The sequence below is a fragment of the Electrona antarctica genome (assembly GCF_951216825.1).
Source record: "Electrona antarctica genome assembly, chromosome: 12".
Taxonomy (NCBI): domain Eukaryota; kingdom Metazoa; phylum Chordata; class Actinopteri; order Myctophiformes; family Myctophidae; genus Electrona; species Electrona antarctica.
This window is the reverse complement of record NC_136793.1, coordinates 11,415,765-11,559,943: the sequence shown is the minus strand read 5'-3', so window position 1 is coordinate 11,559,943 and position 144,179 is coordinate 11,415,765. Positions and strand designations below refer to the sequence as shown.

Here is a 144,179-nt window from a genome sequence, read left to right as displayed (position 1 = left end):
GAACTGCCACCAGATGTTCCTGGAGACGGTGACCAGTTACGGTGACCACTCGGCGCTGGCCTTCAAGAAGGAGGGCCAGTGGGAGACTGTGTCTTACAGCCAGTACTATGAGCAGTGTCGAGCAGCTGCCAAGAGCTTCCTAAAGGTAGGATTGTTCCCAGTGATGGGAAAAGTACTTCATTTTTATTTAATACAAAGTATCAATACTGCAACGTAGAAATACTCTGTTGCAAGTGAAAGTCCCGAATTCAAAATGTACTTGCGTGAAAGTACAAAGGTTTTGGCATCGAAATGTACTTAACGGACCAAAAGTATGCATTATGCAGAATGTCCCATTCCAAGTTTTTAAATACCGGTGTGTGTGTGTGTGTGTATATAAAGATCTACAAAGTAACTAGTAACTAAAGTGTCTGAGATGTAGTAGAAATAAAACTATTGGAAATTGGAAATACTCAAGTAAAGTACAAATACCTCAAAATTGTACTTAGTAAAAGTCCTTGAGTAAAAGTACTTAATTACTTTACACCACCGATTGTTCCTCTATATTTAGTTCTGTATATTGGTCAACTTCTTCCCCTGTACACCAAATCTCTTTGCTGAAAATAGCTTATCCACAAGCTTAGGTGAATGTTCCCAGAACAAGGATGCTAGTGTTCTCATGGGAATTATAATTACACAATGTTGTTATTTTGTTTATCATATTTTTGTACAGCTCCACATTAGCATGGTTTCTGCAGCTCTGATCTAAGTGAGACAAATGCCTTGTTTTGGGATTAAGTAGTCTTTCCTATGCAACGTCGTCGTCGTCCCTGCCCCCCCATAAACATCATCAAAGATTGACATCATCAAGGATTTAACATCAAAGATTGATCAATGACATCGATTTTCTGTCATTCGTGGTTCTTTGTTCTTCTGCAGCTTTTTCTTTTACGGTGTGAGTGTTTACATAGTTGGACAGAAACTGAGTTGATCCCTCATAGTAATTTCCTTCGTGGTGTGTGAGAATGGGGCGGCTGAAAGCCAACACTTGGGTGTGTGGGGATTTTGACAGCTTATGTTTCTTCTCTGGTTTCATGGTCACGTCCGTGCCCCGTGATGCGGGGTATCTCCTGAAGCATGATGTAGGTCAAAAGTTAGGCACCGTGCCGCGTCTTTAAAAATGCATTCAACAACAACAGAAACGAAAACACATCTTAACTGTCTGTTTGTAGATATACCACCAAGATACCCATGTACCTGTCTAGATACTTCCTTAATGTTAACGAAGTCCACACCCACAACACCAGAGGGAGTGCAACGAACCATGTACAACCCAGATTCGGCACAAACAAGGGACTAAATTATTTTCGCTCCTATGCCACCAAAATGTGGAACGCCCTACCAACAGTCATTAAGACATGTGAATCCCTTGACTCCTTCAAAACCGCTCTCAAAGGGCACCTACGGATGGCTGCAATTCGAAACTGGCCCCCGTAAAATCTGAATCCCCCCACCCACCGCCCCCTCCCCCCCCCCCCCCCTTTTTCCCTCACTGTATATGTTTATTTTCCCTTTTTACCTCCATTATGATGAATTCCTGTTCGGTTCTTTGTCTATATAGAAGTGTCTATTTGTACGACTCTAAATGTTTTGATGAATTGAACATGGTGGACCCTGTTGGAAACAAGTGTAATGCTTAATTGGGTCGTCCACTCACAGTTAACAGCCTTTGTATTGAGTTTGTGCTCGAAATGTACTGTAATCCTGCAAACTGTTAATACATATTTCAATCAATCAATCAATAGTTGGGACTGGAACGCTACCATGGTGTCGGGATTCTGGGATTCAACTCTCCTGAATGGTTCATCTCAGACGTCGGCTGCATCATGGCTGGGTAAGACCATTACATTTTCATATGTAGTGTTAGGAGGACTGCAACTATCGATTATTTTCTTTTTTTTCTCTTTCTCTCTCTCTCTCTCTCTTTCTTGCATTTTAAAAAAAAATTATCTGCCTTAAATCTGCCTTCGTAGATGATTACAGAACACATTCTACTGTAACGTTACTGTGCTGGCAGATGCATGAATTAACCACTTGAACCCGGTCCCTAGATCCCCAGGGCTCTATACTAGGGGCCCCCTCCTGGTTTCGCTGTACCCTAAATATCTTCTCTTGATTGGTGCTGTATAGGGGCCTGGCTGTACCCTAGGGGCCTTCGTTGTACCCTAAATATCTTCTCTTGATTGGTGCTGTATAGGGGCCTGGCTGCCGGCATCTACACCACCAACTGTACACTAAATATCTTCTCTTGATTGGTGCTGTATAGGGGCCTGGCTGCCGGCATCTACACCACCAACTGTACACTAAATATCTTCTCTTGATTGGTGCTGTATAGGGGCCTGGCTGCCGGCATCTACACCACCAACTGTACACTAAATATCTTCTCTTGATTGGTGCTGTATAGGGGCCTGGCTGCCGGCATCTACACCACCAACTCCCCCGAGGCCTGCCAGTATGTGGCCCAAAACTGCGAGGCCAACATCCTGGTCGTGGAGAACCACAAACAGCTTCTCAAAATCCTACAGGTCTGGAGAAACACTCCCACTAGTTATAGTCCATGATAAATACTTTGTTTGTTTTGCGAAAATATCATTCAGCCTTTGACTTCAGTGGCTCCATTTGGAAAGAATTGGTCATTCTAGCAATGATCATGGTGATATCAGAGAGAGAAGAGTCTCTTTCTCCTTACTCTGGTTGACTCAACATTGTATCCAATGACTAGTCATCTAGTATTGTGTAGCCAGATGACCAGAGATCTCCTCCACCTACAGATACTGTACATAATATGGGACATCTACGGTACATTCAGTGAATGAGCTAAATGTGGGTGGAAGCAATTTGTATAATATGTAAAAACAGACTTTAGGGCGGTCCTTCATATCGGGATGATATCGGGGTTGGCTTTAAAGGCAGCAGTTGTAGGTTTGATAGCACTGGTTCTAGCCCAATTATTGAATCAAGGCTCAAGAAGCAACAGTTTTATTTGTCACTTACCCAAGTACAAGCCGCAAAATGTTGGTGGGACCTGTTCTGCAGAGCTGTGTTAAGATAACAATACACCAATAACAAAGCAAAACAACAATAGATTTCCCCAGAGGTGTCAGTAGGCACTATAGGCAGGGATCTCTGATCATCTGGCTAGTAGTCACCCCCATTAAAGTCCCATGATCCTCACAATATGAATAATACACTGCAAAAGCAGGGGGCTCCTCCTATGTGAATGGCTGGAAGAAGGGTGGCGTCTGCTTGTCGGGAAAGGATACAGGAGGGCTCGTGGAAAGGATACAGGAGGGCTCGTGTCACTGTGTTCCAGTTCCAAATATTACATTACACTAGTTAAGCTGCTTCATCACTTTAGGGAACTAACACGAGACAGAATTAATCATTTCAATGCAATCGCATCATTTCTTCAAAAAATTACATAGGCCATTAGTTTAAGAAGATGACGATTTGCAATAATATGTTATGTTAATTATGGGATTGGTGTACATTGTGATGTAGATGCTGAAATTATGTATCATTCAGCCATAGATGAGGTAAATCCTCAAACCTTTAAAAAATCCTGACCCATATAGACCTGAGGCCGATTTTAAAAACGCACGCACGCACGCACGCACGCACGCACGCACGCACGCACGCACGCACGCACACACACACCTAAAATGACACAGATGCTGTCCCGGATTGAAAGGTAAAAGGACGTAGGGCTGTGTACAGTATGTTAATCAGGTCAAATGAACCCAGAGGATGTCAAGTATGATTGATCGTAAAGCAGGAAAGCGATATGCACATCCCAGCGATATGCACATCCCAGTGATATGCACATCCCAGTGATATGCACATCCCAGTGATATGCACATCCCAGCGATATGCACATCCCAGTGATATGCACATCCCAGCGATATGCACATCCCAGTGATATGCACATCCCAGCGATATGCACATCCCAGTGATATGCACATCCCAGTGATATGCACATCCCAGTGATATGCACATCCCAGTTTCAGAATACGGTGCTGGACCCAAAAAATGACTGAATGAAGACAAAAATGGAATGTCCACACACGATATAATTCTGCTCCCCGTCTTTTTTATTTCAACCTATAAATACAACAACGTTAATTCGTCCCTCCGGGCTTTCTCAAGTTGATTGATTGCACTTCATTCACCTTCACTGTGTAAATTACTCATTACTCATTTCAATCTGTCATTTCAGGTTAAAGATCAGCTACCTCACCTGAAAGCCATAGTTCAGTACAAGGATGAGCTGCAACAGAAGCTGCCCAACTTGTACACGGTAGGTGTTTCTTTTCAGTCACGTTTGGAACATTGCCAGACAGAGTCTGGCAATGTTCCGACGAGGTTTCCGACGAGGTTTGCATACTATCTGTGACGGCATCAAAGCATTTTACTTTGGCATACTACTGATGCATACTATCTGTGACGGCATCAAAATGCGTCTGGCATACTACTGATGCATACTATCTGTTCCGACGAGGTTTCCGACGAGGTTTGCATACTATCTGTGACGGCATCAAAGCATTTTACTTTGGCATACTACTGATGCATACTATCTGTGACGGCATCAAAATGCCTCTGGCATACTACTGATGCATACTATCTGTGACGGCATCAAAATGCTGCTGGCATACTACTGATGCATACTATCTGTGTCATCAAACTTTTAAACTGTGTGTTCTCGTCACACAACAGCACAATTGGCAACGCATTGCAAACATAACTCAGCTCGGTCTGAGGTGCATTGGCCTGTACTAAGCATTTGGTTGAATTATTATATTGTTTCTTTCAAATAGATCCAAAAAAGTGTTTTTATATTCATTTTTTTTGTTATACAAGCTCACACCATTTAAAAATTTATTTACAGTTAAAACTGGCAAAAAAGACAACTAAAGGACTTTTTAGTTATATTTAGTTAAACATATATTACAGTTTGAGTTATTGTTTTTTTTTGTCAGTCGGTACTACAATACATATATTAGTTTTTATTTAGTTTTAGTTTTTTTTGCATCTAGTTTTCATTATTTTGTTATTTAACTATAATTTCATATACTAAGCTGACTTGTGTGTCTATGCAGTGGGCAGAGTTCATGAAGTTTGGTGAGGACGTGCCCGACTCGCAGCTGGACACTGTGATCGGCAGCCTGAAGGCCAATGAGTGCTGTACTCTCATCTACACCTCTGGGACCACCGGCAACCCTAAAGGAGTCATGTTGAGCCATGACAATGTGAGTAACAAGACAATCACCATTTAATTTTTTTTTAATCCTTTATTTACCCAGGGAAGTAGCTGAGCACAGGTGCTCATTTTCAGCAACGCCCTGCACATAGAGACACACAGACAGACACACACACGCACACACACATTAAAACCTGGGAGCTGACCAGTACAACCACAGTCTTATACTGTTGGCCACTAAGCAGCTCCAGGGGGAGCAGTTGGGGGTTCAGTGCCTTGCTCAAGGGCACTTCAGCAGTGTTGGGTGAGTGATGACAATCACTTCCCCACCCAGATTTTTCCTGCCCGTCCGAGGAATCGAACCGGCAACCTTTCGGCAACAAGGGTGCTCCTCTAACCCTTAGGCCACCGCTGCCCCTTAATACAGTATGTTTCATGAAATTATTTTAGGTTTACTGACTGAACTAACAATTCAGCTTTTTAATTGATGCACACCTTAGGCCGATTAAGACCAAGTTGTCATATTGATTATAACTAGAGGAATTTAAGTAGAATAAAATACAATTTGATCAAATGAGAACAATGACAAAGTGAATGGCAACGCTCGTGTGGTGCAGGGGTGGTGCAAGTGCTGCAAGTACCTGTCCCCCATTGTCTAAGGCCCGAGTCTAAGGCCCAAACCACACCAATGCAATTCTTTGCAACTCCTTGCAACAAAACTGATTTATGGACTCCTTGAAACTGCCATTGGGGATACTCCTACGGGCTAATTAGCGACGCCTGTCAGCAGGGAATGTTGACAGAACAAGAGGAGTGGGATGGAAGTTCTATGCCTTTCCGGTGCATGGGGGTTCAGGCCAGTTTGTACAGTAGCAGTGTTAATTTAGTTGACTATGACTAAGGTTTTTTTTTTAAACAATTTCAGATGACTATAAACTCAATGGTGTGTTCAAAACACTAAGACTACATCAGAATTTGATGTCAAAATTAACACTAAAACTAAAAGACTAAGATTTGTATATTTAGTCGACTAACACTAGACTAAGCCTAAACAATTTCAGATGACTAAATAGGACTAAAACTAAATGGTGTGTTATTCAAAAGACTAAATCAGAATTTGCTGTCAAAATTAACACACCAATGCAACTCCTTGAAACTGCCATTGGGGATACTCCTACGGGCTAATTAGCGACGCCTGTCAACAGGGAATGTTGAATTAGGTTAGTGAGAGCAGATGGAAACACCAGTTTCTGTCAGACCACTTTGACTGAATAATGGGCCAGACATTAAATGGTCACGTTCTGACAACTCCTCTCCTGCCCCTTCATCCATATGCAGATCACCTGGACCTGCTTCCAAGCGGGTTCCTCCCTGGACCTGAATTACGGCGAGGAGGTGCTCGTCAGCTACCTGCCCCTCAGCCACGTCGCCGCCCAGATCAACGACATGTGGGTCTCCATGAGGTTTGCGGCCACCACTCACTTCGCTGAGCCGGATGCCCTCAAGGTAAGGCTGGTCAACAACACGCATATCCTAGCGGTGCACTGCTTCTCAAACGTGGGGGTCCACAAATCTGTTTAACCTTATAATACATCTATAGGTTCAAGGTTCAAGAACGAGTACAGAACGAAATTTGTTCACTCAGGTCCTGGTCAGGCAAAAAGATAAAAAAACAATACATCTAAAAATAACACTTCATAGACATAAAACAAAGCAAAGTGCAAAAAAGCAATTGCACAACCAGTGTGACGAGGCACACAGGTGTATCAGTGATACAGTGGCACCATACTGTTATGAATTGTCTTTACATTTACTATATATATTGTGTGCACTCATTTCCCAATACAAAGGCAAATTCTGTACCCCAAAAAATATATATTTTGACCACTTTCAACTTGGCATCCCTATTTAGGGTATGTCGTTATAGACAAAAATGCAAAAATCTACAACGCACTATTTTCGCAGTTTCTTAAGAAATGTTTTCATATCAGTGCATGATGTGCAACCAAGTAAATCTTAGGCTTAATACGTAATGGATACCTAATCATATTGTAATGTGCATGAATGTTCTTAGGGCTCCTTAGGGACCACGCTGAAAGAGGTGCGGCCCACGTCGTTCCTGGGCGTCCCCCGGGTGTGGGAGAAGATGCAAGAGAAGATGAAAGCTATAGGTGCCAAGTCGTCTCCCATGAGGAAGAGAATAGCAGACTGGGCCAAGTCCATAGGGCTGCAGTACAACTATAGTGCCATGAATGGGTGAGGCATCTTGGGCAGAGTGCAATAATGTCAATAAGTTTGATCTAAAGGTGTCATATGACGAGTTTGTACAATGGTTTGAATGTTACAGCTTGTGTGTTATGTTACGTTTGTCAGTAATGTACTGTCACACTAGTAAAGTATACTGTAGGGCGTAGGCCTATAGCGTTATTCGTAGTCAATGGGGTAAACATGCCACACCACCAGTATGCTCATAAGACCTGGGGCTGATTCTACAAATGCCTTCTAAATCAGTCCTCACACATTCAAAAATGTTCAAAAGAATGTTAAAAAAAATAGCAGATGTATTGTACAAGCTCACTTGTTCATCTGCTATTTTTGAATAGCCAACGTAAAAATCTAAAGATGACACTGATGATACTGTGTTAACATGACACAACAGTATTTGGTCGGTATGTTGGTTGTATGTTGTAATCTGACATCAGAGTTAAATTCCTCGTTGATTAGTATGCTAATTTCACAGTACAGATGCAAGCAGTCCCCAGCAGCATTATTCCATTCATTGAAGACGGGTGTGATTAAATTCCATTCCCAGTAATTTATGTAAAAATCTGACTTCTAGACCTGGTGTGTGTGTTTGTTTGTTTCGACTGACAGGGAACACCAGGTGCCCTGGGGCTTCATGCTGGCCAACAATCTGGTCTTCAAGAAGGTGCGCCAGGCATTGGGCTTGGACCGCTGTAAAGCCTGCTTCACAGGGGCTGCTCCCATCACCAAGGACACCCTGGAGTACTTCATGAGCCTGAATATGCCACTTTTCGAGTTGTACGGCATGAGTGAAAGTTCAGGCCCGCACTCCATCTCCTGGCCTGACAATTACCACATTATGAGGTTAGTGGTGGAAGCACTCAGATCTTTGACATAAGTTGGATTACTTAATGAGCCTGAATATGCCACTTTTCAAGTTATACGGCATGAGAGAGAGTGCAGGGCCGCAGTCCCATCTCCTGGGTTGACAATGACCACATTATGAGGTCAGACTCAGTATGGCATTCAGCGGAGGATGAAGCACTCAGATTTTGTTTTTACTTGCACACCTTAAACGTTGAGAACAGGTGTGCAGGACAAATGGAATGTCCACATGCACAATGAGAAAAGTCACTGTCTAGAACTAGCATTTTTTTATGACTGAACAATGTTTCGGTCCTTGGACCTTCATCAGTTAATCAATCAATCGACTTTTCAACGCAATTTAAACGGTGAGGTGAAACTATTTGTTTATGTAGGCTTCCACGTTTGCAGCTCAGGGAGCAAAAAGAAAATAATTTGCATGAAAGAATGGAAAAAAAGATGAGCACAAAAATCCTGAGGAAGCAGCGTGTTAAAATCTGTACTTTTAAATTAAAAGAGGTCCTAAATCACATATTGTACATTCAGTATAGTGCGTGTCAGTATAACGTTGCTTAGAAGGAAGTCTTAAACCCATTAAAGTGCGTCAGTAAAGTGCAGATCAGTTAAGCACATGGTGATAGTCTTAGGTTTTGTTCAGCTCAGCAGTTTGACAGCTGCTAGATAAAAGCTCTGCCACTGTCTCTTGTTATGGCTCATGATACTCCGGTATCGCTTGCCAGGTTGAAGGTGTGGCAATGGTTCGAGCAGGCTGTGGCTGGGGTGGTGCCTGTCTGTGCCTTGGCTACAGAGGACAAACATACAAAGCAGTAAAACTGCAGAAGTATTGGCGTCAATATACTTGCAGTACGTAGTATACAATATGGCAATATACTGGTAACGTGTAGCGATAGATCTGTGCCGAGTACCGACTGATGCACGTAGTTGATAACGCAGGTGAAAAACTTTGAGGCTCGCACTGAATGCTGATTAAACAGATATGAGCAGTGGCTCCGAACACACAGTAGAGAAAACTATGATCTGCACCTATGATCTGCATCTATATGGTGTCAACTCATTCTGTCTTTGCTTTTAATTGGTTTTAGTTTAACTTCTTTATTGTATACATGGTATTTGTCAGGGACAAGACAAAAAAGTCGGAAGAAATATGGTGTAATAAAAACTCATCATCCTATAAAAAAAATCATTTTCAGTTTAATCTACTAGAGCTACATTTCTTATCCACCCCAGATACTAGACTTATGTCTAAAATAAACTGACAAAGAGAAACTAAACAAACTAAGGACTAGCCCCAATACGTTCCCGGGGCTAACTAAGGACATTTTCTTTATTTTTCTTGATTTGCGTTTGCTTTAGTTTGGTCATCTTAAAATAAAGCTTTGCGACCTCTCCTCCTTTCTGTTCACCTTTATCTCCCATGTTCAACACTGCAACACTTAGTTGACTTTCAGTCAACTAACATTTTTAGTAGTTATTTCATTTACGTTTTAGTCAACCCTAATAAATAACCTCGGTCTTTGCACAGCTGCGGGAAGGTGATGAAAGGCTGCAAGACGAAGCTGGACAAGCCGGACGCGGAAGGGAGCGGGGAGATCTGTTTCTGGGGGCGACACGTCTTCATGGGCTACCTCAACATGGCCGACAAAACGGCAGAGGCCCTGGACGAGGACGGCTGGCTGCACTCCGGAGACCTGGGCAAGCACGACAGCAACGACTTCCTGTACATCACAGGAAGAATCAAGGGTAAGGGGACGTCTTCACGGATGTTGTGTGCTGTGGGGTTTCGAACCCCATCCAGACCTGGGGGTAAGGGGACGGCTGCACGGATGTTGTGTGCTGTGGGGTTTCGAACCCCATCCAGACCTGGGGGTAAGGGGACGGCTGCACGGATGTTGTGTGCTGTGGGGTTTCGAACCCCATCCAGACCTGGGGGTAAGGGGACGGCTGCACGGATGTTGTGTGCTGTGGGGTTTCGAACCCCATCCGTCAGACCTGGGCTGCATCAGAGCCCATTATGTGGGCAGTGGGCAACCACTCGGCCGTCGTCGCCGCAGATGTTGGTGTGTTTTACGATATTATGCAGGACAACTATTTGTGTATGAGCATGTTATTATAGGTGAAAATGTTAAAAAATAAAAATAAGTGATATGAATAAGTGAAAAATAGCAGATAGCAGAAGTACAAGCTCGATGCGTAGATCGGCTATTTTCACAGTGTGACAAAATGTCCACAATTGTAAATGTCAAGCTGAAACTGGCCGCATAGTAAACTGCTGCCAGGACGAGCATTTCATGTCAAAATAAATGGTGGTAAAGAAGACACGAGACACAAGAATTAAAGTGGCATCATTGTGTTTTGGACAGAGCTGATCATCACAGCAGGTGGCGAGAACATCCCACCGGTTCCTTTGGAGGATGCAGTGAAGGCAGAGACGGCCATCATCAGCAACGCCATGCTGCTGGGTGACAAGCTCAAGTTCCTCTCCATGCTGATCACTCTCAAGGTACACACTCTCTTACATATCTGCTGCATAGCAGTGGTGGAAAAAGTACTCAAATGTTTTACTTGAGTAAAAGTATAAATACTGCCATGTAAATGTACTCTGTTACAAGTAGAAGTCCTGTATTGAAAATGTACTCAAGTAAAAGTACAAAAGTATCGGCATCAAAATGTACTTAAAGTACTAAAAGTAAAAGTACTCTGTGCAGAATGACATTTCACAAGTTCAAAATTTGTACAAAATCTATTGAAAATAGCAGATCTACAAGCTCACAATGTGTCGCAACGCGACGCATTGTGAGCTTGTAGATCGGCTATTTTCAAATGGCCGAAATGTATAGGGTTGAAGTGGTTAATGTTAATTTCTAATCAAAATTAAAATCGCCAAAGTAACTAGTAACTAAAGTTTTCAAATAATTGTAGTGGAGTAAAAGTACAAATTTTGTCTCTGAGATGTAGTGGAGTAGAAGTGAAAGTACTGGAAATTGGAAATACTCAATTAAAGTACAAATACCTCAACATTGTACTTAAGTACTGTACTTAAGTAAAAGTACTTAGTTACTTTCCACCACTGCTCTCTTACATATCTGCTGCATAGGTACAACTACTAAATAAGTCACTAGAATGGCCCCCCTTAATGACCCTTCTCTCTTTTCCATAGTGCGAAGTGGATGACAACGGTGAGCCCACGGACGATCTGAGCCCCGCGGCACTTGCCTACTGTCAACAACACGGCGTCACGGCAACCAAGGTCTCAGAGATCGTACTCAACAAGGAGCCGGCAATCTACAAGGCCATCCAGGAAGGCATGGAGCGCGTCAACGCCGTAGCTACCTCCAACGCCATGAAAATCCAAAAGTGGGTCATCTTGGATAGAGACTTCAGTGTCCCTGGAGGGGAACTGGGTAAGTTATTGAATATATGTACTGTATATAATATATATATTTTGTATTATTCTTTATTTTTCTGTTCTGCTTTATGTATAATGAGCCTCTTTCAATCTGGCCTCCCTGTGTGGGCATGTCTTTGTAGGTGAAAGATATGGCAAAGACTCAAAAACAGCTGATCTACAAGTTGACAATTTGTCACTTTGTGACACATACCGTGTGTGAGCGTGCTTATTATGGAAGCTTGCTTATTTTCTCAGTCAAAGATATAAAATAGGACTTAATTGGTTAAAGGAAGCGGGAAGTGAAAGCATACAGTGCCAGCCAGAAATTCTTAGCATTTAGTAGCATTTAATTGAACATTGAATGAATTGCCTACTTTGGTGGTCAAAGACAGTGAGATAAGACTTTGTCTCATGACTTTGTTTTGTGCCAAGCGGCATTCCATTTGTTTCTGTTACTAGACCATCACATGTTGCCCTCACCTCATTAAACCGCTCTGGTGACATTTTGTAAGAACCAGGGTTTGACTTTTTGCCAGCCGTCACATAACATAACGGAGAGAGAATTGACACTAGGGCTGAATCTATCGATTATTTTCTTAGCGATTATTCTATTACTTTTTCGATTCCTCGAATGACCAAGAAGCACTTATTATATATTTTTTTACAATTGTCTATAGCAGGGGTTCTCAACGTTTTTGGCCGGGGACCCCCGGAAATGCTTTGGCAACGTCTCGGGACCCCCGCCCCGCCCCCTCCCGACCCCCAATATAAATTGACTGCTACAATAACCTTAAACCATTTTGGGCGGGAACCCCTTTGTGTTTTAAGCATTGTTATAATTTAGCTATTGAAAAATAGCAGATCTACAAGCTCATAGCGCGCCACCGAGTGGCGCGCTACGAGCTTGTAGGTCTGCTATTTTTGAAAAATCGTAAAAAACAAAAAAAAAAAAACTAAATATATATATATTTTTTTGAAAATAATTTGGGGACCCCCTAAAATAATTTGGCGACCCCCCGAGGGGTCGCGACCCACGGGTTGAGAACCCCTGGTCTATAGGCTATAACCCACCAGCCGCACACGGATACTGTAAGCGCACAAATACTGATTTATCCCCACTCCATGTTCACGAAGGCAGCCGTTCTCACGCTCTCTCGCATGGGCACTCCGCTTGCACACGCAAATATTGTTTTTGTTTAATAATAATCGATTAGTTCGATTAACTGTTAATATTTCTTCCCCGTTTGTCTCCTCAGGGCCCACCATGAAACTGAAAAGGCCCTGTGTTGTGAAAATGTACCAGGAGAAAATAGACCAGCTGTACTCGGTGAACCAGGAATAACAAACAGTAGCTGAACAGGGATTGTAGGGCAATGGTGAACGAGAACAAAGGCCAACACTGCAAAGAAGCCTGCATGAGCGTGGCTATACATAGCACCAAGCACCTCCGACCTCCGTGGATATTCCAGCATGTAAAAATACTATTTAATGTTGATTTTTCTTTTTTTTTACTAAAGTAAAGAGGCCTGATCACGATAATGTTTTAGCTCTAGTTGAGCCGTTAATGATTGAGGTTTTTGTAGACAATTTTGTGTCAATCTTCCCTTGAACTGGAAGCAACACCTCTTGATATACAGTCCAAATCACTATTTAAGTTGTTGTAAATGAAATGTACATGTGACTTGAAATGCACTTTCTGTAAATAAACCCACATATTCAAAGCCAAATTCTGCCATCTACACTAGCGTACACATATAAACTATAAATAGAGGGTATGCGCATGCTTAAAGTGAATGGCACATCGAGTGGCAAAGCAACATGTAAAGTGAGTTTAACATTGTTTAACGTTGTTTAATGCAATCAGATAGGACTTTTCTGTTTGGATGCATGGGTTGTCAAGGCCAGAAAGTAGTTTTTTGCCACTCAGTAGGCATTTCTGCGTAACTTCCGGGTTTGATGATGATGTCACACGCATACCCTCTATACCTGGAGAGACAAATTAAACGTACAAGCCTCTTTATTATATTTTTGATGCAGCAGTATCTTTGTATATTTTTGCAGTAATAAGTACGATCCTATTTTGAGGAGCCATCCAGACATTGCTTTGAGTAAAGGGAGTTTAGTTGGAAATTAACAACTATTGCTGTTTATGTATTTAAGAAATATGTGTAATCTCAACAAGCAAGGGGCAACGAAAGTGCCTCAGTCTATATGTACAGTTTGAGAAATATTTAAATGTGTATTTTTCGACGCATGTTCTGTAAAATTATGCTTTGTCAATAAATTTTAAAAAAATATGTAAGATGTTGTGCTTTTACTATACGCTAACTTCAGTAGTGATGTGAAGTGTAAATACATTTGACATTCTGATTACAGCCTTTTGGAGTGTTCAAATGTTTCTCCACTCAAGTTAAAAATAAAGACACAGATCAACCCTTAAATGATTAATTAGCCCATAATTATCTTCATTACCAAAAACACCAGGAGTGAACAAGGGAGTAATTAACAGGATGGGAAATACCCAAGCCGGTCCCCCAGAATAAATGCGTCACCCGTCACCAGCTAAATCCACTGGGTGCCTACTTACTACACACTAGTGGTTGTCAAAGTGGGGTACTGGGACCCCCAGGTGTCGTTGAGGGTCACAGGGGGTCCCCCGCTAATATTTATTAATAGTTAGGAACCAAATGGACCCTATACTTACTGACAGGTCTGTATTGTAACTATGACTGTGTGTGGGACCGAGCAGTCAGAGGTACTTAAGAAAATGAGTGCCCTCCAACCCCACAAGGCCACTGGCCATGACAATATTCCCTCAAAATTTCTCAGAGACTCAGCCATCTCTATAGCTCCAATTATCACCCACATAGTAAACCTCTCCATCAAACAGGGACAGGTCGGCCCAGGCGGTGGCGTAACCGTCTGGGCACCCGACTGGTAATCCAGTCGCAGTGTGCCGCGGGTTCGACTCCCGAGCCCGACACGGCCTTTACTGCATGTCTTCCCCCATCTCTCTCCCGTTTCCTGTCAGCCTACTGTCTGTCCCTTCAAAAAAACAATAAAAGGCGTAAGCCGCAAAAAAAATAGGGACAGGTCCCCCAAGATTTCAAACTGGCCAAAGTAACCCCATTGCACAAGAAAGGGAGTAAATTAGACCCCGGCAACTACCGCCCTATTTCTATTCTAAGCTCCATCTCGAAAGTGATAGTCTATGAACAGGTTGAAAAGTATCTTGCCACAAATAAATTAATGTACGAGTTCCAATCTGGCTTCAGAACATCCCACTCCACTGACACATGCCTTCTCTATTTGAGCGACCACATCAAACATGAGGTGGATGTTGGCAAATACTGCGGCATGGTCATGCTGGACCTCCAAAAGGCTTTTGACACCGTGAACCACTCCATACTGGTTAACAAGCTTAAAGCAATTGGTTTCGATAGCACATCAGTGAGCTGGATGCAATCCTACCTGGAGGGGAGAGAACAGATGGTGGAGGTGAATGGAACACTGTCCCCCGCCCCCCCTCCCAGTGAGCTGTGGCGTTCCACAAGGAAGCATACTAGGGCCTTTACTGTTCCTAATATATGTTAACGACGTGAATTCAGCTTGCGACTGCAACTTGTTCCTGTTCGCAGATGACTCGGCACTGCTAGTCTCGGACAGGAACAAACTGCAGGTTGAAAAGGCCCTCAGCTCTGAACTCGGTAGAATCTGCACCTGGCTCGCTGATAACAAACTATCTTTACACCTGGGAAAAACTGAATCCATTCTCTTTGGCTCTAATAGTAATCTCAGCAAGGCAAATGGCTTCTTGGTTAGAGTGGGTGACAATGTTATCACACGTAAAGATGAAATTACCTACCTAGGTTCCATCCTGGAGGCTAATCTTTCCGGTGATAAAATGGCCACCAACGTAATCAAAAAGGTCAACCAAAGAACAAGATTCCTTTACAAGATCTCCTCACTGGTCAACAAAAACACCTTGAAGACCTTAACAGGAGCCCTTGTACAAGGTTTCTTTGACTATGCATGCACCTCCTGGTACCACAGCACCTCAAAGGCCCTTAAAACTAGGCTCCAGACTTCCCAAAACAAACTGGTCAGGCTCCTACTTGGCCTCGCCCCCCGAACCCACCTCAACCCTGCCCACTTCGACAGGCTGGAATGGCTTAGGGTCGACGACAGAGTACAGCATCTTGCAATGGGTCTGGTCCACAAGATTCGATACACCACCAAGATACCCATGTACCGGTCTAGATACTTCCTTAATGTTAACGAAGTCCACACCCACAACACCAGAGGGAGTGCAACGAACCATGTACAACCCAGATTCGGCACAAACAAGGGACTAAATTCTTTTCGCTCCTATGACACAAAAATGTGGAACGCCCTACCAACAGTAATTAAGACATGCGAATCCCTTGACTCCTTCAAAACCGCTCTCAAAGGGCACCTACGGATGGCTGCAATTCGAAACTGGCCCCCGTAAAATCTGAATCCCCCCCCACCGCCCCACCCTTTTTTTCCCCTCACTGTATATGTTTCTTTTCCCTTTTTACCTCCATTATGATGAATTCCTGTTCTGTTCTTTGTCTATATAGAAGTGTCTATTTGTACGTCTCTAAATGTTTTGATGAATTGAACATGGTGGACCCTCTTGTAAACAAGTGTAATGCTTAATTGGGTCGTCCACTCACAGTTAACAGCCTTTGTATTGAGTTTGTGCATGAAATGTACTGTAATTCTGCAAACTGTTAATACATATTTCAATCAATCAAAAGTCACAGCATAAGGCAACACAGGTTTTCAAACTCAAAGTTTGTTTAATTTCAAAAATGAAATAATTAACTAAGGATTCAACAAAACAGGTTATAGCCAAGGGCCCTTAAGAAGTCAACAAAACATAACTGAAATGAAAATGAAAATAATCTGTAACCAAACAGGAAGTGAACTCAAGTAACAGAAATAATATGACACCTGAGGGAGATTTATAGAGGCCCAATCCCAATCCACTCCCTTGCTGACTCAATGAGCCCTCACTGACTTAGCTGCGCGTTCATGTGAAGTCTGCGAGGGCTTGAGGGATGTCCCATTTGAAATCGGTAAGTCAGTGAGGGCTCAGCCCCGCCCCTTTATGTGCCCTTTGCCAAAGTCAGCATCGATGCTGACTTTAGCTGACTTTGGCAAAGAAATTACCCACAGTTCATAGCGTTACCAGGGGAATGAGGGGGATCATCCGAACGTCAATCATTTAAGTATGCAAATTAGTTATGTACCGCGGTTAGAATGTCAGCAAACACAATAGTGCTTTCTCACTGTTCTCAAAGGGAGACGGAATGGAAGGATAGGCTATATATGTAATAGCAATAATAATAATAATGGAAACATGAGAAATGACTAATGAGCAAAGTAAAAGAATATGGAAATGCAATTTATGATGAATATTATTATATATGAATATTACAACCCCTATCACACAGGAAAGTGTATTTATGAAACTAATAATAAAACGACATAAATAGACATGATAGACATGTCATGCATGTAGGCACTGGCTGTGAATAAGGACAGGTTTTATAAAGTGATGCAAAGTGACATGAATGGCGGACTCATCTTCTAAGTGCTGTTCTATTCCTTTCAACAATTTGAAGCCCTTGCAGCCTCTCACCCTCAAGCACTTATACAGCTGACGTCACTAAAGTCAATGAGGGTTCAGGGCTCAGGGCTTGAGGGAGGCAATTGGGATTGGGCCTTATATGGTGGTGGACCAAACCAATAAATACATACAGGGGCTGACAGAAATTAGAGCCAACTAGAATCACTAAGCAATTCCCAATTCCCCCTCTCAATCAAGTCTGTTGGTATGGTCCTCTGCATCTAAACTGGCTCCACCCCCAGCCCCAGCTTTTGACATTTCAGGAACTAAATAAAGAGCAAAGGCTTTAGTACAAGTGCATTCTGTCACTAAACAAGAATGCAAATGTTTGAGTTGGAGAGTCTTCTCTCAATGTGAGGCTGGGATCACAGCCCTCATTGTGCACAAATTAAACCAAATGGACACTGTTGTACGACAAACATTTTTCTATGGCACTAAAAAGGCAGTCAAATGAATCCTCGTATGCACTCATATCATCAGTTATTACCGTAGTTAATCCTGACATGATGCAATCATGCGTTTTTTATTCCTATACACACACACACACACACACACACACACACACACACACACACACACTAGTGGTTCTCGAAGTAGGGGTCATTGAGGGGGTCCTGGCCCACACATTTCTTAATCCCTATATGATCGGATCAGATTTTGAAATCCTATATTTCGTGATCTAGAATCAGACAATATCCAGACAGATTTTGTCCCGGGAGTTCAGGATAGGATCACCTTGACCAAGATTCAGATTTTTCAAGATTACCAGATCCTCAATATCAGTGATCTAATCCTACAGTACCTATAGAATAGATCCCACCTAGACTAGTGGATCTGAATAGCAAAATAAGTGAGCCGGACACAGTATAGCAAGTTAGAGCCATTTATTAAGGATATATTTTTTGAATTTTGGTGATAAGGCTATGATAGTATGATCACAAACTGAGAGGTTGGCAAGAGCCCTCTGCATAAGTGACACAAATATGAAAATCTTATCAACCATAAAAGTTGTACAAATTATGTATTATTTCAACTTACAACCTTTACCATCTTATATTGAAACAAATTAATTGTAAAGTGTGCTTTGGTAATCCATTGCAAATCCAGCCCTCCAGTGGCATCAAGGTAATTCAGATATATATATATATTTTTTCTTTTGGATCAAACTGATCCCAATCCTACGTTTGTTTTGAACTACCCTGTCACACCCCTGTCTCAGGCGAGGGTAAATATGAACATCAAGGATGGCGAGGCAACGCAGTTGGGCAGAGTTAAACCAGGTTTATTGCATAATAAGTGACAAACCAAATACAGAGACCGAAACATCTGTAATAGAATATAAAAGGTATATTCAAAACCAAGTATTTCATCTTATGTAAATCAAAGCAATCATCATTATATAATATAATCAAGTATTTATAAATCAGGCCTTTTTAATATAAAGCAAATCAAACACCATAAATCAACATATCTAGATCCAAAAATGCATTTCAACCATGGTTATAAAATGATAAATCAAAACATCACCTCCTCAGCGACTGACACCTTCTTGTCCAACACCAGCAGACAGCAGACTGACTGGAATACCAATTCTCTGCAGCTATATACCCCCCATGGCCCCTCCCACTACACAGGACCAATTGATAGGGGTTAACATGATCCACAACATGTCAAATCTGCTTGGGTTTGGCACAAAACACATTTTCATACATTTCAATTAATTTAAGCTTGTATAGATCTTTTCTTTCTCAAGTCTTTAGTTTTCCAAAGTCCTCTTTTTAGAGTCCAGTGTCCCTCATGACAAATACTCATCCCTATCCACAGACGGGAGTTGGTCTGGCCCAGTTAGTGCTCAGCTGGGCTTCCACCTATTCCACAGAACCCATTGAACATGTTGATATAGCTGAACAGAGATATACCGAGAGCTGATGGGGATTTGTTTGTTGTTTAGTTTGTCCATACCCTACCTCAGGGGTTCTCAACGTTTTTGGCCGGGGACCCCCGGAAATGCTTTGGCAATGTCTCGGGACCCCCGCCCCGCCCCCTCCCGACCCCCAATATAAATTGACTGCTACAATAACCTTAAACCATTTTGGGCGGGAACCCCTTTTGATGTTTTAAGCATTGTTATAATTTAGCTATTGAAAAATAGCAGATCTACAAGCTCATAGCGCGCCACCGAGTGGTGCGCTATGAACTTGTAGGTCTGCTATTTTTGAAAAATCGTGAAAATAAAATTTTTAAAAAAATCTTTTTTTTTTTTTTTTTGAAAATCTTTTGGGGACCCCCCAAAATAATTTGGCGACCCCCCCGAGGGGTCGCGACCCACGGGTTGAGAACCCCTGCCCTACCTAACCAGTGCGCGCTACTGACAGGCATGTAATGAGCAAAACATGAACAGTGACAGGGTGGCGTCACACTGTCACAGGGCGGGGTCACACTGTCACATACCCATTTTGAAGATTTGATCCAGATTTCCTGATATCATATCAGAGTCCTGATCTTTGGTTTTGAACTCGCCCCAAAATCCGAATCTGATCCGATCAGATATCGATTTAAAATGTTGAACTCATGGGAAGAACATAACAAACAAAAGTTTACTGTCCGACCTGGTGGAAGACACCATCAGTGCACTTGCTTCCCTACGTAAATGGTGTGAAAAGTATTTCCCCTTCCTTATGACTCCGTTTGCACTTGACCTCATGTTGTTTCATGCTATGCTATGCTTCATGTTGTGTGTTTGCAAACATACACAACATACACAACACGGGACACGAAAGTTCAACCGAGGGACCTGGTGGCAACCTGTCATTCATTTACATTCCTCACCTATCAACTGGAATCACCTCACCTCGGGATTCAGATTTTACGGGGGCCAGTTTCGAATTGCAGCCATCCGTAGGTGCCCTTTGATCATAAAAGAGATTTGACTTGAGGACCTGTATCAGATATCATAGCGGGAACTGGCTGACTGACTGGAACTCAGTCAGGGAACTGGCTTTGCAACTTTACCGTAAACATACAGTATATTCCTGTCCACCTGAATGTGGGACAGTAGGGCAGAGGTCACAGACGAGTTAATCAAACAGCATCTCTTCTGTCTCATTTCACAGTATATTCACCTGAATGTGGGACAGTAGGGCAGAGGTCACAGACGAGTTCATCAAACAGCATCCCGTCTGTCTCATTTCACAACAAACTGACAACATGCCACAATAAGGTCCGCTGTCATCTATATAGGGCTGTCACGACAAGCATTACATTTTAGTTGATGATTAATTGTCATAACAAATAATTAAGCAATTAAGAATTTAATTATGTTTTAGGCATTGAACATTGGAACACACAATACAAATTGCATTTCTGTGTGCCTTTAAGGCTTAGTAAACAAAGATTGCACAGGGCAGATATGACAAATAACTTCAATAAAAAGAAATTACTGACAATGGCCAGTATCAATAATCAAATTAAATAATGTACTGCTGCCAAAACAGGCCATATTACTTAATAATTATACCTTCCCATAATTTCAAAAATAGCCGACAATAACAACATGTTCACATCGTGATGCGTTCTGAGCTTTTATAACCTCGCCTCACCAGGCTTTCCAACTCGGAGGAAAGCCTGGTCTGTGTTACAAAATTGCCGCGTGATCCGGTCGGGAGTGGATGATATCGTTACGTCATGTGTTGTAGTCATTGTTTTGTAGTCATCAGGCCATCAATCTGGAACTTTCTTTCCCTCAAACCGGAAGAATAACAATAAGAGCGTGATTCGTTCTCTCATAGCCTGCGGCTTTTATTGGGAAAAATCGGTTTGAGGGAAAGGAAGTTCCAGATTGATGGTTCAGGCCTGATGACTACAAAAATGGTAAATGGTGCATTTATATAGCGCCTTTATCCAAGGCGCTTTACATAGATTGTGCATTACATTCACCCATTCACACACATTCATACACCGATGGCAGCAGGAAACCATGGAAGGTACCAACTAGCACATCAGGAGCAATTAGGGGTTCAGTGTCTTGCTCAAGGACACTTCGACACTAACTCTCAAAACAATGACTACAACATGACGTAACGATATCATCTGCTCCCGACCGGATCATAAACCCGAAAAGGAATGCTGCCCTGCAGGCTATAGCTTTTAGGTGGGCTATTTTTGCTAGTTTTCAACAGATTAATTCATACAGATGAATGGAAACGATTACGACGATAATGCAAAACAAGTGTGATTATTTAAAATAATTGCAATCATGCAATTATGTAATAACTGTGACAGGCCTAGTCATTTCACAAAGGCACGTCATTGACAGGGAAAAAAAAGCTGTATCCAGAACCTATTTGAATCATTCCATTATTTTAACCGATCTATATGGAGGTAGAGTATGTGCTTGGAAGAGGAGGTCTAAAAGACTCCACTCTTCCATGGAGTCATTTAGACCATGTTGTCAGGTAGGACACCTGCTAGTTGCCAAGTAGCCATGCCTGAAGCTCTTAAAGGGCCACTTCACCCCTTTTGCAACCAGATCTTATGTGAATGATGTTTAGGACACAAGAAACACTTTCCTGGGGTTTTTATGTGTGTAATATGTGTTTTTAGATATTTTGCCGCCATCTTCATGACCAAAATTTTATCATGAAAATGTGCTCACTTCCTTCCTGGACTACATGTCACACCTCCACGCAGCCTCCCCCCTCTCCACAAGGAGGGGCAGTGCAACAAAGCATTATGGTCATTGTAGGAATTCAGCTATCCAGTCAAACACTAGTCAAACACACAGACTTCAATTTTTCTGGCCATAGGGTGCACATTTCAAATTGCGATACTGTTATCTACTACAAATACTATTAACATTGAGTGACCTGCAGTTTCTTCCAGTGGTGAAATGTCCCTTTAAGTCCAACAACTCCCCACGCCAAGCAGGGATTGGCTCTTGGCAATAGAGGGTATGCGCGTGACATCATCATCAAACCAGGAAGTTATGCAGGAACTCCTACCGAGTGGCAAAAAACTACTTTCTGGCCTTGACAGCCCATACATCCACACGGAAAAGTCATATCTGATTGCATTAAACAACATTAAACGATGTTAAACTCACTTTGCCTGTTGCTTTGCCACTCGATTTGCCACTCTATGTGCCATTCACTTTAAGCATTCGCATACTCTCTATAGAGCAGTAGAACTGTTGTTTCTCAGTCGGGAGGCCTTGATTCAAATCCTGCAAAGTGAGGGTTGGGCAACTTTGACGATGGAGAGGGCCACTATAGTTCCACACTCACTCCAGAGGGCCACTATATTTCCACACTCATTCCCAAGGGCCACAGTGCATGTTACTGTCGTAGCAAAAATATTATATTATATTATATTTTTGCTATATTTGAATTGAAAACCTGAATCATTTTTTTGTCTATTTCTTTAATTGGAATCCTGAAAAGTAACCTTTTTTTATTGAATTTCAAATGCATTTATAGTTATAGTTATGTTAACTTTATGAACTGTTAACATAACTACATTGGACACAAAAAGACAATAACATTTTAATACTAGTCATTAAGTACTATAGTCATTTAATACTAGTCATGAAGTAATTAAAGCGGTTTTGGAATCCTAACAGCTGAAATCAATACTATGTCAGTATTCTGATATTAACATGCGGGCCGCATTAAGTGAAGGTGGGGGCCGCATGTGGCCCCCGGGCCGCCCGTTGCCCATCCCTGTTTTACACCATAGTCATTCAACTGTGATCACACATGGCAACATCGCCCTTGTGTGGCGAAAATCAGTCAAGACAACCAAATGTCATTCTACAGGGTGATCTTAACCACTTAAACCTTGTATACTTTGTTGACCGGAGTCCCCACAGGGTCTATGTTTGGTCTTTTTCTATTTACCCGTCTCTACAGAACTTGAGCCACAAGAGACACCACAGAGTGCGCTAAAGCGCCCAAGTTGCCGTGTCGAACGTTGCGAAGTTCGGTAGAGACGGCGCCCCTCCTCAGCCCCGTCCGAGTTGTAACCCAATAGCACAGAATTGTAAATAATGTCAAACCCGATCTCACCCAAACACGGTGAAATAGCACTGATTGGCAATTCCGTACATACAATACTAGTGAAAGCAGTAAAGTAGTATAATATGTACGGATTTGGGGGTTTTCGAGGCGTATATGCACAGAATTGCCAATCCGTGCTATTTCACCGTGTTTGGGTGAGATCGGGCTGTTTTGCCCTATATGTGCCTATCAGGACATGCCCACAATCGGGACGCTTGGTTTTAAGTAATTAAAGCAAGTGGTTTCCATTACCATCAATGAGGCATGTACACGTTCAAAGACAAAACCATACAAATTGAACGTGCGTTAAAACGCTGCAGTGCCAGCCATGACAACATGCAGCCTGGCTCATTGGGTAGCGAACGCAACCCCTTTCTTGACCCAGGAGTCGCTGTTGACCTGGGACAGCATGAAGCGGGCCACGTCTCCCCTGGATATTGAGGTGCCAACAGGCTTCCCACTGGGGTCTGGAACAAAGTAGCCCTCATGGGTCTTGAACTCTTGGTCTGTGGAGCACACACATTTACACAACATCATTTACTTAAGCCTCTCCAATCCAATTGATCCAAAATGCCGCAGCCCGCCTGGTTTTTAACCAGCCACTGTTTTATAGTTGTAAATCTGTGATGTGACAATAAAGATGACCCTGACTCTGATTCTCTCACGAAATTATGACGTAACATGTACGTGCAGGTCAATATAGCAAAAGTGAAATACTGTACCACTAGTCATATAACTTTTAATGTAACTAGTTACTCTTGAATGAATTTAGAATATATATTTATTGAGCATAATTGAGCATAGATATATGAAGCATAGTTTGGCGTCTGTCTCTTAGCCTGATTATCAGACTGGAGCCTCATCAAGAGATGCAGTAGCCTGGCTAATAAGCCAGACTTCTGGCTTATTAGCCAGGCTAGAGATGCAGTCCACTCAGAGAGTGGGCTGGGTCTATGGGCTGGATCCAGGCTGTCTGTCTCTATTCATTCCCTGTAGCATGAACATTTTAGTTAAGTTAAAAGCCAAATAGAATTACAGAGAATGAATTAAGACCCCCAGGGGGATCTAGAGTAGAAACAGAGCCTACAGGTGGATGTTGGGGAGGCGGTGGGATTTGCAAAACGTCATGGGCAACAGGTTAGCAGCAAGCGAGGCAGGGAGGCTGCAGCGACGCACGTCAGCACAGCAGGAGATAAGCCAGGAATGAGCAGGGAGGCAGAGAAGTTTAATTAGCCGCTCTGACCAGGCAAAGAGTGCATGTGACTATAAGTAGGCTCTCTCGTGTTGTCTGCCTGAACTAGCTACGCAGGCTGCGCATCATTACTTTTGAAAGAACTAATAAGTAACTACAGTAGTAACGTATTCCTCTTCCTGAGTAACTTGCCCAACACTGGCAAACTCAACATGACCATTTTATCAGTCAAATGGAGTTCCTCAGTTGTTATGTTCCTCTGATGCATGAGAAACACATGCAAGATCACAGTGTAATTCAGAGTGTCCATTTAACTCTGGGAGTGTAAAAATTGACAATTTGTACACTCTGGGTTAGAAGAACACTCCTTATTTTACGTTGTGGTAAGCTAAAGACTGTTTGAACCCCTCAAGGAAAGGTTGGTCTTCAGAACACCAATTAATTCACTGAAAATTTGCAAAGAAAGTGAAAAAAGGCATGTATTGTGGATGACCTTTTAAGTCAATGAAATACTAGCAGACCCTAATACCCCCCAAATGGGGGTCCTGGGGCCCATGAAACTGGGGGTCCTGGGGCCCATGAAACTGGGTTTCATGGGAAACTGGGTCTGTGAATTAGGGGAGCAACCGTTTGTCTATTTAATCGATTATTTAATGTGTTCCATTCTTTCTCCTAAAAGCTACAAGTGTTATGTTTTACCTGTGGCAGGCAGGTTATTGAGACTCGGCGGTCTGACCACGGTCAGTGTTATGTTTTACCTGTGGCAGGCAGGTTATTGAGACTCGGCGGTCTGACCACGGTCCAGTTGATGTCCTGGGTGCCGTCCAGGAACTGCTCCATCTCATGCATGTTAGTGAGGATGCTGCGGATAATTGGCAGCAGGACGAACCGGGCCAGGCAGGAAGCCTGAGATGCAGAGTTTGCTGAATGGGAAATGTTAGGAAAAGCGTTACCATGATGCAACTTTTCACTGGTATGGCCTCTAGGAGACTCATGCTTGCATGGGGGCTGTCACGATCATGACATTTTACTTGACGATTCACTGTCGTATAGATTATATAATTGTGATGAACGATTTTTGTGTTTTTGGTATTGAACATTGGAACATACTAAATAAAAATGACATATTTGTTAGGCTTTTAGGCTTTTAAGCAAAAATTGCACAAGGCAGATATATGACAAATAACTTAAATATATAAAGGAGTGACTGGCAATGAACGGTACAATAATCACAATAAATCATTTGCTATGGCGAAAATAGGTCAAATAATATTACACTTAAAAAAATGTGAATAGTGGAAATGGCAGATCTAGAAGCTCACAACCTGTTGCATCGCAATGTGTTGTGAGCTTGTAGCTCTGCTATTTCTGGTATTTTTGTCTCCACCAGGCCGAAGGCATGGGGAGAGAGTATGTTTTGCACTCCGTCCGTCCGTCCGTGTGTGTGTCCGTCCGTGTGTGTGTCCGTCCGTCCGACATATGTAAAACACATTTTCTGATATTAATATTAAATTTCACGCAAATCGGTACACATGCTCTTCATAGTCATGTGATCAAGACGGGTTTGTTTGATTTCTCATAATCCACCCTCATTGGCTACGATTGGCTTCTGAACTTTTCAGGAGTAGCCCGCTTAGTACCCGTTTTGTACAACGCCACAACTACTCAACGCAGCGTCCGAGTGTGGCGAAACTGTGCATGCATATTCCCACTAGGCTTTGGAAGAAATGCCACTTGACAGTTTTCAAATCAGCCTCATGGTGGCGCTACAACAGGCCAAGCCGCGTCACACACAAACGTTTATATTGCTCCTAAAGATTTTGCCAAACATCACACATACACTCCTATCCTCCTGGTGGAGACCTGTGCCCAGAAGGGCACTTTTTCTAGTTTTAATTGCTTGAAAATGTATGAACATTTTTCAACAGATGAATTCATGCAAATGGATCGAAAATGATTAATCTGACAATGCAAAAACATAATTGCGATCAGGCGACTCACGCTCGGTGTACCAGGAAGCCATAACGATGATCCTGTTGACCTTGACCTCTCGCATGGCGCTGACCAGTGCGCTGATGTACTGGGTGTAGCCCGTCACCCCGGCAAAGAAGGACGGGGGGAAGCCCAGGCAGGACATGATGACGTCATACCCTTTGATGTGCGCTTTCAAACTGTCCGCCGAGAAAATATCCGCTTCCACCACCTGCAGAACGGAAACGAGGGTGCAATGTTAATGACCAAGGTTCACGGTTCACCTAATAAATCTGTGCATGGAAAGGCTCAGTGCCACTGTGCCCGTGCAATGTGCATTGTAAAATAGCTCGAACCAGTGCTGATTATTTTGTTAGGACCCGCTACAGTGGTGTTCGATACGAACTTAACCGGGATGTGGAAACCTGCTTAGCCATTAGCCAGTTATTCTGTCTCATCTAGAAGACTCGTACCCAAGGTAATACAAGCCATTCAAGGTATATGGGTTGTAAAGCCAGATACCTTGATTCGTATATGTTGACCTGTTGGAGATACCGCGTGCGTTGCCTGGAATCAGGTTTAGAAGCCATGGGAGCCGCCTTTTATGCTGTGCAAGTCTAGTGTTACGATGATGTCACCACTGTGTATATCCATCTTTGGAGTTTCTACAGTAATCTGATGTCAGCGCTGGATATCGCTGTTGTCTCCATATGGGACTATGGGTTATCCCATATATGGAACTCTAAGTGAAAGCCTTCGCAACATGCATGATATTCTAATTGGTGAACATGTTCAGTGCATACTGTAGCAAAGACGCTGAGGCTGCATTCAGGCTAGTGCCGATTCACAGGGAACTGGTTATCTCCGCCTGGTCGAAAGGCCGGGTGGCCGAGATTATGTTTTCAGCTGTGTGCATACATGTGTCTGTGTCATAGTGAGTCAGTCTGTGGGCAGCTTATCTCACTGGACTGTTCGGTGTGACACTTTGCATGCACACTCCCTTTGTAGGCCAAGGAAGGACCTCCACCCCTTTAATTGGCCTCAAGGTTTCGCAATAGCGTATGCATAAAGTGAACAGCAAATGATATGATATGATATATGATATATTACTTTATTGTCAGTTCGCACTGAAATTCGTTTTGCGACCCAGCGGCCTTGTATGCAATACATATACACATTTTGAAAAATACAGTTACATACATAGAGAACATAAGGGCAGAAAGCAATGTCCACAGCTCAGTCTAGTTCTGGCCAAAATCCTGATTAAGCCTCAGAGTTGATTGATGGACAAAAGACCTCTTCAGTCTGACCTTATTGTATGCTGGAACACCATATCTCCTTCCTGAAGGCAGCAACCTATACTCTCCATACAAGACATGGCTAGTATTAGAGCTGATATTCCTTGCTAACCTTAGGATGCTGTTATCATACGTGGATGTATAGAGCCTCTGAAGTGGTTGCGGTAAATCGAGTGGTAAAGTGAGCGACAAATGGAGTTTTACGTTGTTTAGCGTCGTTTAATGCAATCAGATAGACTTTTCTGTTTGGGCTGTCAATGCCAAAAAGTAGTGTTATGCCACTCAGTAGGTGTTCCCGCATAACTTCCAGGTATGATGATAATGTCACATGCATATACCCTCTATAAACAGGCCATGTTTGAGCCTGTAACTCTTGAACAATCAAAATGTCTGTTTTACATTTCTTTAGCCATGGCTTCTTTAACCGTGCACATGAACCTGGTTTTATATACCTGCTGCTTTTTCAGATTCTGGACATGTTTTCCAGTTTCCACTTGTAGCCTACAAGAGCATTTCTGCTATGTTTTAGTCATGCACCTAGTGTATATTGGACTTTGTGTATTTGATTAGACTGTGGAGCCTATTTCCTGTTAGTTGTTCTGTGCCCTGTGTTCCTTTCTTCTTCATACTCTTTCCCTATTCTAACTCTAATGTTGAGAGCTGCGGCACAAAAAAAGTATTTTCCCACTCTTTTACACAATCGTGTGATGACGATGTGACACTAATGCTGATTCTGATTCAGATTTAAAAGGCAATAATGAGTTTTTTTCTTCCATTGTACATGGAGCAGAAGTTGTGCTGATAGAGAAGGCGAGTTTAACTGGTGAAACAAAAACATTACGATTGATTGACGCTTCCCTGCGTCATTGGAACGCTGAAGAAAAGTCGAGGCCAGCTCAACGTTGATTTGTGGTGTCATGCCCGTCATGCAGTGACAAGTTCCGGGCGAACTTTTGTAGCTGCTTCATGTCGCTATAGCTGCCTTAATTCAACCCATTAAAGGACCACTTCACCACTTTTCAACCTATCTTCATATAATAGGTCCTCACTAATAATCATGATAAAATGGCACTATTTTTTCCTACTCAGTCTGTGTCTCATAGGAGGGCTGTGGGCAGTTTACAAAAATGTTTAGATTTTCGTTATCGTGAGAGCGATGCATGGCTTCCATTTTCGCATTGCAACTTTTCAGGACTAGAAAGCCTGCAGTTTTTATTAGCTTGTATTCCCCATCGATGATGTCACTGGAAGACGGTTTCTGAACTGCCCACAGCCCTCCCATGAGACACAGACCGAGTAGAAAAGATTTGCGAAATTTTTTCAAGATTATTAATGAGGACCTATTATATGAAGATAGGTTGAAAAGTGGTGAAGTGGTCCTTTAAGACCTGAGGTTTTTCTGAAAAACTTCTGTTATACATATAGCTACTACTGTACTTTGTATTCATTGCTCGCTTTTATCCTTTTCCCATGTTGTTTGTCGTTATGTTTTTTGTTGTTGTTGTTGTTTTTTGTTGTTGATCTTATGTGATATGGACTCCTGTCTGAAATAAAGATACACTAGCTAAAATCTAAAATGACACAGATGCGTGGGCTCTTTTTTATTTACTCTTATGAATATGTACAAAAAAAGTTAAATTATTTGGTATTCTTGTATAGCAGCAATAGTAAAATAGTAAAACAATAGCAAAGAAATAATAAAGGACAGTGCAGCTGTGAACAGAAGCACTTTCAAGTTTCAACCCACCTGTCAGATGAGATAACCAGGAAGATTTACATTTAGACAAAATCATTCCTATATCACTTACGACTACGAGTAATGACTTAAACAATGTTGGTAGGCTATTTGTTACATCTCATTATACTGGTACACAAATTCTAAGATCTGCATACTTCACCATGATCTATAAACCACGATGGACCTAGCAGAGAACCAATGTAATAACCAGTAACAATAACCGCACAGTATGAAAAGATTTTTTTATGTTAATCATGTGCGTCTTCTGCTTCTGCAATGACAGAGGACCCGAAGAAAAGTACAAGACGCAGCAACATAAATAAAGAACCTTGAACCTTGATGGTACCTTGAGTTTGTCATGGCGCGTGGTGAGTTTCCCTGGGTTCCTCACTATGGCAGTGACCTCATGTCCCTGCTGCAGAGCCTGCTCCACCAGATGCTGTCCAGTCAGTCCTGTGGCTCCAAGCACAGCGATCTTCATCTTCACACTCTGGGACAAATAAAACGCAGTGAGGGCTGCAGCAGCGCAAGTTAATCAGTACAGTCAGTGAGCAGAGCAATGTGGGTCTGTGTGCAGCCAAGCCAAGCAAAAGGCGCTGGCACCGCGCCCACCCGGTTTCGCAACTCAAAGCAGGAACGCTTAATTTTATTACGGTACAATAAAAAAGGCTGCTCAGAGCTATACTTACTGCCTGGTGATCTACATAGACTGAGATACAGTAAAGTATATTTGGAACATTACATGAAACAATGATATTATGTTGACACAACTCCCAAAAATCAGGATTGGGATCACTCTCATAGTCTCATTACCTACCTCATATCCGATCAGATCAGGAAATCCAATGCAACCTGTAATCTGGATCACATCTTCAAAATGGGTAGTTCAAAACAGAAACATAGGATCAGTTTCATCCAAATAAATAAATCAGGATACCTTGATCCCACTGGAGGGGTAGATTTAGAGTGGATTGCCAGAGCAAAATAAACATGTTTCATTATCACACACACACACACACACACACACACACACACACACACACACACACACACACACACACACACACACACACACACACACACACACACACACACACACACACACACACACACACACACACACACACACACACACACACACACAATTATAAAAAAGATATATTCCTAAAAATATAATAGCCAACTTCTGCTAAAAGCTCACACTGCATCACAACACGATACGACACGTGAGGTTGTAGATTGGCTATTTTTGCTACTAACACAACAAAGTAGGGTTTTAGTAGGCCTAGTTATGGAAGGAGTGGAAGGCTCTAATGTCTTGACTGTCAGTATACTGTATGTTCACTTCATATCCACTAGGTGGAGATAGGTAGTATTCATTGAACCACTGCCAGCCAGGATCTGGTCATCTGGATAAGTCTGAATCTGGATCAAGGTGATCTCATAGCAGATTTTGACATGATGAAATTGACAAAATGGACAAATTCAAAATCGATTTTGTATGTGATGCACATAGTGATGTCAAGTCATAGTCATCTTTGAATTACACTAATTTTGTGTCGACACAAAAGGGCAGCTTTTGTCCCATGTTCCTGTTTTTTCGATGTCGGACTAGAGCTGCATAGTATGACTGACTCAATCGTTGAGAGAAACAGTGACCTTTTTGTTAAAGATGGAGTGCCGTGATCCCCTAAAATATGATCATGCAGGTACTATGATTATACTAGGAGGACGTTTTTTTTCTTCAAAAAAGTATGGTGGAGGGCTAATGGGGATGTCACCAAAGTCGTATATTTTGAGTGGCCTTTTTGACCCTCACACCTGAGGGTCTATTAGAGTAATTAGACTGGTGCCCAGCTGTAGAGCACTGAGTCGGTAATGATGGAAGTTGGAGATCCATGCCCCACCCGGCTATGCACCCATCACCGTTCCACCATCTGTCTGTGTCCCTTTTATGCCCATGATTTCTGTATCTGTCTGTCTGTGTGCCTTTATGGAGTCCATTCATTCTTTGTCTTCGATGTCTCCCTTTTGACTGCATGATACCTGTCCATTTAAACTCTAGACGGGCCTGCATGATACCTGTCCATTTAAACTCTAGACGGGCCTGACCCAAAGTTATTAGTGCAGCCGCACCCGGCAGCCGACGTAAACGAGTTCTCAACAGGCCCGAAAATTACGGCCCAGTCCTACCTGATCCCTCATCAAACCTTGTACACTCAAGACACTGCCCCCGCTGCCACACTAGAGTTCTCATCAGGCCCGAAAATTAAGGCCCGGCCCTAACTGGACCCTCATCAAACCTTGTACACTCAAGACACTGCCCCCGCTGCCACCCTTAGATCTCCATATATGGAGCTGACCTGTTCTGACATTCCATATGTTGAACTGACCACATCAAACCCTGTACACTCAAGACACACTATATATGGCCAGTACACAATTCATTCCATACGTTGTTCTGACCCCCGGTGTGTCAGCGCACGCCCAGCATTTATTCATATTCATATTCATATTCATATTATTGATAATAGTTTAAAATAAAAGTGCATGCATGATTCAAGGTACTTATTGTTAGGTTAGGCATAGCCTAATGGCAGGCAATACTTTGCATGGGGGGCCGGGGGCTTCTGACAGACACAATTGAAACTGGAACACTGTAAAATTGAAGCTAATACATGGGATACGCTTTCCTGAATTTGGCAACCCAGCTGAAAATGTATTTTCTGTTTACTAAAGAGCTGGAGAGAGGGGAAAACCCCTGTTACTGAACAAACACTATAGCAATGACTATCAGAATATAGAGCTATATCCTTTTTAACAAAACACTTTTTGCTAACAAAAAAAGACCAACAGCGTGCACCAATGCCCGCCCCACTCGATCATGATTGGAAGAAGGCCCCTCTCATCCTGATTGGATGAAGGCTTTGCCACCCAAAGCCCAAACCGAAACTAGGGTTTTTTTTACCCCAGGGGCTCACTGGGGACAGGGAGGAACTCCTTATATGGTCAGCACACTTTATAGTAGGGAGGATTATCCAAAAAATAAGAAAAAATAAGTGATATTTGAATTAAGTGAAATCACTGAATATACCTTTAACATAGTACACAATATTCATTCTACAACATAATTATATGTCAATAATAGCCTTTGTTCCGAATGTCAGTACTTTGGGTGGTTCTTTCAAGCCTACGGCCAGTAGAGGTGAACTATGACAGGTGTGAAGTGAACTCCAGTGGAATACATGAGGAAGGCCTTAGTTTATCCAAAACAAAGACACAACACTAACAACTTAGAAAATAAGCTGTAATCTAAAATAGGCTATTTGCTTGTCCTATGTCAAAAGGTTTTTTCCCAGTGCCATTATCCATAAAGACAAGTCTAGTCGCTTCAAGTCATTAGCCAAACTAATCCACTTGTGGCTCAGTGCCTGTGTTATGCGATCACACCAAGGACTAAAGACCAAACAAGCTTTAGTAGCAGCCATACACCACAGACCAAAGGGAGAAGAACACATGAAGCCTGCTAGTTCTGTCATTCAGACAACTAAACGTGACTGGTCCAAAGACCAGTCACTGGTGGAAGATGAAACAGAACAAATGCATCCTTGAGATGGAACGTTGACAGCCGAAGAACTTGGGAACGTGTTGACTTGACAGATAAAGTGACCACGTAAGTACACTATATATCTCATGGATGGTTCTTCTAGTTTCTGATTACGACAGTGTTTTCCTTTTCATATTTTTTTTTCCCTGCGGAGATGTCTGTGTAAATAAGAACCTGACAAATGTCCTGGAACAGGAAAGTGAGGTGGTTCCATCTGATTACATTTGTTTTAAGTTGATCTCCCAAATATAAATGCACTGACTTAATGGAACCATGAAGATCATGTTCTGTTTACATTCTTTGCTCAATATGGGCATTCAAAAATGACATAAAAAAACAAAATGCAAATAGTTAAATAGTTTAACCTTTGTAGAAATGATCGAGTCTCCCTCTCCTGAAGGATTGAGGACAATCAGGGAGGTTATAGGAGTCATCCGGCAGATAACAGGATTACGACTTCCGGCCTCCTGTTTTCCTTACAGGCTGCACTGACATGTTGCCTTGCCTGCAGCGCACGTCCACTGTTGTGCTGACATGATGTATGTTTTTGTGCTTTGACCAGGAACAGCCATGGGATGTGGCGTCTCAAAATCCAAAGAGTTCTTCAAACAAGAAGAAAAAGGTAACATGGACACAGAGGCCAAAAACCTCATTCAGAGAGAGGTCTATTGAGTGGCATCTACATGAATTACAGAACCTGCTTTTGTATAGCAGTAATGGCTCAGAGCCTCTGCCTGATGACCAAAATCGTATCTCCCCCAGCCAGGGGGACATTTCCCTTTAGGCTAGTGGTTAAGATGTTGACTCTCCATGCGGGAGACCCAGGTTTGATTCCTGGCCCTGGCCGTTACACTTTGTGAGGGCCCATCTCACGATCAGAAAGAGACATCTCCTCATGACCTACTGTCCATGCAGTATGTTTAGCCTATAACCTCTAACCAAAGCTATTTCTTGTTTCTCTTCTCTGCCCTGTTACATACATCATAGCTCCTGTTCCAGGTAAATGCTCAACACAATCCATCTTGATTGACAAATATTTATTTACAGTGTTTGAGTGTGGGTTTCATTTAAGAATCTGTGGACTTGTTTTTCTCCTATCATCTATCTGCTGCATTTAGCATTGCCATGTAAGCCACACCTCCACACCTTGTTTGTGTTTGTCTGTCATTGAGTAGCATGTAGTGTGTAGCAGAGCTCTAGATTGGCTAAAGGTATTAGGCTGCTAGCCAAGTTTGGGAAACAGCCAACAGGACCTATTAGCTCTGTGCAAAATTGGAGTCCCGGGTTTCCTTAAGGTGTCAGGTGGCATACCCAATTCTTGTTCTGGGTCATTATCCCATAAGCCTAATATCTCCCCTTGTCCACAGGGAGATTCCCTCTTACGAGGTTAGTGGTTAAGTTTAGTGTCCCTTAAGTTCCGACGCAGAAGACCTAGGCTTGAATCTTGGATACACATTGCTGCGGCCGAAACAAAGCTATGGGAAACAGGAAATGGGCAATGGGCATGGCACCTTCGGGAAACCCTCCACTTCTTGAACAGAGCCTATAGCCTGTGCCAGATCTACAGTATAGCTATAGCTCGTTCTTTCTCGTAGAAGAAAAAACGTATAGATGAAATAAAATATTGTCTATCATAGAAAAAAGCAATCATTAGTTTAGTGATGAAAAGCAAACTGGCAATACTTGTAGCCATAGACTCATTTATGAATGACCAAATAGACCCGTTTGGTTTCATTTCTACACTCTGACTTAAATTGACACTCAGGGTTTGATAACAGGACGTGGGCATAGCTACATGTCGTTTGTAACTCTTGAGTTCCAGTGTGGTACTGTAGTGTACATGTACGTGCTCTTATGTTGCAGCTATAAAGGCTGCAGTGCTCATCCAGCGGTGGTACCGACAGTATGTAGCGCGCACAGAGGTGAGACGCAGGTACACCTGGCACATCTTCCAATCTATGGAGTACTCTGGCGAACAGTCGCAGATAAAGGTGAGAAAGGCCCGCACGCACGCACGCATGCACGCATGTGTACACAATACACATACACACACACACACAATCCACATTAGGTCTCGTCTTCAATGATACTAGAACAGCAATTCCCAACCTCTGGGCCAGGGCCCGCTCGTATACAAGTGGGCCCCCAAATCATTGGCAAAAGACTTTAGTAACTATAGTATAGCCTTATTGACTGTCAATGTCATGCACCGAAAACAGCACACTGCGACGCGTTGTTAGCTTGTAGATCTGCTATTTGCGGCGCGATACACAGCCAAGTACTATAAAACTTGAGACTTCATAAGCCATGAGCTCAACAATCATCTCTATTCCTTTTTCATGCAGCTGTACAATTTCCTTGGCTACCTTATGGACAACTTCACACCGACTAGCAATGAACGTAAGAGTACCTTTCTCTTAGCCTTTCTCTTATCTTTCATAATTTCGAGCCTACATTCGTACAGCACCTCTCTGAAACCATTGTTGGCCTTCCAGGGAACCTGATCAGTCACATCTTCCGAGAGAACGAGTTTTGCCGGGACGCCGAATGGGAGAGGCACTTCGATTACAAGAACATAGAGGTTCCAGAGGTCTACTCGGGGCCTCACCTGGAATTTCCACTTACCGTGGAACAAGTGACTCAACTTGTTGATGCCTTCAGGAACAAGAGAGTAGGTGCACGCTTCATGAGTTTATGAAATGTGTCGGGGTTGATAGTTTGGAATAATTGTGGCAACTACAATTTGAGTTGGTACTTAGTACACAACAGGCCACGACAAAGTAACTGACAAGGTTCTTTTCCACATGTCAGTATTATGGTTATAACATGACCATTACACATCTGTAGCTAAATCCGATTTGCAATATTGGCTACTCTATTGTCCACTTTTCCACACACTGGTGTCAAATTATTTTAGTTTCATTTGATCTCTCATTGGCACAGAAATTATATCAGGTCATTGGAAATGTTTTTTCCTTTCTCACCATCAAACAAACTACGGTAAATGTTATCACATTTACTATACTTGATCTCAGATTCTCAGTACGACAAATGAGGACCAAACCCCAATGTGCTTGACCCTAACCAAGCCTCTGTCCCAGCAGCAGCTACACTCTCGCTACGTCCTCCAGCTTCTCCTAGAAACATGGAAGGTGCTTCGCATGATGCCAAATATCAGCCGGGTCTTTACCTGCAACACTAAGGAAATAACCATTTGTGGTGAGTTTAGAAGAAATCGTATAACAGTTTTCAGAATGTCAGTGGTGCTCAAACCGCTTCATGTCAAGGACCCGCAAAATTATATGTATTTGGCTGCTGACCTGCATCTACAAATACTTTGTTCCAGGGACCACCAAAAGCAAAGATTTGAGTTACAAATGTTTGCTTTAAAATATATACAAATGATTTGCACAAAACAGTTTTGCGAAACAAGTACTTGGTGCTGTGCTATGATCTGCTATTTTTGACTGTACAATGTTGGTGGAAAGCCTGGTGACGGTGAGTGGTGACACAAGGTTAGTAAAGTAAAAGCTGCTGACTTGCAAAAACGTTATTAACACCCGAGTACACACGTGCGCACTGTTTAAACTTCACAAGTTTAAAATAACGTTTAAAGTGGTTAAAAGAGATAATAGTTATAGTTACAGTGCTTGTTGACCAGCTCAGTGGCCTTGTGGTTAGAGTGTCCGCCCTGAGACTGGGAGGTCGGGGTTCAACCCCTGGCCGGGTCATACCAAAGACTCTAAAAATGGGACCCAGTGCCTCCCTGCTTGACACTCAGCATCAAGGGTTGGATTGGGGGTAAGTCCCTGCAACATACTACTAGCGTCATGTCCAGGTGTACTTGTACATCAAGCTGCCTCACACTACAGAAACAGGAGATAGGCTCCTGCTCTATGGGCCTCATGGCTCGGCAAGGCTACACAACAAGCACTTACAGTGCACTTACAGTGCTTGTTGTGTACACTTACAGTGCTTGTTGTTGGGCAGCCCTTACTAATACTGGGGAGTCATACTTTGAATAAAGCTTTGCTGGTTGCAGCATCGTTGACATGAATAATATACTGTACTGTACATGGGTACGTAATACTGTCTAGTTGTAGTTGCCTAATTTATTCATGACAGCTTAATTTCATTATAGGGGACTTGCATGGGCAACTGGATGACTTGCTGCTGATATTCTACAAGGTAAATGTGATCTTTTAATGTGGAACTTTATGAAATGCAAAGCACCTCCGCTGAATAATAGTTTTATGTATCTGTTATGTATTTGTAAGGCATACGGTTTTTGATTGATTGATTGATTGATTGAAGAATTTACAGTTTGCAGAATTACAGTACATTTCAAGCATCAGCCCTAATGGAAATCATGAAAGATAGGAACAATAGGAATAAGCCTTCTTTGCTCAGATACAAAACATATAGTAGGACTATTTAGCAATAACATCCTATAATTGTTTCAAAGGCTTTGTAAATTGCCGCTCAGGTGGCGCAGGCTAGGGGTAACGTTCCTGCCCATCACTGCAGAGTGGGCTCCATTTTTGTCACCGCTAAAACCCCTTATCCCTAAACTTCTTTGCCTTTTTTTTCCTCTTTTTTACTATTTTGCAAAACATTTTTGAATAGTTAACGTGGCCAGTCTACAAGCTCACAACGTGTCAATGTAGATTGGCTAGTTGAACTATTCAAAAATGGAGCCCTGTAGGTTTGAATCCTCCGTGGTGCCTCCATCTTGGCTGGCTGTCCATAGGAAGGCGATTACTGACTGTGTTGTTGTATGTTGTTCAAAGCACATGTTTAGTGGGGGTTTGTGGACTTGGAAGAACTGTTTCATTGCATGCATTTCATTCTCCTGGTGACACTCCTCACTGTCAGATGACCGTTTGGGACCATTAATACCGCTGTGTTGTCATCTTCAGAATGGCATGCCATCCCTGGAGAAGCCGTATATATTTAACGGGGACTTTGTGGACAGAGGAAAAGACTCCATAGAGATCCTTCTCATTCTCTTCTCGTTCCTGATACTGTATCCTCGCGATGTGCAACTCAACCGAGGAAACCATGAGGACCATATGGTCAACCTGAGGTAAGATGGCCGTTACAGCCCATACAGATCGAAGCATTTCAAAACAGCATATAAACCACTTAAAGAGGCATTCCATTACCTTTTAGAGTATAAAACATTTTGACCAAGCTGTATGATACAAAAACAGCAGGTGGATCCTATATTGGTTCACCAATCTGTGCGCCCGCCCCCCTCCTCCTCAACCCCCGATATAGAGCACAGCGGAGAACACTGATTTGAAACGACGCCCCTCTGCAATGTTAGGCCTATTGGTTAGCGAAATACAAGATTCACTGTCACTCCTATGCCACTTTTCCTGTCTCGTTTGCCCAGGCTTTTTTTTAAGCGATCCCCGAGGCTAGTGGTTGACCTATCTTCTATTGAGAAATGTATGTAAAGCCCAAACGGGCTTTCTGCTTAGCAGAGAATTTGGTCCCGGTTTGGAACGAAAAGGTACGGATTGCAGCTTTAAGACAGATGTATGGCTTTGTTATATGACGATGCTGTAGTGTATAGTGACAATAGCCGCTCTACAAGTTCACAGCGCTTATAGATCAGCTATTTTTGAAAAAGGTCTATAATGCCTATAATGACAGAGTCGAATTGATGAAATGCCCTGGACCTCTCCTGCAGTTTCCGTTAACGTTTATGCTATCTCACTGGCACTGCACAAATAAGAAAACATTCATATTCTTGCCATTCTTGTCGAGTCATTCCATTTCTTTCCTTTTATGTACTCGGATTTAGGTATGGCTTCACTAAGGAGGTGTTGACTAAATACAGGGTAAGTTTATATCACATGGATTTGTAACCAGAAATACTTTGACATATCCCTTTTACTTTGTTTACCATTTAGATTTAGGTCCTTATCCTCATGCAGTGGCAAACTCTATTCTCGATACAGGAATCACAAACTATAAACTGCAGGAGTCAACATCGCCTAAACACCCTCAACTAGTATTTGAAACTGCAATTCATAGCTTCTTTAATAAATAATCTCTCTCTCTCTCTCTCTCTCTCTCTCTCTCTCTCTCTCTCTCTCTCTCTCTCTCTCTCTCTCTCTCTCTGCAGATGCATGGCAAACGTATCTTGAAGTTGTTGCAGAAGATCTTCAGCTGGTTGCCCTTAGCGACAACCATTGACCAAAAGGTGGTGGTTCTTCATGGAGGAATTTCAGACACCACAGACCTCAATGTCATCGCTAGAGTGGACAGACACAAAGTAAGGACCCTTACATAGATATTGAAAAGAGAGATGGCAAATGCACATCCTAAGAATTACGTCTGCACACAGGTTTTCAAATATTTTAACCCATTTATAAATATTTATTCAAAAATTACCAAAAAAAATAAAAAAATAAATAAAATTGCTATACTGTACATAGCAATTGCAATCCCAAAAGGGGTCCTCGAATTGAAAGGTATAGTATAGGGATTCCCAGTCTAAAAGGGCTAAACTGAATTCTATAGGTTTGTTTTAAAGGTATATTCAGTGATTTGACTTAATTCAAATATCACTTGTTTTTTCTTTTTTTCTGGATAATCCTCCCTACTATAGAGTGTGCTGACCATATAAGGAGTTCCTCCCTGTCTCCAGTGAGCCCATGGTGTCAAAAAACCCTAGTTTCAGTTTTGGTGGCGGGTGGCAAAGCCTTCATCCAATCAGGATGAGAGGGGCCTTCCTCCAATCATGATCGAGTGGGGGCGGGCCTTGGTGCACATGCTGTTGGCCTGTTGCACTTCCCCCCACTGTAGAGCGTGCATGTGCACATTTTGTTACCGGGGCGGACTGGGTGGTTTTCCAAATCACCCAAATCACTGAATGCTCCTTTAATCATACAGTGAAGTGAAACAGATCTGACTTTTGATTTACTGTATATTGGGGAAGGAATATATCCAAATGGCATCTTTTCCACTGAGCACTGCATGTAACTCCTTCAGCCCGTTCTATTGACGTGTCCAGAATGCATGCATGCGATGCGAGAGTGCGGGCCAGCCAACACCAAATCAAGACTCCTAGATCGCTGCCCTCCACACCAGGTCTGGAGCTCTGCAGTGGCGTTAGCTCCGCTGTAGGTGGCGCACCTCTTTCCCTTCCTAGCTCTACCATGTAGTATTCCCACGGTGTCCGTTTGCTCGCCACCAGTTCTGGGTGCCACCAGTTCTGGGTGCCTGTCACAGTGCCTGCCCAGCCGGCCTCGTCTTTCGCTCTCGTGTCTGTGAACCGCGGGAGGCCCCCGTCGAGGTCCACGTTTCTGATGTTGTCCGCCAATGGGGCACCAAGTGCCATTCATAGCCGGTGTTGGGCAATATTACTCAAGAGAGTAATGTTACTTATTACATATTATTACTCCTTAAAAATGTTATAATATTATATCACTTATTACTTGGAATCAAGAGTAATGCATGGATCCTACAACAACACTATCTGTTTAGTCAGCTTCTTTCAGAATTGAATCCTATTATTTTGAATAACAATAACAATAAGCATCACCAATCAGCCAAAAAAGGCTATAAAATAAAGCATCAATCTCTCTTGACATTCTAAATGAAATGTTTTCAAACAGCAGCCAACAAATCCTGAGTAATATACAATATGTGCTCTTTTGTTTTTTACAAAGTAATATGGTATAATATTACTGTTTTGGCAGAGTAATACCTTATACACTACTCGTTACAGGGTAAAGTAATAATATTACAGTAATATATTACTAGTAACTTGTTACTGCCCAACACTGTTCATAGCATTCTTCTGTAGACGTCATCTGGGCCGTCCATGTCTCTCATAGTGAAGTTAGTAGCACTTAGTAGCACTAACTCCACTGTAGCTATGAACACCTGCCTCTTGCGTCTCCCATGTCAGATTTCCACAGTCTCCTCATCCCAGGCAATGCATTCCAGCCAGGCAATTGCCATCCGGACCTTCAGATCTTGTTCCGTTGAAGCAGTCCAGGCACCGAGATATTGACATGGATACGACATGCCCAGAATAGGGACGCCCTAATTGTATGACAGTGTTGCACGGCCGACGAAGATACTCACAAAGCAAAGCAAAGTTCTTTGTTTACCCAGGGAAGTGGACTAAGCTCGAGATGCTTGTTTACAGCCACACCCTGCTCATAGAACATTTTATGGTAGGGGTTCAATGCCTTGCTCAAGGGCACTTCAGCAGTGGTAATTTGAATGTGCCGGTCCGGGGATTCGAACTGGCGACCTTCCGGTATCAAGACCGCTCCACAAACCATTCGGCCACCGCTGCCACTAAATATCACAATCACAATGTGTGGCATCATGAAAATGTTTGAATATTTTTGGTTTTGGAAATCTTAATAAAATAGGTGTGGAAGTGGTTTAAGGTGTGAGATAATAAACAACCGTCCTGCTCTCTCCTGTTCTCACCTGCCAGTACGTCTCCTGTCTGAGGCCTCCGAAGAAGCGGAACCAGAGCTTGGCCGGCATCTCTGTGGACTCCGACAGCACAGAGACCCCACAGCATGTGGGGTCTGCCAAAAAGATGCCCGCCCGGCAGATGTCCCTCAACAGCAACACCAACGCCAAGGCCAAACCCCTGGGAGGACACCGCGACAGCTTCCATAACCGATCGCTCCAGGACTTGTCCCAGCGCGTACAAAAGCTGACTGTGGAGGAGGAACTTGAGGTTCGACGCCGGCAGGCCGGCCTTCACAAACCCGGTTTCAGCCATTCGCAGGAGCAGCTCAACCCCTCCCTCTCCGCAGACTCGTGCCTAGAGTCCACGGATGTATGTGACAGCGTCACGGATGAGTGGAAACAGGTGACTGGATATACTTTTTAAGAAAACAAAACAAAACAAAAGACATTGTTGCAGGCTATACTGAGCCATTATCATCCCATTAACATTGTTACTAGGGGTGTAACGATACAGTAACTGCATCGGGAAATAAATAAATCGATATTTCAACAATAGAAGTATATAGAAGTATACGATATTATGTAAATAGCATAATATCGTATCGTTTGACTTTGTATCGTATTGTTTTTCAATGCAAATAATCAGTATCAAATCGTTTTGCAATGCAAATAATTGATTGTATCGACACTAAGTACTTGTGCGTTGTATTTAACAATTTTAAGAGGAAAAAGAAAAAGAGGGTTTTAATTACTTTCCATTCAATATTTGGTCTATCGATAAATGTGTATATTCTGTATATTCACGTTTCACAAAGATTTGATCTCTTTGCTAAATAGCTACTGTATCGATTTTAAATCATTGAATCTTCCATGTATCGTATCGTCAACCATGTATCGTGATGCGTATCGTATCGCTGTTAAAATGTATTGTAACACCCCTACTTGTTACAGAAAAACAGCTGAAACCTCCAGTTTCAAGCCTCTGTGCCATTCACAGACAGATCCACCAATTTCAATCAATTTAATCACTTAAACCCTATATATTTCATTGAACAGAGTTCCCCAGGGCTCTACACTAGACCTGCTTCTTCTTCATGAAATCGACTCACCAAAAATAGCAAGATCACAATGTGTCGCAGTCTCGCAGGGTATAGGTTGTTCGGTTCCCAGAATAGGGGTTCGGTTCGTGTCCAGCTAATACAGCATACTGTAACATACTGTAACATGTGTGCCACCAGATCCTGGACCTGCTGTGGAGCGACCCCATGAGCCAGGACGGCTGCGTTCCCAACGAGGTGAGGGGCGGCGGCTGCTACTGGGGCCCCGACGTCACCGAGGACTTCCTCAACCGACACAACCTCCAGTTCATCATCCGCTCCCACGAGTGTAAGCAGGAGGGCTATGAGTTCTGCCACAACCGCAAGGTGAGCAGAGAGAGAGAGAGAGAGAGACAGAGAGAGAGAGAGAGAGAGAGGGGGGGGGGGGGGGGGTAAACAATTCTGCCCTGACATTTGGCCCAGATCAGGATGGGAACCGCAGTTCTGGAGCTAGGGAGTCAGGGCCGCTGTGTTTGGAAACAAGCTTGCTCTCCCCTTCCTTTGCCAGTCTTGGGTTTGTGTGGATGTTGCCCTGTGATGCTTTGTGAGTTTGTAGATCTGCTATTTTTGGTCCGGTAGGACATCTGCCAACGCAGGGAAGCTGGAGGTACCTTCACTAAAAACGCCGGGACAACGCTCCACATGTCCCAAACTCTTCTCCCTTCTGGCTCCAAAACTATGGAATGCACTTCCCATCACAGTCAGAACTGCAGCCTCACTCCCAATCTTCCGCCGTAGTCTGAAAACCCACCTCTTCAGACTCCACCATGGCCCGTAGCACTTGCCCTAGCCTAGCCCCTTAGATAGCACATTATGTAGACTTAGATAGTATTTTAAACAGACTTATAGCTTGTTACGTAGACAGCTCTAGAATTGCACTTTATGTAGTCATAGCACTTTATAGTACACATGTATAATATATTATATAGTATAGTATGTATAGTTAACATAGATACTCCACTGTTACGTTCTTAGTCTACGCATGATTCATGATAACTACTTATATATGTGATGTATGCCATGCTTTTGTTATTGCTTAATGTAAGTCGCTCTGGATTAAGAGCGTCTGCTAAATGCCTAAATTGTAAATTGTATCTGCGCCTCGCTATAAATCAGGGATTATATCTTGTGTCTGAATGAAAGTACGTTCTGCGATGTGCACAGGAATCTGTGATGGGATGATGTGGGTCCTGTTCATGTACTGTAGGATGATGGTGCTAGTATCTATACTTGGCAATAGAAGAAAATAATTTCCAGTGGTGTAAAGTACTTCATTAGAGTACTTAAGTAGTCTTTGTATCTATACTTTATTTGCGTTTTTACTTTTACAGTTTACATTTAGTGTGAACTACTACAAATTATTAGTGGCGAATTTCTTACTCAAAGGTATGGTTTTAAAGTACTTTATCCACCCCTGATAATATCCATGACTGATTGGTATATAATGATATATAAAAGAATGACGTGTCTGGTCTGAGTCTGAACTATTTTGTCCCAAATGCGCTCTCTGAGTAACGAGTTAAAACATGTCAGTGTCAAAGTCATGTGTTTTTTTTTTCCTGCTTCTTTTCTTTTAGGTCATTACCTTGTTTTCTGCATCCAACTACTATGAAGAGGGGAGTAACAGGGGGGCCTATATCAGAATTGGGCCAGACCTTTTGCCACATGTGGTCCAGTACCAGGCCAGCAGTATGACCAGAGAGCTCACTGTCAGACGAGGGTAAACTAGAACGACACTTTTTAATTATCATTATATTTTGTTATACTTTATTAGATTAGAACTGTAAACAGCACGGAACACCCCTGAGGGAAATGGATATCACAAACTCCTGGGGAGTTGTTTCCATTGTGGTCCTATGGCTTTAATGCTTACTTTATACTCCCACATTTAGCACTAGCAGATACTCGGATAAAAAACACAACCCGCAACTACCAATATTTACAAGGAACTTTAAAGAAAAACAAGCCCAAAGTCGCTTACATTAAGCATACATGGCAACACTGAGCATGACAATGTCAACAAATGACAGGGGTTAATCCTAGTGACATAGGTAGAGTGCAAAGACAACAATGTACTGCCTCAGAGAAACTATAGCTACCAGGCAAACATCAATAGCATCTGTCTAAACATCATGCTATCTAAATGGTCTAGAAAAAAACAAATCAAAATAAACAAACATGTGAATACCGGTATGTGGTTTGATCTTTTCTACAGCCAGGGGCGAACGGAGCACTCAGCCCTGCGGGAGCTGCGGGAGCAGCTGTTTGCGCACAAGTCCGACCTCATGGGTGCCTTCCAGAAGTCGGACAAAGAGAACACAGGTGTGTCGTGTGCATTTCACCTTCAAATTCAGTCTCCGGAAGATCACCTTTTACTTTGTTTTATGTCTCAGCCATACCACCCTACTTATATTTAAGTCTAGGGAGGAAGTAATGTGCTCTCTCAATAGTAGACCTACAGAAACTGTTTCATGTTAAACGTAAGTTCCTTAATTAAGCGCTTAACCAACCACTAACCAATTAACTAACCAATTAACGCCCGCGTCTTTATTTTGGGCAACTGTTCCAAAATGGACTGAACGTCGCCACATTTCTTGCGCACTAAGTACCTCCACTATTTGTTTGCCCACATACAGTACAGTAGGTTTTATACTTTCTGAAATATTTCACTTATATATTTTTATAATGGAAGCCATGGGACTCTGATCAGGCTGACATCTTTCCCTAAACTTGGAGTCATACATCATAGATGTATGACTCCAAGTTTAGGCGGCTGTGTCTCAGGAGGTAGAGCAGGTCGTCCAATGATCCCTGGGTCGGCGGTTCGAATCCCGGCTCCTCCTGTCCACATGTCGAAGTGTTCTTGGGCAAGACACTGAACCCTACATTGCCTCCAATGAGTTGGTCGGTGTGAGCTTGCCACTTGTCGGTGTGAATGTGGGAAGTGAGGACGCTGGCGTCGACTGTTTGCCGCTTCACCTCCCAATGTATGAATGAATGAACCATTGTGAAGCGCTTTGAGCACTTGGAAAAGCGCTATAAAAATGCAATTCATTAATTCATTACGCTTAATAGACAACAGACGGCATAGACGACTGACGCTATTTTTGTCCAAAGTGCCCTCAATTCCAGCCCCTGCCTCTCTAACACTCTCTGCACGTCCCTTTCCCTTTAGGCCAGGTGTCTCTGACCGACTGGGCGTCTGCGGTGGAGAGCGTGATGCACCTGGGCCTGCCCTGGAGAATGCTGCGCACTCAGCTGGTCACCACCTGCAAGACCAGCGACGGCATGCTGAACTACAACCTGTGGTTCGATGAACTGGCTATCAGAGAGCCAAGCACAGATGTAATGACAATGACAATACCTAATAACTGCGCACATAGTTACTGGATATTGTTACGATAAAAATGTTGTTGTTATATAGAAAATAGAAAATTCTAAAATTGCTGATACAAGCTCAACAATGATGATGTGATGTGACTTTTCTAAAAATGTTTCAAATACAATACATAACGTATATGTACATTTTATGCAGATAAATTGTTAAAGAAAATCTTTGAAAAGGTTTTGGTGGTTAAAGTCCTCTTTGTGCTGTCTGGTGATGTTCCCTATGTTGTCTCATTCAGCACATTGAAAACAGTTTGCTGGAGACCCTGTACAAGCACCGGTCCACCCTGGAGACCATATTCAGAGTAGTGGACAAGGACAACTCAGGTAAAACAAACAACATATTACCAAAGACACATCAAAGGAATAGTACAGGACATCTGCTTTATTTTCTACTTCTATTTTCTACACAGCGCTTCCGGTTTCAGCGCTTCAAATGGTACTGTACATCACTGTAAACCAAAACTAGAAAAAGTGCCCCTCGGGGCACAGGTCTCCACCAGGGCAGGTCAGGTTGTGGCCTCCTGGTGGCGCTATAATAGGCCAATGTGAAAAGGGTGCCATTTCTTCATACGCCTTTGATGGCAATTGGATGATTTGAGGCATTTTGTTCCAAAAATGTGTTTTGCAAAAATCAACCTGTTGGTGGCGCTATAACAGGCCAATGTGAAAAGGTGGGATATATTCCTCAGCCTAGTAAGAAAATGTGTGAAAGATTTCACGTAAATTGCATGCTGCGTTCATGATTTGAGGCTTTTGTTCAAAACGGGGCAATCTTGCAAACTGTGAAAGCCAATTATAGCCAATTAGGATGGAATATGAAATATGGGACAGATCCGACTTGAGCACATGACCATAGAGATACTGTGTAACGATTTGTGAGATTTTTGGACAGAATCTGGAGGAGTAATATCAAAAAATGTGTTTTACAAAAGTCGGCCTCCTGGTGGCGCTATAAAAGGCAGATGCGGAAAATGCAGGTCAAAGGTTTGTCCTTGGCCTCTAGGGAGTGTGCATGCAACGTTTCACGCAGATCGGTGCAGTTTTAGGTAACAAATGTGAAAAGCTGCCTCATGGTGGCGCTATAACAGGCCGTTCTGGAAAATGTGGGGCAGAGGTTCATCGTTGGCATCCAGGGAGTGTGTGTGCAAAGTTTGGCATCGACCAGGTTAACGGTGCCGGAGATTAGCTGTCCACAGACGGATGGAAGGACGGACGGACACACACACACACACACACGGACGGAGTGCAAAACATACTCTCTCCCTATGCCTTCGGCCTGGTGGAGACAATTATGTGAGCCAACAAGTCTGGCTTGAGAGACTGGATACCAGCTAGCTGATTCCCTTTGTTTCCATTTGTATCGCTAAAGCTTCCAGTGGACATGTCTCAATAACTACCGTACACCGAGACAAATTGTTGTGGATGGCGTTTCTAAATGTGCACTACCATTTGAAAGGCTTTGACTTAGGATGTGCAAACGATTCCTTTATAAAAGCCATTCTTCTCTCTCTGGTAAACAACCTTGCGAGGCTGCTAATTGAGAGATGAGCCTCACATACGTATGTTGTGATAAACTTGCTGTTTGTCTGCTGTGCAAATGGAGCTCATGCTGCAGTTAATCCACCTGTAAGCATGCCAGGTGGTGGCTTGCTGACTCGGCCCAGAGATAAGAGAGAGATTAACCCACTGATCTACTAAGCCCCCCACCTTGCCTCCCATCCCTCCTCCACATTCTAGCTTCCCTCTCTTTGACCACTTTATTGTTGCTGTCAGGAGGAAACCTTTCACGTCCAAAACTGTTACTTTTCAGGAAACCTGTGTCGCAGTGGATCCATTGATTGATTGATTGATTGATTGATTTATTAACAGTTTGCAGAATTACAGTAAATTTCAAGTACAACTCAATACAAAAACTGTTACAGTGAGTGGACGACACCATAAAGCATTACACTTGTTTACAATAGGGCCCACCATTTTCAATTCATAAAAACATTTAGATTAGATCATCATAGGAGGTAAACAGGGAAAATAAACATATACAGTGAGGGGGAACAGGGGTGGGTCGTGGGTGGGGGATTCAGATTTTACGGGGGCCCGTTTTGAATTGCAGCCGTCCGTAGGTGCCCTTTGAGAGCAGTTTTGAAGGAGTCAAGGGATTCGCATGTCTTAATGACTGTTGGTAGGGCGTTACACATTTTGGTGGCATAGGAGCGAAATTAATTTAGTCCCTTGTTTGTGCCGAATCTGGGTTGCACATGGTTTGTTGAACTCCCTCTGGTGTTGTGGGTGTGGACTTCGTTGACATTAAGGAAGTATTTAGACAGGTACATGGGTATCTTGGTGGTGTAGCGAATCTTGTGGACCAGACCCATTGCAAGGTGCTGTACTCTGTCGTCAACCCTAAGCCATTCCAGCCTGTCAAAGTGGGCAGGGGTGAGGCGGGTTCGGGGAGTGAGGCCAAGTAGTAGCCTGACCAGTTTGTTTTGGGAAGTCTGGAGCCTTGTTTTTAGGGCCTTAGAGGTGCTGTGGTACCAGGAGGTGCAAGCGTAGTCGAATAAACCTTGTACGAGGGCTCCTGTTAGGGTCTTCAAGGTGTTTTTGTTGACCAGTGGGGAGATCCTGTATAGGAATCTTGTTCTTTGGTTGACCTTTTTGATTACGTTGGTGGCCATTTTATCACCGGAAAGATTTGCCTCCAGGATGGAACCTAGGTAGGTAATTGTAGTCCAATGTAGTTATTATTTAGTAACAAGCTCTTGTTAACTTTTCATTGGTTAAATGTGTATACATTTTAAAACCCAAAGAGAGACATAACCACTTCCTGCTGTCTGGGCATGTCATCATTATAGATAGCAACTGGTATTGGTTGTTTTCACTACTTTTGCACGGCACTGTGACTGTCATGACAAAGGAAAGGCATTATGTTAGAGGGGGATGGGGTTCAGGATCAGCTTTATTGCCACATCACAGGTGAAGAAGTGGATCACATTTTGTAGTGTCCTTGAGAAGAGAGAGGATAATGGTGGAGTGAGAAACAAAACCGCAAGATTGAAACCGGTTAAGTAATCAATCCTGCATTGTTTTCCTCCTTTTCTCTCCTGCAACAAGGTTTCTGTCTGACAGTGACAAATTGTAACCTGACTCCGCCAGATGGGGCAGCAGAGAGTACACTGGGTTCCCCCCTCCTGCTCCCATCTGGGAACTCTCAGGCAGACTTGATGCCCGGACACAAAACGGCCTGGCCAATCAGCAGCAGCTAGAAGCTAGAAGCTGCTGCTAGAAGCTGCTAGAAACTGCTGCTGATTGGCCAGGCCGTTTTGTGGCCGGGCATCAAGTCTGCCTGAGAGTTCCCAGATGGGAGCAGGAGGGGGGAACCCAGTGTACTCTCTGCTGCCCCATCTGGCGGAGTCAGGTTAGACAAATTGTGCACCCGCCTCTCTTCTCTATCATTCTTTTCACTTCACCGACCCTCCTGTCTTTTCTCTGCATCCCCAACATCCTTTAATAACTCTCTCTCCCTCTTCCAATGCTTTATCACCATATGGAGGTTGCATTGCTTCCTATAACTTGTTCTTGTCTCCCCCCCTCGACCAAAGGCTTCATCAGCATGGAGGTTGCATTGCTTCCTATAACTTGTTCTTGTCTCCCCCCCCTCGACCAAAGGCTTCATCACCATGGAGGTTGCATTGCTTCCTATAACCTTTTCTTGTCTCCTCCCCGTCGACCAAAGGCTTCATCACCATGGAGGTTGCATTGCTTCCTATAACCGTTTCTTGTCTCCCCCCCTCGACCAAAGGCTTCATCAGCATGGAGGACTTCCGGCAGACGTGGAAGCTGCTGAGCGTCTACCTGAAGATGGAGATCACGGACAAGGCCATCTCGGATCTGGCCGTCTCCATCGACAGCAACCACGACGGCAGGATCGACATTGACGAGTTCATGGAGGCCTTCCGCCTCACGGACAAGAAGAGCCGCATGGAGCGCGGCCGCAGCATGTTCATGGGCACCGCCAACGACCTGACCCTGCTGGAGGGGGATCCCAACATATGACTTGAGTGACGCCACAATGCCGCGTGGACAACCAGGAACGTAATCCCGCTCATCGGCTAGATTACGGAGGAGGGAGAGTGCTGCCAAATTGAAGTAGCCGAGGCAAGCCGCTTGAGTGACGCACATTCAGATGTAGACGCCGCTGCCTGACTGCCGAGCAGATTGGACGGGATTATGAAAGATCAGAGTTCACCCGGGTTTGGAAAGAGAGTACTCTGTTTGCACCATTGGTGGAAAGTAACTAAGTACGTTTACTCAAGTACTGTGCTTAAGTATAATTTTGTGGAACAGTACTTTTACTTTACTTGAGTATTTAATTTTTTTGACTCTTTATACTCTCAGAGGCAAATATTTTACTTTTTACTCCACTGGAATTATTTGACAACTTCAGTTACAAGTTACATTGTTATTAGAAAACATTCATTAATCAATTAGGCCCCACTTTATACTTTTCAACAATAGATGATCGGTTTGCACCATTGGTGGAAAGTAACTAAGTACATTTACTCAAGTACTGTGCTTAAGTATAATTTTGTGGAACAGTACTTTTACTTTACTTGAGTATTTAATTTTTTTTACTCTTTATACTCAGAGGCAAATATTTTACTTTTTACTCCACTGGAATCATTTGACAACTTCAGTTACAAGTTACATTGTTGAAAACATTCATTAATCAATTAGGCCCCACTTTATACTTTTCAACAATAGATGATATAAACTCACGTGTTGTGGCAGGGTTGGCAAGTTTCGGCTATTTTGAAAAGGGTTGACAACTTTTGAAAAACATTGTTAAGTCATTCATAATGACTACTTTATGCCAATGCTTTTGAAGTTTTACTTAAGTAAGTACATAGTATTTCTACATTGCGGTATGTATGCTACTTTTACTTTCTGTGAGTGAAAATACGAGTAGGCTAGTTCTTCCAAATTCCAATAGTGGTTGACACTGGTTGGCAATAAACATGTATGTTCTTAGGGAAATCATTAAGAACCTTTTCACTGAGAGACATTTAGAAACTGTTAACAGTTTTTCTAGGAAAGTTTTTCTAGGAAGGTACAAGTGAACTGATTGTAAATGTTGATTGTGCCTTAGTAGTGATAGGACTTTTGGGATATGGTCATTCTCAGATCTCATACTAATGCTCCAGTAAATACAGTATATGACTCAATATAGTCAAGCCAGACCGCTATTATCAATTTATATTTGCTTGTTGAATATATATTACGGTAGGCTATAGTATTGGTGTACTAGAATACGATATGTCCTCCCTAAAAATGTAATAAAATTGAAGCATAATGAGGAGAACAGAACTGTAAAGTTGATGAGAGAGAGAAAAGAAAGCCTGTTGTGATTATAAGTAGAATTGTAAGGCCTCACTCAGACCTTTACTGCATTGCTGTATGCTTGTTGGATGAATGTTGTGTAGTGTCATGGCCGCCCCAATGCATTTCCAATGGAAGTCACATGGTTTGTAGTCCACATTTGGGACTACAAGCTGTTGTATGGCTTTCGGCTGTGTTTCGACTGCGCCCCCCCCCCCCCTCATACAACACAAATGTTGTGTCAAAGTGACTCCCATTGGACACTACACAACATTCATCCAACAAGCATACAGCAATGCAGTAAAGGTCTGAGTGAGGCCTAAGGATGTCAGACCCTGTCACATCAGGCCTCACAGCACTGAATGGCAGGGCTGTGTCACAGGCCCTGCTATGGTACTACCAGCCCTGTCCCAGGGATGTAAGGGCCGCCTGGCAAGGCTGAGAGTGACAGGGCTGTGAAAGGCCCTGTCGTGACTCGTGATACTGACCATGATACTGACCATGATACTGACCATACTAACCATGATACTGACCATGATACTGACCATGATACTGACCATACTAACCATGATACTGACCATACTAACCATGATACTGACCATACTAACCATGATACTGACCATACTAACCATGATACTGACATGATGCTGACCATGATACTGACCGTGATACTGACATGATACTGACCATATTAACCATGATACTGACCATGATACTGACCGTGATACTGACATGATACTGACCATATTAACCATGATACTGACCATGATACTGACCATACTAACCATGATACTGACATGATGCTGACATGATACTGACCATGATACTGACCATACTAACCATGATACTGACCATACTAACCATGATACTGACCATGATACTGACCATACTAACCATGATACTGACCATACTAACCATGATACTGACCATGATACTGACCATACTAACCATGATACTGACATGATACTGACCATACTAACCATGATACTGACCATACTAACCATGATACTGACCATACTAACCATGATACTGACCATGATACTGACCATACTAACCATGATACTGACCATACTAACCATGACACTGACATGATGCTGACATGATACTGACGATGTTACACCAAGTTTTGGGGTTCAAGACCACCATTAGGCACCATTTTGGGACGTGCAGAGGGAATTTGAAAAGGGCACCTTCATTTACATTTACAGATTTAGAGGAATATCTCATTTTAAACACTATAGGAATCTTGGATTATAGCCTACTGAGAAAAAGAAAACAAATAAGTCCACAAATGTAACTATATTCATACAACACTGGTCAAGAAGAGCCACAACAACCCCCCAGCCTGCCCAAACAATCCATGGCATAGCATAAAGTTATACTAGATTTGATGGGGCTGTTATGTTGTTGATGTGCAAAAAAACAAAGTTTAAAATACAATATTCGATCTTCAAGCGCTCAAAAAAAACAAAAACAAATTAGACTAAAGGCCTTTTCAGACTGGGACGTCTGAAAAGGCCGTACCGGACGTGCCTTAGTAATTCATTTTCAATGAGAGGCTTGCGTTTATTTTGGACACGCAGAGAAGTTGAGAGGCCACATTAGTGGGCGACTAGACCAGGATTGTTCTCATGCTACGCATCCCGCACCCCTCATGAGCTGCTGTGACACCTGTGAATACACTTTATGGCCCAAAAGGCCTATATGTATTCATAAGGGCTTGCCTAGGTCATCATCATTCAGTTTTTTTGTTCTTTTTATTGGTCTTAACAGGGACACACCCACGCATACTGCACACAACACCTCAAACATGGACACTAGAAGAGTGGTCCTCCAACATTTTCATGTCTAGGCCCCGAGATTGATGTATATGGCCACAGACCCGTAGCTGAAAAGATGTACCAGGGACCCGAATGAAGGAAGATTTGTATTAATTTTCTTTTCATCAAACTTGTAGATCAGCCATTTTAGTAACAGATCTAAACTAAAGGCATTTTTTGTTTGAGATCTTCAAAAATAGCAGATCTACAACCTCATAGCATATCACATAACGCGCTATGAGCTTGCATATCTGCACATTTTTCAAGTCCAATAACCCTCAATTGAGAACCACTGCTGTAGAAAGTAAAGCACTCGATCTGACAGAGAATCTTTTAGTTTGAGATCTTCAAAAATAGCAGATCTACTGCCTCATAGCACGTCACATAACATGCTATGAGCTTGTATTTGTATATCTCCTTTTTTTTAAAGTCCAATAACACCGACTTTGAGATCCACTGCTCTAGAAACTAAAACACCACTGGACTTGACAGAGAACCTGTCACCTCAACTCAAACTCAAGGAAAGACAAGGTGTTCACTTGCACACGACTCAGTTTTTATAGTGTCTTGAGCTCGTTAGCAAACCTAGTTCATCTGGTCCTCACAGGTGATGACACTCAGGCTCACCAAGGCTTCAGGGAGAAGAGAACTCTACTCCTTTAGGTGACAACTGGGAGGGAATATTTGATGTCCCGGGACACGGACATTTGTCTGTGGCAAGACTTGGCCTTGTCTGTGGCAAATTAAAGATTATTTATTTTGCATAACATCATCATGTTTTGATCATAAAATCCAATTACTGAATGTCAGTCTGTAGGTTTTCTTCAGCATATGAATGCCACGGATTTAATATGACACCATGACACTTTATTATAATAATAATAATAATAATAATAATAATAATAACTAGAAAATACTGTTCCTGAAGTTGAGCTTATAGGTCTAGAATAGATAGTAAAATCCCTTAGATAACTAATAGAACTTGGTATCGAGTGGGGTGAGGGCTTGAGTAGCTCCCTACTCGATGATGATGTATTGACCCACATGACGTCCCTCTGTCTTCTTATTCCTAATTAGCCCTTCACTAAATCCCACCCCAAAAAGCGATTGTCCAATGCCAATCCAAATAGTTTAGCAACGGTTGCTATGCAGGTCAAGCTTTCTTCGCTGCTAACGTGCCTATTGGACAAGGATGGGTTGGGGAGGGACTTAGTGAAGGGCTAATTGACCCACATGACGTCACAGCCCAGCAGGGAAACGGGCCCGGGAATAAAGATGTACGATGACGTCACAGCCCAACAGGAAAACGGCCAGGGCGGGAATAAAGAAAATTAGCAGTTGTATGCTACTTGTATTAATCATTTGCTTGATTATCTAGAAGTGACTGCCAATCAGAAATGTTGTGATCAATCAAAATTCATTAGCAAATTGTGAAATTACAGTGACGAGAGAGAGAGAGAGAGAGAGAGAGAGAGAGAGAGAGTGGGGGGGTGCTTACTTCAACTTGAAGTTCAAAGGGATCATTAAGAGCTCCGGCTGAGCATGCACAATGTAAAGGGCACTTTTGGACAGGCAAAAGGGCAGGGGCTCTAGCCCCCTTTGATATATGTGTGCACGTGCTGTAGGCTACAATATTGTCCCTTGAAGACTACCTTTTAGATTATTCTGCCATCGACCGGCAACACAATAAGGATTTGGTGTGCATAGCATCCTCTTGCACAGTAACTGACATGATGCTGTTGACATGATGCTTACAAATCTAGCCAATGTCCCAGGATCATCTAACCTGACTCCGCCAGAGGGGGGAACCCAGTGTACTCTCTGCTGCCCCATCTGGCGGAGGTTAACGTCAGGTTAATGATCATCATCCCAATAACAAAAGTGTTAGAGCAAGTGTGAAAAAATTAAACAGAAGATAAACCGGTCGGCATACTAATCAGGAGGAGAGAGAACTCCACAAAGATTGGATGGTATTCATTCATATCCCAAATGTATGTTATGTTTACTACTGGAATATATAGATATTTAAACATATTTTAAACTTTAACATTCCACTCATGTGCATGACTTTAATGATCCACTTACACAGTCAAATCCTAAGTCTTAATTTAACTTTGAGAGTGTATGGAACCAAATGGACCCAAATAGATAAATCACCTCTGAGGATTGTGTACTAAGTATAGAATGTTATATGAGTGTACAGTAGGCCTATACATTTACGTTTGGTATACATTTTGGATTTATATGGATGCTTTGTTGTAGACAATATAGTCTACACTCTACAACAAAGTCAACGGAGACATATATATAGGAGAACCTAGTGACAATGAATGATCTACAACTGAACTGTTAAATTAATATTTTACATTTATAGCATTTGTTTTCATTTGGTGGTTGTACACAGTTGATTGCGATTGTGAATTCCTATAAATGCCATATCCAAAAAACAGCACTGATATTATATAGTAAATGTAGTAATATAGTAATGGCTGTAGTATAATTACAAGGCATGGCATGTGAGATTCTGAGATACCCATTACCACCAGCAGGGGGCATCAACGTTCCATTTACCACATGAGTGCACTGCTCACACAACAGTTTTGATTAAGTTTTTGGCATATGTGAGAACCAATTGAATTGAGAGCCATGGTTTATTAATAAAACAAACACACCTGGTCTAATTGGCATTTGAAAAGGCAGCATATTATACCTTGGCAATACACAAGGTCATCCCCTGCAGCAGTCCATTACAATGCATTCTTCTGCCTAATCGTTTTCTTTTCAAACGAAGGAATTTTAAGGGACTGACGGTGACCATTCTAACATGTTCAGAGCTGCCTATATCTTGAATGGACATGAATGAGAAATACAGGGAACAATTATGCACATTCCAACTCACACCCACACTAGTCTCCCACAGGCGTGTCTTTGAGGGCAATTATTAGCCACTTAAGACCTATTATAAATTAGTCATAGGTATGAATTAGCCGAGCTATGCAAATCTTACAAAACACATGAATGACAAAATGACATGTTGTACAAAATAGGGACCCAAGGTTGTTGTTTTTTCCCTCAAAGACCCCCTGTGTGTGTGTGTGTGTGTGTGTGTGTGTGTGTGTGTGTGTGTGTGTGTGTGTGTGTGTGTGTGTGCGTGCGTGTGTGTGCGCGTGCGTGCGTGCGTGCGATAACCTAGCCTACAGTTTTTAAAAAAACATTCTGTTGTTATCTTGGATGTGAACTTGAAGTGGACTAATGTATGACAGGTGAATCTATGGCCTTTTCTGTTATTGAAAAGGTTCATCCAAAAAACAAATTTTTTTATACAATTTCCTGGATAATAAAAGACCATGAATTAAGACATTAGTTCAAAATGAGTTCAATGCCACGTTGATTACACTTTGCATTGCCTGCTGATAACAAAAAGAACAAAAAACAAAAACAAGCTGAAGGTAGCCCAAGTTTAACCCAAGAGAACACATAGTCCAAACTATTGTGACAGGTGAACTGGCTTGCTGCTGATTTTTAAACCTTCAAAACGATAGGCTACTTATTGTAGACTAGTCATTGGTTAGACATGGGTTAAGCCTTAACCCATGTCTAACCAATGACTAGTCTACAATAAGTAGCTGGTTTACAAATTTCATCCAGTCAGGAGAGAACCCCACAGAGGTTATTTATAAGCTTGTGTTCCAGTTCCAATTTTGTCTGCTCATTCACTATCACTTCCAATTTCACTTGTTTACCCTGCATGTGTTCTCTCTTGATGGGATGAAATTGGTATTGTGACCTTGAATTTGTATTTTTGGTTTAAAGAGCTGGGGAGATGGGGAAACTCCTGTTATTGAACAAACAGCAAGGACTGCTATGGCAATATCGCTATTTAACATTTATTGAATTGGAAAATATCAATAGCACCTTTAAACACAGGAAATGTGATTTGTGATCATTACATTAAAACTAAATTCAACATAAGAAGCTATAAATGTGAAACTATAAACAATTCTGTAAACCGTTAAGGTTAGGTTTAGGTGTTTTAACAACTACTAGGTGTGCTGCCCCGTGGGAGGTTAGGTTTAGGGTGAGGGTTTGAGATTGGTTGTAGTTGTAGGACTAATGACTGGTCTAACCTGCGCAATGACTAGCCTAAACCAAAAACTGTCTAAACTAAGTAGGCTACTGCACCCTTTAAAACTGGGTATTTTCATTTAATTAGAAACCTCCTTCAATATGAATTATACTACAACATATTGTAGCTGGGGATGAATCGAATTAAATTAATTCCAAATTAAATTAATTCTGTTCTAGTTTTAAGAAACATATTCAAAATTGTGTCATTTTAAGTAAAACATCAGAGAATGCATGAATTTGTAGCCTACTCCATGGAATATGTTTTGATTTGTGTGAGCTGAATTGCCCGCCAAGTCTACAGGACTGCAATAGAAAATAGAAATATCTAACTAATGTGACTTTATTGCTATATTCTGATAGATTAAGTGCATGTGCATTTTTAGCCAGTTGAACCCATATAGGCTACTGTATATTTGTTTGAACAGATTCCCCCAGGGTATATCTACAGTCTACACTACTATAGACCATTTGAGGCCATGTTTCCATCAGAGTTTTATCGTTTTCAGTAAAGCAATGTCCTGCTGCCTCTTGCAGGGGTGGCGGTGGCTCAGGGGTAGAGTGCCTGGATGGCAACCGTAAGGTTGCCAGTTCGAACCCGGGCTCCCCCAGAGTTACTGTCAAAGTGTCCTTGAGCAAGACACTGAACCCCTAATTGCTCCCGATGTGCTAGTTGGTGCCTTGCATGGTTTCCGCTGCCATCGGTGTATGAATGTGTGTGTGAATGGGTGAATGTAATGCACAATCTCTGTAAAGTGCCTTGGATAAAGGCACTATATAAATGCACCATTTACCATTTACCATTTTGCATTATGTGCTAATTCAAAACAGGTGGTATACAGGGCAGTTGAGTGATATCTAACGAGCACTTCCAAACTCCAGCACTTAGAAAAAGAATCACCTGCAAGGACACAAAGTAGACATGTATACAGTGAATTTTTATGAAACAAACACTTTGAGGATAGAAAGAGCATAATTCAAGCTTTCCGTACAGCTGCAATGTTGGTGAGTTTGACGTTGTTTAATACAATCAGATAGGACTTTTCTGTTTGGATGAATGGGCTGCCATTGGAAGTTGCACCTACAGTTGGAGGCCATCGATATTGTCCTTTTCTTTTCGCTGAGGTTTGCGTGATCTGCGCAAAAGGACAGTTAACCCATTTTGGGCGGGAACCCCTTTTGGTGTTTTAAACATTACGTTATAATTTAGCTATTGAAAAATAGCAGATCTACAAGCTCATAGCGCGCCACCGAGTGGCGCGCTACGAGCTTGTAGGTCTGCTATTTTTGAAAAATCGTGAAAATATTTATTTCAGAAAACTGGAGGATTTAGAAGGATTTTTTTTTAATTTTGAGGTCAGGCCTAAATGGGTCAAATGATAAGAGACAATATCGGTGGCACCCAACTGTAGGTAGCACCTATATGGTAAGATGGCCGCAGTCTGCATATGGAGAATAGGCTAGTGTTCACACTTTCTGGTCCAGATCATCATTGGATATGGAGCCGTGAAGGTACCAAGGTTACCTGAGTTATAACTTCAAAGAAACAAAGTGTAAACTTTGTACCGTATAGTTAAGTGAAATAAAAAGTACAAAGCTATATCGGGAAGTATAGGCCTATAACTACAGTACTTCCCTGTGTTACTGGAAGAATTACTGTTGTCAAGTAAACATCTGCGTCACGCCTTGTGAGTTCATGTGAGGGCGGTTACATTTGCCCCGAGCCGCCAGAGGCCTACAGTACATATACATGCCCCAGCCTGCCACAGCCTCTCGTTCACCTCAGCCTGCCTGCCTGGCTGCCCCCTCACATTCCCTCCCCGCCCCCCCCCCCCCCCCCCCACACACACACAGCAAACTCACACTGTCACACACGGGCGATGAATGGAGCAGAGGAGGCGAAAGGCTGCCAGCAGAAAAGTAGGCCTGGCTGAGCCTAGCCTACTTTTCCTGGAAGACCAGGGCCTGTCCATTGTTCTCTAACCACAGGGTGTCTTTATTGAACTGTTTGCCTGCCCCTCTCTGACCAATTATACCAGATTTATATTTACAGCTTACATTTTAATAGCCGATCGCCAAGCTCACAACATGTCGAATGGTGAAGCATTGGGAGCTTGTAGATCTACTATTTTTGAGGAAAATAATGGTTACAAAATTATGTATTCATTCTTCTATGTTTTGACCCTGCCCAAAAAATAGGGATGCCATTAAAAGTGGTCAGCAGCTGTAGATTGGCCCTAGTAATGAAGAGCCTTGAATGGAAGGCTAAATCAACAGGGAACATTTCCAAAACACATTGTGTTGTGTTCTTATTTGATGGCATGGCCCATGGGCGACGTGCAGAAGTTACAGGGTTTGCCTTGAGGTAGACGTGTGTTTACGTGATCTCTCATGGGAACTTCCATGAATCAAGTTACAGTAGGCTGCTATACTCCACGTGACTGTGGAGGGAAACACAACAAGATGAGATGACATCTGTTGAAGGTCTGGCGAAACAAGTGTCTAATCTGGGACTCCATCAAACTCTGAGTACATGTGTATAAGCCAACAGGATTTCCACTCTGCCCCAAACATCCATCAATAACATTCTCAAGGACAGAATTGTTTATAGTTTCACATTTATAGCTTCTTATGTTGAATTTAGTTTTAATGTAATGATCACAAATCACATTTCCTGTGTTTAAAGGTGCTATTGATATTTTCCAATTCAATAAATGTTAAATAGCGATATTGCCATAGCAGTCCTTGCTGTTTGTTCAATAACAGGAGTTTCCCCATCTCCCCAGCTCTTTAAACGAAAAATACAAATTCAAGGTCACAATACCAATTTCATCCCATCAAGAGAGAACTCATACAGGGTAAACAAGTGAAATTGGAAGTGATAGTGAATGAGCAGACAAAATTGGAACTGGAACACAAGCTTATAAATAACCTCTGTGGGGTTCTCTCCTGACTGGATGAAATTTGTAAACCAGCTGAAAGTGCATTTTCTATTTACTAAGGAGCTGGAGAGATGGAGACCACTGTTACTGAACGCTCTATACTATCTGAATATAGTTTTAAGAAAAACCAAAACATATCACTTTAGAGCACCTTTAATGCTAGAATCTCAAACACAGGCAAGTAAATGACAGCAGACACCACTTGAAGAACTTTGCATCTGTTTGCAACTTTATTTATTTTTTGCAAATACACTAAAAATGTTTACAAAAAGCACAGTAGAAACATGTGTGCAGAGTAAATTATCAAAACTAAAAATGAAAAATTACTTTGCAATCATTTTGCACCTAACATGACAAAAGGGGATTGTCATTTTCAGCAGCAAAAAGAATCTAACATCTCAATAGGAAACGTCTTGTAGTCGGTGTTGGAAGACGCAGAGGTGGCGTACACTGCTGCAACACCACAGAGCGAAGGTTGGAAATAGAAGGATGGTACGGTACTAGTGTTCATTCCCTGAAGGAAAGCGTCATTCATCTACATGGGTTAGACCAGGGGTTCTCAACCCGTGGGTCGCGACCCCTCGGGGGGTCGCCAAATTATTTTAGGGGGTCCCCAAATTAAAAAAAAAAAAAAAGGTTTTTTTATTTTATTTTTCAAAAATAGCAGACCTACAAGCTCATAGCGCGCCACTCGGTGGCGCGCTATGAGCTTGTAGATCTGCTATTTTTAAATAGCTAAATTATAACAATGGGGGGGTCCCGAGACGTTGCCAAAGCATTTTCGGGGGTCCCCGGCCAAAAACGTTGAGAACCCCTGGGTTAGACTGCATGTGTATTTCCCTTATGCCTATCTAAAAGCCTGACTTATACTACCACTTTATACTACTTAAAAAAACAAAACGGCAGATCTACAAGCGTTGTGAGCTTGCAGATCGGCTATTTTCGGCACGTGACACGCGTAGATCTATTCTATGCGTGACACGTACGGCATGCAACAAAGTCCAAAATCAGGCATCTGTTGGCACTGAGGCAATCTCCCAACTCACATCTGCACAGATAATCAGCCTTCCAGTAAAGTCACTCCAGTTTGACAAAAAAACAACAGTGCATTAGTTTACATTACATGTTCCCATGGCACACAAATACACCGTTTTCCCAACCATCCAGAAATCCTCCTACAGACATATAAGGGGCTGTTACAGTTGCTCTGGTAGTTACAATGTGATATACTGTACTGGTCCAACTTTAGACTTTTCTTCATTTCATAATTGGAAAATGGCAAAAATAATAATAATAAATGAAATGTGCTTTGACCCCTGTTGAACATTACAAAACGTTTAATCCGCACTAAAAGAGAAATGAAACTGGACCACAAATAATAAACTAACAAACATACAAATAGAGGAAAAACAGAAAATATACTTAAATATTGTGTGGCTGATTACAAAACATCCACAATTCCATATTTTACATAAGTTTGTATTGCTTTATCAATACATAATACTGAGAGATTTTTTGCTCACAAAGAGAGCCACATTTTTAATAATTGTTTCCATCTTCTCGGACCATGCGGAAACAAAACAGAAACAATATCCATCAATAGAGTTTCTGATATCACAACCATATTTGTAAAACCTTTTTTGCCTTGTTGGAGAGGGAAAAAAAGCACACTCACGCACAGCACGCGCACACATACATACACGCACACAACACTGTTGCAAATACTGCACTTGGGTCGTGGCACGATTAATAAGGTAGGCGGCGGTGGTTGGTGGCATGGCCTTTTTTTTTTTTTTTTAAATCGGCAATAGAGTAAACATGGTTGCCGGGACAGATCTATGCAGGTTATCTTTGGTCAAACATGGGACGATCCAATGGACTAGATGGATTGTACTAAAGGTCAGTGTTATATAGTGAGTCAGACAGGTGTGTGTGCGCCACTGTTTAAACAGACACAAGCACACACACACACGCTTCAAAAAGAAGGACTCCCAGGATTAAAGTCTTTCAGATTCAAGTGAACACCACCGGCGGCTAACCTATACTGTGATTATGCAAGTACAGTAGAGGTTGCACAAGGCTGCGATTGCTTGGATATTGGGTTGGACCAAAAAGGCCTACTGTGAACCGAGGTTCTCGTATCGCAATCACTACCGCAGATTTAAAATGGATATACCTAGAATCCCTTGCCTGACAAGACTACTGGCACATATCCTGAATAAAAAGCTTTTATTGGCTCTCCTTCATTTGTTTCAGACTACACAGTATATGCTTAGTGTTAATTAAACTCTTACGAGTGTACAGATGGAACCAATTTGGTTCATTTTGTATACTCCCGAGTGCTTTTACTGTGTAGCCCATCCATCACATTGTCCAGTTAACTAATCCTATCGTAACCCAGAGGAACAAATACAACAGTCAGATTATCAACTGCTGACAGATGTGTGGTTATAAGCGTGATAACTTGGTATTATGAAATGTTTACTAGCTACAGTTAACCGCTAATTCCAATAAATGGCAGCAAGCTTTGGGCTTTGTATCCTGTGCTCAGATATTCACAGGTGCACACAGGCCGAGCGCCACAGGAACACTGGGCTTCTGTGGCACCACCTCACACCGAATATTAGCACGTTATGGTAAATATCCATAGACAAATACAAGTCCATGTGTTATGGCAAACATTAGCAGCAATAACAAGTACAAACAAAACAAAAACAGAATTCTGTTCCACGTTCTGGAACACAAGTAACAAAATGTATGAACGCCAAATTTGTTGTGTCCCTCTTTGACACCACAGCCAAATTCTAGACTGGGACAAACCGCTGAAAGATAACACAAAGGACCATTTGCATTGAAATGAACTAGGAATTCAAGAAAATGAACTGGGCACATTTTCAGGGGAAAGTGCAGGAGGTGACGGTTCGCCGTGTTGACAGTAATATGGCCTTAAATTCATTTCCATTGGGCAACTGCCAAAGGCTTTTCGTCACATGACACCGCTAGTGTGACCCGACAGCAGAATGAAAACGCTCCGTCCAACGAAAGACAAAAAATGGGATTCAAGTGTGGCATTTGAATGGAGGACTAACAGTTCCTATGCAAACTACTATGTTAGCATTGAAAGGAGGACTAACAGTTCCTATGCAAACTACTATGTTGGCATTGCATGCACAGCAGTTAAGTGGTATACAGGCGGCTCCACCCCTTGACAAAAGTTTCTAATGAATAATCCACTTTCAAAATTCACAGCACCTGCCGGTGTATTTGAAAGGATAAACTGTCTTCATAGGAGGAACAAAGGACCTGGTAGTCTACTTGGGACTGGTCGTAGCAGTCCAAATTGTGCTTTCTCTTGAAGTGTAGACACACGCCAGTGTTCTTAGTGCAGTGGCTCTCAATGTTTTTGTATTTATTTGAAGGATGACAAGGATCCCCGTAACTCTTGAGAGTGTATAGATGGTTCCATTTATATACTCTCAAGAGTTACAGACCTGTAAGGGGTCATTTGGAACCCCCTCAAAGAACCCAGACCCTCTGGGACCCCACATTGTTTAGTGTCACCAGCTCACTTAGGCGGACAACTTGCTGGATTTTGGTCAGGAGGTAGCCCGACATTTCCCCCTCACATAATGTACAACAGTGACAAAACGGTTCCAGCGTCTTTTTTTTTTTTTTTTTTAACCACATGAACAAATAGGACACACTGAAATGCTGTAAGGCAGAAATAAGGTTCAAGTCTCCCTTGTAAGTTTTGCGGTGTGTGTGTGTGGACGCTACTTTGAGCTATGGCAACATTTCTACAGCTAGCTAGCTAATACCGTAACTGGTGTTTTTGAAATGTTAAGACTTCAAATATCTAAATATTTTTTAACACTTGAAAAGGGAGGGAACAAATAACACAAATACTGTGTGTAGGGCCATCATCACTAGTAGTTCAGGTGTCATAATAAACTGTGCCTGCATCAAGAAAGTTAGTTGCCCCTTGTCCATAAAAACAGGACACTGCAGTGTAAAGATAAGCACGCTCTCGCGTTCATCAACTCTGATGCAGTGTTAAGATAAGCACGCTCTCGCGTTCATCAACTCTGATGCAGTGTTAAGATAAGCACGCTCTCGCGTTCATCAACTCTGATGCAGTGTTAAGATAAGCACGCTCTCGCGTTCATCAACTCTGATGCAGTGTTAAGATAAGCACGCTCTCGCGTTCATCAACTCTGATATTACCAAGTGGCGTGTGTGCACCGATTTTATCTTTAGAAAAAAAGGCAAAAATGCTATAAATAGTTTGGCTCAGACTATTTTCTCTTTTTTTCTTCTGTTTTTTCTTATAAAAGGATATGGTTAAGTACACCGTTTTGTTAGCAAAACCATTTTTCTTTTTTCACACACTCTGAGACGGGTCAAGAGCAGCCTCGAGGGGAACAGAAATACGTGTCACACAGGTTCAGCTTTTAAGGAGCGTGGGCGTTGTATCTGTTGGCTTAGTTCAGAAGGGTGACCTGGCAACCCTTGTTGTGAGCCCTATTGGTTGGCTGGGCGTCCGCTCCCAGGAACGCATGCCTCTACGAGCGGGCCACCACGACCTAATGCTACCTATTCCCCTCAGAGGACCACAAGAGTTACCCACAAAGGCTTGTCCTGGCCACACCCGCCCGGAGTCCCATCATCACCCTCCCCACCGGCGCTGGGCCGACCAGGACGGAGACAAAGGAAGAGATAGAGTGTGTTTGTGTGTGTTTGGGGGGGGGTTGGTTGTGTTGTTGCAGTACGGCAGGCAGTAAGGGCCATGCTCAGCAGGTAGTATAGAGAATGACAGTCATCAGGGGGCTCAAGAAGAGGAGCAATGTCTCCAGTGGCAAAACATTTTACTGGGGCCTGTGTCCCATCCCACCCCACCCAGCCGAAGCAGGGAGAAAAAGAAAAAAAAAGTGTGCATCTGTGTGCATCCCCACCCCTGGTTGTTGCTGTAGCCCCCCTGGTCTCCTCCCCTCCACCCCCTTCCTGAGTTCCAGCCTGCGGGCCCAGCTTCCATCAACACTTCTGAGCCTCCACTGGAGACATGGCGATATAGGAGCCATTCCGCAGGGGTTGACTGCTGTGGGTGGTCTCCGTCGCCTCCTCTGGCTTGTCGCTGACCTGCGTGTACGCTGTGTCGTCCTTCGCCGTCTGAACCAGGAGGAGATTGACGGAAGGGGGAGACGGACGTTAGCGGACAAACCTACCAATGGCAACGCATCCTCTTACACCCGATTTATGCTTCATCGTACGATGGAGCTGATCTAAAGGCCAGACTGTAACAAATGCAACTAGTCGCAACAAATCAGTTTTAAGACCAGTCCACATCAATGCAACTCCTTGCAGATGCCATTGGGGATAATGGTTGCAAGTAGATGCACTGCTGTGGACTGGCCTTATAACAGTTTTTGTTGCAAGGAGTTTGCACACCAATAATACTTTGCAAGCGAGTGGCTCCTTCGTACGAAGAATGATACAAATCAAGCTTTTCACTCTACACCACAGCACTAATAAACATCTAGTGATGAACATATTTCCACTATAAATGTAATGAAAATTAACCATGTTGGTGTAAATATGCAGGACACCACCACAATACTTAATATTAGCATCCCAACTTAAAACAGACAGACCAAAACATCACTATGGAGGTGAGTGTACAAAAGAAACATTATATCCCATAAAAAGATAATTAAAAATTATAATCAATGTCAAGCAAAGGTGTATAACAAATTAAAAAGGAACAGCAAAAACAAGGCAAAAATGAAGACTTACAGTAAAAGAAAAAGCTTCAGTAAAATCAATACGATTTACTTCATTCTAAAACAGAAAAGGAAAAAAGGGGGGGTTACAGAAAATTAAAATCAGTGCATGGTTACTACAGTACAATACTTCCTCATATAGTGAAACTGAGCATAAGCTTGACATTCTCTCACTGCTGAACTGCAATGAAAAACTATCATTCTAGCTATTGTGCAAGTTCCGCTGACCTATGATGTACATATGTATGTTACAGGTTCTATTTAGACAGTTAATGACCTGGAGTATTCTAATCTATGGGCTGGGAACTCACTGGGGGTCAGATCGACTAACCCTAGGGCAAACACAGATAAAGTGCAAAAGGCACGGCTGTACATTCTGGGGGGAGTACTAGAGGACAATGCACTGTGTGGGGGAGCATGCTGACTGTCAGAAAGGGAGAAGCGAGCTGTTCCTGGAGAGAACGGGTTAGGAAATATTTCGGAGGCAACAAATATCATTTGAACCAGAAAAAAAGGGTGGGGGGGGGGGGGGTGGGGGGGTGGCAACATGCTTACTGTCATGCATCGTGTTAGCTAACATGCAAGTAGTCTGGAGTAATTTATGCCCTTCACCAGCACGAGTTAATCATTTTCAACCTGGCGTCCCCAGTTTTTGAAAATGTTGGCCTGTAGTGACATGGCCACAAACAGGGGGCGGCAGGTTGAAAGCGTTTACTTTGTTAGAGCAGGAACTTCTGGCCATGCAAGAACCCAGTCCAACCCTCCAAATATACACTGACTAAGACCATTCACTGTGATGACGGAAAGCTTCAACGTATACTGTGCAGTGTATCAGCAATGTAAAACGAACACACTGGGATCTATTGTGGAGCTGACACACACACACACACACAAACACACATTATACAAGCATTCAGTGTCCCAAGATAGTGCAGATTCATTCTAGACGTTTCGGGGGGTGGGGGTGTCTTCTAAGGAGGCCTAGCCCAGACTGCTTGGGGAGGGGGGGGGGGGGGGGGTCTTACCTTCTTCTGTCTGTTCCGGCAGATCAGGATGACTAGGACCAGGAGCAGGATGACACCCATCCCCACGATGAGCAGGGGGAAGTTGGACACCAGCGTGACGATTAACAGCATGGTCCTCATCTGGGATGCTGACTCATCGTCGATGGTTGCCGTCTAGGGGCGAGAGGAGGACACTCGGTTATCGATCCGCTTGTTCACTTAAGGCTAATTTATACTTAGTCGAATGACATTACGTACTGTACTCTCGACTGCAAAAAAAAAAATAAGAAAAGAAAAAAGCATCAACACTTCTTTCAGTTGAAAATACATTACGTTATTTTTGTCATACGACAAAGCATTAACCATATGAACCCTAGTGTCCCTATTTTGGGTATGTCACAGGGTATGGGTAGGGTATATTTTGGGTATGTCACAGGCCTAAGCTTCATTTATACATGTCGGACATCAGTGTTGCACACCAACATTTGCCAATCTACAAGCTGCTGCGAGCTTGTTGATCGGCCATTTTCGATATACAACATTACGAGGAATAACTAAGCATACACAATTGTGCCATTTGTGTTAATTTCAGTTTAATCTGTGTGACAACTAAAAAAGTAATGTAGCCATATTCATTAAATAATTCATATTCTAAAACAATCATCCCAATTACTGAAAATGCATGCTACAGTACTGTATGTGTCATCTGCTACATCTATGCAGTCCTAACGTGCTTACCTCATTGACGAACATGATGGGGAAAATGGTCTCGTTGATGTTCCTTGTTTTGCTGTCGGGGCAGAGGGAGAGAAAAGTCAGCAAGCATTGCAAGAGGCTCAACGTGAGGCCACGGCGGGAAGCATGTGCCGCGACAGTGATGTGGGTCAGAGTTGAACTTACGGGAAGCCTTGCACTCGTTTCAGGATGATGTTGAGCTGGGCTCTCTTGCAGGCACGAATGGGAACCCCCGTGGTCTGGAGACACACACAAAGAGCATGCATTCAAGGTCTTTACACTTTTAACTACGTTAATGTAAACCCTAGCGTTCCTATTCTGGGCACGTCAGAAGATTCGGTGAAAATAGCTAAACAAATGGCCGATCTACAAGCTCAGTGTACATGGGCTATTTTCGCTACTGGACGTACCACGAAGTATATGGAGTTTAAGCGGTTCACCATGTAAAGCACACAAAAACAAGTTGATGTAGCAATAATCCTGAAATGAAAGCAAGCCCGAGTAATCAAGGACATAACCTCGTTCACGATAGTGATTTATTGTCCCTTAGATAAGTCGCAGCTGTAAACAAACGTTTAGGTCATTATTCCACATTGCTATCCTACAGACCTAATCATCTAGGGGTCATAAATACATGAGACCGAATGATACCAAGTCTGAATCATACCGGCTGAAGGTCCAGGTATGTCTCGTGCTCCTCCTTGTTTGGGTTCAGCCCTTCAACGGCGTTGATGTATTTGGCTTCGGCTTGATAGAAGTGGGGGAAGGACACAACGATAGGAGCACCTGAGAGAAACAAGATTGCATGAGAGTCAATCACCAGTCAAATCTCGTTTTGTGATAAACAAAAGGCTAGCAATTAATAAAAGATAAAAGACGACGCAAGATAACAATCATTTGCTCCATTATATGGTGGATCACGTAGATATAGGTCAACTGATAGTTGGAGAATGGCGGGGTGAAGCTACAGTACTAGACACAGGAGGTGAACAACATTCCGATAAGCACGGCTGGCTCAAGGGTGTTTCTGTAGGCTAATGACAGCCTCATTCACTTAAGATCAGGATGAGCTTGAAGAGCCGCAGCGTACATTAAAATGGAAACCTTGCTAATTTTCAGCCTAAGTCCCAGTGGTCTGATGCGAGATCAATAATATACTATGGCACAAAAAAACATCTTCTGGTATTTCTCTGTGAAATGTTGATTGTGGCGTTCGCTCATCATACACGCAATGAGCATACATTTGTGTCATCGTTTTGCGATTGCGATATTATTAGCTACTGGCAGGTGCACACACACATAAACACTAATGACCTCTAGTCATTCATTTCTTAACACGCCTTAGAACGTGAAGCAGAGATTATCTGGCCACAACACTCATACTCGCACTCATGTCCTGCAATAAAACCCTTCAATAGCTCTCATCTATGGTTAATTATTGAACCGTGTATGGAGCAAAAATCGGGAGAGTTCAAACAGCGGTAACATGTGATACAATGCTGGGATTGTGAGCGCCTAAAACTGAATAATGAATGGATGCAGTGGACCATTAGGGGGAAGGAAGAATCTAGGTTATGGGGTAAGTTAGGACAGTGGCTCTCAAACATTTACCTACAAATTGATATGTGGCCACTGGCCAGTGATCACAATTTTCCGTGATTATACTTGGCGATCTCAGATCGCCAAGTATAGAATAGGGTTAAAGATGATTAAACTGAAACATGATGCTATATTAACTTCATTTAGCTGGGGTACGCCCTGGAACCCCCTCAAGGACTTCCTTTAGCTGGGGTATGCCCTGGAACCCCCTCATTTAGCTGGGGTATGCCCTGGAACCCCCTCATTTAGCTGGGGTATGCCCTGGAACCCCCTCATTTAGCTGGGGTATGCCCTGGAACCCCCTCAAGGACGCCACGTTGAGAACCACCCAGTTAGTCTACGGGCCTATATTAACTTCATTTAGCTGGGGTATGCCCTGGAACCCCCTCATTTAGCTGGGGTATGCCCTGGAACCCCCTCAAGGACGCCACGTTGAGAACCACCCAGTTAGTCTACGGGCCAACGCGGGCCGACGGCAGGGTTCCCCCAACTTACCTTCTCGGCAAACGCTGACTTTGAGCACGCCGGTGCCCAGGCAGTCACCGGCTGGCACACAGTAGCCCTCGTTGGCGGGGTTGTCTTTTGGGCTCTGCAGCACGTCTGCCGGGGGAGCAAAGCGATATGCCTGGATGCCCTTCACCTCCACGTCTTTCACATAGCCCAGGTGGATGGACCTGAGGAGGAACGGGGAGGACGCATCAGTGGCTGCACTCGGGAACAAATGAAATATACGTCAAATTGTCTTTAAAGAGGGTTATTTTATTCATTTAGAGGAGACAAACTGCTGTGTTCCTCCATCCAAGCAGGTTCTCATGTGTCCCTATAATTTCAGGGAACATTTTGTAAGACGACTACACTTCTTTAGGTAGACCTCTCGACACCTCGTGTCAAGAGGACTGAGGCTTCTGAAGGTTTGCCTTCCTCCAAATCCTCCCATGCATGGGATTCCACTTGATCACCAGTTAATCTGAGTACGAAGAAGCTCTCGCATAATTACCATTAGACCCGTGAGATATGCTACAAGCTGACCTCAACCCAGCCCCATAATGCCTGACTGTGCCATAGTTTCCTAGCTTCCTTCCTTGTTCCCCGACACTCAGGGAAACACATAAACGCCCGGCCCTTCCTGGCTGCTTTGACTGTAAACAAATGTGCATGTGCACAGTTAAAGAGATAAGAAGCCCACGTGCGCACCTGCACAGGTCAGCAGCGAAGATGTACAGCAGCTCATTCCTGGAAATCAGCGGGTGGAAGACGGCGCCGTCAGTGCCGTTTATCATGTTGCTCTGATTTGAAGACCACCACGTCATCTCCCTGTTGGTGGGTGTAAAACAAGCTACATCAAGGCTTGGTATGACAGTGTTGTTATGCTTGATAAGTGACTATGGCTTCATTTGAACACGTCGTTGTGTGATTTTTGTGCACCGAAAATAACTGATGTACAAGCTCACAGAGCTTGTGGTTAGTCTGTTTTCGGTGCACGACACCGACGTGTATAAATTAGGCTGAACTATTCCCACCGTTGGACTTTGACTTATAGTATAGGAGTCGGGAAAATGCTAATGTCATAGTCCTGAAAGCAATTTGACAAGAGAGAAAAATGTTACCCGACACCAATGAAACAATACCATGCGGGGGAGTCGAAACAAAGACAAATGTCTAGCCCAAAGAACTGAAAAAATAAAAAACGATGTAAGCGAGAAAGCAGGTTGACTCTCTACCTCATGCCGTTCCATGTGTCAATCTTGCCGTAATCCATGTAGTTCTGCTCCCCAGTGTAGAAGACAAACTCTCCTTCGTGAGTTCCGTTTTTCTATGGAGACAGAGACACGAGATTCAGTATGACTTGCTGTAGCATTGACCCCTGTGAGACACGGGATTCGGTGTAACTGCTGTAGCATTGACCCCTAACGCCTAAAAACCAAGCAAAATGATCAGGAAATGGTGGTGAGCTACTGTTGTCTGTTGCTGATCAGTCAGTTTCGGTCTATCGACGGTGCAGGGTGGGGGTAACGTGATCGTCTGTCACACAGTCATTTTGTCACAGGTTTACACAACAGGAAGAAAGTATTTTCCATCAGCATTATGCTAATCTCAGTTCTCTTAAGCAATGCTCACACATGAATGTTTCCTTTTTTTTATGTCAATTGCCTGATCACAATCATTTAAGATAATCAGTTATTTTTGCATTAGTTATTTCCATGTTGACACATTTTCAGAAAGTAGTGGAAATAACAGCTTGTAGATGGGTTATTTTTATTTAGAATATATTTTAGTTATTGGTCACAACCGCCCTACGCAAACTTAGTTTACAAAGCCTTAAAAAAAACTTAAATTGTTATTTCTGAGACTATTAATCGTCAAGTGAAATATCATAACCGTGACAGCACGAGCCAGAAGATGGGACATCTCCGCCTACCTGTCTGGGGAAATCTAAATTCAATGTAGGGCTGAAACAGCGGCAAGAAAGGCAGCTTACAGAAACCTGCGACCACTGCTTTGAAAGCAAATCATATCGCCATCACTGTATGAAGGGCCACTCTAAAGTCTTTGCATCAGATCTACAACGTAGTTGTTTTTTTAAATACAGAGTCAAATTGTTTTGACCCAGTTTTAGCCCATACATTGAACTTACGATTCCCCCAGACGTTTTCAGGAGGCGGCGATCTCAGATAGTCTGACTGTGCAAGGCTATCCCATGACTAACAGCATGAACTTGACTTGACTATAGCCTTTGTTCCCTGAGGCTCAAAAAACAAACAAGAGCATATGCATGCACTGGTTGTTCAGCAACACTCAAGGGTCCACGATGGTTCACAATTAAGATCCAGAGAATTAATTTAACTCCTTAGATTCAACTCTCTGGAATTTAATTAACACTCCCGGATTTTACATCGTACTACCCCGTCAGAAAATAAATACTGGCCCTCACCTTCCACATCAGGCCAAAATGGTCATCCACCTCTGGCTTCATGTTGTGGATTTTAGACAGCAGGGGGTCCTTGAAGCCCCACAGCACCTCGTGGACGGTCTTTGTCATGAAGATCTCAATGCCCAGGCTGTTCATCCATATGGACACAAAGGTACGTAGCACGAATGAGTACGAATTCAGCTCATTCATCACAGCCTGGGAGCAGGAGGACAGAAGAGAGAGACAGAGGGGAAAGGGAGAGTAACACGGAAAATGATTGTTATATGGAATGCCTTAAGGCAGTAATGGTGATTGACGATGGACCTTTATTGATCCTGGGGAAAATGCAGGTGACATAGCAGCACTGCAGTAGGCATCAAACACAGATACAGGTTAAGAGTACACCAGAGTAGTCCAGTCTCAAAGTGGAGATCATGGAAATTCAAGGAAAAATACATTTCACACACAATATAATTTAAAATCACATTTTTGCGCATGTTATCGCCAAAGATGTTTAAAAAACATTAGTGAAAACACATCTATATTATTTTCGTTATTTTCTTTAAAGCCCATTTCATAATGGGGGCTGCCTGCAGCACAAGGCTATGGCCATTTGGCGGTCCTTGGCATGGAACATTTCAGGAACCCCTGGTCTTGCGCTCACCTCAGTTATCAGAATGTCATAATAAAAACCTTGAGAGGATCTATAATACGTTCTATAATACCAACTGTCTGAGCGTCCAAGAAAGGTCTCCGACATAAGCGGAACACACTTGTCCATCACATGACCTGTGGTGTGCCCGACTTCTGCTTAAGTGGCCACAGCAACACGCAATACAACACAACGTAGAAACAAACGTCTTACCACGAACGGAATGTTGACCGTCCTGAGGAGGTCAACCTCGGGGTCGCCGCATGACTTTTCTCGGACAAAGACAAAGCTTTTGGGGTTCAAGGCGAAAAGCTTTGTGCCGTTCTCCAGCCACGTCACGTTCTCCCTCGGCCTGTATTCCCTGGGGTGGAAAAGGTGCGGGAGGGATTTGGGGGGAGGTCAGGTTTGATCAGTATGTACAGATGTCTTTTTGTTTTCATTTCACACACAAAACAGCCCACAGTGATCCAAGACGAGCAACATGTACAAAAATCTGCTTTGGCCTCAGCTGTGGCTGCAGAAGTCAGCATCCACAACACAGCTGTGTCTTCGTTAGGGTTGGGCAATTAACCGAAAATATATCGAAACAACAGACGTACAAGTCATACTGGCTCTTGCTCAAGTATTTTAATCGAATAATCTAGACGTTTTTTTTATACATTTGTAATACATCAACAAATCGACAAAGAAATTCAAATGGATTATTAATAATTGACTAAATTGAGTAGTCTGATTTACTATATTATACTCTGCTGTACAATGGTAGCATACAAAAATAGACACGTTGTGAGCTTGTAGATCTGCTATTTTCACTGTCATTTCAAGTCTCTGTATGCAGGTGTGAGCGCAGCGCAGCCAAGCTCACTGTACCTGTAAGTGTAGGGCCCGATCTGCTCCACCTTCGCCTTCCCACCAGCTAAGAACACCTCTGGATTGGTCACATTGAAGAAGTAATACTCCATGTAAACTGGAGGGGGTGGGTTCTTCCAGCCCTCAAACACTTGGCTCTTCTCCGTCAGAGTGATTTCCTGTGAAACAGATCGATCACAAAAGGCAAAGATATGTTCAGAGAAGCGCAATGTGATGAGATCTGCAGGGGAAAGGATGCTTAAGTCCCCGTTTTGTATTTGGTCTCACGTAAAACCAGCGTTAAACCTGTAAAAAAAAAATAGAACATATATATATATATATATTATACAAGCTCAGTATGCACCGCTGTGCAAGGTTTTATGAGCTTGTAGATGACGTGCTATTTTAATGTTGGTTTTTTCAGTTTGTGCCAAGCAAGTAGATGTTGGGATATTTACCACCCCAGCACCCTGACATTCAAGGGTGTAGGGGTGGTGGTGGTGGTGGTGAAGGAGTGTTGGTAGCAGAAAGCTTGGAACAAAAACTGCATTCGAAGAATTTGACCTCAGCAAGGCAGAGAGAATCTTATACATCGGCTCCTGTAAGCCAATCAGGGCCCCCCCACCCCCACCACACAATGGATCAGTGTTTGATGCTGTAAAAAAAAACCAACACAGCACTTGCATCAGTACACCATTAGTCATCACAATACAGGAGGGATCACAGATGAGTTTTGAGATATCGACAGACCATCCTACCCCCCACAAAAGCGCAGCAAATCTATCTTTAAAGCGAAACCTCAGCTGTGGAACAAGCGTGGGGACCAAAAATTAAGCTAGCTAAGCTTTAAGTTTAAAACATGAGTCTGGGGTAGGGGTTTAAAACATGAGTCTGGGGTAGGGGTTTTCGTGTCTGAACAGCAGCCTTTAACTACGCAGTTCAACTGCCACAGAAAGCTGCTCTGACAACATTCACTTTGAAACAAGTTTGAATGAAGCAAGACATGGATGTCATAATACTGAACTTTGGTTTTTGGGCATTTAGAAGTAGAACTACGACAGGGCCTATAGTAACAGTACAATATGTGCACGTGGAGCTTAATGTTTTGGCTGTTAAAACATGATGCCACAGGACTAACTGCCTCACGGAAAAATAACCACACTCCCGACAAACCTTCCCATTCAAGAAGGTGAGAGTGAGAAATGACCCACTTCCCCTCATGTCTTTTTCATGGCTAGATCTTGGAGAGACTTATGTCCCCTGGATAAAACGAGGTGCACTTGATAAAAAGGCCATTCATTCTAATTTGAGCTCCCAAGGGATTCGCTGGGAAGAAGAGGATGCAGCTTAAGGTGTGGTGCACAAGAACGTCAAACCAATTCTTCCTGTTTGCTTTAGAACATCCAGGTTTCATTCTCTCATTTTGCCACTCTAGACCACCTGAAGGGAGGAGGAACCAGATATACTGTAATCTCCTCCAATGCATCATGGGGAGAAACAAGAGGCAAGATCACGCAAGGTACCAAGGTTGCAGAAGCTCTCTACGCTCTGTTGTGTTCATACAGAAAACAGGCTAGAGCCATGTTCAGTAGTTCGACGAATCAACGTGCCCAAATGTGTCAAAATGTCAAAAATTATTGAACTGTTTTCGGTGTTGCACAGCAAAGTATAACTCAGGCTTTATGTTTGCAATTAGAATAAGGTGACTGAGGTTTTACTTAGACCCTTCTGTGGCAATGAAAAGACGTTAGGCCTACATCATGACTGCGACGTTAAAAAACCCCAAAAAAACAGAAGTGACAAATACTCATGGGAGTTCGATATTGCATATAGAAGGAACCTACAGGGTCAGGATGTATAGTCAAGTCATGTTCTCCTGAGTCACGATCATTCCACAGCATACCTAAATGTGAAACCATATAATGCAACCACAGGACAACCCACCCAACTCGATCATGTGACGGTCATTCACAGTCAGTGCACTTACAAAGCACTAGTTTATAGGCAGATTATTACATTAAACTGAAACTAGCATAAGTAATTTAACTTGCGCAATTCTGTCTTTTAAAATAAGCCATGACCACTTTTGAAACGAGTGTCTCGTCACGGCTGGAGCCGTTTGATAACACCAAATGCCTGCAGAGTGCACACAGATCAGATGAATTTCTACTAACTGACCTTGGAGTGAGAAAGGTCTTCATGATGAATCAGCAACGTCATACATTTATCTCCTAGAAGGATGTTTAAAAAACTTGGTCTGACTGTGATGACTACAGACATGTGAGTGACAAAGGGAAGTTGTACTACTAAAACGGTTTGTGTCTGTGGGTAGGTGTGTTTTTGTGTTATAAGTTCTCCACAGCCAGCTTTTATCAGACACTGCAATTCTGTGCCTGGAAACACATAGGAAAAGTGTGTGTGTGTGTGTGTGTGTGTGAGAGACCCAATTTTTTATTTTAATGCCTCGTTTTAAAAATACATCAAACACATTAAAAATGCTAAGTGTAAAAACACATTTATCCTATTCCTTCAAAAATGGGGCCGTTTATGTGTGAAAGCTGACATGCTGTTTCTGGTCAATGTGCAAAAAGTTTCTCAATCCATCATCATCTTGAGAGGTGTTCTCTACTAAATGTGGTCTTAGGGTAGGGAGGGGCCACAGAGGCATGTGTGTTAGCAGCACTGTGAGATAGGGTTTGTCAACAACAAGGCTTTGAGGCGCAAAAATCCTGCCTCCAGGGCCAAGAAGTCCATCAAATTCCTACATTGTTTCTTAGCATCCTCCCCTCCACACACCCACTCACCAGATGTGTAGGTCCTTTTAAGTTGTCCTTCACAACTAGGCTACAGTACATTATTGTGGTCGGTCAGAGTCAGGGGTGTTTTTGGGTGGGTTAGTTTAACATGTCCTTGAATTAGACCTCCTGGAAAAGTGAGGACTGAGGAGGGGGGGGGGGGGGGGGGGGATTGACTACCCAGACAATTTCTCATGTCAAACTCTATATCCCCTCTTTTGCTGAACTCTCCGGTTTCCTCACTACTCAGGATGCTGTCATACTCAGAATGACAATAATGCGCCTCACAACTAAATTTAAAGTCAGGAGAGAAACCGGGTGTCAGCGAAGGCAGCTGTTTGGGGGTCGTCCACTACTGGATTTTAGAGTGTACATGTCAAACATTCCTGCTCAAATTGTTTCACACACATTTTCTTTTTGGGACAACTGAAGTGTTGCAGAATTTTACACAGTGGCACCATTTGTAAAATGCGCAGTCGTTTGAGAGTGTTTTTGTAACTCTAGGCCTACAAATGGGACCAAATGGTCAATTTGGTCCCATTTCTACACGCTCAAGCGTTATAAACGACTGAGGGTTTTTACTGTTGGTGACTAATGCCAACTATTTAAAACAAAGTGTGTAATGCCAACAACTACTAGAAAGGGGACTCCCTGCCTAGTTAGTCACTCCCTTCCCCCACCCTCCTTACTCAGACAGCCCTGCCTCTCTACTACTACTACCACTAATGAAAGTGCCAGGCTGAGGCAGGAATGTTGACTCAAGTCATCACAACATCACAATGCTGTTATTCTGATGCTACTGTGTGATTTGCAGTCAGCATCACGCCTGACATCAAGTTGTCAAGAGGGCTATGCCCCTCTGTGGGGAATCCGACTAAACCAGTGTAGTTATTTCCTGTTAAAAACTACATTTTTAGTAATACTCGATTGATGTGACGCGTTGTCAGCTTGGACTTGGAGCCGGTCTGATCTTCGACAAGCGACACCGTCTGACTCGTAGGCTACTGAGCAAGGGATACAGGACAGAGCCGAGGCGGCGTTTAAGTTAGCTCTGGGACGGTGGTGCGGCGGGGGAAACGGTTTTCAACATAAAGCTGCTTCTAAAGCTTAAAGCTATAGTAGTGGAATGCATCGAAAGATGAATCATGGTCGACCTTGAAGGCTATTAATTAGGCTATATACTGTACATTATGTGTAACTTAACGGCACACACACAAAATGACCTTGCGTTGAATAGAACCACGCGTGATTGACACTGCAGAGGCAGCATTTACAGCTTATTGGTGGCAGGTGGAACGTGTTCAGTCGAGTCACTTTAAAATAACGACCCTTGCTCTCACACTAAAAGAAACACGTCTCGGAACACAGCGATGGGGCATAAAAATCACGCGTTAGTTGTTAAGCGCAAACAGCATTACAATACAAACTAATATCAAACTCACCTTTTTTAAGCGGCTGTTTATCATGGTCTGGAAGACCTGGGCGACCACCAGGGCGATCCCCACGATCAGGAGGTGAGCACACACGATCCCGGTGGCGTAAATGGCACACGATCTCCGAGTCATCTTTAAACCTAAATACTAACAACTTTCAGTTCGATATAAGTTCCCCCAAATGGCTACAAAAACCCCCCAACAATAACACTGTTTAGACTTCAATCCTTTCGGGGAGAGGGTTGAGGTTCTGGTGGTGGTGTCGGTTCCTTGGCAGTTGCTCTTCGCCGGTTTGCTGCTGTAGATTCGCGTCAGTCTCGCCTTCAGAAAGTCATTTGGTCGTTTGGTCTGAAATGATCTTCGAGAAAGAAATGTTGTTGGCACTTGCTTGGTTTCCAGATATAATACTAGTCGGTTTCATTCAAACAGCCGCCGGTCGGTGTGCAGATCGATTGGGGGGGGAAACGGCGACCGTCCGTCCTGGTCAGCAGTAGCGGAGAAATAGCGGCTGTGGGGCGGGTTGTAGCAACGTTCCACTCCCCCTCCTACCGGAGAATGAAGTCGCTCAGGCAGAAAGCCTCGTTTTGGTGACTGGGAGGGTTCTGGGTGTGGAGAAAAAAAAACACAAGCACACCCTCAAACCCTCAGTGGTCATTTAACTCCCCCAGAGTGAGCCAAAGGGAACCAAATGGAGCCATTAAGGTTCCATTTAGTACACTCTTCGGGTCAATTTTGACCGTCAGCGTCCTTATAGCTGATGTCACCGCTTCAAGGCACAATAATAAAACCCCACAGATCAAAACAAACAAACACACACAACCTTATAATGCCCCACAAGCACAACCTTATAATGCCTCACATTTATATTCTGTGTGTAGGCCTACTTTTAAGTGTAGGCTAGATAGACCTATTAATTTGCCCAGGCTATTAGGAAACGAAATCCATGGGTATGCCAAATATTTAATCTTAATCAGAATAATCTACTTAATTGTCAAAAATTTGCTAGGATGATCATCATAAATAAATATGTAATATGACTATGGGGCAGTTTAGCTTTCTACATGCAGACCAGAGAGAGGGGCTTATCTTATGAATGAATTTGCAACACATGCTTGTAATCACATGCTACTGTATGTACTTCATGAACTGAACAGCTACATTCAGCTGCATCATTTATGGAAGATTTATTTTTTTATGTTTTTGTAGCTACGCCATCAGAGTTAAATGCAGTGTTAATCATAATCAAATAAATGGAACCAAAATGTACACTTACTTTAATACTATATTACTCTCAGAGTTTTATCAAGTGTTCATCTAAAGTCATACATGGAACCAAAATGGACCGTTGCCGGTCTGTAGCTTATGCAACTCCGAGAGTTTAATATCTTTAAATGATAGAAAAGTTAATTGTGTCGGCACACTGACATCCTGACCCGTTAAGCGCATCCTCTAACGGAGCGTACACTGCGTGGTGGGACCGTTATGTCTCCTCATCCACCCATGTCTCCTTAAATAACCACAGCATGGCATGAATAATGTCTCATTCAGGGAACCAACGACAGTTGACGTGACTCTTTTGTTCAACGGGGGGAGACGCTCATTGGCCAGCGGGCTCCCGGACCACCGTCTGAAGACCGCCCCCACCGCGCCCTGATTGGATGGAGGGGCGCGAGTGCGATGCCGAATTTGATCGACTGATTTCGGGGCGGAGCTGTTATAAAGGGGGACTGGGGGAGCTGATGCTGCTGCCTCACCGCATCCCCAATCTACACACAATCACACATGCATGGAGGAGAGTAAAGGGCATAATAATATAGGCTGCACAGCCAGGCATATACATTACAAGTTATTATTAACTACTTTAACCCTGGTTGTCCTATTATGGGCATGCCTTTATAGGCAAAAAATAAAAGCAGATCTACAAGCTTTGTATAAGCATAAATGAGTTCGCCTATAAGTTAACCACATAAGAGTGGTTAACTTATATTTGCAGAATAATATATTCTGGTGATTGATTTATGTTTGCATTGACAAAACATGCATATGACCAATGACCATATATTTGTACTGTCAAAAGGATAAAACGAAAAAGCTCAAGAGGTTATTACCATTCTGGTCCATTGAGGGCAAATTATGTGTAAACTGAGTTTTATGTTTTGTAGGGGGTGGAGGTGGGGGTGGTAGCAGAGACATATACAGAAAGATGTAGTCCATACAATTTTAACATACTTGACAATCAACTCAATACTTGAGTAAAATAGAACTGGGCATTGTAAAAATGAATCTATGTGAGCATGTTGAGATCTACAAGCTCACAGCACTTTGCAGTCGCTGATGTAGATTGCCTATTCTAAACAGCGCAAGTATAAATCAGGCTTAACTTATATCTATGCTGAATAATTGCAGAATGCAATGAATATAAATATGGGAATATAAAAGCTGTAAAACATACTAGGCTACTGGTGTAATTCTAAGTGGCTGCTTTAAAATCAGGGTTGAACCGTTGAGGTGATAACATATCATTATTACCCAACTATAAACCTCTATCACGTTTCAGGAAGCAGCCGGGTTCCGTTCACCTCGTGTGACATTTACCGGTAGTAGGGAAAAAACAAAGGCAATAACAAAGTTTTAGGGTTACACTTTACTTAGCAGGACAAACGTTAATTAGAGAATGCATGCTTTATAGCTTTTCATAGTTTCAAATTGTTTCCAACCTATAATAATTAACGCAGTGGTTTTCAAACCTTTGCATAAAGTCCTGTTGCAAATGGACCCATATTTGGTTCCATTTTCACACTCAGAGTTACAGACCTGACCTGAGACCTGTAAGGACCAATTGGAACCACCTCAAGGAACCCTGAGGGTTTCCCGGACCCCACTTTGAGAACCACTGTAAATGGTAAATGGTGCATTTATATAGCGCCTTTATCCAAGGCGCTTTACATAGATTGTGCATTACATTCACCCATTCACACACACATTCATACACCGATTGCAGCGGAAGCCATGCAAGGTATACCAACCAGCACATCGGGAGCAATTTGGGGTTCAGTGTCTTGCCCAAGGACACTTCGACATGTAGACAGGAGGAGCCGGGATTCGAACCGCCGACCCATGGATCATTGGACGACCTGCTCTACCTCCTGAGCCACAGCCGCCCCAATATGTGCCAATATGTCTCAATATAAAATAAGTTCATCACAAGCTCAAGCTCACCTTTTATTTTATTTTTAACCCCTTTTCCAACTTTGGTTTAGAATATCTTTTAAATACCATTAGGTCAAAGGGCATATCTCCCAAAGGAATAAATTATGATCATTTGGATTTTGTGGCATGCAAAACATGTCTCTGTGGATGGTAGGAGGAAACAGGACCCCTCAGGGGATGATTTTAAACTACACATTGTGTGAGCTACCACCATATTTACAGACAACACCTGCTGTTTAGCTGGAGGTCATGTATTTACCCGGAATGCTAGTGGACTGGATGGCATTTCAGATAACGGGTCAGGCAGAGAGCTTTAAAAGAGTCTGTGAAAGTCCACACTCCACACCATACATGGTCCACAGTGGCAGTGGCTAAAGAGGTAGACCGGCCACTTTAGGAATCAGAAGGTTCTCGGTTCGATCCCTGGCTCCCCCCGTTGGTGTCGAAATGTCCTTGAGCAAGACACATGAACCCCTTACTACCCCGGACGAGCAGGTTTCATGGTTTGTTTCATGGTGTGTGTGTGTGTAATAAAATAAAAATCACACCCGTGTGAAGTCTGCTCTTATCATACATCATCTCATTCAGGCCAATCACAATTTGCGTCCTCACCTTTGTCTTCAATGTTTGTGTTTACATAATGTTTGTTTACACAAACACAAAAAAATGGCCATTCATTTTCAAAGGCATTTAATGTTTGTGTTAGGACAATGTTTGTGTTCACACGCACCCTCAAAGCTGGACATAGGGGGGGTTAGCGCCCCTCAAAAACTTCAATGTTTAATGACCACTGCTTCGTTAGTGAAGGGATATGCATTGTTTGATATTTATTTTTATTTGATTTGGCTTACATGAAATTAAATGTCTCGCTGGAATGTAACAGTAATAGAGCGCCATAGTCCTGACGTCACTCGCTCATCCCCTGGTTCACGGAAGTCATTTCTCTATGGAGAATAATGTGGGCTCATCTTAAAATCGTCTTATATAAGAATTGTGGTCCAACAATAAACAAATTGTCTCTGCAAAATTGTCAGGGAGGTGTCTCTGTATCGTTTACGACCGTCAGTCAGTCATATTTGATACAGTTTGTTTCTAGCGAAAATGTAACTAATTCAGCAGCAGTAAGTTACATCAGTTGATTCTTCATATCCATATGAGTGAAGCAGCCTGGAGGATTTGTTTATTTTTCAAACACAGTTCTTATATGAGGTGATCTAAAATCCCGCTATGGGGATTACGATGCAAATAAAAAGTACATGAACCCGTGGACTTAGCGCCCTCTACCGATATTGACATCAGACTTCGGTGCTCTAAAATTGCATGTTACAGTAAAATCCCCCGTGTTTGTTTAACTCAAATGGAACCAAAATGGACCATTACAGGTCTGTAAGTAAGAGTAGGCTACATATGGTTCCATTTGTACACAATTTTTTATGATGGAACAATGCATGAAAACAAATTTCCCCCACTTTCTTTTTTTAACTTCTGTAAACCTGTGATGTGACAATAAAGCTGATTCTGAAGTGTTAATTTCAATGGAACCAAAGCCGTAGCCTGACACCTGAAACTTTGTTGTGGAAAATTATTAATATTTAGTATTAGTATTTTCAAGGGGTGGTTACAAACAGATTCCAACGTCACAGCAAAATAGTTTCATTTTGAATAGTGGGCTCTGATTGGTCACCCACAGCTCTGGGCTGAGCGAAATGTAATTCAAATTGAGGAGTGCCAGGCCAATCTCTCCAAGGATTTTTGAGGGGCGCTTGCCCCTCCTATACGTCAGCCCATCTTTCCGGGTCTGTGTGACCACAAACATAGGCATGTGATTGGCTGATCACCCCATAGCGATGATTTGATTGGCTGAGCAAAGTACATGTTGAAGATAAAAGTGAGGGCAGAAAGTGAAGACGCCAAAAGTGATTGGCCGGAATGACTTTTGTGATGATTTGATTGGCTGAGCACAGAATGTGATGTATGATAAGAGCGCCCCTCACTTCACATAAGTGTGATTTTTTTGTAATTGCTGTGGCAGATTTGTCTGGTTTCCAGGCTACCAAAGTGCACCCTTTATGGGTCTGTAACTCAGAGTGTACAAATGGTCCGTTATGGGACAATTTGGTTCCATTGTACACTCTCCAAGTCAAAGAAGTGTTAATTGAACTCAAATCTAACCAAAATGGACCCTTACAGGTCTATAACTCTGAAAGTGTATAAACGGCCCATGGACACTCAGGATTTTACCGTGCGTTTCATTGTACCGGGTACTATGACAATACCCAGGGGACGGTCGAGGGTGCTGGAGGGTGGGGGGCGGCATCTGTGCAAACAAGGGGAGCGAAAAAATGCTAAAGAAAAGCATCAGGGGGGGAAGGATAACAGTCAAGTAATGCAGCAACATTGTTTCTGCCAAAAAAGAAAGGGGCGGGGGCGGGGTAAAACAGTTCAACCTTTGTAATCCTCTCTTTTTATGTTCGGTCAGTGGTGCGACACTGATTTTCTTTTCTTTTTTTTTTAGACATTGGAAGCTGAAGACACCCGACTGTGAAGGCCCACACAAAACTATTTGATGATTGGAGTTCAACTTTGTATAATTTTTTTCTATGCAAGTGACATTATCCTCACAACTACACCCTAAAAAGGCTCCACTGTGAGAATAAGGCGACCATTCATACAGCCCACAAACAGGCAGACTTTTATCTAGAGGGTAAATGATTTTGAACTAATTCTTGCTGACCAATCTGGGTATCTTTTGTCTTCACAGCTTATCCATTGTGTTCTTGTACATTCCCTACCAGGAAACTGTACCAATAAGCCTTTTTTGCGTTTTTGTTGCACTTTGGAGACATGACCTGTGGCACAAACAGTGAGGGCATTTATTTGGGCACAATGTTCAGTCATGTGGTGCCAAATTAAATTATTCTCTTGAATGTGCCATAAATTCTATACAGCCTGCAGGTCTGGAGTTATCACCCCATGATAACGGATTATGTGAATAGCCAACATGGGCTTTACTCTCACGTTGTGTCTAAGGAACAACCCGTCATTTTAAGGTCAATCTGATTCCTCATCTGATGAACATCGTCACTGGGGAACAGTGTTCTGTTATTCATCCTTGCATTGGTGCACATTCTGATAGACGTAAAAAAAATATGGATATTGACATTTTACTGCAAAGCCTGTCAATAATGAGCAGATTCACTAAGGTGCTAAAGCTCTGCTCCTTTCACAGGGTGAAAACCATAGAGTATATAAAAGGATAGAGACTGATCTGGCGCGAAGCTCCGCCCCCTCCGCTATTCATGTCAGTGGAAGTTGCTCAGTGGCGTTTTGAAGCACCCGGAAGGACCGCCTCAAAACGTCTACTTCCGCATTTGCCAACCAAATTTTGGTTGGCAAATGCGGAAGTGCAACCGAGCGCTCAATGACAGGGTTTCCCGGTCATGAATCCATGGGTCCGCCTGTAGTCCCTCCTCTTACCACTAGGGCCCAGTGCTTCAACGTTGGAGTGCCTCACTGGCCCCTTGGTGCAAACAGATTAATTGAAATGAACACCACTCGTCCTGTATGAATGTAACAATTACAGATAAGCTAAATCAATGATTAGGTCAAAATTAGAGTAGTTCTTTGGTGGCACTGTACAAATAACAACTTCAATTGCCACGGCCATGAATGACCTTAGCCTTAGGCTAATCCAAGTTTGAAGACTCTAGAATAATAAAGTATACATTAGAATACAAAACAATTTTACTGTGAGGGCAATTCAATTTAGGGCACCAATAAAACAGACAGGAACCAAGAGAGTTACCTGAGGACACATACACAGCCCAAGGTGCCCCGGGGTCACGCCTATGCTTCCTCAGTTTACGGTCAAGCTTGGGGTTATGGTTAGGCTAGGGGGGTTAGTTTTGCCCTCTTTTCCTTGAGAGACTATAGAGACTATAATTTTGAGGGAACATACCACTTATTCCCAATCCAAAGAAGTATATAGTTTGTTGTACAAATCAGTTCTGTCTCAACAAACATTTCCTATCGTGTCTCAAACAAGAAAGTGAAATCTGATTATCTCTGTACACAGCTCCATAAATAATTGATTTGAAATTACGGTTATGATAATATTTTGGAAATAATTATATCAAAATTTGTTTTGTAAAAGTTCAATCATTTGTCTGAAAATCTATCCATTGTCAGAGTGGAACAGTTCCAGGCTGAAGACATCTTCCTGTCAAACATTATCTTCAACTTTTTAGGGGTTGATAAAAAAAAAAGAGAAAAAAGAAAAGAAACCCCAGGCAGACACATTCCATCACTGGAACCTCCTTATCCACAAACCCCGTCCTTATATCAACACAACAGAAATAATATTAACGCTTTCTGCAAACAGTGCGTCATGCCGGTCAGCTGTCCTAGCATGCAGAGATTGAAAAGTGGTGGAAAGTAACAAAGTAGGCTATACATTTACTCCTCAAGTACTGTATTTAAATACTACTATACTTTTCACTTTCACAATTATTTGACACCTTGAGTTACGATACAGATTCAGATGAATATGCCATAGCCTACATTAACCACTAATCTACGCGTTTGGAAAAAATAAACATCATTCATAATGAGTATACATTTTCTTAATTGGTACTAATTATATTTTGATGTACTTTTTAAGTTTGAATACTGCCGTTTTACTTGTAACTTTAAACTGTAAACTGGATGTTTTATATTGTGATATTTTACTTAAAGGAGCATTCAGTGATTTGGAAAAAAAAACCCGGTCCACCCGGTAACAAGATGTGCACATGCACACGCTCTACAGTGGGGGAAGTACAACAGCACATGCACCAAGGCCCGCCCCACTCGATCATGATTGGAGGAAGGCCCCTCTCATCCTGATTGGATGAAGGCTTTGCCACCCAAAGCCCAAACCGAAACTAGGGTTTTTTGACCCCAGGGGTTAACTGGGGACAGGGAGGAACTCCTTATATGGTCAGCACACTTTATAGTAGGGAGGATTATCCAAAAAATAAGAAAAAATAAGTGATATTTGAATTAAGTAAAATCACTGAATATACCTTTAAGAGTGGCCAGTACTTCTTCCACCACTGATAGGGATAGCACCACAGTGGAGCCTGGTACGAGCGTTAGTCATGACACTTTAGAGCCTGAGACAAGCTTTGTAAGGCCAGAGACTGATATACAGGCATGCTCGTGGGAGTGGAGACTTGAGGAGTGCCAGACCTTTTCAGCCGAGGTGATTAATCCAACCTGATGCATTAGATTTCATGGGAGGGGTACATTATACTGAATTTATACCGTATTTGTGCTAGATCCATTCCATGCTCTCCTTGGAGATAATCACTGCAGCCAGAAGAACTCGCTGTGTAGGCAGGCAGCACAGAAGAAAAACAAAAAACAAAAACCTATATGTAACCTGGTATGATACATTGGAATGTGCTACAAGAGGAATTGACTGGTGCAACTCAAAACATTTGTGCCAGTTACACTCACTGGCACACTGCGCATGCCATTTATGCTAACATTTAAATGGAATCATTCTGTGTAACTTGTTCCAATTAAAAGTTATTTTTGTTATCTTTCACTCGTATCTTTTTCACATGAACCATTCCAAATGAATTGTTGCAATATAACTAACACAACTGTGGTAACTACTACCAGTAAGACGCCTGAGGGCGAGAAGCGTGCACGCATCCGCCAGGGTGACAGCAGACTGCTGGGCGAGTGCTGGCGCTTTTGCATGGTGGGGGTCAGATCAACATATCAAATTAATTCTACTACTGGCCACATATGGACTGGAGCGTGGCTTTCCCATGTATGGGGATTTTGAGTGACACACTGACGGACAGGAAATGCACGATTCCATAGCTATTTGTATTTTTGGGAATATGTACTGTTCACAATTGTTAGCTATTGTTAGTCTGTTAGGTTAACTAACTTTCCAGGGTCTTAAAGTTCTATCTATGGGCCTGCCCTATACATGTTGTTAGCTTTCAGTGACTGGTTAGATTTTTACTATTTCTTATCTTCATTCAATGTAAGTTGTGACCTGTGGTACGCAACTACTCCTCCCAGAGACAATTAGATCATGTTGTCATGTAGGACCACAGAGGTACTGCATGAAGCTCAAAGTGCATTATCTCCTCCGCCCAAACAGGCGTTCCTTCAAGTCATAGCTCAGCAGTAGAAATGTCAGCACTCGCTCAGAAGACCCAGGTATGAATTCTGGGTAGGACATGAATTCAGATTGCAACTTAAGTTGAAATACTGAAGATTTAAGTCAATAATTATTATGGATAAGGGGTCAGGACAGATAGGACTTTTCATTATGATGGTGTTGCGTGGCCAAAGTAGCAGATATCCAAAACATTGGATTTTTTGCAACTTAAACCGTATATACTTGGTTGACCGGAATCCCTCAAGGCTCTAGTCTATACTAACGTTTCTGTTTTCACTCTACATTACATATTTGCTGAAAATAGCAGATCTACAAGCTCATATCCAAGAGGAGAATTAGCAAGAGAGGCCAACTTTGCTTTACTTCCCGTATCTGCGTTAGGTGGGCGGTAACATTATTAGGAGACGGGAAGAATGTTGGAGTCTATTCATTTCCAATGGGAGAGTGAACGTGAACACAGCTTCTGAACCATTCCTTAACTCCATGGTCACTGAACTAAATACTGGACCCAATCATCACAAGGCACACAATATTTACAAGATATTCATAGTAAAGTGGCTTCTTTTAGCGAGACAAATCAGGAGAAAATCTACTTTGTTAATGACATTTCTTTATCCCAGCAACAAACTCTCGCGAGATTTGAGATGAGTCCGGAAGCCTCTCTCTGTCCATCTGCAATTTCACGGACAACACATAGGGGGCTCTGACCCCATATTTAAGATGAGAATATGTGAATATTTGTGTGAAATGAATGTACATATTTAAAACGATTAGAAACGATCCTTATGTTCCCAAATTAGAGCTGGCATACTTGGTCTGCATATTGAGACAGGCAGATATGTAGGCACGGTTGAGGAGGCTAGATTATGTAGTCTGTGTGATCTAAAGGAAATTGAAAATGAAATGCCATTCTACAACTCTATTAGGGAGAGACTTTTTAATAAGATAGATCCAAATCATGAATTTATATGGTTGGAGGACTTCGAGAAACTAAAACGACTATTTCAAAAGTACTCCTTTTCATTTGCCTCATTCCTTGAAAAGGCCTGGTCAATGAGGAGGAGGGCGATTTACATAATGGCCTTGTTTATTTGTTTTCATTTTTGTTCAAATACTGTACAAATATGTATTCATGTATTAATAATGCATCTTCTTCTATCGGGTTTCATGGCGGCTACTATATTTAGGAGACCATTTGTAGGCTTTGTGTACCATTTCGCGTCTAGTGGCTCCAATGAAGTTGGCCCATCTTCATACATAAACCATCTTTTCTCATATCAGCTAGTTTCCCCACAGTATGGAGGATGCTGGGGTTAAAGGCCAGTCCACAGACTCTACAGTGTTGCAAGAAGTTGCATTAGTGTACACTAATGCAACTTCTTGCAACTTACAACTACTTGCAACAACGTGTAACCATTATGTCCAATGTGTGTGGGCTGGCCTTAAAACTGTTTTGGTGCAAAGAGTTGTGACATGTTGCATTGGTTTGGCTTACATTGGCTTGAGACAACTTGTTTGGCACAACTAGAAGATATGTATTTACTACAGGATATAACGTTTAGGCCTGGTGTTTCATATCGTATGGTATGACTGCAGTTTGTTTTCTCAGCACCGCCACTAGCTACAGTGATGGGGTGACCAAACAGTTCCTCTACCCACCTAGGTGTGGCCGACTTCCCACCATTGAACATGTGTGTTTTGTAACTAGGGAGAGCAAATAGCCCAATTGTTTGAGAATGCGGAGGAGGAATGAAAATGACAATGGCACATATTTACGCTTTTAATCAGTTGAACAAATATATCAGTTTTGATTTAACTCAACTTAATTAAGTTGAAAACAAACAGTTGAACTGCTCCCTCCAATTCCTCTGGGGGAGGCTGAGCTTGACTCTTGTTCCCAGCCATGAGAGACAGGTTATGCAACAACATATGCATTGAGGGCAGTTAATCATGCATAAAATCATTTGCGAGTACAAGCTCAAAGATGAAACGCGTATTATCTCAGGGTGCATGCACCCTGCAAGACTCCTTGCAAATATCTGTGGTGGACAGTAACTAAGTACATTTACTTTAAGTATACTGCACTTAACTTAAGTACAATTCTGAGGTATTTGTACTTTACTGAGTATTTTCAATTTCCAGTACTTTTACTTCTACTCCATTACATCTCTCAGAGGCAATTTATATTGTAACCACGTCTTCAGCCCCATTATATTTCGGCCAATTGAAAATAGCCAATCTACAAGCTCATAATGCATTGCTCATAATGCATCTGCTATTTTCAAAATATTATACATTTGTAAACTTCTTAGTTTTGGTACTTTTAAGTACCTTTTGATGCCAATACTTTTGTACTTAATCCATTTTAAATTTCGGTATTTTACTTTACTTTATTGCAGTATTGATACTTTAAGTAAAACATTTTAGTACTTTTCCCACCACTGGCAAATATTAAAGGAGCATTCAGTGATTTGGAAAAAAACCCGGTCCACCCGGTAACAAGATGTGCACATGCACACGCTCTACAGTGGGGGAAATACAACAGACCAACAGCACGTGCACCAATGCCCGCCCCACTCGATCATGATTGGAAGATGGCCCCTCTCATCCGGATTGGATGAAGGCTTTGCCACCCAAAGCCCAAACCGAAACTAGGGTTTTTTTTGACCCCAGGGGCTCACTGGGGACAGGGAGGAACTCCTTATATGGTCAGCACACTTTATAGTAGGGAAGGTTTATCCAAAAAACAAGAAAAAATAAGTGATATTTGAATTAAGTCACTGAATATACCTTTAAACAATAAAAGTTCTTTACCCTAAGCAGTTGCCTCCTGATCGGCTGTATGGAGTCACCCTCAATACAGCAGCCCAGGAGGCACTAATCCCTTTAGAGTGCCAAGCTCCCTCCCAGTGGTGGAAGAAGTACTTCTTAAGTTATTTTAAGTAAAAGTAGCAATAACACAATATAAAAATACTGTTAAAAAGGAAAAGGCCTGTATACTAAAAATGTATTGGCATCAAACTATACATTTTTCAAAATGTGTCTACAAGCTCACAACGCTTAATGTGATGTGTTGTGAGCTTGTATATAGGCTATTTTTGAAGTATAAAATAAGGCTTAATTGCTAATGTATGTTTTGTAATAATATCTAGGCCTATATCTAAATTATCTAAGTAACTAGTAACTACATTTGTCAAATAATTATAGTGGTGTAAGAAGTAAGATATATGCCTCTGTGGAGTAGAAATATTGAAAAATCTAGTAAAGTAACAGTAACTTAAAAATGTTACTTAAATAAATACAGTACTTGATTAAATGTAATGTGTTACATTCCACCACGTATGTGGTCACCCTCATACAGCAGCCTAGGAGTTAACTAGTTCTCCGTTTGAGTCTTCATGTATGTAGTCACCCTCATACAGCAGCCTAGGAGTTACAGTTAACTAGTTCTCTGTTTGAGTCTTCGGAGAGGGCAACTGGGCAAGCTTCAATCATGTGTTCCACTGCTTGCTCCTACTCCACACGTACAACATCATACTAAAATATGATGTTGGATATTCATATAACACAAGTGTGGGACACAGTGAAGCACAACTTGATGAGACGTTTGGGAGCTTCCTATAAGCTCTTGCTTGCTCCCCTCCACACTTACTGATTACTCCAAGAAAGTCTGTGATGAAATAAATATAAAGGTATTTTCCCTGAGGCCAAAATATGATGTTGGATATTCGTATAACATAGGCTAAGTGTGGGACAGAGTCGACAGACTGAATCAAAACTTGATGAGAAGTTTGGCAGCTCCTAAATAAGCTGTCGATGACAATTAAGAGGCGTGCACACTGAATTTCCAGAAGAAGCCAAGCGATTGACCGCACCTTGACACCTTCGACACAGATACTTTCTTACCGGCTTGTTCTGTACAATTCTTCAACATCCTTGAGACATAAAAAAAGATGTTTCAGTGAACTCCACTAAAAAAAAACAGCATGATGCCAACTCCTCTGATTAGACAGTAAACAAAAACATTTCCTGTATATTATGGCTGTTTCCTCCCATTGTGCTGGTGCTACCAATGACAAGTCGAAAGTCTCTGGAGGGATATTAATGCTGTCCTGTTGCTTTGGCTGACCCCTTGTTTGTGCATGCCTAGGAACGAGCAATCCAAGGTACACACATCATCAAACAGAACAAAATATACAGATGAATCTGATTACGAATGAAATAAAAATAAAGGAACAAGAGAGTAATGAATGAAATGAAAATAGAACATCCGCTCAAACACTACAAAAGATATTTGGGCCGTTATCATAGGTAATTAAGCTGATTGTGGATAAAACCATAAAGCATTTTGTTTTAAATAATTTAGAAAACTGCACCTTTGTCATACATTACAAGACTTCTGCACGTGCAAATGGAATGTGTACTTTGGGAGTATACGGGACAAACAGTTAAGATTCTTTTCACATCCTAATATTTACTCCCACATACAGCTCTGTCAAAGGGGCTGAGCCCAGGCAAGTCAGGCCATCCTGGGACAACCACTTAGAAAGCGGTTTGCAGACAATGAACATTTTCACAGGTATCATATTTCAAACCAGGACGCAAGCGACAGAAGTTCTCTGCTCTGCCTTTGAATAGAAAACAACAACAACAATGCAAACAACAATAGAAGCACTAAACAAAAAGGACCAGCCTTCAGTGTTTAGCTCCATTATTAAATACTTAAGCCCTATTATATATACTTCCTTGTACAACAAAAAGGGGGAAAAAGCTCACAGTGTGTCGCATTGTGACACACTGTTTTGAGCTTTGTGAAAGAAAATATATCTCAATTTTGATACATTTTGCCCAGAATAAGGACACCAGGGTTAATGAGGTTAATTAGATTAGTAGTTAAATCAATAGATGATAAACTGCGACAAGCAAGCTAGCACCACACAGAGAAAATCATCAGCTGATGTTGAACTGTGTGACACCTGATTAAACCATCCTGGCTGGGGAATAACGGAATGCATCTGGCCCGTCTGGGACAGAGCCCTATAAGCCTAAGGAACACTTTTATGGCAGCTTTTATGGCAGCGTGGTGAATCACATCAACACAGTCAAAGCAATGGTCAATTTGACACCTAGGAGACTATTAAGCAGTGGTTCCCAACTTTTTTTTTACGGGAGCCTTACATGTGACAAATGGAGACCCCCCCACATGTGCACACACACTCATGGACACACTTGAGTTTTTCAGATTTGTTAAGTAAGGGATAATATCTGCCTAGGTGGTCATTGTCGGGAGATAATTCACCGACAGGGGGTTTAACCACAGACGCGAAGCGGAGGTGGTTAAACCCCCTGAATCAGGTGTCACACAGTTCAACATCAGCTGATGATTTTCTCTGTTCACATGTGGTGCTAGCTTGCTTGTCGCAGTTTATCATCTATTGATTTAACTACTAATCTAATTAAACTCATTAACCCTGGTGTCCTTATTCTGGGCAAAATTATTACATGGCTACTTAATACATAAATTAATAAATTGACCCAAAACACAACAAAATGTGTGTGTTTACATGGCTATCAAATTGAAAACGGCAGTAAATCAAGCGGGGCACAGCAGGTGCTCCGAGGGTTTGATTAGGCACCGGTCTGTTATAGTAGAGCAGAGCGGTCTGTTATCCAGAAATAACACACCGCTGAATTCTGTGATTGACCAATCAGAATCAAGCATTCAACCAAGCCATGTAATAACCTAGCTTCGGTCCCAGCCATAGGCCTGGCTCACACGTGCACAACAGATTGATGTATAGCTGATGCATGAGACTTATTGACTGATGCAAGCTCACAATGCATTTCCAATGTGAGTCACATGGTTTGACACAACATTTGTGTTGTATGAGGGGGAGGGGCGCAGTCGAAACACAGCCGAAAGCCGTACAACACAAATGTTGTGTCAAACCATGTGACTTCCATTGGACACAACCTCAGGCAGAGATGCTATCGGCGGAAGTGTCGGTCCGGAACATCCATTTTTCCGACCAATCACAAGCATCAACGTCATTTTTTTTGTTTTGCTTTTTTCTTTGGGTTGCGGGGGGGGGGGCACGGCACTCCGTCTTTAATCCTATACATTTGTCTTTTTTTCCCTGCCTTTATTGATTGGACACAGTGGAGATAGACAGGAAACAGGGAGAGAGACTGGGAATGACATGCAGAGGTTGTCAGGATCAGGATTCGAACCTGCGACACGCTGTCGGCCACTAGGCCAGCGGGCGCCCCATACATTTCTTGTCTGACGGACAGTGATCTAGAAGAAGCTCACAACTCGTCACATTGTGATGTGTTCTTGTGATCGCGGCTATTTTAACTATTTTCAAAACTTACATTTCTAAGTTTCCTGACCTATAGAGGGTATGCGCATGCTTAAAGTGAATGGTACATCGAGTGGCAAAGCAACATGCAAAGTGAGTTTAACATTGTTTAACGTTGTTTAATGCAATCAGATGGGACTTTTCTGTTTGGATGCATGCGCTGTCAAGGCCAGAAAGTAATTTTTTGCCACTCAGTAGGCGTTCTTGCATAACTTCCGGGTTTGATGATGATGTCGCGCGCATACTCTCTATATGACAAATGGATTGATATCACATTGAGAACATACAGATTCTGCAACTGCAACATATAAAACATGCCGTGGCCCCCTGTGATCTTTGGTGTCTCACCTAGTAACCTAGTAGGGAAACACTGCATAAAGCGGAAGAGAAAGCTGCTAGAATGCTAGAATACTTTGTCGAGCGTGGCGGAGTCACATGAGTATTACATCCACATTTCCAGCTGGAATCCCCCCCCCCCCCCCCCTGAAATGGTACCATATTGACGTAGTGTGATGATGCTTGCTGATCACACTCAGAAGGCCATGAGGAGGGCTGCATCATGCTGTTGACCTAAACCAACCAGTCCTGTGACATGTACGCAGCACGAGGAATCCATAGGCAAGAGAAGACTAATGCAAATGAAAACCACTCTGGCAAAGCACTTAACCACTTCCACTTCAGCCTCTTGATACGAAAGCAAATGTCAGACTCGATAAAATACATCTATGTTAGTCTTGATCAAAGGCTACAAAAATAGCACATTCTACAAGCTCACAGTGCATCATTTTTACATTTTAGTTTAGTTTATTTGATCATCTTCACAGTAACAATACAGTAACAATACAACGTATTTGTCAACACAAGGTTACAATAACTGATTTTGAAAATTTGCAATAAGTTGATGTCCCTAACCAGAAATCACATGAATCACATGAACTATGACTATGAACTAAAAATAGTTTCTGTTGAAAATGTGTTGTTTTCTGTATTAAAGCAACACAGGCATACACAAGCTTTAATCTGGGATTTATGAGGTCCTATTAGTGATGGTTCTATCCTGTCAATATTTATCATCTAGTGAGGAATTTGGAACTATTATGCATTTTATATAAGCAGCAGAAATGTTCAACCACAATTCATTTGTCATAGATTGTAATGATCCAATCATCCAAAGCTGATAGCTTTGATCCCAAATGTAGGCCACGCTGTATACAAATTATACTGTTGGGTGGAAAAGATATGTAAAAAAAAAACCAGTTTATTTTCATTATATTTAAAAGTGTCAAATAGCTGATCCACATGAACTGTCACAACATCACAAAGCATAAATTGTGAGCTTGTAGATCTGCTATTTTCAGATTTTTGGGTGATGTGAACAAAATATTATCAACGAAAAAATATTAAAAGGTTCAAATATGGAGATAAGAGATTTACTGCCTGAGAACGAAATGTTACCAGTAGCTGCCCTAGCCTACTGTCCAGTGTCCAGTGCTCACAGTCATGGCAAGAGCCTATTCAAACTATACTGTGTAGTTGAGAAGCAAATTGCAGGAGCACATTAGACAGTTCAGTGAATACATTCAAATGGTTTTGTGAGTTGGTGTGTCACTATAAATAGGGATCAACAGTGTTTAAAGAGGGGAAACAGTAGCCTCTCTGTCCCAGTAGTGCTTTCCCTGGTGTGTTTGAACAGCATGAGTGTGTTGGGGGGACCTGAACTAAAGCTAATTAGCTAATTCATGCAGCCCTGACGGGAACCACGTGTTGACAAAACGAGTCAACAAACACCACGCTGTTGTAAACAAGTGTACTGCTTTATCATGGTGTCGCCAAATTTTTGTATTGACTTGTGTTTTAATTCGTTTGAAATGTACCCATTCTGCATAGGCCTACTGTGAAATAAAATGTTCAATCAATCAATCAGTCTTAATTGGAGGAAGGATGTTGATGAAAAGTTTGTTATACTACAGTAGAAATGACACCTATAACCTAGAAGGCGCTAGAGTGGATTTATGAATGATAGGCTATGACCACGCATAGACGTCTGCAACTATTGAATTCTTATAATCTAATAACGAGGGCCCTCTAGTGGTCACAGGTTTTGCAACTGGGCATCTGACTCTCTCTCGCGCACACACACACGCGCGCGCAGATTTGTGTGGACTCCAAGAACCATGATCCTTCGCCGTTACCATAGCAACTGACAAACACACTTCTGGGGGGGCATAAGGAACAGCCACTGTGCTACCCAGCAGCACACAAAGGATAGGATTATTTCATCATGGTTAAATAAATATATCGATAAAGCAAAGCAAACCTTTGTTCCTACTACAGCACAGAGAAAACGTCTAATATCTCCATGCATGGCTTATAAGACATTTCACAATGCCAGAGCCAAAGGAAACACTCTGGAGGCCACTTTCCCTTGGTGAGTGTTGTTGCATTCTCATATTGTGACTAAATGTAGGCTAGCCCAGCTAGGGGCTCACAACCTTTTCAAAAATATGTTATTGTAATCCTGACACAAACTTAGAAAAATATATTATGATTATGAATCACTAACTGAACTGAATTTAAAAAAGTGAAAATAGCTGATTGCTGTACAAGCTACGAGGATGGTCCATCATGCATATTATCCATTAGTTTACGAGTTCTAAATCTAATCCTGAAGTAAATTCCTTCAGGCTTCATTTATTAATCAATTTGTAACTCTAGACCGTCAGTGACACAATGTACAGAATGATGTAACCAATGCACCCTTAGGTGTTTGCTTGGTTTTATTTGTATACGCTCCCGCTGGGAGTGTATACAAATGTAACCAAACAGGAGTCTGCTCTGGGAGTCTCCAATTAATTAGAGAGACAGAGACAGGAAAATGTATGTGGTCTCCGAGGCTAACTCAACACTGATAATTTTAGGCTACGGTGCATTGTTCAGGTATAAAGAGAGGTTGCAGAACAAGTACCTGACAGACCCGAGGAACAAAACGCACCTGGACGGCAGCAACTGGCGCTTCTTGAATGCAGGGCTGGATGACTTCAGAGATGGCTGTCCGACCTGGGCTGTGTTAAGCAGATCTCCTCATGCCCAGAGCGGTCTCTGTCCTCCTGTCCTGTTCCACGGTGGCACACCGGCCTGCACCTCCGGTCGAGGGCCCAGAAAGCAGTTCTCCTCCAAAGACAAGGCTTGTTGCTTCTCAAAACAGCATACCGAGAGGCAACAGGCGCAGGCTGCAGTGGAAGCACAGTTCAAGCCCCATCCATTGGCCTTGTATCCACACTATGAGCAAGGCATGCCCCCACCACAGGTGAGTTTGATTGTTTGTTTTTTGGTTTATATTGTGCAATAAAGAAAACTAAAATAAACTCATCTAAACTCAACTCAATCTGATCAGCTGTCAGGATAGAATGATCACTGTGTAACCGCTGGCCTGTTTGCCCTGCTGCTGTGCTCTCTTGTTGATTATGTTCTGTATGCCCTGCTGCTGTACTCTTGTTGATGTCTTATGATTGTTGTGTTCATAGCCCGTTATCTCATCACGATAGGTTCGCCACTCGTTTTATACATTGTCTAGTCTGGTGTATGTGTCATTGTTATGTATGTCCTGTATGTCATGTCTATAAAAAAACCTAATAAAAACTAATATAATAAAAAAGAATGATCACAGTTAAGACCATGTTGGATGGACCGTAGAACAGTGCTGCCAAGTATCAGGGATAATGACTCCTATTTCATGAAAATAAAGTGTAATATTGACACCAGTGTCCTGAATGATTCAGAATCCATTTCTTTCAGTTGTGATGTTTTGCCCTTTCTCATCTTTCATCCTACTACTTTTGCACCTCATCGAATACTATCCTATTCGATGAGGTAACATCTGTTCCGGACCCGCATGCGTGTGTGTAAAGAGAACCTCTGAGGTCCCCACGCCTGTCACAGAGCGTGTGGACAGGGGACACGGGGAACAGTGCCGTGAAGAAGAGTGCACAGAGCCAAACAAGCAGAAGGAGACTGGTGTTGTCATCGAGGAGAAAGAGACATCTCCCAATGAAACGCAAGTACAATGTTGACCTGTTGAGTATAGCAATACCATACAATACATAATGAATCACTTTCCAACCTAGCATCACTAATTTGGGCATGCCATTGGGCATATTGCAAAAATAGACGATCAAAAAGCCTCACACATCGTGACACGCTGTGGCTATCTTTGTTGCACAACACTATGCATAAAATAGAACAACTTAAAAATGGTTAATTATTTACAACCAATGAATACATATATGAATATGACTCAATATTGGTGGAAAAATCTACATCTTATTCATTTGCAGCAACCAAACAATTAAAAAGCGAGGCCCAAAGAACTCTTACATTAAACTGAAAGTAAGTAACACTGGTGTTAAAGAAGACCACCCCCCATCCCAAGACCAGGACATCAAGAAGGCCACCAAACTGCTCTGTGACTGGGTCACCTCATTGGTAAGAGTCACTTCCAAACTAGACCCACATCTGCATGACTTGAAGCTGCAATCCACAACTTTATTTAGTGAATAAAACATTATGGCCCTCATTTATCAACCGTGCGTACGCCAAAATATGGGTGTACGCCGAAATTACCGCAATTTTCGGCATTTACCATTTGCGCCAAAGATTGAAAATGATCTTTTGCCAAGACAAAAACCACGTCTGGTCGGGAGCTGTCGTACGCTTTGTCCTCACCTGTTTTTCTGTCGTAGAACAGCGGAGCAGCATTGTTTGACCAGCTGAGAGGCTTTCACAGGCATCGAAACATATGTATTCACTCCTAAAATGTTTATATAAAACTGTATAGGTATGTATATGGGCTAAATGTAAAAAAAAAAAGTAAAAAAAAAGTAAAGGAATACATTAACGATGTGTCTTTGTGTCATATGAAATTAGTAGGAGATTTCCAACTTTACAAGCAAGCAATTAAAATCGCGCATTTAAAAACAATGTTGCAAGTTAGATGCGTAAGCCATTTAAACAGTGTTTTGCATGATGAGCGCATACATGCGAGGATTTGGGCTGTCTGTGCTGAAATATTTCCATGACGGGACGTTGGAGAGTATAGTGCAGTACGTGCTGCAGCGCGGAGAGTCCCAACATGGGTAGCCTATGTAGCCTAATCTACAGCAGGCCGATGTCTTTTTGGAGTTACAGTATGTGCAATCTCCTCCTCGTTTAATAAACCCGACGCGTCGCTCGAATGCCAAATGTGCCGTGCCAGCGCAGGTGGGAACGCATCGGAGATAGTATAGGCTAAGCCAGCCTGCAGCCCACCACCACCACCACCACCACTGTCCAGTGACACATGAGGCTACGGTTTTGCCTGCAATATTCATATAATTGACAGTTGACAGCGAGGCAATTTAAATAGACTGTCGAACGGTCAATTGGTCACGGTGTCACGGACGGACCACAGTGATAGAGAGACAGACAGGACAGGAGATGCACCTTGCAAAACAGCAGCGTGTGTGCGCGCCTATTTGTTATATAATTCATGGTTCACAGGTTCAGGTTTTCGTTCACTAATATATCTTGTTGTATATTAAATTAATAAAGACTTTAATAATTGAATATAGGCCTACAACTAACAACTGCAGTGACAGTTGCTTGCAAATTGCGATATGTGCGTGCGTGCGTGCGGGGGGTGAGGCCGGCAGCAAGGGAAGCGAAGCGAGAGGAGAAACAGACAGGGTAGTCCTACAGCTTTATTTAATTCATGCAGGTTTATTTATTTAAGATACAACAAGTTGCGTGTGCGTGCATGCGTGCGTCTGTGTGTGTGTATGGGAGGGGGGCAGGGGCAGCAAGGCAATGGCCTTACACTAGCCGATTTCTTTCAATCTGAAATCTGATAGCACCACACACTACAGGATAATCGGAGCGGGGCAGAGCAAATATCAAACATTCTTCGGGCCGATCCCGATCGCGCTTTGAGCGGCCCCCTCCAGATCGATTGAGTCGGGCACCCCCCGAGCGTCAAAAATGCCCGATTATCGGCTAGTGTAAGGCCACCTTAGGCAAGCGAGTAAAACTTTTTTTCTTCCTGTAACCATGGTTTCCAGGTCGTATTGCAGTTGTTCATGTCGCAAAAACGAGGGCGAGGCTTGATTTCATAGGGCGTGCCAGATAGATTTCAGCCGTCACATTTATAAACGTCCGAACGAAATTAAGGAAGAAACAGCTGTCTGCGATCACTTTGTAAATGCCGACCCGACGTGGGTGTACTACGAATCCTACACTCGAATTTGGGGCAGATTTTACACTCGATTGATAAATGAGGGCCTATGTATCTGTACCAATCTGTATGGTACAGTAGGCCAATATAACTAACACAACTGCAGTGGTTGGAGATAGTTCCCTGCTTTTCCATTGAGAAATATAGATCCTGATCCTGTGGTCGGGTAGAACCACTACTGGTTTCCAAAATGAGCCATCCGTCTTAGCCCAGCAACAGAAAGTTCAACACTGCACGTGCACGAAACCCGGGTTAAAATCTCACTACATATTACAAATTGCAGCTTTACCAAACATGTTGTGATGAGGAAATCCTTGCCATTTTTTTGGCATGGTCCTACATCACCCCTTCCATTCCAGTGCTTGACATTAAGGCTTGTCCGCTTGTCCGGGACAAGTATTAAATCTTCCCAGACAAGTGTATTAAAGTTTTACTTGTCCGTTGGACAAGTGACTCTTGGTTTCGCTTTTTCTGTGACACTCATACCAGCCAACAATATTGTCAGGCATTATTGTCTGGCTTTCCTAATCATCACCTTTCCAATATTGTTAATAGCCCTAGAATGTCTGTAATCTTACATACATTTTATGTATTCCAAATACCAAATATCTGTCTTATCAGAGCAGTTAGCAGACTGACCACGTCGGCATGTAAACTTGTAGCACTGTATACTCACCCAGTAATTAATTCCTAAGACTTTGAGTCAGATATTGTCCTCTAGTTTCATATCCATGTGAAAGTTCTGGCAGAAAACATATAAAACACACGTTATGTAAAATATCGCCACTTTTACATGAGGAAAAGCTAGACTGAAAATATAAAAATGTCCTTTGGGAACAGTCGATGTTTGGGAAGCACAAACATTATGGTGCACACAATTGACAGGTGTGTTGTGATTGGTGTTGGGAAATTGATCACACAACCTATTTTGTGTGCCCCATACATTTGTTCAGTCCTGCACTCATTCCGGGCCCCTCGCCGGAGAGAATGTCGTCCGTGTGCAGCTCGTGGAAAAGTGGAGATATTTGACTAAATACACATTTTCTGCCAGAACTTTCAAATGAATATGAAACTAGTCCCCAAAACGACTCCAAGTCTTAGGAATTCATTATTGGGTGGGTGCACAGGCAGTGCTATAAGTTTAAATGCCGACGAGGTCAGTCTGGTAACCGTGCGCGGATAGGACCGATATATGGCTGTGTATTTGGAATACATGAAATATATGTAAGATCATAGACATTTTAATCTAGGGCTATTAACTTGCAAACTTAGAATATTGACCTAATATTCAAACATGTATTCACCAAGTAAAACCAACTTACAGTTAGTTGATTTAAAATGTAGGCCTATTTGTGTGCTCGTGCTCTGGACAAGTGACTTTTGTGCCCGGACAAGTGAATGGGAAATGTACTTGTCCAAAGGACAAGTGCCTCAAAAAGTTAATGTCAAGCCCTGCATTCTAAACAAAATGACATCTGGATGCTTGTGATCACCTCCCACAGGGCGGGGAGACAAACAACATCACTGAATCCACCATACTGGGGCTTTTTGTCAGTGACTTGGAGAAGAGGCCGACACCGGCTTCCCCCATTCAAGATGACAAGGCTGACATCTTGCCAGATGAGCTACGCAATCCTGTCGCAGCCTTGTGCAGGCAGAACACAAATGATGTGCTCATCAAAGATTCTGAGACACATATTGAAAGGGCAAAGGTGCCATGTTTTTGCATTAAAAAAAACAGAATAAAATTAAAATGAACTAGAAAAAGTGCCCCTCGGGGGCACAGGTCTCCACCAGGGCAGGTCGGGTTGTGGCCTCCTGGTGGCGCTATAATAGGCCAATGTGAAAAGGGTGCCATTTCTTGATACGCCTTTGATGGCAATTGGATGATTTGAGGCATTTTGTTCAAAAAATGTGTTTTGCAAAAATCAACCTGTTGGTGGCGCTATAACAGGCCAATGTGAAAAGGGTGGGATATATTCCTCAGCCTAGTAAGAAAATGTGTGAAAGATTTCAGGTAAATTGCTGCGTTCATGATTTGAGGCTTTTGTTCAAAACGGGGCAATCTTGCAAACTGTGAAAGCCAATTATAGCCAATTAGGATCGAATATGAAATATTGGACAGATCTGACTTGAGCACATGACCATAGAGATACTGTGTAACGATTGGTGAGATTTTTGGACAGAATCTGGAGGAGTAATATAAAAAAATGTGTTTTACAAAAGTCGGCCTCCTGGTGGCGCTATAAAAGGCAGATGCGGAAAATGCAGGTCAAAGGTTTGTCCTTGGCCTCTAGGGAGTGTGCATGCAACGTTTCAGGCAGATCGGTGCAGTTTTAGGTAAAACATGTGAAAAGCTGCCTCATGGTGGCGCTATAACAGGCCGTTCTGGAAAATGTGGGGCAGAGGTTCATCGTTGGCATCCAGGGAGTGTGTGTGCAAAGTTTGGCATCGACCGGGTTAACGGTGCCGGAGATTAGCTGTACACAGACGGACGGACACACACACGGACGGAGTGCAAAACATACTCTCTCCCCATGCCTTCGGCCTGGTGGAGACAATAATCTATCATTTGTCTTTGTAATGTGCACCAAACATATATTCTTTATGTAAAAGATAATGCATGGTTTCTGGTTGCCCATCAGCATAAACCCCGAACCAAGAACAAGAAGCCTGTTTGTGGGATCAGATACCATCATCCTAAACCCTGGAAGAAAAGAAATACAGAGGAATTGGACCCAAATGTCAACCCCGAGGAGCTGGAGTTTGGAAACAAAACAAGTGAGAAGGTGAGGTCTATTGTCAATGTTCAATTTCTTTCAAAAATAGCCAAATCATAGCCTGTTCTACTAGCTCACAACACCTTGCAACATGACACGTGTGCTCGTAGATCGGCCAATTTCGCTACAGGACACCATCCTATCGTCACCTTCTTAAACTAATGCCCCAATTTTTTGTTTTTGTTCGTTTTTATTAAAAAATAAAACTGTTCCAAAACAAAACTATGATATTTCTTAATGATTTCACTGAAAAATAATGTATGCCTATTAACATAAAAATAACACTGTCAGTTGTGTAACATAAAACACAAAACCATGTGACTTAGGCCAAAACATTCCCTATTTTCATCTAAATCACACTCTTGATAGGCCATTTTTACCAAAAGGGGCGGAATCAGCATGAACCTTTTCAATTAGGACTTTGTCGATTTTACCAGAGGTGGCCAGTGTCATGAGGAGCTGACTGACAAAAATAGGAATTAAGTGGCGAAATATGTGAAACACCACCATTTTGCTCAACAGGACGAGGCGCTAAAACACATACATGGAACCCAAGCCTTCAGGCAGTTTGTCACCCTCAGGGGCCTGAGAGAACCAAAGGTAGGTAGGTTTGTCATCCTCAGGGGCCTGAGAGAACCAAAGGTAGGTAGGTTTGTCATCCTCAGGGGCCTGAGAGAACCAAAGGTAGGTAGGTTTGTCATCATCAGGGGCCTGAGAGAACCAAAGGTAGGTAGGTTTCGGTTTGTCATCATCAGGGGCCTGAGAGAACCAAAGGTAGGTAGGTTTGTCATCATCAGGGGCCTGAGAGAACCAAAGGTAGGTAGGTTTGTCATCATCAGGGGCCTGAGAGAACCAAAGGTAGGTAGGTTTCAGTTTGTCATCATCAGGGGCCTGAGAGAACCAAAGGTAGGTAGGTTTCAGTTTGTCACCATCAGGGGCCTGAGAGAACCAAAGGTAGGTAGGTTTCATCATCAGGGGCCTGAGAGAACCAAAGGTAGGTAGGTTTCAGTTTGTCATCATCAGGGGCCTGAGAGAACCAAAGGTAGGTAGGTTTCAGTTTGTCACCCTCAGGGGCCTGAGAGAACCAAAGGTAGGTAGGTTTCCATCCTCAGGGGCCTGAGAGAACCAAAGGTAGGTAGGTTTCCATCCTCAGGGGCCTGAGAGAACCAAAGGTAGGTAGGTTTCCATCCTCAGGGGCCTGAGGAGAACCAAAGGTAGGTAGGTTTCCAACTGACCGTTTCTGCATTGACTGAGCATCCATTCCATTGAGTGTTGATTTTAATTGTTTCAATTGAAATTCTCCACTTCGCAGTTTATGAGCAATGTCTTCTCTAAAGACGAACCGGAAACTCAGGCGAGGAGGAGACCTGATGCACTCCGCTCACCTTCAACAAGCAGGGGAACAGTTAGGGCTTAATGCAAACGCTTTTAGAGTTTATTTAAATGTCTCAAATAAACCAGGTTATCACGGCAGACGTGGCATTGGTGTATGTTTTCATTGATATACTATGTCCATTTGTCCAACCATATCTGTATATTTAATGTTAAGGATAAACAGGTACAACATGCAGTATGTTTGCAACACCCAGAATTCAAACCCACATCTCACGTGGTAAATGGTAAATGGTGCATTTATATAGCGCCTTTATCCAAGGCGCTTTACATAGATTGTGCATTACATTCACCCATTCACACATTCATACACCGATGCGGCGGAAGCCATGCAAGGTACCAACCAGCACATCAGGAGCAATTTGGGGTTCAGTGTCTTGCCCAAGGACACTTCGACATGTAGCCAGGAGGAGCCGGGATTCGAACCGCCAACCCATGGATCATTGGACGACCTGCTCTACCTCTTGAGCCACAGTCGCCCTGTGGGAACGGATACTGACGCCAAACATCTTAACCACTAGCCTATCTCCCCTGATGATTCCCACCCATATTAGACTTGTTTGGTCTTTAGGCAGAGGCTCTGAGCCACTCTGCTAGATATACAGACATCCACTTGTACTCAAGGATGAGCTGAGAAACTTAGAAGTAGGTGGTCAAAGGTGAAGGTCACTGTGTTTGATCTCACAAACACAAACTCTTCATTCACTACATACGTATACTATGAGCCTGGACAGACACCGATGTAACTGGTTGATGGAGGCATACGTACAACCGCAATGTTATTTCTAGTTTTCAGCTTGAATCAAAAACCCCAAAGCAATGTGGTGAGGGAACGCATTCCAAACTCCCTTATGTGTTTCAGGCTTACCGATCTGGGAACCCATCTGCAAAACAAAGGGAAAACAGCACCTTCTTTTCCTGTGTTGACGTGGGTCAACAGTCTGTCTCGAGAGACTACAGGCTTACATACTGCAGCATTCTATAAGCAAGATTATTATTTTGTTTTGTTGGTGAAACCGACTTTTATTTAAATAATTCAATATATTACAAAAATAGACATTCATTTAGAGCCTCCCTTGATCACGGTAGAAATTCCGGTGCTTGTTCTAGGGACCTGGGTTCGAGTCCTTAAAGTTACTTTCTGCAAGACAAAGGAAACACCATGAGCCAAACAGACGTTAAATCAGTGTTGACATTACTGTACTTCATATCTATTTAGACTGCTAGACTAAGAGGGACAGACATAACATGGAAGTGCTATTATTAATGCACTTCCAGTGTGGATGTGAATTGTCGCTACTTCTTCTAAACACAGTTCTACATTGCACTGGTTTCTGTCGGTATGACATCGTATATTACAGCACTATTACTGTCCCTTTGTCCTACAAACCTGTATTCTTCAAGTGTGTGTCCTCAACTATGGGTTAGATGTTGCACCCCTTTCCATTCCTGTCCTTAACGGGCCAGCACTGTACTTCTCTTTCTAGGTGAATGAACTTTCAGAAAAGCACTTAAACGACTCACTTCTTTGTCAACAGCTACACAGTAAAAGTAATTGTGGATCCATTTGGTTCTGAATCTGAATTACAAATAAAAAATAATAAATAATGAATGAACACTGTGCAACTTGCATCGATTAGAAGTTAGAACTGGATAAGGTTAAAGTCTTACCAACTATAAGACAAAAACAACCAATTTTCAACTGAACAAAAGTGTAGACGCAAATATGTTGTTTTTGCCATAGGACAAGGACGGTGGACTGTATGAATGAGCCTATTGTTAAAGTGAGTAATCTCCTCTAATCTGTTGGCATGTTCTATTGCAAGGAGACATACACTACAACAGCAGCAATAGCTTACAGGTTGGTATTCTGATAGCCTCCGGCCTGTGGCGCAGCAGCTCGAGATCAGGAACAGAGGTAAGCAGAGAGTGGACGGGTGACCTGCGGCCCAGTGGCGCTGGCGGAGAAAAGGAAGTGTCATTATTCTAGTAGTAGACTAGAGTAGACCTTGATCATTAAGCATGTTGTATTTTTTCCCTTTTTTGCAGTCAGTCGAGTGGATAGAGAGGCCGCCTGGGAATCGGAACGACACTTGTCGAAGTGCCCCTGAGCAGTGAGCACTGACACTAAAAGGGCCACTTCACCCCTTTTGAAACCAGATCTTATTTTAATGGTGTTTGGGAGACAAGAAACACTTTCCTGGGGTTTTCATGTGGCTAATATGTGTTTTTAAGATATTTTAGTATTTCAAAGTCACTGGTCTCACTTCTTTCCTGGACTACATGTTGTCTCAGTAAGACAGCCATCCCCCTCTCCACAAGGTGGGGTGAGTGTACCAAAGCATTATGGTCATTGTAACAATCCAGCAATCCAGTCAAACGCTAGTCAAACAGTCAGACTTCATTATTGTTCTGGCAATAGAGTGCACATTTCAAATTGTGCTACCGTTATGTACTTTACTACAAATACTATTAACATTGAGTGACTGGAGTTTCTTCCCATGCACTCATCATAGCCATCTGAACAGCTATCAGTTAATAAACATAAACAAGCATAATAAACAGTGTTAAAATTGATAGCTTGTTATTAAACAACAACAACAACAACAACTCACTGCCACTGATGAAGGCGCTGTGGTGATGGTTCAGATCGGGTGTCCTCTGCAGGTGAAGTTCACTGCACATAAAGCACAAGTTAATTTAGAGCACAGAACACACTTTTCAGTCACAGCATCATGTTAATGTGGCGTGACAGAGAGAAGTGGATTCACACAAAGACACGAGACGGTGCGGCACGGCGGTTAGACGGTGCAGCACGGCGGTTAGTTGCTGTTGTCGCTACCTGCTGTTTATTTCCATTATCAATAATTGTCAATTTGGAACTGCCTTTAACCGCTTTCAATCTGGTGTTCCTTGTCTGTGCATGTCATATATATATATATATATATATATATATATATATATATATATATATATATATATATGACATGCACATATATATCATATATATAATATACACGTGACATTCCATCACATAATAATAATAATAATAAAACTTTATTTGTATAGCACCTTTCATGACATGAAATGCAGCTCAAAGTGCTTTACACAAAAAATAAAATAAAAGCAGGGCATAAACAATACAGTGAGGACATGAATAACATTTTTTTAAAAAGACAGATAAATCAATTAAAAGCAAGGGTGTAAAAGTGGGTCTTGAGCTGAGCTTTAAAAATGTCTACAGAGGCTGCCTGTCGAAGGTACAGTGGGAGTTTGTTCCACGCCGTCGGCCCGTAGAAGCAAAAAGCTGCTTCCCCGTATTTTTTAGTTGCCATTTTTTTAGGCAAAGCGAGCAGGCCAGCAGTGGAAGACCTTAGGGGGCGGTTTGGGACATATTTCGGCAGGCAGTCATGTAGGTAGGAAGGTGCGAGACCTTCCTACGTCCTGCGAGACATGACATAAGAACACGTGACATTCCATCACATGACATAAGAACACGTGACATTCCATCAAATGACATAAGAACATGTGACATTCCATCACATGACATGATAAGAACACGTGACATTCCATCACATGACATGATAAGAACATGTGGCATTTCATCACATGACATAAGAACATGCAACATTCCACCACATGACATGATAAGAACATGTGGCATTTCATCACATGACATAAGAACATGCAACATTCCATCACATGACATGATAAGAACATGTGACATTCCATCACATGACATAAGAACATGCAACATTCCACCACATGACATGATAAGAACATGTGGCATTTCATCACATGACATAAGAACATGTGACATTCCATCACATGACATGATAAGAACATGTGGCATTTCATCACATGACATAAGAACATGCAACATTCCACCACATGACATGATAAGAACATGTGGCATTTCATCACATGACATAAGAACATGCAACATTCCATCACATGACATGATAAGAACATGTGACATTCCATCACATGACATAAGAACATGCAACATTCCACCACATGACATGATAAGAACATGTGGCATTTCATCACATGACATAAGAACATGTGACATTCCATCACATGACATGATAAGAACATGTGGCATTTCATCACATGACATAAGAACACGTGACATTCCATCACATGACATAAGAACATGTGACATTCCATCACATGACATGATAAGAACACGTGACATTCCATCACATGACATGATAAGAACATGTGGCATTTCATCACATGACATAAGAACATGCAACATTCCATCACATGACATGATAAGAATATGTGGCATTTCATCACATGACATAAGAACATGTGACATTCCATCACATGACATAAGAACATGTGACATTCCATCACATGACATAAGAACATGTGACATTCCATCACATGATATAAGAACAGGTGACATTCCATCACATGACATAAGAACATGTGACATTCCCATAGGACATTCCATCACCTGTCATAAGAACATGTGGCATTCCATCACATGACATACGAACATGTGACATTCCATCACATGACATAAGAACATGTGACATTCCATCACATGACATAACATCACAACATGACATGAGAACACATGACATATATGTGACAATCCATCAGTAGGTGACAGAGGATTTTGTAACTTGAGTTTTTACCAGCTGCTTCGTAGAAGCGGCAGGTCAGCGTTTACCTGGGAAACTTGCGACCGGTAGACGGACACCGCTATGCGACTGGTAGACGGACACCGCTAGAGTGTTGCCAAGTCTGCATATTTCCAGCCTAACGTGGATTCATTCACAGTTGCTTGCCTGGTTTGGTTTTTGGAGGCTGCTTAGCTTATTTCTGTCACGACAGTTGCCACCACTGGCAACAACCCATAACATCCCATCGTCTGCACGGCATGGCTAGTCGAGCAGTTCTGATTGGCTGCCTCGTCTCCAGCCATGTTGCCTCAGAATTCTTTAGGGTCACTAATTTGAGCATAACAGCAGAGCACAGCTAAAAAGTGGCATAACGCTAGCAGCAGACCCACAGATAATAATAATGCAGCTGGTAATTAATTGATTTAATCAATTTGGGCTTGTTTTAGTGTATTGTTAGGGTATCTAACAACTACAAAGGGGACCAGCTCATGCTCATCTACATTTCCTTTCATGCTCATTACAGCATCTGATTTTTAACTGAATAACGGTGCACAATAAAATCCTGAGTGTTAATTTAATTCAAAGAGTTTGTACACTCGGGCTACAGACTTGTAAGGGTCCATTTGGTTCCACTTGAACACTCATTATTGTAGTATTTAATGACATATTCAATTCCAAAATGGGACAGGCAGCCATTCCTGTCTTACTCCTTTACATGAGTAAAGGAGTTACTGTCTTTGTCTTACTCCTTTACAGGAGTAAGACAAAGAAACTAAAACTAATTCTTCGAGCATACGACCATATGAGTCAGACTCACGGTGTGGTCCTGTGCGTGCTCTCTGGTGTAGACTCTCGCCTGAGGAGACTGCATGCTGTGGTGCTGCCGGTGTGTGGTCTGCAGTTCTCTGAAAACGAACCTCGTAGCTCTTTGACTTGAGGCCTTAGCTCCTGGGTCAGCCTCTCCTTCAGTTTCTGGGCCTTCGGCTGCAAAAAAGAGAGGTGGGGAGACGTTATCAATGCACCATTGTGGAAATGGAATGGATGCAATGCACAGTTGGCCTGATTAACTCAGCTCGTAACACAGAACCCCGATGTATATTGGTATATAATATATATATATATGCATTGGCAAGATTGTCTTATTTGTTCCTCTCTGAAATCAATGACAGGGGAAAATACTCAGATTAACAGTGCTACGCTATCAGTTCTAACCGCACATGCTGAAGACGCTCAAACAATTCCCAGCCGAGTCCCACCCACACTTGCCACAGGAATGCAATGCTGGATGTGTTTTTGATTTAAAGAACAAACACATGTGCAGAGTTTTGCCTCTTTCGCAGCCAAATAAACACCCAAAGAGACTGGGCAGGAGCCACAGGGCAGTAGGTAGCTCCTGGAGTACCTTTTTCAGATTCCTGGAAGCCTGTCGGGTGGAGGAAGAGGGTGGGATGGCAGCGAGGGCAGGAGGTACCGCAGGCGATACCGAGGATGACACAGCAGTCGCAGGGCTGTGCAAATCCTGGCCTTGGCGCTCCTGGGGAACAGATAGCGAGCAGTCCTGTCTCTTATCTCAACAGAGTGCTTGCATTGGCACTAGCTGTGCGAAAAGCTTTGACCCATTCTGTGATTCCTTGCCTTTCTGTCTATGGGTGGACGTGGCTGCGTGGGCAGAGAGGCCAGATATCAGAAGGTTAAAACCTTGGCTTGCCCCATCTACAGTACGCGTCGAAGTGTCCCTGAGCGAGACACTTCATCGCTAATGCCTCCCAACTTGAGCGCTCATCAAAAAGCCATTTGAGTGAGCCATGCATCTGCTGGGTGAATATAGAAAAGTAATTTCTCCGCTCCCCTGGTGACCATACAATACTCCCCTTCCCTGGTTTCCACTTAAAGGACAATTTTTGTTTTTTTCAAACAATGTTCATGTTTTAGGTTGTTATTAGAGAAAGTGAAAGATGAGTGTTAATTTTTCTTCATTTGCTGCTTTCTTTCGTTTTAGGGATTTTAGCAGTTTTTGACAGGGGGGCGGGGGCATTCGAGCATGGGGCTAAATATGTATTTCTTTACAAAATATGATGGCGATTTCTTTGATTATTATTTACTATAGTCCTAATATACCCCAGGAAATTACATCTGGCCACAGAAGATCACAGGATCTACTGAATGTGAAGGTAGCCTACTGGGGGGAAGCCAGTCTTAGGCTCAATATGTCAGTTTGACACATTCAGTAGATCTCGTGATCTTTTGTGGCCAATATATAAATGCTTGGGGTTTAGTAGGACTAGAGTAAATAATAAAAAAAATAAATCGCTATCAAATGTTGTAAAGAAATACATATTTAGCCCCATGCTCGAATGCCCCAGCCCCCCCTGTCACAAACCGCTAAAATCCCTAAAACGAAAGAAAGCAACAAATGAAGAAAAATGAACACTCATCTTTTACTTTCTCTAATAACAACCTAAAACATGAACCTTGGTTGAAAAAAACTAAAGTTGTCCTTTAAGCTGGCTGTTCTTGGCACATGACATTTCAGAGCGTTGAGGTGTGATGTGGTGTGAGCTGCAGATATGCTATTTTTGGCACATGGCCAGTTCTGCTCAGGGGAGGAAACGTAAAGTAGATAATATAAGGTCAGATGGAGTTTAAAACAAATCAATCAGGCATGATGTGATACACAAAATAAAAGTACTTTCCCAGGTGCTGAAACACTCATACTGTACACGCATTCATCACATCCCGGCTTGATTACTGCAACAGTATCCTCAACGGCACCACCAAAGTCCTAAAAAAAAAACTCCAATACGTTCAAAACTCAGCTGCCCAAAAGTACCTGGTAGTACGTGGCAGCGGTGGCCGAACGGATTGCGGAGCGGTCTTGATACCGGAAGGTCGCCAGTTCGAATCAGCGGTCCGACACGTTAAAATTACCACCTCTGAAGTGCCCTTGAACAAGGCATTGAACCACTACGATGAAATGTTCTATGAGCAGGGCCTGGCTGGAAACAAGTTCTTGAGCTTAGCCCAGATACCCTGGGTAAATATAGTAATCATTTCATTTCATTTCATTTCATTTCACCTACTCCAGAGACCTGTGACCTGTCCTCCACGACTCCCCGTCCAACAAAAGGTCAGTGTAAGACCTTGTTACAAAGTCAAAGTCGTACGATTAGTCACACACGTTACCGCCTTTAAATTTGTTCTCCGCATTTGACCCATCTCTTGGAGCGGTGAGCCGCAGCGTGTGCCGCGCTCGGGAATCATTAGTTGATTTGACCCCCAATCCAACCCATTGATGCTGAGGGCCAAGCAGGGATTGGGTACCATTTTTGCAGTCTTTGGTATGACCCGGCCAGGGATCAAACCTCCCAGTTTCAGGGCGAACACTCTAACGGTTAGAGTGTTGTACCTTCAGATCGAGAGCATGTTGAAGCTTCAGGCGGATAAACTCCTGCTCCTGTAGGTGGATGACATCTTGACAGTCTGCAAAGCTCTCAGACATCTAAGGAAGGAACACACACACACACACACACACACACACACACACACACACACACACACACACACACACACACACACACACACACACACACACACACACACACACACACACACACACACACACACACACACACACACACACACACACACACACACACACACACACACACACACACACACACACACACACACACACACACACACACACACAGTAGGGAGTGAGACAGAGTAGAGGCTTTAAGACTGGGGAGTGAGTCTGGTAGTGCTGACTGGGAGGGGGGAGATCATTCCACTGCTTCAAGACCTTTTCCCACCAAGCACCAAAATTCTTTAGATGTTCCATGTACATGCAATTCCTATTTTTGTTTTTAGCTATTTGGTAAATCACCGAAACGACTATGTGGCAGGTATACTACGTTCTGATGGTCGCTCCACCCTTAAAGTAAAATAATACATGACTGGGCCGTGACCCTGGCCGACGTTTTGCCTGATTTGCAGTCATTACTAATTGTGTCCAGGTTTATAACCACGTTCCACCTGGCATCCCTATTTTGGGCCTGTCATTAGGAGTGAACATTTTGAAACATTTTAAACGTTTGAATAGGGCTTAAGTGGTTAAATCAAATAAAGTTAGGTTTATATGTGCATTTTATATTTAGTTGTATACATTAGTTGATGTTAAATGCTCTTTTCAGATAATGTATATTGAAATGTAATATAATACTGTTATCCACACCAATGCAACTCCTTGCAACTCCATGCAACATACAACAACCATTATCCCCAATGGCAGTTGCAAGGAGTTGCATTGGCGTGGACTGGTCTTAAACAAATGTGTTGCTAGGATTTGCCACTTGTTGCATTGGTGCGGTTTGGCCTTTAGAGTTAAAACACTGATGATTTCATAGCATAGACTGGGGTCCCATAGATAAAAGATTCTATCAAATGGGGGTCCGTGCATGGGCAAATACATATCAAATGGGGGTCCGTGCATGGGCAAATACATATCAAATGGGGGTCCGTGCATGGGGGCAAATACATATCAAATGGGGGTCCGTGCATGGGCAAATACATATCAAATGGGGGTCCGTGCATGGGCAAATACATATCAAATGGGGGTCCGTGCATGGGCAAATACATATCAAATGGGGGTCCGTGCATGGGCAAATACATATCAAATGGGGGTCCGTGCATGGGCAAATACATATCAAATGGGGGTCCGTGCATGGGCAAATACATATCAAATGGGGGTGCGTGCATGGGCAAATACATATCAAATGGGGGTGCGTGCATGGGCAAATACATATCAAATGGGGGTCCGTGCATGGGCAAATACATATCAAATGGGGGTGCGTGCATGGGCAAATACATATCAAATGGGGGTCCGTGCATGGGCAAATACATATCAAATGGGGGTGCGTGCATGGGCAAATACATATCAAATGGGGGGTCCTTGAAATGTAAAAGTTTGAGAACCACCACTCTAGACAGTGGTTTCCAAAGTGGGGTCTGGGGACCCCCAGGGGTCCTTAAGGGAGTTCCAGGAGGTCCCCAGCTAAATGATAGTTTGGAACCAAATGGACCCTTATGGGTCTGTAACTCTTTGCACACTTTCAGAGTTAAATTAACATTGAATTTACTATGTAAATTGGGGTCCCAGAGATAGAAATGCCATTAAATCTGTAGACTAATATGCATGTCAAACTGGCGGTCCTTGAAATTAAACGGGCTGAGAATCACTGCTAGACCCGTAAAAATCTTCTCTAATGGGGGTCCCTGGCATATCTTTTCAAATGGGGGTGTGCGCGGGCTAATTAGTGTCAATTTGGGGGTTCTTGACATGAAAAAGTTTGAAAACCACCACTCTAGACCATGGGTTTTCAACAGGTGGTCCGTGGACCACTGGTGGTCCGTGGAGGTATTGCATGTGGTCCCTGACCATGCATTTAGTAATTTGGATTTTTTTGGATTAGGATTTGTTGATTTGTTTTAATGATTTATGTAGTAATTTACTGACAAGTTGGAGTTCAAGAAATTCAACAGAAAAAGGGAGTTAGAATCTCAAGAAGGGGGAAGTGCACCGGATTGTCTGGTTGAGTTATTATTAGGACATTTTACCAGTAGTAGTCAACGGTTGAGAAACAGTGGGATGTATACACATGGGATGGATAGCAAGTGTTCATTTACAAAAGCACTAATCTTAGCCCATATCCCCACCCAACACAATAGTGGTCCCCAGGTTGATTTTAAGTCAGGGTGGTGGTCCCTGGTTCACAATCAGTTGAAAACCCCCGCTCTAGACCAGGGGTTCTCAACCCGTGGGTCGCGACCCCTCGGGGGGGTCGCCAAATTATTTTAGGGGGTCCCCAAATTATTTAAAAAAAATAATAATAATAATATTTTCACGATTTTTCAAAAATAGCAGACCTACAAGCTCGTAGCGCGCCACTCGGTGGCGCGCTATGAGCTTGTAGATCTGCTATTTTTCAATAGCCAATTTATAACAATGCTTAAAACACCAAAAGGGGTTCCCGCCCAAAATGGTTTAAGGTTATTGTAGCAGTCAATTTATATTGGGGGTTGGGAGGGGGCGGGGGTCCCGAGACATTGCCAAAGCATTTCCGGGGGTCCCCGGCCAAAAACGTTGAGAACCCCTGCTCTAGACCACATGACGGTACGGGCATCATAACAGAGTGCTAGTCATGGCCACCTTGTGGAGTGCTGCCTCCAGGCTGCTGGCCCGGTCCTGGAGCAGTCTCTCATTGGAACGCAGAGCCAACAGCTCCTCGGCCAACCTCCTCTTGTCCTCCCTCAGGGAGAGCAACATCTGGACCTGACGCTGGCTCTCCAGGTCCTGACAGTGCTTCTCCTGAGAACACACAACGGGTGGAAGTGTAACCTATTGACCGAGCTTAAAAATGCGATGGATTTTTAATGACATCGCAGGACTGAACGAACTTTGTCTGGAACGAACTACCAACTAACAAAAAGAAGAAGAAGGAAAAAAAAGAAACATCACCCCTTCTTTGTTCAAAGGGGTAAGCAAAAGAAAAAGAAATTCAAAAGCTGGATTTCCTAAGGATTTCCTACAGAATTTAATAATGGAATAACGGGAGCTTCGGAAGGGACCTAAATTGTGTTAAATTGTTTTGCAAGTCTTTATTTGGCATTGCCATTTGGCACTTAAATCTGCCCTGATCCCAAGCTAGAGCTCTTCCATTGTTCCAGTAAGAACTCCACAATTGTGCAGGAAGAATTCGTTTATCCACTTAAACCCTATATACTTGTCGCTATTCTATATAGAATGGGGACACTAGGGTTCAAGTGGTTCAATATTGCACACACTTGTATTTCTATGGATCAGGGGCAACAGGTCGGACTCGTGACAACACTTCACGTTGCACTGCGCAGCGTCATTTCAGGACACCGGCCAGGCACCGCCCGAAGCTAAGTACACGCTAAACAAAGCTGCAGTCAATACCGACAATTAGAAATGATGCTACGGAAAACAACACTCAAGGGACACTGGAAGACCTATATTAGATTTTCTAAAATAGCCCATCTATAAGCAACACAACACGTTGCATCACGGTTTAGGCTTATAATGAAATAACAGGGCTGCCAGGTTGTTAAAGGACAACTTTAGTTTTTTTCAACCAAGGTTCATGTTTTAGGTTGTTATTAGAGAAAGTATAAGATGAGTGTTAATTTTTCTTCATTTGCTGCTTTCTTTCGTTTTAGGGATTTTAGCGGCTTTTGACAGGGGGCGGGGGCATTCGAGCATGGGGCTAAATATGTATTTCTTTACAAAATATTATGGCGATTTATTTTTTTATTATTTACTATAGTCCTAATATACCCCAGGAAATTACATCTGGCCACAGAAGATCACAGGATCTACTGAATGTGAAGGTATCGCTCTAAAATGTTGTAAAAAAATACATATTTAGCCCCATGCTCGAATGCCCTCGACCCCCTGTCAAAAACCGCTAAAATCCCTAAAATGAAAGAAAGCAGCAAATGAAGAAAAATTTACACTCATTTTTTACTTTCTCTAATAACAACCTAAAACATGAACCTTGGTTGAAAAAAACTAAAGTTGTCCTTTGAGAGATTAAATTTGGCACTTTACCCATTTTCAAACTATCTTCGTAGAATCCGTCCTCACTAATGCTCATCATAAGGTAATCATATACTCACTCTGTGTCTCAGAGGAGAAACCTCATCATAAGGTAATCATATACTCACTCTGTGTCTCAGAGGAGAAACCTCATCATAAGGTAATCATATACTCACTCTGTGTCTCAGAGGAGAAACCTCATCATAAGGTAATCATATACTCACTCTGTGTCTCAGAGGAGAAACCTGCTTACAGGGCCGTTCAAACAAACACAAGTCTATCGTATCGAGTCCACACCAGAAGTACAGTTGGGTGCCACCGATATTGTCCCTTATCATTTGACCCATTTAGGCCTGACCTCAACATTTTAAAAAATCCTTCTAAATCCTCCAGTTTTCTGAAATAAATATTTTCACGATTTTTCAAAAATAGCAGACCTACAAGCTCGTAGCGCGCCACTCGGTGGCGCGCTATGAGCTTGTAGATCTGCTATTTTTCAATAGCTAAATTATAACAATGTTTAAAACACCAAAAGGGGTTCCCGCCCAAAATGGGTTAACTGTCCTTTTGCGCAGATCACGCAAACCTCAGCAAAAAGAAAAGGACAATATCGATGGCCTCCAACTGTATAACAAAGACAATGGTGAAGTTGAACAATATCGTTATTGCTATAGTTACATGTTTAGTGCTTGTTGTGAACGGCTTTGTAAATTACATCCTCCGTAGGCAGGTTTGATCATTTAAAAACAAGATTTAAAATGTTTTAATATTTGTTTTTATTGATGCAAGAACAATGGCTTCAATTTCAGCATGCTAACTTTCCAGGAAGAGAAAGGCTTTACTTTCTGTTAGCTTGGAATCCCCATCGATGGCGTCACTGGTAGGCAGGTTTCTGAACTGTCCACAGCTCACCAATGAGACGCAGAGAGAGTAGACAGAAATGGTACCCTCATATAACGAGCATTAGTGAGGACCAATTTAGGGCTGTCACCATTATTACATGATCATCTAATCGCAATTATTTTAGATAATCGCAAGGAATTTGCCGTATCGACTGCAACGAAAGGTGCAATGGCACCTTTCGTTTACGAAGCCTAAAGGCCAAACAGAATTCAATGTTTTATTCATAGCCTATGTTTCAATGCTCAATGACCAAAAACACAATTAAATCGTTAATCGCAATTACTTGCGTGACAATTAATCGTCAAGCAAAATTTGTAATCGTCAGGATAGGTGGGTAAAAATGGGCGATGTGCTCCTTTAATCCATTGAGACCTGGAACGCATCCATGTCACGTTAGCGTTTAACCACATTAACCATTAACCCATTTTGGGGCGGGAACCCCTTTTGGTGTTTTAAACATTGTTATAATTTAGCTATTGAAAAATAGCAGATCTACAAGCTCATAGCACGCCACCGAGTGGCGCGCTATAAACTTGTAGGTCTGCTATTTTTGAAAAATCGTTAAAATGTGCCTCAAATCTTTCCGAAAATTGTCATGATTTAGAAAACTTTTTTTTTTTAATTTCGACGTCAGGCCTGAATGGGTTAACCCATTCAGGACGGAAGCATTATGTTACACTTTCGCTATTGAAAAATAGCAGATCTACAAGCCTACAAGCTTGTAGCTTTTTTGAATCGTCCTCAGGTCTAATTGGGTTAAATAGCTGATCTACAAGCTCACACTGCGTTGAGAGCATGTGGATCGGCTATTTTCAGTGTGCAACCCAAACCTGGCACACCAGGTAGAAATCAGTGGTTTGACATGTTTTCTTAAAAAGAATTATCCCACGATTTTGTAACCCATTTTTCACCCCTGTGTCAATTATCTAATGTGATCCTGGGCTCTACACACCCTCACACACCACACCTGGGGAGAGCAACGGACTTGAACTCATGCTTCCTTCATGTATGAGTGTTCAAGTCGCTCCTTTACACCTGACAGGGGGAGGTTTCCCTGGTTGGACGTAGCGCGTGGAAGGAACACGTTATTCCAACCTGTTCCTTTCCCCTCCATCAGGCGCCCCGGCTGGCCAGGGGGAGGCAGTTTAGAGTCCAGGATTACTGCATGTTTTTTGTGAGGGCACCTACCCTAGGGGACACGGGGAGAACATGCAAACTCCACACAGAAAGGCCCTTTCGCTAACCCGGCCTCGGGTATGGGCACTGATGACACGGAGGAGAGGACACGCCGCCAGCGCCCACAGCGTCCCGAGCGGGAATCGAACCCAGGACCTTCTAGCTGTGAGGCGACAGCACTACTGAGTGGTTTGACATGTTTACCTGGTACAGTTCTTCCATGGCGGCCTCTTGTTGCTGGATCCTGCCCTGCAGAGAGTCCATCTGCTCCCGGCCCTCCGTGATCCGCTTCTGCATGCCCATGGCTACCTGGAGGCCTGCAGCGCAAGATAATATATACACCAACAAAGTCCCATAATGAGAGAGTAGAACAAAACCCACAGAGACATTGTCTCATCCTCATGAATCCCAACCTGGGCATGTCATAATATCCATGACATCCCTGGGCATGTCTATGATAATACGTGAACATTTGGCACAAAAAGAAAGCAAACATTAGACGAAAATGGCCGATCTACAATTTCACAAAATGTGTTGTGAGGTAATGTAGATGGTGTTTTTTTGTGAAACCGCTGAGGGACCCCAGTAAATGACGTATAGGGATAAGTGGTAAAGTCCTGGCCTATACTTAGTCGTACTACAAAATTTACAAATTGCAAAAACAATTGCAATTTGGACAATCTACAAGCTCACAACACGTTTCATCATGATACATTGTGAGCTTGTAGATCTGCTATTTTCACTATTTTTTATTTATTTTTATTTGCCCAAAATAGAGAAGCAGGTTTAATGTGGTTAACGCACATTGTAATTAAATTGTTACACTGTAGTGTAGTATAATCAAACATAAATAAAACAGAGGGGATAGTCATGGATTTCCACCCAGCGAGTGAGGAGCGAAGGAGCAGAAGAGGACATCTTCTCATCTGTTTCACATTAATTCTAGGGATGGAAATCAAACAAAAGCAGTTTTATTCTTCAAAAGGACAGGTGCTTACGGTTATGAGCACCAGATTACAACTGCTCCAACTGGAGCGCCAACAAAGCAGAAGTACAACACCCCCCCCCCCCCCCCCACTGCCCCGCCCCAAAGTAAGATTCGCCGTTATCTAAGAAGGGATTAATACCACTAAAGACAGAAGATATTCCAGTACAAATAAATTATTACAGGTTCATATGATGTGAAGCAGATGACGCCGTCTTAACCCATTTTGGGCGGGAACCCCTTTTGGTTTTAGCATCATGTTATGCTTTAGCTATTGAAAAATAGCAGATCTACAAGCTCATAGCGCGCTACGAGCTTGTAGGTCTGCTATTTTTGAAAAATCGAGGATGTAGAAGACATTTTGTAGAATCTGATCTCAGGTCAAAATGGGTTAAAGCCAAACAGATGTTTCTTTGATAGGGAGACTTTTTAATTAAACGGGGCTGCCTTTATAAATGAATTGTGTGTGTGTGTGTGTGTGTGTGTGTGTGTGTGTGTGTGAGACCGTGTCCATCCGCCCCCTCCAGGGTCCTGAGGCTTCTCCTGGCCTGCTCCAGCTCGGCATGGCTGGACTTCAGTTGACTTCTCAGCTTTAACACATCACCCTTGTGCCCTTCTGCACACACACACACACACACACACACACACACACACACACACACACACACACACACACACACACACACACACACACACACACACACACACACACACACACACACACACACACACACACACACACACACACACACACACACACACACACACACACACACACACACACACACACACACACACACACACACACACACACACACACACACACACGGCACTAAATTACGTTCACACTCGATCTTGACAGATACGGGATCACAGATGGAAGGAGGAGAAATGAAATGGGCTTGGTTGACTTGTGAAAACATACCGGACGTGGTTTGTTGTTTGCTTTAGCCTTTAGGTGGAGCAAGCAGCCCATTATGCTTGGCAACGAGCTACGAAAGAAGTGCCTCTTTCCAAGAACACTGTTCTGTGAAATATATCTAAACCGATATTTAGAACAACAGAAAAACGACTTCTTGCTCATGTAGGTAAATGTTTTTCTTATATATCAAAGAATAGATTTGTTTTATAATCTAAATTGATTAGTCTGATTAACCACTTAACCCTCTATTATACTTTGTTGTACAATACATGCAAAATAGTAAAAATAGCAGATCTACAAGCTCACCACGTTGGGAGCTTGTAGCTTTGCTACTTTCACTGATAGGAGGATGAAAGTCCTAGATGCCTAATCATGCAAGGTGACGATGGAATAATAAAGTCCTAGGCTGCGTACACACCTAAAGAACAAATGTTTGGTCCGTGTGCGATGCCTGATTGCTATTTGATTGCTGCTCCAATTCATTTTCAATGGGAGTCACGTCGTTTGATCGGACAAACCTGTCCGATGTGGGGGCGGAGGGCACAACAAACACATCGGACACCTTGTAGTCAAAACAGCCAACGAACAGGGTGGGACTTCAGATCGGACAGAAGGGTGGTTTTTAACCGCCAACTAATAGGAGAGAACTTCCGTTCTTGACAGCACTGGGTGGGGTTTAGGCTGTAGTTTTCTGAGTTACGTGACACAGACTATTATATCGCTTGTTTGTATGTCTTCTTTTGGCTACGGCCGTGCGTAACTTGGAGAGTCCAAGTTGCGCACGGCTGTCTCCAGTGAGTGAGTCTCGCCCCAAGTTCTATTCTATATACAGAAATACAGGACGATAGCCAAAATAGCCGTCGGGCCTCGGCAGTTGTGAGGCTGCATTAATAATTAGTTCTAAAAGCATGTCTTTTTTACGGGGATCACTATTGATTTTAATAGTAGACGCATATATGTCTATGAGTAGCCTAGAGTAGAAATGTAATGGCAGCGTATGAGGTTCACATGCGCAAATATAACAGATGTACAAGTTATCGACACGAATGGTACTTACGGTCTGGTACACGATGTAAGCTTGTAGATCTGTTTATTTTAAGCATGCGCCACCGCCACCACGCAAAGTTATGACGCGCGCACATGTGGGGGGAGAGACCCGATATATTTTATAGCTCTATGGGAGAGACGCAGACAGAGAAATATTTAAAATCATCCTGTCTCGCTCTAGCGCAAGGCCGCACGCATAAAGAGCCAATGGAGCAAATGTTAAATAAGCTACACAGGTGGTCCTAAATGATTAATTGATTACATCACTATAGCAAAAGACGTGATATAGGTCAACTCCAACTGCAGCGGAGCTGTTCTGACTTGAAGCTTAACTGACCAGGTGCACATGGAAGAAAAGTCCTTTTTATCGGGATTCGGGGATACTTTGTTGTAGGCTATACGTCTCCGGTGAATTGTATGCACCAGCAGCAAGCACATTATTGTTCAAACACCTGCTCCTCTGTTCATCTGTTGTCTTATTTGGCTAATAAAATACTTATTAAGAATTCATGCAATTTCAAGTTGTTGCTGCAATCATGATTCGTGTTGCTGTTCTCTTCTCTCTGTGTGACTGAAGTTTGCGCCCAAAAATTGTACAGTGATTTCCCGCACCCACTCATGTTATTTTTCCCTCCGTAGCAAAATGACCTCTTTTCTTTTTTTCACTATTTGGTTCGCTTAACATGTCCACGTGTCATTTGTTTACATATTTGGTACGCTTTACAAAGTCCAGTGTGAACACCAAACGGACCAAAATCAAAATGCAAATATTTGGTCCTTGGTCCTTGATCCGGACCTTCTAAGTGAACTTTGAGTGTGAAAAACGGCCTCGACAAACTACTGCTAGCTGCTGCTGCAGTCAAGAAAACTACACTGAACATATGTGCATCTATTTCCGCGTGTCGTAGCACCGCCCAAATCGCGCAAAGCATTGTGGGACATGGAGGCATCAAATCATAAAAATGTAATCAGTGGTCGGTCGGACAGATCTGTGTGTCCGAAAGGTGTGTACGAAGCCCTAGATGCCTAATCATGCAAGGTGACGATGGAATAATAATGTCCTAGATGCCTAATCATGCAAGGTGACGATGGAATAATAAAGTCCTAGATGCCTAATCATGCAAGGTGACGATGGAATAATAATGTCCTAGATGCCTAATCATGCAAGGTGACGATGGAATAATAAAGTCCTAGATGCCTAATCATGCAAGGTGACGATGGAATAATAAAGTCCTAGATGCCTAATCACTGATAGGAGGATGAAAGTCCTAGATGCCTAATCATGCTAACCTGACTCTCTGCTGCCCCATCTGGCAGAGTCAGGTTATAATCATGCAAGGTGACGATGGAATAATCAATCCATAAGGAAGCAGTGCTGATTTGAAAATCTAATTGACAACTAAAATGGCCGATCTATACTACAACCTCACAAAGCGTCATAGTGAACATCTAGATCTGCTATTTTAAGGGCGTATCACTGGCACACAACCAAGTATAAATCGAGCCTTAATGAATGCTACGTTGAGTAATCCTCTTTCAAACATTGGCACTCTTGACGATTGGTCTCAGTACCCGGACAGGGTTTTTGGAGAGAAAGGAGGACTGTTGTGTTCTGTGATACATTCTGTATAGTCGATCACATCTTACCAGACAGTAACAACAGTTGCGTGCGTTGTGCGTTGACCCGAGCGGCGAGCTGACGCTTCTCCAGGGTCGCCTGCTGGAAACGGCGTCTCTGCTCGGCCAGGGAGGCCTGCAGCTCGGCCAGGGAGGCCTGCAGCTCCCGCCTGTCCTGTTCCAGAGCAGCCAGTCTCTGCTCGGCCAGGGAGGCCTGCAGCTCCCGCCTGTCCTGTTCCAGAGCAGCCACGGCCAGGGAGGCCTGCAGCTCCCGCCTGTCCTGTTCCAGAGCAGCCAGGCCTGAATCGCGTTCGGCTAGCTCAGCCTGTTTTTGGCGAGAACCAGTGTTTAGATTTGAATTTGAATTTTTTTAATACAACGCTCTGGGGTCAGAGGATAAGCAGAAAGGCGTTATGTCCAAGATACTCTTTAACCAGTATACAGCTACTGGACATTTACTTGGATTTGAACCAGCAAATTCCTTATTCTTGAATCGAACAAGGGTATCATCAAACCATTCTCCTCACCCGCAGCTGCTGGACTTCCAGCTTGCGCTCGTTGAGCTGGTCGTTGAGGTGGTTCTTCTCCTGGTGGAGGGTGTCGATGATGCGGCCGTGCTGCACCGTCGTCTGCACGTCGCCCTCCGTCTGCAGCCTCAGGAGCTCCAGCACCTTCTCGCGGTCACCCAGCTGTAGCCTCAGCCCGTCTGCCTCGGCCTGCAGAGCCCCGCAACGGCCCCGGGCCTCCTCCAGGCTCGCACGGCCCTGTTCGAATACAGTGGACAAAAATCTAATCAATGGCTGCATTGGGCATTTGAAATGTACAATTAATAATAATGAATTCATTACTACAACATTAACCCATTTTGGGCGGGAACCCCTTTTGGTGTTAGCATTATGTTAGCAGATCTACAAGCTCATAGTAGCTCATGTAGGTCTGCTATTTTTGAAAAAACGAAGAACGACTGCCATAGAAACATAGCTTTTTCAGAAAACTGTCAGGATGTAGAAGACATTTTTAGAATATGATCTCAGGTCAAAATGGGTTAAAGTAACTAATACAACATACTAATACCTGCTTGAGCCCCTGGTGCCCAATTAAGGACAGTTAACGGTTAAGGAGAGCAAATTGAAGGGGATTCATTTATTTATTTAGTAACTACAGATGGGGAAATATATTTACGGAGGAAAGCTGACCACATCTGAAACACAGAACCAACACAAAACCCAGATAGAAAACCATATCTATTATCTACAATACAATCTGTTAAAAACACAGTGGTCAGAATTAAAATGAAAGTAAACTTTCCTAATGAGCATCGACCCCAAACTTGCGGCCCTATCTCGCCATGCAGATATCTCTAACTGGGGAATGTGGGAGCATTAGATTCACTGGAACACTGGCTGTTTGCAAACTTTGCACGGAACATGAACGGAACATCGCCTTAGTTCAGGCACGCACAAAAGTGAAGCCGTTCTCACACTCATACACCCTCCAATCACGTAACAGCCACAATCGTAATGGTTCATATGTGGTCTATTTAAGCTGACTGACATTCACTCTTTACATGCTCTACATATCTCGGTGCTACCACAATGACAGCTCATCAATGGACAAACTCCCCAGTAATTTCATATTAGGTCACTTGACGCAGGTTCATGTGTGTTGTATACAACATGAAATTCCAGTACAATGCAGCACAACCCAACAATATTACATAACAGCCAGTCCAAGAATCCCAACAAAAGCACTGAAAGGAATCCCAATTCCCAACAAAAGCACTGATCACATACACAAGCTCTCACAATTGTCCAAGGTTCATAACAAATGAGTGCCCTCGTTCTGTCAAAGTTAATGTTCGTACGTTCATATAAATCCAAAATCTGTCTCTTTCATTTTACCTTCTCCATTCACTCTGCCCAACATATATTCATATGATGTGATTTTAACCATTTCCTCATTCCACTCTTTAAGCCCAAGTGCTGCAACAAGTCCAACTTTTACAATGATGTCCTATGATCATGTTCTTAATAAATATCAGTGCATCTTTATGTTCCGCCCTATGAGGTTGTCATACTGTATGTTTATTTTCATGTAATAACTGTGCATTTATGTTCTTCCCTATGAGGGGTTCATACATGTATGTCTATTATCATGTCCATGTCATAACGGTGTATATTTAGGCTCTGCTGGGGGTTGTGTGATGTCAGAGTTTGTGTCATGCTTGCGCAGATTGTTGTGGAGCCTCACAGAGAAGAGCCATCATGCCCAATAAAATGCCATATCACAGCAATAAATGTTTTTTGTTTGTTTGTTTGTTGTTTTTCCATCTCAATGAGTGTCAGACTGAACTGAATAAACAATGTAACTTAGGTAGGCAGGTAAGACATCTAGCATCTAACATAGAAACAACATGCATCTACACAACAAGTTCAGATGCAAAGAACTACAGTGCTGGGGTCAGAAAAGGTGAGTTTTCAGACTGCTGTGAAAAGGTTAGCCGAGGATACATGGCTGTTTGTCTTCCCATAGGAAAAAAGAAAAGAAAAACACAGCCTGTGTCAGATTAGAATTCACATACCTCTCTCTATAGGCGTGTTGGGTTGGTTTGGTTTGTGCATGTGATTGTATGTATCAGTCTTTAAGCCAAGGTGTGACATCTGATCAACCTTGACAAATTCAACAATCCACATGATAAGTGGCATAGTGATTTTTGTTTCCACAGAGAGATGGCTTAAGCAACCTGTGTGTGTGTGTGTGTGTGTGTGTGTGTGTGTGTGTGTGTGTGTGTGTGTGTGTGTGTGTGTTTTGCTGAACATGTCCATGTCATAACTGTGTATATTTAGGCTCTGCTGGGGGTTGTGTGATGTCAGAGTTTGTGTCATGCTTGCGCAGATTGTTGTGGAGCCTCACAGAGAAGAGCCATCATGCCCAATAAAATGCAATATCACAGCAATAAATGTTTTTTGTTTGTTTGTTTGTTGTTTTTCCATCTCAATGAGTGTCAGACTGAACTGAATGATTTTTTTAGTATTCTAGGCCAGCCCTCCAGGGTCTTGCAAATATCTAGTAAAGCATTTAATCATGTAACAATATCAAAAAAAAATCTATATGAGGTGTAGTCCCAGTTATACTGTACCCAGTTATCTCACCCTCCAGACCAGGGGTGGGCAACTGGCGGCCCGGGGGCCACATGCGGCCCCCACCTTCACTTAATGCGGCCCACATGTTAATATCAGAATACTGATATAGTATTGATTTCAGCTGTTACAATTCCAAACTCTTTAATTACTTCATGACTAGTATTAAATGACTAGTAGACCTACTTAATTAATATGAATAGTATTAAAATGTTAGTCTTTTTGTGTCCAATGTAGTTATGGTAACAGTTCATAAAGTTAACATAACTATAACTAAATGCATTTGAAATTCATTAAAAAGGTTACTTTTTCAGGATTCCAATTAAAAAATGGCAAAAGATTATTCAGGTTTTCAAGTCAAATATAGCAAAAATAGCCGATCTACAAGCTCAAAACGCGTCGCACTGCGACGCGTTTTGAGCTTGTAGATCGGCTATTTTTGACAGGAACATGCACTGCGGCCCCTCTGGAATGAGTGTGGAAATATATTGGCCCTCGCCATCGTCAAAGTTGCTCACCCCTGCTCCAGACCATCTGGAAATCTAATCAGTACAGCCTAAAAACCAAGATCCAACTGTATAACAGCTATATAACAGCAAGGTTAAGTCAGTTTTTCTGTATGGCTCAGAATTCTGGCGAGTGGTTGAGAGCGACATGAATAAGATCAACTCATTCCACAATGGGTGTCTCCGGAAGATATGTCGCATCTTTTGGCCAGAAAAGATCTCCAATGAGGACCTGTACAAAAAGACGAACTGTTGCAATGTGGTACTGGAAATCAAACACAGACGGTCAGCTGGCTCGGACATGTCCTCCGAATGGATCAGAACAGGATTCCTAAAGTAGCCTTAAGATGGACCCCACCTGGAAAGAGGAAACAAGGGAAGGCCAAAAACAACCTGGCGGAGAACTGTGACCTCAGAACTCCATCCATCCATCTTCAACCGCTTATCCGTAGTCGGGTCGCGGGGGCAACAGCTCCACCAGAGTGCTCCAGACTTCCCTCTCCAGAGCAACATTAGTGACTTCCTCCTGGGGGATTCCGAGACGTTCCAAGGCCAGTGAGTCGATGTGTTTCCTCCAACTGCGCCTTGGTCTGCCCCGGGGTCTCCTCCCAGTGGGACGTGCGTCGAGGACCTCCCTAGGGAGGCGCCCGAGAGGCATCCTAACCAGATGCCCGAACCACCTCAGCTGACTCCTTTCCAGGCGAAGGACCTCAAAACTGAAGATGGCAAATGGGCGAGGCTCAACATGCTGCACAGGATAGGACCAGATGGAAGCAGATAGTCGCAGCCTTATGTTCCACCAGGAACCAAGAGGATTAAGTAAGTTATCTTACCAGAGTCTCCATCCGAGCCTGGCAGTCCTCCCTGAACGTTTGCAGTCGTTGGACCAGCCGGCTGCGTTCGTCCAGCTCTTTACGTAGCTCCTCCACGGTGGCGCAGAGGCCCACGCACCTCACCCCCAGCTGCTCGCTGCGTTCCTTCTCCTGGGACAGATCATCATGTGCCTGACGCAGCTCCGACTGACAGAAGGATAAACAGAGCGGCTTGAGTTATGTTACATTTTTTCTAAACTTCCTTTACCATATCAGTCCAAGTTGAACTTTTAGCCCTTAAGAGATTGTCCCCTATCTTCCAATGGTTTTGTGTACATAAGTGTATACTTTAGCAGATCTCCTCCTACATTTTAAAATGTCATTCACTGCCATTCATGTTGAAACAGAGTGGACAAAACACACTCATGTCATGCTTTATACGACTTCTGAATAACAAAGGTTCAAAGAGGAAGCAACAGAACTGGGGAATTATTTTCCTTTATGCTGTTGAAGGATACGATCAAATTTGGTATTTAGAATTTGTCCACTATCAGTCATTGAATTATAGATATTGCAAGGGAGAATTGAATATATTGGCCAGCTGATTATATAAATGTTTGAAGAAAAAAAAACGAATTAATAAAATAAGATAATTAAGTTGCAAGTTTAAAGGTGTACACTACACAGACAAAAATAACGAATATGGTTTAGACAAGAACTATGCTTATTCCATGCCTGTGAGTGTGTAGCTAGTTCTAAGTCCCTATGACGCAACATAGGGACCCTCAAGGTTGAGGGAATTCCAAACTAGCCATTACAGGTCTACAACTCTCTCAGGCCCCATTTCCACCAACAGAACTTTGGTTCTAGAACTGGTTCCGCTTTAGATTCTTGGATTCATGCTTTCATGGAACGGGCAGAATTTGTTTTTTTTGTTCCAGTTCCGAAACCAACTTTTAGGGTTCTGAACCAATACCTTTTAGGGTTCTGAACCAATACATTTTCCGAGTGAAAACACTCTGAACTGGCTCAATATTACTAGGCGGGAAAAAGGAAGCGGTTCAACCACGGTGTAAAAAGGGCCTCAGAGTTATCAGGGTCCTTCAAAATTAGAGATGTCCCGATACTGTATCGGTATCGGGAAAAGTATCGGATCGGCCCTTATTTGTCTTATCGGGTCATATCGGTATCGGTGAATATGCTAACCACCGATCCGACACAGGGGTGTAATGGGGTTGACACTATGGCAGGTAAATAAAATGTTGGGACATGTGGAGTTTGCTTTGGAGTTGCCCCAAACTGCAAGTGCACATTTGAGTGAGGAGTCTGCTATAAACACAACACGAGATATATAGCTAGATAGCTATAAACACAACATGAGATCACGACACTGGTATCAGTATTCGATATCGGCTAACACAGAAATTGAGGTATCAGGATCGGATCAGAAGCGAAAAAAAGTGTATCGGGACATCCCTATTGAAAATGAAACGTTTGCGAATCACTGATGTATGACACGTGGGCCCATCATGGTACCGTGATCTGGACACGCTGGGATTGGAGCCGCTCTGCTTGACGCATGAAGGCCTCGTCCATCTGGGACTGGGTCTGGCAGAGCTGCCACTCCAGAGAACACACCTGCAGCGGCACAGGGAAATATATGTGGGAAATATTGAATATGGTTGTTTTTAATTGAGAAAACACACTGATCTTCTTCATGTATCGTCACCAGAACCCCTGTCATCAGTCACATCACCCCTGTACTTCACCAACTCCACTGGCTCCCCATCAAATACCGCATCGACTTCAAGATCCTTCTCCATACATTCAAGGCCATCCATAATCTCGCCCCCCCATACCTGTCTGACCTTGTCCATGTCAACATCCCCACCCGGTCTCTTAGGTCTGCCTCCTCAATCACCCTGAAAGTTCTCCCAGCCCGTCTCTCCACCATGGGGTCAAGAGCCTTCAGCCGCTCTGCCCCCCACCTCTGGAACTCCCTCCCCCCTGACATCAGAAACATGGACTCTATCACCATATTCCAAACTCACCTCAAAACCCACCCGTTTAGGCAGGCATATGGCTGACCTCTGCTGCAAGCTGTGCCCTAGTTTTGTTTTGCTTTTAACTGTGTTTTGTATCAACTGTTTTTAACCTGTACGGCGACCTTGAGTGCCCTGAAAGGCGCCTTATAAATAAATGTATTATTATTATTATGTTGTTGACACAGTGCTGCTGCTGGCTTTGTGCGCCGACGGCAGAAGAACACTGGATGCGTTTCTCAGCTGTTTCCTGTGTTCATGTTCATGCTGCTGGCTGTTTGGACAAATCCTGTGTAGACATTTGTGCTGCATGCAGCGGTTAGTGTCTCGGCCCAGCCTAAGAGGTACCGGCTAAAGACATGCCGCACGCACGCACGCACGCACACACACACACACACAGTCAAATCAAAGTGACAGACATGTATGTCATGTTAGAAATGTTAGCTAAAAGCTGCTACAGTTGAATAAGCCAACAAAGATCCGACAAAGACATACAGTATCTCTCCACCCCCCCCCCCCCCCCCCCCCTCCCCACACACACACACACCCCCCCCCCGTCTGAATTCTATAGGAGGCTACCCATTTCCCTGTTTACCCCCAACAGTGGTCACAATCTTCCTGTTCCGATAATTAAACATAAACACTCCACTGTCGGGTCATTCTCAGGCCAGCTGAGGTTCCTTTACATCCATGTGGTCGGCTCATGTCTGCTTTCCTCCTACACTGTCTCCCGTCTATTCCCCCGCCTAGTACGTACACACACAGATTCAGCACACAGTACAGCCTTGTTTATACTGTAGCATGATGGTGTCGAGAGCTGATTTTCAAGCTAAATGAGATGTGCTCTTATATTTAGACATTTAGATGCTGTGGTGTGGTTGGCTAGGACACCTACTGGTTGACAAGAGGCACTGCATGAAGGTCAAATCACAGTTCATCCTCTGCTCAAACATTTCAGTGCTTGTGTGGGGGACCCGCATACGAATCCTGGGTCGGACTTTAAGCTTCAGGCTTGAGGCACATGCTTATGATTTACAGACAGCAATTATAAGCGAATGATAGTGACTGAATAGCAGGAAATAAGCAAACAATTAAGAATGCATGAGGATAATTATATCCAGCGAATGAAGCAGAACTACCAGAGGAGACTGTGAGGTGAGGTCTGTGAGGTTTTGACAAATGTGCTGTGGGAAGTTAACATTGGAATGAACTACCTGCCACCTCACATTTGATCACTTTTAACCTCACGTGGCATGATGCAATGTTTTGTTTTGTTTTTTGTATTTGCATTTTGTTACCTGCCTATGTGCTCAGTCCCTGAAAAAAAAATAAACAGATGTTATTGCACTAACCTTGTCTTTATAAAGGGACAGGGCGGACTCCAGTTCAATGACCTGACACTCGTTCAAGCAAGCATGGCTCTCTGCTTGGTTTCTAAAACACAGACATAAAACACAGACATTTGACGACTTTCATTTCTCACATTTCAGCCCATTACTGAAAATAATAATTAAAATATGCAAATTTGAAGGGCTTGTGAACACAACAGTGAACATGCTACACCTATGCCTAGTATTACTACTGTAGTTTCTCCATTGGAGTTTCTGGAAGAGGTCAGTTTGTCAGTCAACATCACCACCTACTGGTCATGACTGGCAATGAGCTGTACCATCATAGTACAATACAAGGTGAAAACTAAAGACTTCAAGGACATTGGGGTGGGTGGGGTGCATTTCTTTTTTTTTTTATTATTATTTTTTATCCCACGATTTTTGTAACCCATTTTTCACCCCTGTGTCAATTATCTAATGTGATCCTGGGCTCTACACACCCTCCACCAACCTAGTCCCCATATATGGGGGACATGGGGAGAGCAACGGACTTGAACTCATGCTTCCTTCATGCCTGAGTGTCCAAGTTGCTCCTTTACACCTGACAGGGGGGAGTTTCCCTGGTTGGACGTAGCGCATGGAAGGAACACGTTATTCCAACCAGTTCCTTTCCCCTCCATCAGGCGCCCCGGCTGGCCAGGGGGAGGCAGTTTAGAGACCAGGATTACTGCATGTTTTTGTGAGGGTACCTACCCTAGGGGACACGGGGAGAACATGCAAACTCCACACAGAAAGGCCCTTTCGCCAACCCGGTGCATTTCTGAAGATAAATGCCAACACTCCTGAAGACAATCCGACTAAATAATTAATAAGTAAATAATAAACATGTGAATATGTGAAAATAAAATGCATGAACATTGTAACCTTTATTTAACCAGTAGAGTCGCGTTGAGGTTCGAGACCTGGCCAAGACGAGGCCAAAGCAGCACACAAACAACAAAACTAAATACAATCAATAACAGAAAATATTTTCATAATCATAAAGGATTTACCCGAGTTAACGGTTCATTTACCTTGAAATGTTCTCCTGTAACATCATTGTTGCCTTTCCTTGGTATTTCAGTTGCTCACTCCCCAACTGTTCCGCAGCCTGTCATTCAATTATTAACAAAAATACATACAGTATGACTGCTTGAGCTTACCCATAAGACCAATTTAAAGACAACAACTTCCAAACTTTGGGAAGAACAGAAATGGCTGCCTTTTTCCTACATTGACAATTGAACACTTAAAGCTGCAATCTGTTTATGTTGAGCTAAGACGGAAGACCCATTTGGGCAGGGGAGATATTATTCACCTCTTGTCCACCGAAGAGGGTCTACGTATTTCAATGGAAAAGTTGGGAGACCACCTCTGAGCACCGCAGTTGTGTTAGTTATATGTAGGCTACTCTACCATACATAAAAATCATTCATGTTCAAGATCTTACACAGTAAAATCCTTCACCCATTTACCCATTTGTAACTCATGTACGTATATATTTTGGTTACATTTGTACTCTCAGAGATAAAGACTGAGGATACCTTCGGAGGGAACTGGCCGGGGCTGGCAGTATCATCGCCTGGGCAGGCAGCTGCATGGCCGAGGCTAGCGACGGAGTCACAGAGTCCCGCCTGCTTCTCGCGAGCCACGAGGTCAGAGTACACGCGTTTGAAGGTCTGCTCCACTGACTCCGATGTCCTGCCCAGAGACCTGGATTCATGCTCCGTCTCCCGCAGCCTCTGGTGGTCCCCAGAGTCAGACCAGCTGATGCTCTGGAGCCCCCCTCGCATCCTGTCCATCTGATCAGCATGTTGCCTCAAATCCTTCATCCTAAAAGGAAGAGGAAAAAAAAAGAAAACGTGCAGGTCAAACTGACTCTTCCACTTTATTTAGAATGGGTTGTATGCAATGAAAAGTTCATTGATTGCACATTTTCTTTACAGAAATTGCTTCTGATTTTTATTAACTCCTGCAGAGGTCAAATGTCCCCTCAAGAGGCCTAGCCTTTTGCCAGGCCACAGTTCTAAATAAGAATTTGTTTAACATGTTTTGCTTGGTTAAACGACGGAGACCTATCATCATGGCTTCACCTGAGGTCGGACAGGACAGCTCTCTCCACCTGGACTTCCTGTAGCTCTGTCTCCAGCCGTACGACCGTCTGGAGAAAGTGGAACCTCAGGTGCTCGTAGCGAGCACGTGTCTGCGCGTGGCAGGGGTTTAAACCAGGGATTATTGCATTTCCATCCATGACCCGACAAATCACAAAGACACCACGGATGGAACACAACAGACCTCCTCAAGCTGCTTGTGGAGTTGAGACAGCTCTTCTTTAGATCCTTCTTCAACTGGGTTCTCCAGCACCTCCTTCAGCAATGAAATGCCGTCCTCCTCCAGGAAGCTGAGACTCCTTCGGGTGACCTCCGAACTCAAGTCATCCTGGTCATAGCCCAGAGGCTGGAGCACTGAATCATCTGCAGGAATAATAAATGCACTTTTAAAAGGTTAAGTACTGTATGTCATAGACCAATATAATTAGTTACTTTGGCAGCTGTGCATTTGTAACTTTTCTACAACAAACGCTTTTAAACATTTTATCAACTGAACAGTGTGCCTTGGACCCTTAAAGTTCACCTGAATTACCTGCCTACACATTATTTACAGAGGTAAAGCACTCCACAGAGGGGAATCACTCCAAAGAGCAGCTAGTTGCACTATAAGCTTGTAGATCAACTATACGATAGCTGTCTGGTATTAAATCAGAAGGTGATCGGTTCACCTCCCCGCCCATGTCTACATGTCAACGTGTCCCTGAGAAAGATGCATAAAACCCCCTAACAGCAGATGACCACCCGAGCAGCCAAGTGGCAGCGGTGGCCGAACGGATTGCGGAGCGGTATTGATACCGGAAGGTCGCCAGTTCGAATCAGCGGTCCGACACGTTAAAATTACCACCGCTGAAGTGCCCTTGAGCAAGGCATTGAACCACTACCATGAAATGTTCTATGAGCAGGGCCTGGCTGGAAACAAGTTCTTGAGCTTAGCCCAGATACCCTGGGTAAATATAGTAACTTTGCTTTTGCTTTGCTTTGCCATAACAAAGGCCACAACCACTATTATGATGACACAACTCACCCATGTCAAACATGGTGGTAAGGCAGCTTTGAGGCAGTGTGTTATTGAGGCCACCAGCGCTCTCCAAGGCTTGTTTGGTTGCATGTTCAACCTCTTCCTGAAGCATTTGGGTCTCTTTAGTGCGCCTGTCAAGCTCCTTGCTGCAAACATACAGTGAAACAAGTCAAATTGTCAGATTTCCAACCCCAGTATGCCATGGCCCATGGCGCCATGAAGTGAGTCCAAGCCAGGGTGTGTTTAGTGTTTTGTTTACCTCAACTCGTCTAGGTTCAGATGGCTGAATGTTACAGGAAAACGTGTGCTGTGTGTCTCTGTTAAGGGCGGTTAATTATCAAAGGAAAGTAGTTAATGGTTAAGGCAGTTAATTAGAAACAATAAGTTACTGCGGTACTATGTCAGAGAAACACTCATCACACCGCCACCATCGCTCAAGAAAGGACAGGTTAATGTTTATCAGAAAGCAAACGATACCTTGATACCTTCCATTGTTAGAGGTTTGACTTTGAAATCCCGCTGACATCCTCCCTCCTCATTGCACACAAGGAGCTAAGTTCACTAGCGTCGTCAGTGACTCGTCACCATGGTAACCACTAACCAGGGTATAACTATAACCACGCTTTCGTTATTAGCACGTGGCAAATGTGAATTATGCATTTGTTGAGTTAATATCGCCAGCTACACCTAGTTCAGCAGTTGGATTCTTTAATCGCGGGACCATGCGCGGGACACAAACCAAAATATTGGTCTGTTGCAAGCCGTTTTTCCGCGGTGCATCATGGTCCATGTAGTTCAGCGGTAGCTAGGCTGGCAGTTATTTTGTTTACTCACTGGTTCGATAGTAGGCGGATCCTCCTCATCCTGATTCCTGACCTAGATCCTACCGCTGCTGCTGGCTGAGCGCCGCTGGCTGCGCCTTTCGAGTTGACGGCGCAGCTTATTCAGAATTCCATCCATCCGATCGACGCCGTCTATTTGAATATCGTGAACATTTGAAGTGTTTATAAATGATCGCTGCACACGTCGCCTTTTTGGGTCAAGAAGCGGGTCTAGGGCTGGGCGAGGTAAGTAAGACCATGTCAGTCCACCCAGGGTCTCCTTCAAGCTAACGCTAAAGCTACATTTGCTAATGCAATTTAATCTGTGTTTAATGTTATTATTATTATTATGCCGCCCGATCCGTTGGTGATTTGCAGATTATTTATGTTTCATAATAATGACGCACCATCAACACAAACTGGGTGTAAAACGTTCAATGTTTGGGTGTTGGTTGGATGACCTTTCTGCAAGATGACCTAGTTTCTGTTTTCCAGCCCCAGAGACCTTTAGTAACCATAATGTATATCTTCTTCATGAGGTAGCCCAGGTGTTGCATGAGCTGTACACATTTCGATTGGTTTGATTGGCAGGATATTTAATATTTTTTTCATTATTTTGATAATGGGAGGCATGTTTCACAATGTTGCTAATCAACCAGTTTTGGGAGGCTGATATGTGACACCCAGGGCAGGGGCGTGGTTAAACACCCGGGAGGCGTGGTTTAGGCCTTTTTAGGAGAAATGAAATGAAATGATTACTATATATACCCAGGGTATCTGGGCTAAGCTCAAGAACTTGTTTCCAGCCAGGCCCTGCTCATAGAACACATTTCATCGTAGTGGTTCAATGCCTTGTTCAAGGGCACTTCAGCGGTGGTAATTTTAACGTGTCGGACCGCTGATTCAAACTGGCGACCTTCCGGTATCAAGACCGCTCCGCAATCCGTTCGGCCACCGCTGAGACAAGTCCTCTTTCCCTGTCTGAGGGAGTAAAGTAACCCATCACATCCATTGCGCTGCACACAACAATAAACCCATGCACCATGTTTTTCAGGATGAGGGGCCATCACCAGGGCATCGACAGCATGCAGTTGAAGGAGCTGAAGTCAAACTGCGCTAAGGAGTCCAGGTTTCTCCCCAAGGAGACGGGCCTGAGGATAATGGAGTCAACAGCTGCAGAGGTATAACCCACTGACTACATTCATCATCTGTGGCAGTGGGCTTCAGCAGGCAATGACGCCACGTTTAGTGCTGTGACATTGCTAAGTGTTTATTTTCAGAATCACAGTGGCGTGTCGACGTGTTCAGTTGTCTTCAACGACGTGTATGATATTGCTGCAAACACATTTATTTTGACCGATTTTTATTCTATCGATTACTTATTTGATTAATCAAGGAGAGTGTTTTTTGCTTTTCATATTTTTACACTTTATATATCCACAACAACAACAACAACCAATCGATTAACTACATCAGCGTTCTTTTATACTTCATCATCACACAACGGTTTCATGCCGAAATAATAAATAGTAGATCTACAATTGTAAAAATAGTCGATCTACACGCTCACGTGGCGCATTATATATATATATCTCTCGGCTATTTTCAAACTTTTTTCTTTTTGTGATGTCTGTAATGATGGGCCCAAACTAGTGATCAACTATGTATCGATTATTTCATTGAATTATTAAATCGATTCGTTCAATTAACTGTTTCACTGACTCCTGCTTGTATGTGTGACGCTACCTTTAGTGCTGCATAGCTAACAAGCATTCATTTTCAGAATCACAGTGGCGTGTCGGTGAAATGCCGAGATGCCAAAGTGGAGGACCTGTGGGGCTTGTCCAGTTTCTTCGGTTACAGCACCCAGACGTTTGTTCAAGCTGTCAATCTGCTGGACAGATTCCTTGCCATTATGAAGGTGGGTATTCATTTATGGTCGCGTTGTGTCCTCCTTTATTTAACCTCAGATACTAGTGCATTGTATTTTAAAACAACTTTCAACCTTGTCATTATTTTTGTATTTTGGCAACGGTATTATTATTATTATTACCTATGCTGCTTTATATTGCCTAAAGGAAGACAAACATTTTGTTTTACTCTTATGTACATGTACACAAGATGAAGCACAACATTGAACTATGAATCTTGAACCTTGAATCATTATAAATTATATTCATTATATTCTCTAAAAATAGAGTAAATGGGGCAATTGTTGCTTGTAGATCAAGCAACAATGAGTACCACAGACGAAAAACAGTCTAAGTCCAAATTTCAGACTGACCCCTCCACGAAAAGGCCTCGGTGTCCTGAACCCTTATCTATCATTTATATATTATGGATCAATAGTGTGGACTTAGACTGTTATTCGTCTGTGGTACTCAATGTTGTTCTATTTTTGCCAAATGCCCAGAATCAGGTCACTAGGGGTTGTGTGGTCAAGTGGTTTAACGAAAAAACAAACAACACGGCCCAGAGGCAGGGTGCCCTCACGTGCCGCTGTCTCGCAGGGGGGTTGACTCACTTCCCACTCTTGTGATATCTTTGCAGGTTCAGCACAAACACTTGCCCTGCATTGGCGTCTGCTGCCTCCACATTGCAGCCAAAATGGTCGAGGAGGAGTGCAACATCTCACCCACACACGAACTCATCCGCATCAGCCAAAGCAAGTTCACAGTTTCTGACCTCAGTCGTATGGAGAAGATCATCGCAGAGAAGTTGAGCCTGGAGCCCAAAGCTGTTACAGCCTTCACTTTCCTGCAGCTCTACCACTCGGCCGTTGCATCCGCGTCTGTCGCGAGGTAATGGGGTTCAGCGTCTTTATTCCAATTATCAGTTATTCCCACAATATTGTGTTATTACTGAGGCATCATCTCAGTTTGCATGGTGCTGCTCAAATAAGGTGTTTTTCCGTAGCATAGAACCGGCTCAACTAAACTCGACTGGCTTCAGTTTCCACTGCAGATAGGACCCATCTCAATGTAGCTGTTCATCAAAGCGTCGTCCAACTCTGCATGGAAGCTGAGGCGGCCTTAAGAATCAAGAGCTAATGTGCGACCCGCGGTGGGGGAACGTTTTTAGAACTCCAGTTTGTTTGCATCCAAATGTGAGAACTCCAGTTGGTTTGCATCCACCATGGTGTATTTCCAGACTTTGAATGAAATGCAAAGTGAAGTGCACTTTTCACCATGGCAGCTCAAGATAGAAAACATAAAAAGAGCTTAAACAATCCCCTCAAATTAAATTAACAACTAAATTCATTCAAAGTTCATGTAGGGGGGAATTCAAACAATGCCAACGCTAATTCTGTCTGGAAACACACATGGTAAGCTCACAACGCACCCCTATACGGCCCAGCTTGCAGATGGGCTATTTCGCTATTATTCGACATCTTATGATGAAGCATAATGGCAGCTCAAGATAGAAAACATAAAAAGAGCTTAAACAATCCCCTCAAATTAAATTAACAACTAAATTCATTCAAAGTTCATGTAGGGGGGAATTCAAACAATGCCAACGCTAATTCTGTCTGGAAACACACATGGTAAGCTCACAACGCACCCCTATACGGCCCAGCTTGCAGATGGGCTATTTCGCTATTATTCGACATCTTATGATGAAGCATAATATGGCATAAGTGGTTATCAGCATTCGCTAGTCTGCAGTTTTCACCGTTTGGTAAAACCTCATTTGCTTGAAAGCTTGATGGAGGTGATCCCAAGTAAAGTACCTACCAGTTTCTTTTCCTAATGGAAAACCAAAAAGGAAGAACATAATCGAGTCGGATTGAGCCAGTTCTATGCAATGGATAAGTGTAATTAGATGTGTGTTTTTTGGAGACAAATACTGGCGGATCACATGAGGATTCCCTCTATATTTTAAGGGAGGACATCCCAAGCTTTGGGAGACTGGAAGCCCAGCTCAAAGCCTGCTTATGTCGACTTGCTTTCTCTAAGGCAAAAGTAAGGATTGTTCTCAGGTGACAATTTCACACAGCATGGCAACGCTATGTTGTAGTGCCAGGTCTAATTATGTCTTTGCTTTGTCTCAAAGCCATCGGTGCTGGCACTGTCCGTCATTGCTCAGGAGTTCGAAGCCCTTCAGTCCATCGCCATGTTGAAGATTGTACAGCAGCTCCAAAGGCACCTAAAGGTATGACGCCTAACGGTGGTTAACTCATTAATGTACTTTACATCAACCTCTGATGTGTTTTTGACACGGTCTGTCCCGGAGATCTCAACATTTCTGGTGGCAGACACGGTGAACAAAGTGTGTGCTCCATTAATTAATTCCTGTCTGGTTGTCCCTCAGATATAGATGTTTGTACTGCTTAACCTCCTCAGACAACCTTTCTTAACAACTGTCCATGGTACTTTCCTATAAAACTATAAATCACGAGTGCACCTTGAGTTTCTGACCAATCACACACAATGTTTGCATTGGTGTCTCTGCGGTGATGTTTGGCTAGTTACAAAATCAAGAACTGCCGAAACAAATTTCGGCAACGCAATGCATTTGTTTGCTTCATAAAGGATTTGCCAAACTCTGGGTCTGGGAGAGCTAAAGATCACAGAGGCCATGTCTGTTTGGAGTTAGTCCAACATTTTATTTTTAACCAATCACTGTTTTAAGTCGGTCGGTCACCCAGATTCCTTTCTGTTTTTCGTCACAGATCAATGATGGAGAACTTCTCCACTGGAGAGAACGTGTGGCTGAGTGCATGACCAAGTACTGCTCAAGTGAATGCAACAAGCCAGACAACAAGAAGCTAGTTTGGATCGTGTCCAGGCGAACGGCGCAAAACCTGCAGGCCAATCATTTCAGTGTGCCCGGTCTGCCAACCATTCCAGAGGGAAGTTGGGACGAGAGCGAGAGGTAAAAGCACAGTCTGGGCCAGTCTGTTCCCCCAAACTGCACTTCCTCCGATTAGATGACAATGAAGCACAGACAAAAGACTCATTCCTAGGGGTGCAGTCGGTAGCGATGTCGCCTCACAGCTAGAAGGTCCTGGGTTTGATTCCCGCTGGGGAGTCTGTGGGTGCTGGGTTCTCTCCTGTGTGTCATCAGCACCCATACCCTAAGTGGGGTTGGCAAAAGGGCCTTTCTGTGTGGAGTTTGCATGTTCTCCCCGTGTCCCCTAGGGTAGGTAGGTACTAGAGATGTCCTGATACTGTATCGGTATCGGACCCTATTTGTCATATCTGGTCATATCGGTATCGCTGAATATGCCAGTCTAACCACCGATCCGACACAGGGGTAAGGGGTTGACACTATGGCAGGTAAATATACAATGTTGGGGCATGTGGAGTTTGCTTTCGAGTTGCCCAAACTGCAAGTGTACGTTTGAGTGAGGAGTCTGCTATAAACACAATACGAGATACAGTATATAGCTAGATAGCTATAAACACAACACGAGATCACAACACTGGTATCTCACTCGGTATCGGCTAACACAGAAATTGTGGTATCGGGATCGGAAACGAAAAAAGTTTATCGGGACATCCCTAGTAGGTACCCTCACAAAATGCATGCAGTAATCCTGGTCTCTAAGCTGCCTCCTCCTGGCCAGCTGGGGCGCCTGATGGAGGGGAAAGGAACTGGTTGGAATAACGTGTTCCTACCACACACTACATCCAACCGGGGGAAACTCCCCACTGTCAGGTGAAAAGAAGCGGCTTGAACTCCTCATGCATTGAAGGAAACATGAGGTCAGTCCGTTGCTCTCCCCAGGTTGGCAGAGGGAGTATAGAGTGTATGCGCGTGACATAATCATCAAACCCGGAAGTTATGTAGGAACACCTACTGAGTGGCAAAAAACTACTTTCTGGACTTCACAGCCCATACATCTGAACAGAAAACTTGAATTTGATTGCATTAAACGACTCATTTTGCCACTCGATTTGCCATTATAGAGCCCAGGATTATGCTAGACAATTGATACTGGGTGAGAAAAATGGGTTACAAATCGTGGAAAAAAAAACGTTTTAATTGTGCACCCGCATGTTTCAAATTCAACTGCTGATGATAAATTATAGCTTTAGTGATAGTTTTAGTCGAACATTAGTAGCCGATCTACAAACTCACGACGATGCTGTGAGCTTTGCCCAACCATGACTTTTGCCTTTTGTGTGTGGAAAATATTGGATTGGATATTGGCATTTTTATGTTCCATATTTTGAACTATATTGACATGTCCAAACAGGGACGTTGGGTTGAAAATGCTTGACAATCTAGTCCTGTGTGTCCTTTCCGTAGTGAGGACTCGTGCGAAGACATGAGCTGCGAGGAGGAAAGCCTGTGTGGATCTCCAGGAAGCGATGGTGAAGGTTCCTTTTTCCCCTCCTCCTTCCATAACGGCACACAGTGACCACCCCCCCTCGCCTGTTCAGCGATGGGGTTATTACGCACCGACACCTCCCACTGCTTCATTACTACAATCAACCTGGCCCTGCGCCAGAACCCTGGTTCTGTTCCTCACCATACTGTACTAAATAGTGGGTTCCCTCCAGGTCATCAAGTGCCTGACTCGATCCATTTTTTAATCGCATGAACGCTAGCATCCCTGGCATATCCTAATAGGCAAACATTCTGTGAAAAAGGCCAATCTACAAGCTCACAACGCTTTGTGAGCTCTTGTATATTGGCTCATTTCACCAAAGAGATTTGGTGTAGAGGGGGAAAAGGGAGGGGACCAAGTATAGACCCCTGGTGGCCCCCGATCAACGAAGTATAAGGTTACTGGTTAATGTTTTTTATTCTTTTTATACTTTATTACAATCATGCGGAATTGAATGTCGCAATATCCAGGCAGCTTGATGACAGTACATCTGAATGTCATTTTGTGTTTATATGAAATGTTCTGTGTGTTCATCTGTGTCCAAGCATGACACATTCCAGGAAACGTACAAAAGCACACTGGCACAAACTCTGGATGTGACTCATGATGCTCACTAGCTATTAAATACCTGCAACAGTAGGCCTATAGCAAAAATGTACGCGGTAAAATCCTCAGTGTATTTCAACTTATATGAGAGTGTAACAGTGCCAATTGTTACCACTCTCAATAGTTAAATTATCCCTCCATCTTCTACCACCACTTATCTAGAGTCTGGTCAAGGAGGTAACGGTTCCAGCAAAGAATCCCATGCTTCCTTTTCCCAGGCCAGTGTGGAGATATAATCCCTCCCATCTGGTCCTTGGTCTGCCCCATGGTCTCTTCCCAGCTGGGTGTGCCTGGAAAGCCACCCTGTGGAGGCCACCAGGAGACGATCGTATTTAGATCCGAACCACCTCAACTGGCTCCTTTCCACATAAGAGAGGAGAGCAGTGGCTCTACCCTGAGGCTCTCACAGATCAGTGGTTCGCAACCTGTGGGTTGGGTCAAACATTGGCCAAATTGTCAAATAATTATAGACAAAAGTTGTGGAATTAGCTGATCTATTTTCACAACATTATCTGTGGAACCGAGTCAGACTAATTGTAATGTCTCAAGTCCTACAATGCCAAGTGCTTGTCATGGTGGGAGGTCCCCAGTTCAAATGATTATTTTTGGGGGGTCCCCAGTTCGAATATGAACAACTGTCCCACCACTTTTCAGAGAGGGAGCGACACAACGGCCTGCGTTCTTGATTTGATCAGCGAGGTTGCACTGTGTATAAATAGTCACGGTTTAACGTGTTGCATAGAAAAAAGCTCAAGGCATTACTACTCTTGTCGAGTGGGCGTGTGCATGATGAGACGAGAACGAACAGCGACAGTTTTGCGGGAGTCCGCTCGCTTGTCGCTCTGCTGTCAGATTGCCCTCGCCTCCCTATACCTGACCGCTCGCCTCTCACTCACTCTCAGTGAAAATTAATTACACGGCATGTCAATCCTGTGTGACAAACCCTTAAGGGATTTGCCAGCCATCCTCCTGAGAAAGGTAGTTAAATTAACATCAAGGATTTTGCTGTGGACTGTCTTTTTTTTATATTACAGTTTTGATACTCAAGACAATGGCATTGTTTAAACTTGTTAATGCCAAACAATGTTTGTGACATGAGATTGTATTTAAACCCAGAAGGGTTGCATGGAGATGTGTGATTTTGAAAGGGTGGTGTTGGTGTTGACTGAGTTAACTGTAAAAAGAAAAACATATTTAAAAAAAACGAGAAAAATGTACATACTCTATGTAAAAGAAAAACTTAAGAAAAACATGTTTTGTGTATACTAGGACCTATATATTGTGTTTTGTATATCAATAATGGTACAGATGAAATGTGGGGTAAAATTGTCTCCCCAAATAAAAATTGCATTTTTGTATGTTTAGTAAACTGATCTTTTATACAAGTGGTGGAAGTTCTCATACGACTACAGTGTAGAGATGCTTCCTGTATTTAAAATCTTAGTAAAGTATCAGCATCAGAATAGGCCTGTACTTGCAGTAAAAGCATTAATTATACAGAATGGCTTATGGCTATACTGTATATTACTGACATGCAATTAGAAGGAAACCCTAGTGGACGGATAGCGGAGCGGTCTTGATACCGGAAGGTCGCCAGTTCGAATCAGCGGTCCGACACGTTAAAATTACCACCGCTGAAGTGCCCTTGAACAAGGCATTGAACCACTACGATGAAATGTGTTCTATGAGCAGGGCCTGGCTGGAAACAAGTTCTTGAGCTTAGCCCAGATACCCTGGGTAAATCATTATCAATGATCAATATCATTTCATTTCATTTCCCTATATAGTCTGATTATGTGGTTTGCTTTCCAGTTAAGGTTAAATACTACAGCAGGGGGGAAACAGACCAACCACTGGCAACCAGTGGGTGTGGTGTTATGACTGTTATCTATGCTATACCACACTGCACTGGCACTACCCATGGCTCTGGGCACACCACAATCTTAACACACGGTACACACCCATTATTACCGGTAATTAATATTATGATCAAATAATTAAAGCGGCCCCCATGACGATTATAAAAACATTTCGTCTCTGCTATAGGCCTATGGGCCCCTTTCCACCAGTGCTTACATAATGCTTCATTTG

The 144,179-nt window shown here is 42.9% G+C and overlaps 7 protein-coding genes across 10 annotated transcripts in view; 4 read left to right on the top strand and 3 right to left on the bottom strand.

The window, feature by feature from the left end:
• The window catches only part of LOC306934659 (long-chain-fatty-acid--CoA ligase ACSBG2-like), a 20,938-nt gene extending 7,409 nt beyond the window's left edge, over window positions 1-13,529 (top strand). The window contains exons 4-15 of the mRNA XM_079517319.1: window positions 1-145; window positions 1,785-1,873; window positions 2,444-2,564; window positions 4,256-4,336; window positions 5,136-5,285; window positions 6,575-6,742; window positions 7,311-7,492; window positions 8,111-8,344; window positions 9,888-10,105; window positions 10,726-10,865; window positions 11,523-11,766; window positions 13,010-13,529. The exon at window positions 1-145 is cut by the window's left edge and continues 97 nt beyond it. Of these exons, the coding sequence (XP_079373445.1) occupies window positions 1-145; window positions 1,785-1,873; window positions 2,444-2,564; window positions 4,256-4,336; window positions 5,136-5,285; window positions 6,575-6,742; window positions 7,311-7,492; window positions 8,111-8,344; window positions 9,888-10,105; window positions 10,726-10,865; window positions 11,523-11,766; window positions 13,010-13,095 (1,858 nt within the window). The 3' untranslated portion in view covers window positions 13,096-13,529. The remainder of the gene's footprint in view (window positions 146-1,784; window positions 1,874-2,443; window positions 2,565-4,255; window positions 4,337-5,135; window positions 5,286-6,574; window positions 6,743-7,310; window positions 7,493-8,110; window positions 8,345-9,887; window positions 10,106-10,725; window positions 10,866-11,522; window positions 11,767-13,009) is intronic.
• A 10,284-nt stretch (window positions 13,530-23,813) lies between these two features.
• Window positions 23,814-30,145, bottom strand: LOC306933754 (uncharacterized protein YwnB-like; the record flags this gene model as incomplete). The annotated part of the gene is made up of 4 exons (XM_079516061.1): window positions 23,814-23,971; window positions 25,416-25,580; window positions 26,659-26,860; window positions 30,011-30,145. 4 exons carry the CDS (start codon window positions 30,143-30,145, stop codon window positions 23,814-23,816), a joined length of 660 nt encoding a protein of 219 aa, XP_079372187.1.
• A 3,696-nt stretch (window positions 30,146-33,841) lies between these two features.
• On the top strand, window positions 33,842-50,262 carry ppef2a (protein phosphatase with EF-hand domain 2a; the record flags this gene model as incomplete). The annotated part of the gene is made up of 16 exons (XM_079516060.1): window positions 33,842-33,893; window positions 35,135-35,262; window positions 35,617-35,671; window positions 35,767-35,942; window positions 36,376-36,490; window positions 37,413-37,459; window positions 38,191-38,357; window positions 39,084-39,120; window positions 39,408-39,557; window positions 41,742-42,128; window positions 42,964-43,149; window positions 44,400-44,542; window positions 45,038-45,144; window positions 45,998-46,167; window positions 46,449-46,536; window positions 50,009-50,262. The coding sequence occupies 16 exons, from the start codon at window positions 33,842-33,844 to the stop codon at window positions 50,260-50,262; spliced, it is 2,262 nt and encodes a 753-aa protein (XP_079372186.1).
• A 10,412-nt stretch (window positions 50,263-60,674) lies between these two features.
• Window positions 60,675-78,870, bottom strand: scarb2a (scavenger receptor class B, member 2a). Its single transcript, XM_079516659.1, has 13 exons — window positions 78,237-78,870; window positions 74,021-74,178; window positions 73,364-73,511; window positions 72,520-72,714; window positions 71,309-71,400; window positions 70,782-70,901; window positions 70,083-70,261; window positions 68,656-68,774; window positions 68,154-68,227; window positions 67,992-68,043; window positions 67,275-67,427; window positions 66,263-66,307; window positions 60,675-65,638 (listed from the first exon to the last, which is right to left on the bottom strand). The coding sequence occupies exons 1-13, from the start codon at window positions 78,357-78,359 to the stop codon at window positions 65,504-65,506; spliced, it is 1,593 nt and encodes a 530-aa protein (XP_079372785.1). The 5' UTR covers window positions 78,360-78,870; the 3' UTR covers window positions 60,675-65,503.
• A 17,419-nt stretch (window positions 78,871-96,289) lies between these two features.
• On the top strand, window positions 96,290-104,452 carry fam47e (family with sequence similarity 47 member E). Its single transcript, XM_079516059.1, has 8 exons — window positions 96,290-96,411; window positions 96,902-97,290; window positions 97,892-98,041; window positions 98,418-98,465; window positions 101,751-101,960; window positions 102,894-103,037; window positions 103,551-103,628; window positions 104,341-104,452. Exons 1-8 carry the CDS (start codon window positions 96,369-96,371, stop codon window positions 104,443-104,445), a joined length of 1,167 nt encoding a protein of 388 aa, XP_079372185.1. The 5' UTR covers window positions 96,290-96,368; the 3' UTR covers window positions 104,446-104,452.
• Window positions 104,453-105,419: 967 nt separating this feature from the next.
• Window positions 105,420-135,386, bottom strand: LOC306933601 (uncharacterized protein). 4 transcript variants are annotated; one of them, XM_079515898.1, is made up of 22 exons: window positions 134,802-135,108; window positions 134,584-134,641; window positions 134,331-134,470; window positions 133,491-133,669; window positions 133,289-133,398; window positions 132,740-133,028; window positions 132,230-132,306; window positions 131,178-131,259; window positions 129,320-129,421; window positions 127,805-127,990; window positions 123,853-124,089; window positions 123,601-123,650; window positions 123,356-123,495; window positions 120,245-120,355; window positions 118,959-119,071; window positions 115,266-115,424; window positions 112,464-112,556; window positions 110,460-110,591; window positions 109,875-110,041; window positions 107,036-107,097; window positions 106,280-106,378; window positions 105,420-105,561 (listed from the first exon to the last, which is right to left on the bottom strand). In XM_079515898.1, coding segments are annotated over exons 1-22 (2,637 nt in total). In that variant the 5' UTR covers window positions 134,851-135,108; the 3' UTR covers window positions 105,420-105,559. The 4 variants fall into 4 exon arrangements, with proteins under 4 accessions (XP_079372024.1, XP_079372025.1, XP_079372022.1 ...); XM_079515899.1 differs by lacking the exon at window positions 134,802-135,108 and adding an exon at window positions 135,159-135,386 and having other exon boundaries at window positions 123,356-123,650; XM_079515896.1 differs by having other exon boundaries at window positions 123,356-123,650.
• LOC306933602 (cyclin-G2-like) lies at window positions 134,525-143,446 on the top strand. Its single transcript, XM_079515900.1, has 8 exons — window positions 134,525-134,545; window positions 136,200-136,326; window positions 136,929-137,066; window positions 137,696-137,946; window positions 139,029-139,107; window positions 139,199-139,297; window positions 139,818-140,020; window positions 141,401-143,446. Exons 1-8 carry the CDS (start codon window positions 134,526-134,528, stop codon window positions 141,510-141,512), a joined length of 1,029 nt encoding a protein of 342 aa, XP_079372026.1. The 5' UTR covers window position 134,525; the 3' UTR covers window positions 141,513-143,446.
• Window positions 143,447-144,179: the final 733 nt, after the last annotated feature.

Excerpts from the sequence above, each read along its gene's own strand:
- scarb2a (XM_079516659.1), bottom strand. The coding sequence starts at position 78,359 with ATGACTCGGAGATCGTGTGCCATTTACGCCACCGGGATCGTGTGTGCT. Across the intron at positions 68,228-68,655 it reads CATACCTGGACCTTCAGCCG|ACCACGGGGGTTCCCATTCG; the intron begins GTATGATTCAGA and ends GTGTGTCTCCAG. Across the intron at positions 68,044-68,153 it reads AAACGAGTGCAAGGCTTCCC|CAAAACAAGGAACATCAACG; the intron begins GTAAGTTCAACT and ends CTGCCCCGACAG.
- fam47e (XM_079516059.1), top strand. The coding sequence starts at position 96,369 with ATGCCAGAGCCAAAGGAAACACTCTGGAGGCCACTTTCCCTTG. Across the intron at positions 98,042-98,417 it reads CATCTCCCAATGAAACGCAA|GACATCAAGAAGGCCACCAA; the intron begins GTACAATGTTGA and ends TCCCAAGACCAG. Across the intron at positions 101,961-102,893 it reads CACATATTGAAAGGGCAAAG|CATAAACCCCGAACCAAGAA; the intron begins GTGCCATGTTTT and ends GTTGCCCATCAG.
- LOC306933602 (XM_079515900.1), top strand. The coding sequence starts at position 134,526 with ATGGCCCATGGCGCCATGAA. Across the intron at positions 137,947-139,028 it reads GCATCCGCGTCTGTCGCGAG|GGAGGACATCCCAAGCTTTG; the intron begins GTAATGGGGTTC and ends CTATATTTTAAG. Across the intron at positions 140,021-141,400 it reads AGTTGGGACGAGAGCGAGAG|TGAGGACTCGTGCGAAGACA; the intron begins GTAAAAGCACAG and ends TCCTTTCCGTAG.
- LOC306933601 (XM_079515896.1), bottom strand. The coding sequence starts at position 134,850 with ATGTCAGCGGGATTTCAAAGTCAAACCTCTAACAATGGAAGGTATCAA. Across the intron at positions 115,425-118,958 it reads CCATGGAAGAACTGTACCAG|GAGAAGCACTGTCAGGACCT; the intron begins GTAAACATGTCA and ends GTGTGTTCTCAG. Across the intron at positions 106,379-107,035 it reads CAGCGCCTTCATCAGTGGCA|CGCCACTGGGCCGCAGGTCA; the intron begins GTGAGTTGTTGT and ends TTTCTCCGCCAG.